At 34.5% G+C, this 144,179-nt stretch overlaps 3 protein-coding genes across 8 annotated transcripts in view; 1 reads left to right on the top strand and 2 right to left on the bottom strand.

Annotated features, from left to right (window-relative positions):
- The window catches only part of Sugct (succinyl-CoA:glutarate-CoA transferase), a 709,004-nt gene extending 702,701 nt beyond the window's left edge, over positions 1–6,303 (bottom strand). For 4 of the 5 annotated variants that reach the window (XR_011707951.1, XM_071614148.1, XM_071614152.1 and 1 more), the window contains exon 1: positions 6,185–6,303. Coding sequence is in view for 3 of the 5 variants with exons in the window: in XM_071614148.1 (XP_071470249.1) it covers positions 6,185–6,284 (100 nt within the window). In the remaining 2 variants the exon portion in view is untranslated. Of the gene's footprint in view, positions 1–6,151 lie in introns of all 5 variants that reach the window. The other variant, XM_071614158.1, reaches the window with a different exon arrangement.
- Positions 6,304–6,429: 126 nt separating this feature from the next.
- On the top strand, positions 6,430–8,615 carry Mplkip (M-phase specific PLK1 interacting protein). Its single transcript, XM_027938335.2, has 2 exons — positions 6,430–7,069; positions 8,109–8,615. Exons 1-2 carry the CDS (start codon positions 6,731–6,733, stop codon positions 8,307–8,309), a joined length of 540 nt encoding a protein of 179 aa, XP_027794136.1. The 5' UTR covers positions 6,430–6,730; the 3' UTR covers positions 8,310–8,615.
- Positions 8,616–41,863: 33,248 nt separating this feature from the next.
- Cdk13 (cyclin dependent kinase 13) lies at positions 41,864–140,184 on the bottom strand. 2 transcript variants are annotated; one of them, XM_071614131.1, is made up of 14 exons: positions 138,585–140,184; positions 112,756–113,415; positions 105,410–105,580; positions 103,980–104,119; positions 101,783–101,953; positions 79,379–79,568; positions 78,058–78,114; positions 65,729–65,830; positions 65,555–65,632; positions 54,150–54,266; positions 53,441–53,572; positions 47,271–47,476; positions 43,772–44,221; positions 41,864–43,273 (listed from the first exon to the last, which is right to left on the bottom strand). In XM_071614131.1, exons 1-14 carry the CDS (start codon positions 139,796–139,798, stop codon positions 42,423–42,425), a joined length of 4,539 nt encoding a protein of 1,512 aa, XP_071470232.1. In that variant the 5' UTR covers positions 139,799–140,184; the 3' UTR covers positions 41,864–42,422. The 2 variants fall into 2 exon arrangements, with proteins under 2 accessions (XP_071470232.1, XP_071470236.1); XM_071614135.1 differs by having other exon boundaries at positions 43,772–44,041; positions 138,585–140,183.
- Between the last annotated feature and the right edge of the window lie 3,995 nt (positions 140,185–144,179).

Genomic DNA, 144,179 nt, shown 5'->3' with positions numbered 1-144,179 from the left:
ATGCCACTGTCATTAATTTGTATATCAAAGATTTTCATACCTTTTCTTTTAAATTATTCTTGTTATTGGCCCATATTTTTACAGGTACATTTATCTTTCTCTTTATTGATTTGTATAGTTTATTTAGGTAGTAGAAATATTAACCTTTTTATCAGTCATTATTTATTAAAAGTAATTTTTCCCTGTCTATTCTTTGCTTTCAATTTTCCATTTTTTAAATAAAAAATAATTTCTTTTATGGCATTTGGTATTATCTCAAGATTTCCCAAGACTACCCATAATTTCAGTGATTTGCTAGGAGTCACAGGATTCAGTATATGGTTTTATTCACAGATAAGGTTTATTACAGCAAAATTACATATAAGAGGACCAAAAAGAAAAAGACACAGTCATATACTGGAAAAAATTCATGCACAGGTTTCTTAGAGAACCTAAAAGGCGATAGACAGACACGTAATTTATTTTTAAAAGTGTGTGTGTATAAATGTACATGCACACATACATATTGCATGTTTTGGGGAAAACCTGAGACTCAGAACCCAAGATTTTTATTGAGGACATTCACATATGTACTCTACTTACCATGTACTAAAATTTCAGACTCCCAGAAGAAAAGCAGATGCTTACCATAAATCACATTGTTTGTCAAACCATCTACACATCATGAACTGCCTTCATTAATTATGAAGCAATACAAGTGCTAAATTCCCAGATACCATATTTATAAGATGGTCTTTCAGAAACAGCAGCCCCGAGGCCTGCTATATTAACTCTTTTCTACATAGGTGTTATGTTTTTCCAACCTCAGATTATACAGTTATTCATTCATAATTATCTTCTCCATTTAAAAAGCTTTTCATCTCCTATTAAATAGTCAAACTATCTAAGATTTATTTTTTCCTATTTAAGTGTTAAGTGGTTGCTTCTTAGATAAAATATCAATTTTTTAAAAATTTCTATTTTCTTAAAAAATTTTACATTTTTCACACAAAAAAGTGTTATCTTTATTCATTTGCTGCTGCTGTAAGAGACTACTACAGCCTGAATAATTTATTTATAAAAGAGATTTATTTCTCAGTTCCATAGGCTTGAAAGTCCAAGAGAGCATGATGCCTGCATGTGACCTTTGTGCTGTATCATGGCAGAAAACAAGAGGACAAGAGGGCAAACAAGAGAAAGCAAAGGAAGCTGAGTTCACTTTTCTAATAACCCACTCCTGTAATAACTAACCTACTCCCTAATGCATCATGAGAGCTGAGCCCTCATGAACTAAAGGTCCCTTAAAGGGCCCCACCTTCCAATACTGTTACAGTGGCAATTAAATTTCCACATGAGTTTTGGAAAGGACACTCAAATCATGGCAACTGTGCATTTTTTTTTAACTGGAAAAATACAAAAAACGAAGATTCTAATGATATTAAAATTTTATTTACTCATTTTAAAACAAACCTCTAGTGTCTGTGTCTGAAAAACAATATTCATATGCTCTTATTTTTTTTTCATGTAGGAGTATTCTGTTAGCAGTTTTATTATTTTCAATTAAAACTTTTTATAAGTATGATTTAATACACTAATATCTGTGCTATACCTGGGTGAAATATATTAGTCTACAAAGAAATAAATTGTATAAAACATTTCACCTATGCTTGGCCACTATGCATACTTAGAAATAAAAAAATTAATTTATATATATATATATATATATATATATATTAGTTGCAGTTGGACACAATACCTTTATTTTATTTGTTTTTATGTAGTGCTGAGGATTGAACCCAGGGTCTCGCCCGCGCTAGGCAAACGCTCTACCGCTGAACCACAACCCCAGCCCAAGATTAAATTTTAATGAAGCAGTGGAATTTGACTCTTAGAGACTCTTGAAAACAAGTCACTTTTAATTTTTCTTTTTCAATAAGAATATTAAGTGAGAGTTAAGTGATCTATTATGGTCAAAGCAGCCCTAACCACATCAGTGAATGAGCTATTTACATCCTAGAGAGGCATTTACTTTTCCACTACTAGAAGACCTTAACATGACACAGCTGACAAGAGGCAGCTCTATAAGGAAAAGAGATAATCGGGAAGTTTCACGAAATATTAAAGATTATGCTCTTTAAAAAAGATTATGCTCTATCCCAGCGGCTCAGGAGGCTGAGGCAGGAGGATTGAAAGTTCAAAGCCATCCTCAACAACATGAGGCTTCTAAGCAACTCAGTGAGATCCTTTCTCTAAATAAAATACAAAAAAAAAAAAAAAAGTCTGGGGATGTGGGCTCAGTGGTTGAGTGTCCCTGAGTTTAATCCCCTAGTAGCCAAAAAAAAAAAAAAAAAATTATGCTCTAAGTGTACACATAATAATTTCTAAGAAAGTAAGTACATGCTGAGAAGTGTTCATCAAAAATACATGATAAATTTTAATCTCTGCATTTATTTACAAGATGAAAGTAAACACAAGGTTTCTGCAGCACAGATGAGAATTATTATGCCTTACATCAAGAAATGCACCATTTCCCCACACCTAATACCTCATGATGATGGAATGAGAACACCTTGGTTAGGCCTGCACATTGGAAGGACAGAACCACAGGAAAGGAATGCCAAAATTGTGAATCTGGGAGTTTGTACAGGATAATTATCTAACTGCCACTGTTACCTTACAAAGGAGAGGGCTAAATCTACCTAAGGTAAACAAATTCTGCTCAGGAAGAAAAGAAAGCCCTTGGGTTCTTAACCCTTTGAATATAAATAAATGTCTCCAGGGGGAATATAAAACAAGCATACTGGATTTACAGTCTTGGCATTGTCTCCAAGGCTCTGGATTTCATATCTTTTAAAATATAAACATATACCTCCTAGAATTTCTTCAACTAGCTATTCAGTCATCTTTTAACTTCCACAGCTTATCCTTTAACCCAGGTTCCAGTTTTCTTAATTTAGAAAGCCCTGACAATGAAGAAATACGGAAATATTTATTTCTCCATATTACTTAGTAAAAACTAATCAAAGTATAGGTATTTGAGGCACTGGTTAATACCTGACACCTACTTAAGATTGTGGTGTTCAAACCCTTTCTGCAGAGCTCTAGGAATTCTTCAGAGGGGCCCCAGAGCCTCTTTGGTAATAGTGGAAGGCAGAGGATAGTAAATGTAGGGGTATAGAGTAAGCAGGGCTCTGGGACCCTAATTCCTGCTTTACAAATAGCTCTTTTGCTTCCAAGTTTTTTTGTTTGTTTGTTTGTTTTTTGTTTTTTGTTCAAGATAAAGTTCTATGGGCTGGTGTTATAACTCAGTGGTAGAGCACTTGACTAGCATGTGTGAGGCACGGGTTTGATTCTCAGCACTGCATTTAAACAAATAAAATAAAGGCCCATCAACAACTAAAACTATATATTTTTAAAAAAGATAAAGCTCTATGAAGAAAAAAAACAAATTTTGAAACCCACTGAAAAATGAACACACAAAAAAACAGATATAAAGATCCACAGCTTTATAAAAACAGACAAGAGCCCATTTATATTTATACTTAAATTCCCTTGTCTTGGTATTCATATTTTAATGAAGTACTTCTAAAACACATCACCACCACTAAGTTAACCAATTATTTCTGGGGGTTCTTCAGGCAGAAGTTCAGAAAGTTCTTGAGGTTCTTCTACCTACTGATCCCTCTGTACACAATGCCATTTGAAGACAGCACCTAGTCACTGATCCTTCCTCCCTTCCCTTTCATCTCTCTTCCCCTAAGCTCACCTCCACACAAAGAAATTCAATACAAATAAATGCTGGGGGAACTGACGCCCACCAGCTCAGACATGTAGACTTTAACTCCTTGGTAAAAACATGACAACACCCTGGCTATACTTATAAAGATTCAATAGTTAAGGTTACATCTACTAATCTCTAAATCTAAAGCCGCACAGTAGTTCCACTTTCAAAATTCTACATGCTTCTTTATCTACTGCATTTTTCAAAGGATGCAATGTTTATCAATTTATATTTCTTAGGAGGCAAATTTGCCTGAAATTCTCGGAACTTCAGTTCTAGTGCTACTTCTGCTTGCTTTGTGAACTTAGGCAAGTCATTTTAACTTCTCTTGGACAATTTCTTATCTGTAAAGAAGAAAGTAGCCTAGTCTCAGAAGAGTACCAACTGGATCTGGAGTTTCATATAATTACTAAGGATTCATTCTCCCTCAATCCTCATATATACTTGTAAATGTGCTGAGAGGCAAACAGTCATGCATAACCTACCTGTCAAAATTTTCCACTATATTTCTTCCCCACACTATCTTTTTTAAAAAATTTTTTTAGTTGTTGATGGACCTTTATTTTTATTTATTTATATGTAGTGCTGAGAATTGAACCCAATGACTCACACATGACAGGCAAGTACTCTAACACTGAACTACAACCACAACCCTCTCCCATTTCCAATGCAAGTTCATATGTGTAAAAGATAAAAACATTCTGAAGCATAAGCCAAGTTTTTAAAAAAATTACTTATATTACCTTACTAACAAAGTTGAGACCAAATTGTTTATATCACTTGACAGTTATTAAAAAAAAAAGGTAATTCTGATCTCCACTCCCTCACTACCTTCACTTCTCTGCCCACTCCATAATGTAGACTGATGACATAAAAGATGAGAATCACTGATCTACATGATGTATGTGACTTATTCATTCAGTAAATAAGTACTTTTTTTTTAAATAATGTACACTTTTTAAGTATTTAAACTTGGGGGGAAGGCAGCATTTTATTTTTCTTGCAGTACTGGGAATTGAATCCGGGGTTTTGCCCACACTAAGGAAGGCCTCTGCCATCCCCAGCTTTTATTCAATAAAGATCTGAGTGTTCAAGTACAGGACAATAAGTTAAGCACGATGGTTGGAAAAAAAAGGATTTTTAGCCAGGACAGGACTATAATATTGTGGATAAACTGGAGTCCTCAAGCCTTAATTCCATCACTAAGCCTTGATGGCATTTTCTTACCTTAAATGACTCTACAATTTATGTCTACAGGAGAAAAGAAATATGGGTGAACCATGGAATTTGCCCAGAATAAACCACCAAAAACGAAAAGTCTATGTTTAAATCTCCGTTCATCAAGGAGGATGGAAGCCTAGAAGACATCACGCTCTTCAACATGGCATGTCACAGAACATGTCAAAGAGACAGAATGAAGAGCAATGAAAAGCATGGGTCCCAGCTACTCATCAGGCTGTGATTTAATGAGTCTTAAGGTTAAGCTTTGGGCTGGGGATGTGGCTCAGGCGGTAGCGCGCTCGCCTGGCATGTGTGCGGCCCAGGTTCGATCCTCAGCACCACATATAAACAAAGATGTTGTGTTGGCCGATAACTAAAACAAAATAAATATTTAAAAAATTCCCTCTCTCTCTCTCTCTCTCTCTCTTTAAAAAAAAAAAGGTTAAGATTTCAAAATTCATAGTGGATCCCTATTACAACATTCTAAGGTAGTAAAGAAAGGTTTATAATACAGTAGTAAACCTAAATTTCATCCTCTAAATAAGATTCTGAAACAGACATCTGATACAAAGTCGTGTTTATTATACATGAAGTGTCATTCTTAAATATTACACTTTTTTTCCTAACACAACTTTATAAAACAATCAAGATTTTAAGAGCTTTGGCCACATTTTGCTCTTTTTGAAAATTAGTCTCTCTACTTCCTAACCTTCTCCCTGACTATCTCCCATTTAGAGAGAACTGAAACGAAGAGGGTGAAGTCCAGCATTTGTTCATTTGTTTTACTTCACCTTCTCAAGTTATTCAAAGCAGAGAGCTGCTTTCTGAAATGCAGCTAAGCGTTAGGCGTACTTTTAAAAATAATAATAATAATGTATACTTTTTAAGTATTTAAACTTGGGGGCAAGGCAGGAGTAAAGGAAAGCATCAAGGCGAGCGCCAAGTGTGACCGAGCAGGGAACGCGCCCACAGTGGCGAGCCCTTAGGCCGGAGTCGGGGGTTGGAACGTGGCTACCAAGCAGGGCGACCCGAGGACCCGCGGAGCCCCGAGAGCTGGCGAAGACGACTGCCAAACCACCAAGCCAGGACGCCCGGAGGCGAGAAAGGCCAGAGGGCTGGACGGGGGCGCTCTCCGCAGACACCCCGCGGTAGAAACCTGGGGCTGGGTACCTTTTGCCGCCCGGTCGGAGTCTTAGAAGGTACCTGACTGCGGGCGGCCTGTCCACAGCCCCCTCCCGCCGACCCGGCCGGAGGGGAGACCGATTCTCCGCAGAGCCGCCACCCTCGCAAGCGTCGCCTGCATCGCACTCCTCTCAGATGTCTCGAGTCCGGGTGTGAGCCAGGCCCGCACCACCCGCAACCACTGGGGGCGCCCGCGGACACGCCAGGCCCCTCCCCAGTAGGGCGGGTCAGAGTGCGACCCAAGTCGCTCCCTCAGCCAAGCGGACTACTTCCCTGTAGGTCGGCCTGAAGACCGCCACCCTGGAAGAGTGCTTGCTTGGCTGGGTGTTCCGTTTTCCCTTCATCATTTTTCCTTCACTTAAATCTACTCAGTCTCCCCACTGTGCAGTAACCTATTTATGTTGCCGCTCTTTGCGGAACCTTTATGAGGTCGGAACCCAAGCGCAGTAGGGCGCGGGCGGCTGGAGGACTGCTTTGGCAAAGGACAACCAGTTATCTGTGGCGGGTTGGTCGGCACAGTTCCGGTGAGAGAACGCAGCCGTGAGGACTTCGGCTTTGGTTCCTGAAATGCATCGTCCGAATTTTCGACCCCCGACCCCTCCTTACCCAGCCCCGGGTGTAGGAGGTTGGGGTGGCGGGAGCGGCTTCCGGGGTACCCCGGGCGGGGGCGGACCACGGCCGCCCTCCCCTCGGGACGGGTACGGGAGCCCGCACAACACGCCGCCTTACGGGCACCGGTCTAGGCCCTACGGAAGCACCCACTCTCCGCGACACGGCGGCAGCTTCTCGGGGGGCCGGTTCGGGTCACCGTCTCCTGGCGGCTACCCTGGCTCCTACTCCAAGTCCCCCGCGGGGTCCCAGCAGCAATTCGGCTACTCCCCGGGGCAGCAGCAGACCCACCCCCAGGTAATAATAGCCAGCGTTTGCCGAGCTCTTACTGTATGGCACGCATGGTGCTAATATTCCCTTTGTGTGGATTATTTTGTTTAATCCTCTGTGAGGTGAGATAACTGTTGTTAGCCCTGTTTTGCAGATGAGTAAATTGAGGCTTAGAGAAGTATTTTAAGATTATTCTAAAAATGGTAGAGCTGTAGTTCTGCTCTAGAGCCTTTGTGCTTTTAACGAGTAGGCTGCCACTCATACACAGATTTCCCTAATTCTCCGTTATCTCTTATTTGCTGTGGGCCTTACCAGTTCGTTTTCAGTTAAGTATTTTGAGCAACTGGGCTCTGAGGGAGGGAAAAGTGAAAGAATCCCAGTATATAACTTTTCTAGGTTATAGGCTATTGCCATCTTCCTGCAACTGTCAACTTTTTTTTCTTTCTTTTTTCTTTAAACTCTCTTTTTGAGCTTCATTGTCTTCTGGGCCAAGTTCTCTCAAGAGAAGGTCGGTAATAGTGGAAGTTCCCTTTTCTCTCAGTGAATACAAGACGGAGTATTGTGTCTAGGATTTCTTCGGCTTGTCTCTGCTCAGTGTTTTCCAACTTTGTATATGCTAAACCAACCACACCCCTTTGAGCCTGGAGCTAATGAGTTGTAAATTTCTATGAGAAAGGTTTTAGAAGTTCTGTATAGGGTTAAAAAAAAAAAGTTTTAATTTTCCTCCAGGAAAAAAAAAGTATTTTGTCACGGCTTGTACTTGATTTCATCACCATTAGTCTTCAATAATAGCAGATTTATTACATTGGCAACTCAAAAAAGTAGTTGAGGGGACAGTGGGCATGGAATTATTATTAAATAAGTATGCTAAATTTTTTTAAATACCTTTAACACAAACTAGATTAAAGGAAACTTGGACTTAGCAATTGAACATACCTGGTTTTATATGACAGCTTTTAACCAGCAATGTGATCCCCATTAGCCTTTAAAAAAAAAAAAAAAAACTACCAGTTACCTCTACTAAATGTTTTTTTTTTTATTTTAACTGATGATTTTTTTCCTAAAGGGTTCTCCAAGGACATCCACACCATTTGGATCAGGGCGTGGTAGAGAAAAAAGAATGTCTAATGAGTTGGAAAGTTATTTCAAGCCTTCAATGCTTGAAGATCCTTGGGCTGGCCTAGAACCAGTATCTGTAGTGGACATAAGCCAACAATACAGCAATACTCAAACATTCACAGGCAAAAAAGGAAGATACTTTTGTTAACATTTCTGAAATTCAACTGGAAGCTTCATGTGTCAGGAACATCTTGGACAAAACTTTTACTTGTGAAAATAAGTTGAACCCAAAGATGTTGATTTTGAATAATTAGTAGGGTCTTGATATTTTTCATTATATCAAGTGTTGTTATTAGAGAAGAATGTAGGATAATTTTCAGTATTTAGTTCTCTGAAAGTGCCTATCACATTTAGACTTACAATTTCAATATATTTAACATTCCTGGTTATATAATGGACATTTGTCTTTTAAATGTTTTTCTAATGTTTTAAAATAAAACATTTTGTCTTTCTAGCTATATTGTGGTTTTGTGGTATGATAAAGAAGTAGAATAACTAAAATAATGCTTTGTAATCACTTAGAATTTATAGGTAAATGTTTTGCAAATTGTTTTTTAAAATGAAATAGATAAACTATTTCTATCTCATGTCTATTCTTTTAGCTATAGACAGTTCTATATTCCTAAAAAGGAAGCAAATAGCAAAGTTCTATTTCTACATGCATATTTTATTTAATGCTTCTGTTGAAACACTTTGAAACTTGATTTCAAATCACAGAATCCCACTTAGAATAAGTTTATACTATTAAACCAGAAAAGACAAGGATATTCATGCATAGGTAGATCAATGTATTTCATCTGAATTTCTATCTCTTATCACTATAGTCATTTACTTTTGAGACCAAAGAAGATATTTACCATCAAACCCAAATAACTTCCATCACAAAAAGAGCATCTCTTAATTCCATCAGTCTTGAAGAAGCCATGCTCAGACATGTTTTGTATTCTTAAGCCAGTTAAGTTTGACCATTGCAATAAGGCCCTTGAGCTTGAATAACAGATCCAACCCGATATTGGAAGACAGTTCTGTGATCTTTAGCCCCATTGAGCCTACTGGAGTAGAGAAATGGTTTCCTAAAGAAAGGAAAGCTATGTGTGTGTATCTATAACAATGGAAGTAAAAAAATGAATATTTCCTCAATTATGAAAAACAAAGTTAAGCCTTACAATGTGCAATGAAATCTTTTTAGATGTTTTGAAGGCACAAACTAGATAGAGCTAGTTAAAATTTTGTTCCCCCCCCCAAAAAAAATCTAAGAATGAAATGTTTGAGCCATACCCAGTTATGTTCAGTTCATTGGATGTCTCATAGGGACAAAACAGAATGGAAGGATTTTAGATTAATTATAGTTCCAGGAGAGCCAGCACTTTGGAAATTCTCTTTCTACCAATTATTAGCTGGATGAGTTTACTTCTCAGTGCCTTAATTTTCTCATATGTAAAATGAGGAAATTTACAGTATCTGTCAGAGGTGTTGTGTTTGAGGATTAAATAGGTTCATATGTGTGAAACTCTTTGGCCAGGGCCTGGCACATAGTAAGCACTCATTTATCCCTGTGTCCTCAGTTTTTAGAATAGTGCCTATAAAACTTGTAGGCTCTAGGGGCTGGGGTTGTGGCTCAGCAGTAGAGTGCTTGCCTCTCATATGGGAAGCCCTGGGTTTGATCCTCAGCACCACATAAAAATAAATTTAAAAAATAAAATGTATTTAAAAATATATACTCTTTAAAAAAAAAAAAACTTGTAGGCTATAAATATCTGATGGGTAAATATAGAAATTCTAATTATAACTATGATATTTATCTGCCTATTCCCATGTATATAAAAGGAACAGATTAGTAATTACACTCAGCATTTTAAAAGCCCTTATTCTCTTAACATCTTTCCATGTTGAGGTCATGATGTATGATGAACTTATACTATATAAAATTACTGATTCTCTACAAAAATAGGATGCTTTTGTAAATAGCTTTTATTGAACTTAATAGGTAAGAAATATCTTAAGGAAATGACAGTTGGAAATAATTATTACAGTCTCTAGAGATTGTTGGGATAATTGGCAAAAAAAAAGTTTGGAAGCCAGGTATGGTGGCAGGTGCCTATAATCCCATCTGTTCAGGGGGCTGAGGCAGGAGGATCACAAAATTGAAGCCAGCATGATCAATTTATCTAGACTGTCTCAAAAAAAGAAAAGGAAATTAGGAACAATTTTATGTGAATGTATTCATACAATATTTGGAAGACATTCAGATGTAACTCTTCTAATGGTTTTTGTGCGTTTTATTTCACTACTGTACTTTTATAAGTGAAATATATTAAAAAATTTCTTTCTTGCCAAGTTACCAGTATTTACTTACAGAGATCTGGCCTTGTCTGACTTTTTTAAGAGAACATTTTAATGTATGTACACCATCATTACTGTATTCTCTAATCAAAGTTCTTATGGCATTGGTCATTTTGTTATTTTCTATTCTTTGTTTAGCTGAGTGAAAGGAATTGATCATTCTTTAAAATAGAAAGTGATTGGATATTTAATATTCCAGAATACACATTTTAAAATTCTTCATAGAATTGCTGAGCATCTTTTTTGAAAAAATCCTTGAGTGTGCTTCTTAGGAATTCAGATAATTAAAGAATGGTGACAATGTAAACTGCAGAGAGGGTCTTCAAACAAGGGTATGCATACTCCTGGGAGTATTTTACTTTCCAAGGAATACGCAGGCATGGATAGTTTTAACAGAATCCAAATTCAGATCCTCAATTCCCATATGATGTATTTGTTAGAAAATGATCTACCTAAGAATATGCCCATGGTAAAGGGATAATACCAGTTCCACTTTTCATCCTTTCCCATTTCATAAAAGAAATCTGTAGTGGGCTAGGGTCCTAGCTCAGTGTAAAGCACTCACCTAGCACATGTGAGACCCTGGGTTCGATCCTTAGCACGACATAAAAATAAATAAAATGAAAGGTATTGTGTCTGTCTACAACTTAAAAGTAAAAATAGCTGTACCATATTGTTTTTCTCAAAAATTACCCCAACAGTATTCAAATTTCCCCATATTCTTCCAGAACCTTGCCATTACCCCATCAAGATGTATCCCTTCCCTTTACCCTAAGCAGACCTTTCTGACAACCCTAAAAAGCAAAATATGTGTTAGAAATGGGTTACATTAATTCCATGTGGAAATCTTCAGAATTCAGAAGTACTGTTAAGTGGGACTGGGGTTGTGGCTCAGTGGTGGAGTGCTTGCCTAGCATGCATGGGGCACTGGGTTCAATCTTCAGCGCCACTTAAAAATAAAGGTTATTGTATCCACCTACCACTAAAAAAACAAACCAAAACAAATATTTTTTTTTAAATACTGTCAAGTAAGGAGATGACTGTTGACAATGCCTTTTTATCTCCTGACTATTAAAAAAAAAAAAAAATTCTGCGGGTGAACTGTGGGAAAAGAAAGCTAAGAGCATGAACATACATGAAAGCAAAAATACCTTCTTTATAGACAACAAGCAAATGGTAAGACTGATTCATCTAAGAATTAGAATATTTGAATCCTGTATAAAAGCATGATTGGTTTTGGTTGATCTGCTGTATAGCAGGCTTTCAGTATTTCTACCATTTTCAATCATGATAAAGAGCCTGATAAATGTGTCTCAATCCCTGTCTCAGCATAATTTGCATGATTTCAAGGAGGAAGAAAAGTTCCATGTTTACTTCTGTCATACTAACATTACATCTTCATGTTAAAAGAACATGTTTTAGAGGTAAGTTTGTAATTTTATACTTTCTGGAACATATTTTAAAGAAACATTTTCATTAACCTTTGTCAGTACATTGTTAGTGTCCATGGATCTGTATTAATTGTTTTATGTAGGCTCGTATCCTGCTATTGACAGTCATTTCTCTGCTTTTTCATTCCTACTAGGTATTTAGGTTTAAATTAACAAATACTTTGTGGTTTTTACTAGAAGACACATGGTAGTTATCAGTATACCTCATATAAGACCTAAACTTACTAGTGACTTTTTCTTTCTTTCCCCCATAGTTTTTATTGATGCATTATTCTTCTTTCCCCCATAGTTTTTATTGATGCATTATCCTTGCACACAATGGTGGATTTGTTGTTACATGTTTGTACATGGCACACAGTGTAACTTGGCCAATATCATTCCCCATTTTTGTTCTTAATTTCTAAAATTTTTCACCTAAGACTATTATAAGATTGATTATTTTATATATATTCACTAATGTATATCAGTTTTTCATCTCTGTGACCAAAATACTCAAAAAGAACAACTTAGAAGAGGGAAAGTTTATTTTAACTGACAGTTACTGAGATTCCATCCATAGTGGGCTGGCTCCATTACTCTGGGCCCAAGATGAGGCAGAACATCATGGTGGAAGGGTATGATGGAGGAGTGCTGCATTCATGCTATCTGGAAAGCAAAAAGGGGAAGGGGACACATTGAAGATGAACCCTTCCAGGGCATGCCCCCAGTGAGCCAGGTCCTCCAGCCATGCTCCACATGCATGCAATTAACCACCCAATTAATTCATTCAAATTAGTATGGACTGATTAGGTTACAGCTCTCAGTCCAATATTTTACCTATGAATATTCTTGAATTAACACAGGACACCTCATATCCAAATCCTAACAATGCTAGTTAGTAAACACACTGCCAGTTAAACTTATGCTATTGATTTTAAGATACATGTCAATTTCTGAGATAATAAAATTGTCTTTAGTTTGATGAGGTACCATATACACTGAAAAGATAGGAGAGAATGTCTCCAAAATATAGTTTAGGACATAGTGTGTCCAACTAGAAAATCAGCTTTACTTATCAAATACGTATATTCTGTTCTCATAAATTATCAGTCATAAAATCTCTAGTGTGTATAGTTATCTCTAGGAAATTTGTGTAATTTCCTATGTTATGATGGTGCTTTTATTCTGTTCTAGTTTTAAGTACCACAAGCAAGATGACAAGACTTATAGATAAGTCATGGTAAAGCCTTTTGGATAACTTCCCAAGAAATTGAGCATTACTTGAAAAAATGGGGTCTTCAATGAGAGTGGTTTTCTTATTTTCCCTCTTGTATAGGTATTTGAACCCAGCGCCTTGTGCATGCTAACCAAATGCTCTACCACTGAGCTACATCCCCAACTATTTTTAATTTAATTCGAGACTGGGTTACATTAGTTACTGAGGCTAGCCTTGAGTTTAAAATTCTGCCTCCACGTTTATGTGCTACTACACACCCAACAGGAGTAGTTTTCAGTTCTTTGCTTTTAACAAAATGGAAAAAAAGCTTGAATTGTTAATAACAGACTATAAAAATAATTTGGTGATAGATCAATTTATGACTCAGCATACAACTTTGAAGGAGTACAAGAATTTAGTGGCATCATTATGACAAGATATTTTTCTATCCCTTTTTTTAAAAAAAAAAAAAAATTTAGTTGTAGTTGGACACCATACCTTTATTTTATTTATTTATTTAATTTTATGTGGTGCTGAGGATCAAACGCAGCGCCTCACAGTTATTAGGCAAGTGCTGTATCACTGAGCCACAACCACAGCACCTATCCCTTTTTAAATCTGTGAATGAGATTTTAAAAATAGTAACACAATCACTCTTAACTCATTCTAGCATTATTAACACTCATTATTATTTTTATCAATTGAATAGTAGTTGTTGAAGACAACAGTCTTCAACACTTGGAGATTTGTAGTCATTGGAATCATTATTTTAAATTTTGAAAAATTATTTCAATAAATATGATTTTAATATACTTTGAAAAATGTGATTAAGGTAGCAGTAAAAGACATTTAAGCACTAAACTATATTGAGATTAAATTACATGGGGCAGTATAATGAAAATGCAAATTCAAAATAATACAAATATTCTATTAAATAAAACCTTGTTCATGTGTTAAGGAGTGATGGTATATATTCAATTGTTAGAATTCATTAAGTACTTTAAACCAATACAATTAATTTATTAATATTACAGAAATGACTTCGTAATTTTTGAAATGATAAAAATGTTTTATGTCAATAAAATATATAAAGGGGTATTTTACTTTCCAAAATTGCCCTTAAGAATATGGAACCAGAGCTGGGCGTTTGGCTCAGTGGTAGAGCTCTTGCCTAGCATGTATGAGGCACTGGATTAAATTCTCAGCACCACATATAAATAAATTAATAAAATAAAGGTTCATCAACACCTTTAAAAAGTATTTAAATAAAAAAAATAATATGGAACCAAAATTTTTAAAGATCTCAAACCAGTTGAAGTTTTAATAAACTATGAATCCAAGCAAAGTCAAAGAAGGATGAAAAAAGGTATAAAAATAAAACAAAATCCAAATATTTCAGTAGTCACAGTGAGTCTAAAATTTCCTTTAAAAAAAAAAACATTTAAAAAATTAGATTGGATGAGAAAAAATGGGACCTGTTTGCTAGTTTGAGAAACATGCATCTAAAATGGTATATTTAAACTAACTCTCTGGACATTTTAATACCTGTATTTAAAAAAAATGCATCAAGGAGATACAGAATTTGTAAAGACAGAGAACCTATATACAAAATAGACAACATATCTATATGATTTACATATATTTCTTTACAGGTACATATATACATTTTTTTTATGAATGTTGTATGTCAGCATCTGCACATTTCAAAGAATTGGTTTATATACAGATGGTGTTTTCTAACTGAAGTATCAATAAATTTTAAAAACAGAAAAAATACCCCTCCCCACCAGATTCAAGAATAAGCTAATTAAATAAAGCAAACTATGGAGAATGTCAGCAAAAGCAAAGTTGCCTCTTTGGATAAACTAAACAAAGATTGAGGAAGAAAAGGAAAAATATTAATCGTTGTTATAACATCAGGAACTGTGCTTTAAAAATGTATAAAATAGTAAGAAAACAACAGTGATGGAATCACCCAAAGGATAATGCAGTAGTAAGTAAGTCACTATTGTATCATCCTGTGCTCTTCTTACTGCATTCCTCCAAGTACTTCATTATGTTTCAGGAAGATACAAAAGCAGTCTAGAGATACAATCTGTAAGCTTTCCTCAGACAATTGGAAATACAGCATTTTTTTTTTTTCCTTCTTGGTACCAGGGATTGAATTCAGGGGCACTTGACCACCGAGCCGCATACCCAGCCCCATTTTGTATTTTAGGTAGAGACAGGGTCTAACCGAGTTGCTTAGAGCCTCCCTTTTGCTTAGGCCGGCTTAGAACTCGCCATCCTCCTGCCTCAGCCTTCCGAGCCTCTGGGATTACAAGTGTGCGCCACCGTGCACAAACTGGGAGTACAGCATTTTTAATCCTTAATAATCAAGAAAAATAACATGCTTTATGATTATTAGACAAATATGCCCTATGGTTTCTAAAAACGATGGTAAAGTAGAGCTTATAAGCAAAATTTCAGAGTATAAAATTTTCAGACAGTATCTTAGAAAAATTTTCTCAAGCTTAATCTGTATGATAGATTGCTAAGAATAAAAATATTGTATTGTCCATCATAATTGATAGGATTTGGAAGTAGACAAGTGCTAAAAGTATGTATCAAAGGTTTTTCTAAAGAAAGAGATCAATGTAATAGTCTATTCTAATTTGTGTTTATAAATGAAAGTAAAAATATTTTCCAACTATGAAGCAAATATTGCCATCCTTTGGCAGGAAAAAATATATGCATGTATATAAAGTATTACATTATGATGGTACAAGTGCAAAACTGATCCTAATAAGAGGCAATTTGATACTTTATTTTCAGTATCAGTATTCATAAGATAAATATGCTCTGGGTTCATGACAGTTGGGTGAGCATCTAGTTACATTCAGGGACATTAAAAAATACCCTCAAAACCAGGACGATAGTGAATTAAAATTTGGGTTTCCTATGTAGATATTTCAAAAGTTCTAATAAAATTGTTTCTAAATAATTTTATACTGCATTTTTCCTAAATTAAGAATTAAACCCAGATGATAAGTGATAATAACCCTTGTTCCTGATATACTGAGGGTTAAAAATGAAATTGTATTACAACAGATAAAAACAAAGTAACAATATGAATTATCAGAGTACTTAAAAACAGATAAACATTTTTTAGAAAAATGTTACCAAAATTGAAAAGAAATAAAACCAGAATAATTTATTTAAAGATATTGAATTGATAAACATGTCTTATTTTATAAGACACTAGACTTCCAAACCTATGTTAAATACATAATTCCTATATTATTATAACCTTTTAGGAAAAACAAAGTAACATATCTTAAACCTGTGATAAAAAGTTATCTCAAATTTTGCTAAGGAAATAAACGGAAGCTGTAGGACATTTCACTATGAACATAGTTGTCAAAAATCCTAAATATGGTATGACCATAATTCAGTTACAAACAAAAATGAACCAATAAAGTTTTATTTCAGGAATTCAGTGATGGTTCAGCATCTGGAAGTTTATTGCTGCAATATACTTAACTGGAAAGGAGAAGATCTATTTTAATAGGGCACCTAGATTGAAGAAGAAGCATCCTTAAAACTAGATACACTAGTCAGAGAAATGGAAAGAACTGAGCTATGAGAGTTAAAACAGAAGAGATGAAAATGACCTTATTTGCAAAGAAGAGCAAAATTTTGAACTATTCTGGGTCCAAGAATAATATGCAATTACAGCACTCCTGGTTTTTTGTTTGTTTAGTCAGCTAAAAGATTTGACCAGAACAATTGTAGAGGAGGAAAAATTTGGTTTCAGAGACCTCAGTCCATAGAGAGCAGGCTCCATTCCTTGGAGCTTCAGGTGAGGCAGAACATCATGGCAAAAGAACGTGGTGGAGGAAAGCAGCTCACTGATGATCAGGAAGTAAGGAGATAGACTCCACTCTCCAGATACAAAATACACACCTCATAGCCATGCACGGAATGAACCACTTCCTCCAGCCATACTCCATATGCCTCCAATTACCACTCAGTTATTCTCATAGGGATCAATTCACTGATTATGTTAAGATTATAACCCAGTCATTTCTCCTCCAAACCTTACTTTGTCTCACACATTTCACATTCAAACCATAACAACTATATACCCATCAAAAATGCTACACACTCCATACCAAGCTGTGATCTTGGAGGAGGGAAGAACAAAAAAAAATCACAAAGCATTTTTGAAAAAGCATAACTAAAGGAAAGAGATAATTCATTGATAGAAAGGTAATATTGTACATTTATAAATACACAATCTCCAAATAATTTCTGTGGGTCTTGCAAAGCAGTTCCAATATTTTATGTGAAAGAAGAAAAGGACCAAGGTTTGTCATAAAAAAGCCTGAAGAAGGGCTGGGGTTGTGGCTCAGTGGTAGAGTGCTTGCTTAGCATGTGTGAGGCACTGGGTTCAATTATCAGCGCTACATATAAATAAATAAAGTAAAAGTACATTAACAATTTAATAAAAATATTTTTTTTAAAAATCCTGAAGAAAGGTAAATAGACTCGCTCTATCAGATAAGGAAACTTGTAAAACTAAAGACTGATTGATGCAATAAACAGATGAATGAAACAAAAGTAGAGGCCTTAGAAACACCATGTAAAAAGTTTACTAAATAAGGGCTGGGGTTGTGGCTTAGCGGTAGAACATTCATCTAGCACATGCAAGGCCCTGTGTTCGATCCTCAGCACCACATAAAAATAAATAAAGGTATTGTGTCCAACTACAACTAAAAAATAAATATTTTTTAAAAAATTTACAACATAGCCCTATAAATTACTGGAGGAAAATTGACAAGAAGTGATGTTGGTCACTTGTTTATGAATATGAAAAGAATAAAAGTGGATTCCTACCTCATACCATTCAAAACTAAATTCAAGTAGAATACAAAAGCCAAACTTAAATGTTTAAGGTTTAGTTAATTTAGTTTACCTTTTATGAACCTGTAATAAGAGTTCTTATACAATATACAAAAAACATAAGAGGTTGGCAAATTTGACCTAAAATTTAAAATTTTTGCACAACAAATGATACTACAAAGTTAAAGGATAATATATTTCACAGTGTACATAACACATTTTGCATTCAGAATAATGTAAAGAAATTCAGAAAAATCAATGGAAAAAAAAAAACAAAAAACTCAAGCAGCCCAATAGACCAAGAAAGACAATTACAGAAGAAAAAAAAAATCCAGATAGAAAGTAAGCAAATTAATCCCTACTACTAATAATAAAAAAATAGATTAAAGCACTCTGAATATCATATTACACTCATAGGATTGATAAAATTCAAATTAAACATAATTATTAATATGTGGAGCATCCTATATAAATGCTCATAGGAATATAAACTAGTACAACCAATTACTGCATTTGGCAGTATAATAAACATGACAATGCTCAATATCTTAAAACCTAGCAAATGTACATCTGGGTAATGGAAAGTTGTGACCCTAGCTTTTGTGATTCAAGCCTTTCTAAGATTGAGGCTGAAAACATTCATAAATAAGATTTAAACTGGGCATGGTGGCCCATACCTGTAATCCCAGTGACTCAGAAGGCTGAGCCTGATCAGAGTTCAAAGCCACTCTCAGCGACTTAGTGAGGCCCTAAACAACTCAAGGAGACCCTGTCTCTAAATAAAATACAGAAAAGGGCTGGAGATGTAGCTTGGTGGTTAAGTATCCCTGGGTTCAATCCCTGGTACCAAAAAAAAAAAAAAGATTCAATAAGAAAGCTCTTTAAGACTTGTTAAAGTTACTTTGGAGAATGTGGATATATTTAGAAGGATTTTTATATAGTTATATACAAATTTTACATAGCCAGTACCATAAAATTTACATTAATTGTGCTTGTTTAGTGTTTACTCAAAGATTAATCCTTTAAAACATTCTTAGGGGCTGGGGTTGTAGTTCAGTGGTAGAGCGGCTGCCTCGCACATGTGAGGCACTGGATTCTCAGCACCACATAAAAATAAATAAATATTTAAAAAAATAATAATAAAAATAAATAAATAAATAAAGATATTGTGTCCATCTACAACTAAAAAAAATATTTTTTAAAAAAAGTTAAAAATAAAAAAAATTCTTATATTTGTATTTAATGTCCTCCAAAGACTGTTAACCTATCAACATGGTATTATAGAAAAATAAAACATTAGCCAGCCATGTTAACACAGGCCTGTAGTCCCATCAACTTGAGGTGAGACTGAAGGATCAAAAGTTCCAGGCCCTCCTGGGCAAGTTAATAAGACCCTTCTCAATGTAAAACAGAGGGCTGAAGGATATAATTCAATGGTAGAGCACTTTCCTAGTATGCACAAGGCCCTGGATTCAAACCCCAGTACCCCCAAAATGTAAACTTTTAAAAATAATTAAGCACAAAAAATTATGTTTATTCGAGTTTGTGATAATAGGTCAAATTATTTGCTCACTAACTTTGTGATAACTGATCATGACTTCACTGTGTTTATAATTAACTCAACATCAAAATATGATAATCTTCTTGCTGAATAAAGGTGTCTGAAAGCCTTGGTCTTTGCAAAATTATTTTTGCATATAAAATGAGAATAAAAAAAAACATGAGTTAATTTTTTTCTACCACAATATGTAACTTAGAGAAATGCTTGCACTTGTATTTGTGTACAGAGGAATATTCAGAAATGTTCTTTGCAGTAATGTTTGTAAGATCAAAAAACTAGCAATAATCTAAATGACCATCAGTAGTAGAAAAGGTAAATTGTATATTTGCACAGTGTAATAGAAATCAGCATTCAAGTAAATTATGGCCACTTGATACATGATTCTTAAACCATAATTTTAAGTTAACAAAAGGCAAAGCAAAGGATATGTGATATTCTTACCATATAATTTAAAAACCTTCAAAATAATACTTTACATACCTGGTAATCCCAGCAAATTGGGAGGCTGAAGCAAGAGGATTGCAAATTCAAGGCCAGCCCAGGCAACTTAGCAACAAGACCCTGTCTCAAAATAAATATATTTTTAAGAAGGGACTGGTTATGTAGCTCAGTGGTAGAGCATCCATGGGTTCAATCACCAGTACAAAAATAAATTTTAAAAAAGAAAACAATATTTTATCTTGTTTATAGACATAAATTTAAGGAAATAATATACAAACATGAACAAAGGTACAAATGTTATATCCATGACAGTTATCCAGGGTTGGGGTTGAGGCTATATAGACTTTGAATAAATTTAGCTAGATGAGTGGAATGTATCTAAGGAATCCAAATTCAGAAAATATTAAGATTCATTAAAACTGACTATAGGTTACACTTTAATTTTCTCTCTATTGAGAGATTTCATGATAAAAATTTACACTAACTTCCTTACATTCTATATGTAATCATCACCCTAATACTAAAATCAGAAAAGACATTACAAGGGAAAAAAAAACTATACAACAGTATCACTCATTCTTAACAAAACATTAGCAAACCCAAAAGTATATTAAAAAATCATACACTGTGGCTTAGTGATATTTATTCTAGGTATGCAAGGTTGATTCAAAAGTCAGTGTGGGCTAAGGATGTGACTCGTTGGTATAGCACTAATGTGGCATATGTGAGGCCCTGAGTTTGATCCCCAGCACTGGGAGGGAAAAAAAGAAGTCAATTTAATTCATTATATTACCAGGCTAATAGAAAAATCATTTAACAAAATCTAGCACTCATTCATAATTAAAACTCTCAGCAACGTAGGAAAAGAATGGAACTTCTGCAACTTGATAAAGAACATCCACAAAAACCTAAAGCTAACACTAATGATAAGACATCAGTGGGGATGCCTTCCCACTGAGATCAGGAACAGTCAGGATGTCCTCTCTCACTACTTCTGTTCAGCATCATGTGGGAAGTTCTAGCTAATGTAATTAAATTATATTGATCAGGAAAGAAGAAATAAAACTTCACAGATTCAGTCATGCTCATGATTGTCACAAAGGATTAAAAAAACAAAACTGCAACAATAAGCAACTAGTTCCTATGTTGTTTCAGGAAACAGGGTTAATATACAAAAATCAATTCATTTTTTATATACCAGCATTGAACAATTGAAACTTGAAATTAAGAATCCAATATCAGTGGGCTGGGGTTATGGCTTAGCAGTAGAGCACTCGCCTAGCACGTGTGAAGCCCTGGGTTCGATCCTCATCACCACATATAAATAAATAAAATAAATGTAAAAAAAAAAAGAATCCAATATCATTTACATTAGTGCCCCAAAAAAAAGAAAGAAAGGGAAAGACATCTTAGGTATAAACCTAACAAAAAAAGTACAGGATCTATATGACAAAAACTACAACTGAAGAAAGACATCAAGATTAAATTAATGGAGAATCCCCATCTACATGGATAGGAGGACTCATAATAATGTCAAGTCATTTTTTCCCAACTTGATTTGTAGATTCAAAACAATCCTGCCAGGTGCAGTGATGCAGACCTGTAATTGCAGTAGCTGGGGAGGCTGAGGCAGGGGTATGGCAAGTTCAAGACCATCCTCAGCAAGTTGGTACAGTTTTTAGTTATGATAAACATTGCATACAGGTAATTAAATTGTACCTAGAGAATTGCAAATCAAAACTACAATAAGATTTTATCTCTAGTTAGAATGGCAATGATCAAGAATACAGACAAGAATAAATGCTGATGCAGTTATAAGGGGAAAGTTACATTTGTACATTATTGGTGGAACTACTCACTAGTACCACCACTTTGGAAAGCAGCATGGAGATTCCTCAAAAAACTAGGGATGGATGCCAGGCATGGTGGCACACAACTGTAATCCCAGTGGCTCAGGAGGCTGGAATGAGCCTCAGCAATAGGGAGTCCCTAACAACTCAGTGAGACCCTGTCTCTAAATGAAATACAAAAACTAGAGCTGGGGATGTGGCTTAGTGGTTGAGTGCCCCTGAATTCAATCCCTGGTACCCCCGCCCCCCCCCCCACACACACACACAAAAAAAAAAACTAGGGATGGAACAACATCTCCAGGAACCCGCTATCCCACTCCTTGGTAATTTCCCAAAAGATCTAAAATTGGCTTACTACAGCAATACAGCTTCCTCAGTGTTTATAGCTACTATAAATTTATAGTAGCTAAATTATGAAATCAACCCAGAGGCCTGTCAATAGATGAATAGGTTAAGAAATTGGGAGTTACACACACAAACAATGGAGTTCTGCTTCCCCATAAAAAAAGAATGAAATTATAACATTTGCTGGTAAATGGATGGAAATGGAGAATATCATACTAAGTGAAACAAGCCAAACTCAAGAAACTGAAAGGTTGAATGTTTTCTTTCATATGCAGAAGCTATAGTAAGATAAAGAAAAGGGGGAAGTAAGAATAGGGTAACATAAATCAAATAAAAATTCATAGACCAGCAAAAGGAAGTTGTAGTAGGGTAGAGGAAGGGGAATGGGAGAGGGGAGGAAAGGACGGGAGGGAAAAGGGGTGAGGGGGGTCGTGTACTGGAATCAATTTCTACATATGTATGAGTTGGTTGGAATGAATCCAGCTACTATATATAACTATAAAGCTCTAATAAAAATAAATAAAATGTCCCTAGATGCACTTCAATTTTTTAAAAATTCACCTGGGCAAATTATTTTCCAGAAGCAATGATCTTGAGAGTCCCACCCCACCCCCCAAAAAATAATAAAAACTGGTAAAAGGAAAAATATCTGGGGTCTATGAATGTCCCAGAATCTTTAAATCTTTAAATGATTATATATATATATATATATATATATATATATATATATATATATATATATATATGTGTGTGTGTGTGTGTGTGTGTGTGTGTGTGTGTGTGTGTAAGAACACATGGAGTTTTTTAAAATATCTTTAACAGGCTACCTTGGGAGTTCAATCAAAAAATAGAAGTCGGTGTACTAAAGCATGTTTTAGCGCAGCTGGAAAAATCTTTATAAATACAGCAATTTGGAAGGACGATCCCGATTAAAAGTGTTATTCCTGCCAAAGTGCAATGGCACACGCTTGGGAGGCTGAGGCAGGAAGATCACAAGTTCAAGACCAGTCTCAGCAACTCAGCAAAGCCCTGTCTCTAAATAAAAAATTTAAAAGGTCTAGGGTGTGGCTCAGTGGTTGAGGGCCTCTGGATTAAAAAAAAAAAAAAGTTTTTCCTTCCCGAGTAGCTATCTTAAACACATTGGCTTCTGCTACTATAGTCTCGTGACGTCCATATTCATATCCGTATCCTCCAGGCCAACCGTCTTACCTGCCACTCTCTTAGCCCTGGTCCCCACTCCTCTAGAGTGGCTTGCGACCACTCCCGGGGGCCTCGGAGAACGCCAGCTGGCGCCCTGGGAAGACTTGCCTGCAGGCTCCACACGGATCTGGCGACCATCCAGTGGCTGTCCGCCACTCATGGCTTTCATAGCTTATGAATCACGTTCTGGGTTGGTGAAGGCGATGAAGCCAAAACCGCGCAACTGCTGAGTCTCTCGGGCCTTGACAAGCATCTCAGATATATGATCAAAGCTGCTGAAATGGTTTTCCAGCTTCTGCTCTCGGTGTTGAAGTTGAGACCTCCCACGAAGAGCTTCCCTTCTTTAACAGATACGAGTCCCGGATATTAAAAAGTGTAAAGGTCGGAGCAATGACAAGCTCTGAAGACAGGCAAACAAGGAGACTGCCGTGCCCAAAAACCCTTGGTAAAACTTAGCGATGTCTCTCTTTTTTTTTTTTTTTTTTTTTTTAAGAAACAACAGTAAAATCCTGACTCATGAACGACAAACTCAGAAATTGGATCTCATTAAAAAAAAAAAAAAAATCTGCTCTGTAAATGACACTTAAGGTGGGTGCAATGGCACATACCTGCGATCCCAGCGGCTCGGGAGGCTGAGGCAGGAGGATCGCGAGTTCGAAGCCAGCCTCAACAAAAGTGAGGCACTAAGCAACTCGGTGAGACCCTGTCTCTAAATAAAATACAAAACAGGGCTGGGGATGTAGCCAGTGGTCAAGTGTCCCCGAGTTCAATCCACGGTACAAAAAAAAAAAAACCACTTAACGAAGAGAAAAGCCATATACTGGGAGGAAATATTTGCAACACAGCAGAAATTACCACTATACACGTATTATGATATCAAAATATCAAAACACTGACAGCAAATGCTGGTGAGGATGTGGAGCTACAGGAACTCTCATTGCTGGTGTGAGTGCAAAATGGTACAGCCAATTTGAAAGATATTTGGTAGTCTTACAAAACTAAACATACTGTTTTAATATGATCCAGCAATCACACTTGTTGATATTTTTTGAAATGAGTGGAAAAAGATCTGCACACAAGTATTTGTAATAGCTTTGTTCATTTTTTTCAAAACTTGTTAGCAACAAACATCATTCAGTAGGTGAATGGGTTAAAAAACTTGTACACTGAGTCAATGAGATGTGATTCAGCAATAAAAAAGAAATGAGCATCAAGCCATGAAAACACAGAGAAACCTACATACCAGACAATTCCAACTACATGACATTCTGGAAAGGGAAAACTATGGAGACAGTAAAAAGATTATTAGTTGCCAGGAATTGAAAGGGCTGGGAAGCCCTGCACAGTGGTGAAGATCAATGGTGAGCTGGAGGCTGGCCTCAGCAATTTAGCAAGGTCCTCACCAACTTAGTGAGACCCTGTCTCAAAAAATAAAATGGGGAGCTGGGATTGTGGCTCAGCGGTAGAGCTCTTGCCTAGCACATGCGAGGTGCTGGGTTCGATCCTCAGAACCACATAAAAATAAATAAAATGTATTGTGTCCAACTACAGCTAAAAATACATTTTTAAAAATCAATTAATTTATAAAATGGGCTGGAGATGTGGCTTAGTGGTAAAGCACCTCTAGGAAAGAAAGAGAGAGGGAGAGGGAGGGAGGGAGGAAGGAAGGAAGAAGAAAGGGTATGTGGACAGAGGGATGAATAGGTGAAGCACTATTTTAGGGAAGTGAAATTATTCTGTATGATACTGTAATTGTGGATACATATAACTGTAACCCTATTTCACAAACCCATAGAATATACAACACAAAGAGTGAACCCTAATGACCTAATGTAATCTATGACTTTAGTTAATAGATGGATATTGGCTCCTCAATCATAACATTAATGCAAGATTTTCATTTTGTTTTGAGATAGGGTCTTGCTTGCTGTGTTGCCCAGGCTGGGCTCGAATACAGGATCTTCCTGCCTCAGCCTCCCAAGAACCTAGGATTATAGGCATTCACCCCAGCACCCATTTTAAGATGTTAACAATAAGGGAAATTGAGAAGTTGAAAGGATATAAGGGAATTAATTGTACATTTTGCTCTTTTCTGTAAACCTAAACTGGTCAGAAAAGTGTATTAATTTTAAATATAAATATATATAATGTATGTATGTCTTGGTATCTTTAGTTGTAGAGATGTTGCTACTGCTAGTGATATCTCCAAATCTAGCCTGAACTCAGAGCCAGTAACTTCCCTAGTGGATTCTTCTATATTGTTCAGGAAGCATTCCAAAGAGTTCTAGCCTAGCTCCTCCTCTGACTTACCAGTATTTTTTTTTTTTTTTTTTTTTTTGCTTTTTGGCAGTCCTGGGGTCAATTCAGTGATTTTTTTAAGACCCTAAATATCTGTATTAAATCCCTTCACATTATTTTGTTTCATGCCTTTGAACCCTAATTAGTTAAAAGCATCACACCATTCATAGAGTTGTAAAAAGTAAAAGTTTTATTAATTTGTTTTTATAAGGGGAATGACTAGTGGGAAAAGCAAAACTGGCATGTTCTGTGAAGCTGGAATTGTTAATTACAGGCTGACTTTCATTACATCAATATACAATATCAATGAATGCTGCAAATATTTCCAGGTCCCAATAGGACTTGATTTCTAATACTTTAGATTTGTTAAAGAAATACCACCAAAATCCAATGAAATATGAAGCTAGGATAATGGCAGCCAAAGGAAACTGTTTCATTTCTCTTTAGGTGAGCACATTATTCATGATAAATTTGTGTTTTATGAGTCCAGCACTCAAATTTCATTTCCTCTTGTTTACTTTGTATTTTAGGAAAGCTTCATCATTCAGAAGTATCAGCACGTTTTTCCTTTTGTTTTTGTTACCAAATGACCCTTAAACATGTTAAGATTTATAATTTGGGCTGGGGTTGAGGCTCAGAGATATAGAGCTTGCCTAGCATGCGTGAGGCACTGGGTTCGATCCTCAGCACATTAAAAAATAATAATAAAATAAAGGTATTGTGTCCACCTACAACTAAAAAAAATAAATGTTTAAAAAAATTAAAAGATTTCTAATTTGATGATTCTAAAACATCTAAGTAAATAGGTCCATATTACCTCTTCCTTCGATCTTTTAACCTGGTAGTCTACATATGTTACTGAAGCAACTGTATTATTTAGTTACCAGAGAGGACTGCTAAGGCAAAAGAAGGAGCATGTCTCTTGGGGATCTTTTTCCTAGCTATTTTAACATGTGAAAGAAAGTGAGAAACTAATCACTTTGTAACCCCAATGTGAAAATATATCTTTGCGGGGTGTTCTCATTTTTCAACAGACTCCCACAGCCAGACATGGTGGCACATGCCTGTAATCTCAGCTCTGAAGGCAGAGTAGGAGGACTGCAAGTTTAAAGCCAGTCTCAGTCATTTAGCAAGGCCCTAAGCAACCTAGTGAGACCCCATCTCAAAATTTAAAAATAAAAAAAGGGGTAGGGGGCTGGGATGTGACTCAGAAGTAAAGCATCTCATCACTGGTATTCAGGGAGAGGGAGAAAAAAAAAAAATATATATATATATATATATTTTTTTTTTTTTTTTTCCTAGAAAGAGCCAGGTGCACCTGTGATTCCAGCTTCTTTTCTTTTTTTCGGTGTGTGTGTGTGTGTGTGTGTGTGTGTGGTACTGAAGCTTAAACCCAGGAGCACTCTTCCTCTGAGTTGCATCTCCAGCCCTTTTGTTTTGAGACAGGTCTCCATAAGTCCCTCAGGCTGGTCTCCAACTTGCAACCCTCTTGCTTCAAGCTCCCAACAACTGGGGTTGCAGGCATGCAACCACACCCAGCTTTGAAAAATAATTTTTACGATTGCTATTGGTACATTATAGTTGTATGTGTTGATGGGATTTATTGTTACATATTTGTACAGTACACAATTTAATTTGGCCAATATCATGCCCAAGGATTTCCCTCCATGTGTCCTCCCTCTTGTTCCCTTTCCTCTACTGATCTCCCTTTGATTTGTATATCTACCCGTTTTCCTGTTTCCTCTCCAGCTCCTGCAAATGAGAGAAAACAGGGCCCTCAACCTTCCAACTTTGACTTATTCACTTAACATGATGATCTATATTTTCCTCCAAATGCCATAATTTCGTTTTTCTTTATGGCTGAACAAAACTCCATTGTGTGTGTATGTGTATATGTATACACACACATACATACTACATTTTCTTCATCCATTCACCTATTGATACACACCTAAGCTAGTTCCAGAGTTCCATAATGGCTATTGTGAATTGTGCTGCTATAAACACAGGTATGAATGTATCATTGTAGAAAGATAACTGTAATTCTTGGGGCTGGGGTTGTGGCTCAGAGGTAGCGTGCTCGCCTGGCATGTGAGGCATTGGGTTCGTTCCTCAGCACCACATAAAAATAAAATAAAGATATTGTGTCTACCTATAACTATATATATAACTGTATATATATATAACTATATTTATATAATGTGTGTATATATATATATATATATGTGTGTGAGTGTATATATATATATATATATATATATATATATATATATATATAATTTTTTTAAGGTTATCTTTAATTCTTCAGGATAGATACTGAGAAGTGGCATAGCTAGGTCCTACAGTGGTTCCCTGCCTAGTCCTTTGAGGAGCCACCATAATGCTTTCCGTAGTGGTTCTACTAATTACAGTCCCACCAAGAGTGTAAAAAGCCCAACAAATTTTTTAAGTGTTTGGACACTTTGAGTCAAATAAAACTACTGAATCCCAACCCCAGGTCACCAGTTGCTGACCTTTGTTCTGAGTGTTTAGCACAATCATGCTTACATTAGTAAATTAAAAGGAAAAAAAAACTTGGACTAGTAATTTCTGTGGGGAAAACATTGCTTTTAAGTTGGTACCAGGACATATGTTCTCATAAAATGTAAATAAAAAAATTCTTATTTATAAATAAAAAAAAATTCTCATTGTTGATTAACACTGTACATGTTAGGACCAACTTTGGAATTAGTGCCAATGTGAACCACAGACCGAGGAGGATGAAATAATTTCCCCATAGAAAGCAGAACATTGTTGACAAAACGGGAAATGAATGTCAGCATGAAAAGACATTTTATATGGCAGCCCAGTTTCTATACATTGGCTTATTTATATATATTCATACACCCTATTTTTTTTTGGGGGGGGGGGGTACCAGGATTGAACTCAGGGGTATTTGACCACTGACCCACATCCCCAGCCCTATTTTGAAGGTTATTTAGAGACAGGGTCTCACTGAGTTGCTTAGCACCTCGTTTTTGCTGAGGCTAGCTTTGAACTCTGGATTCTCCTACCTCAGCCTCCTGAGCCACTGGGATTACAGGAGTGCACCACCAGGCCTGGCCTATTTTGTACTTTTTTTTTTAATGTTTACTTGATATTTTAACTGTTAGATTTTATATTTTGACTCTTAGAAAAGCTGCACAAGTAGTATAGAATTACTATGTCACCATTACACAATTTTCCCTGGTGTTAACATCTTACATAACCATAGTGCATTTGCTAAAACTAAAAATGTCAAACAAACTACAAACTTTATTCAGATTTTATCAATTTTTCCAATAATGATCCTTTTCTGTTCCAGGATTCAATCTAGCATTCCATGTATTTAGCATCCATATGCTTTTTTTAAAAAAAATTATTTATTCATTTTAATTGCTGATGGGTCTTTATTTTTTATTTATATGTGGTACTGAGAATCGAACACAGTGCCTCACACATTCAAGGCAAGTGCTCTTCCACTGAGCCACAACCCCATCCTCTCCATATGCTTTTAAAAGTAATCACAACCAAGTCTACCTAACATACAACAAAACACACCTCATTAGACAACTCAAAGTCTCAGTATTTATTCAGATTAAAGTTTGAAAACCTCTGGATAATTTCAACACCAACAACATTAATATCAATTTCAAGCATACTATCATATTCTGAAATAACTCTTCTAGGTTTGCAGCATATTCCCACTAGTACTCCGACTCCAGCTTCTCTTTTCAGGTCTAAATACAATACAACTCCCCATGGTAAACTATTATTAAATTATTGATTCCACCAAACTCAACATGCAGTGGTAGCAAAAAATGTGTAACAACATTGGGAAAAACAATAAAGAGAAGAAAAAGAAATTTCCATTAGGAGAATTGAAAACAAAATAGTCACAGGTTGAAACCATATGCATGTAACATACCCTAATTGAAAACGATCCTATTGGTAAAGTGCATTCTTTGATCTGCCAATTGTTCTACTCCAGATCTCTACTGGAAGATAACCTTCTTTGTCTTTGCTGTGTACCAGATCTAAGTTTCTTTCTTTCTTTTTTTCTCCAAATGATAACTTACTTTAGCAAGTAACATCTTGTTCTTGTATGTTCTATGAATTTCTTGGACTGATTGAACTTTGTTCCATTTTATTCTTAGTCACTGAATATAGAACTGCAGCAGTATAAAAACTAAGAAGAACACAACAAAACAAGAAAAAATAAAATACCTCTGACCCTTATGAAACTTATATGGGAAAAAATATGCAAGAGAGAAAGGTGAGCTGTAGGGAAGTTCTCTGACAAGCAGGGCTTTTCCAGGAACAGTTAGTTTATCCACAGTAACAAGAAAGAAGTTAGTGAAGTAAGGACAATTACAAAAGATGGAACTATGGTATTTTTTTATTCATCTGTGTTTTATACAAAAAAAAAAAAGTGATCAACTGAAAACAAGGACAGGGGAGTGTTGTGCAGAATTGTACCCCACAAAATTCATGTTTTTTACCTACTTCAAAGGTAACTATACTCAGAGACAGTCTTTAAAGCAATGATTAAATGGGATTATTAAAATAGACCCTAATCCTATCTCACTGGTACCCGCCCCCCTTGTTTTTGGTAACAGGGATTGAATACAGAGGTGCTTAACCACTGAGCCACATCCCCAGCCCTTTTTATTTTGACACAGTTCTCACCAAGTTGTTTAGGGACTCACTAAGTTGCTGAGGCTGGCTTTGAATGTGCAATCCTCCTGCCTCAGGCTTCAAAATTGCTGGGATTACAGGTGTGTGACATTGCACCTGGCAGACTGGTACCCTTATAAGAAGTGGTAATTTGGACAGAGGCAAGCACAGGGGAAAGACCCTGTGAGAATGCAGCCATCAGCAAGCCAAGGAGACAGGCCTCAGAAGAAATCAGAGCTGCTGACACTGATCTTAAGCTACTAGCCTCCAGAACTATGTGAAGATAAATATCTGTTGATAATGCCACCTAGTCTGTGGTAGGAAATAAACACAGAGAGTAAGTTCTGGAGGTTTCAATACAGAGGATTAATGAATCAAATTATTGGAAGAATCAAAGAATGAAAAGGACTAGGGAATAATGCTATTTTAAAATCAAATCTAAGTTGGCACTGATTATAAGACACCATTATATTAGGTACAGAAAGGAAAAAAAAAACATTAAATTATGACATTCCACAGGGCCACATGTAAGATATATCCTCATTTCAGAGATAAGTATGAGAATGTGTTATGTTTTAGAATTAACGAAATAGAGTAGTTAAGGACTTTAAGGGCCTACATAAGGCTAGTAATTATGAGATAAAATGAAACCAGTCAGCATCCTTGATTGTTTCCAGCAATGTTCAACTGCATGGATGCAAACAAAAAGCAGAATTTTGAGAGTTTGAATATAAATATAATTTTAGTTTTCCCAAGGAAGTACAGGGAAGAAAGAAGGTGACAGAGTAGTTGAAGATGCATGTGGGGCAAGAAAGCATTTGTAATAAAAAGGGTAGCTGGAGGACTAGAGGGAATGTGCTGCAAGCTAGAAGAGTTGTTTCAGAATGAGTAACATGCCTCAAGTTGAGATTAATATTGTTGGTGTTGATAAAGTCCATGGTCTGACGAGGGCATGGTAACTAGGATGAGGTAGAGGATAGGATCACTGGAGAACTGGTGAAGAAACAAAGAAGCTAAAATTTGAAAGAACATCTATATGAATGTTGAATGTGAAATAGAAATAGCAAAAAGTGATGGTGAGCCAGGATTTACAATTTTGAAAAAATGGGTGGGGGAAAGTGAAGAATGAGTCAAGAGTTCAGGAGATGACTGTATCAAGAAGTAGGTAATATGGCTAGATGACAAGAGAGTCAAAGGTATGTAGTTTTGAGGAAATAAAAATGATCTGAAAGTGAAAATGAGGATTAAGAACACCTAGCTTGAGAGCTGGTGATGAAGCTCAGTTAGTAGAGTGCTTGCCTTGCATGCACAGAGCCCTGGCTCAGTCCCCAGCACCATAAAACAAAACAACAACATCAAAAAAAACAACAAACGTAGTTTGACTCCAAGCTTATTTAATCCCCAAAGCAAAACTTTAGGTACTGTATCCATTTCACTAATAAAAATCTGAGATACAGTTTCAATAACTTATCTAAAGTCATACAGATTACCTCTTTTCTATGCGCTGTATTATGGACATCTTTAATTAAGTATTCATTTTTATTGTTTCCATAATATTTAATGTTTATTCTATAGATGAATATTTGTAATTCTCTATAAATAATTTCATATATTTTCCATCCATACAGGTACTTCTGAATAATAGATTTCCAGAAATAGAAGTGTTAGGTCAAAGTGCAATTTTTCTTCTTCAATATTTTAAACTTTTGCCATTTAGACCTAGGAAGTATGTATGTATTTAAACATCTCTCTTCCCCACTCCCCACGTTTATATTTGTAGATAACATATTGCCATAGGAATCTTTATATCTGGTATAGCAAATCCAAATACTTGTTCTTTAGGATTATATTTTTAAAAATAGTTCTAAAATCATTAATTTTTGCAAAATAAAGTGGTTGGAAATAGAGGGTTAGAATAAAACAAAAGTGTGCAAATTTCATTTTATATAAGAGATCATATAACTAGGCACAGTAACCCACACCTGTAATCCCGGAAACTCAGGATGCTGAGGCCGGAAGATCACAAGTTCAAAGCCAGCCTCAGCAACTTAGCAAGACCCAACTTAGCAAGACCCAATATCAAAAATTTTAAAAATAAATAAAAGGGCTGGAGGTGTGGCTCAGTGGTTAAGTACCCCTTGGTTCAATCCTTAGTCTCTTTCCCCCAAAGAGAAACAGAAAGAGAGATCATTTACAGCCACTCTCTTATTCCTGAAGTTATTTACTCAACAAATGTTTATTAGGCTAGGAGGTGTAGCTCAGGGGTAAAACATCTGCCATCACAAGAAAAAAAAAAAAAAGGAGTTTGTCTTTTAAATACTTAAAGGTGATTAGAAAACAGTATGAATACAATACAAATCAACAAAGGTCCCAAAATGTAATTTTTAAAAAAATCTCTTCAGAAAAGATTAAAAACAAACCTAGCAAGGTATTTGGGGGGCAGGGGTAGGCAAGCAGAGAACACAAAATAAATAGAACAAGTAATTGTATGCTAAAGTTGGATCTAGAAAATGTTAAAAACTTAAAGAAATGGAACAAAGATTAAGTAGGTATGAACCTTTATATACTGAATAATACAGCTCTGAATGTATAAGGCAAAAGGTATAATAGCAGCATATTTTATTTTACAATTCTCCTTGAAAGATAAACAAGGATATAGGGAATCTCACCAGTGTTCAGTTAATAATAAATACTGCTTTAAAAGTATATGATAAATTGTAGTGAAGAACATACTTTTCCTAGCACCCAGAAAATATTTATAAAATGTTTGTCTTAGCAGGCTAAAATTTATCCCTTTAAAATAAAATTTCCAAAGCAGGCTACAAAAATTAATTGTATGTATTAGAACTACAAATTATTAACAAAAAACTAAAGAACAAATATATCCAACCACCTCGAAATGGAAACGCTATCCTAAATAACCTTAGATCATATGAGCAGCACCAACTTAGAAAACAACAAACACAAAACATACAGTATTCTTAATCTATAGGATAAAGCCACAGAAATTCAATAAGGAGATTCTTAACATTAAAAGTACTTCTCTTCTGGGACTGGAGTTGTGGCTCAGTGGTAGAACGCTAGCCTAGAATATGTGAAGCACTGGGTTCCATCCTCAGCACCACATAAAAAAATAAACAAAATAAAGATATTGTGTCCATCTACAACTAAAAAAAAAATTCTTAAAAATAAAAAAGTACTTTTTTTCCTGAATCAAAAGAGAAATAAACAGGCCAATCATTCAACTTAAAATTAGGAATCAATAAAGGAAGAAGGAAAGAATCAAAATCAAACTGGCGAAATAAATAAATAAACTGTAAATTAGTCCCTGGTAATGAGAGAAAGAATGGAGGTAGACTGGGACAAACCCTAGCTAGGCTAATCAGGAAAAACAAACAAACAAAAAAAACGGGCGTGCAGTCATGCCTACCTGTAGTCCAGCTACTTAGGGAAGCTAAAGCCTGAGGATCACTTAAGTCCAAGAGGAACACAAGGCCAGCCTGAGGAACACAGCTGGGACTGGGGGTGGGGGAGAGAAATAAAGACACAAAAAGGATACATAATAGATGATTTATGTATTTAAAACATTGAGCTTATTATGTGCAGCTGTATGCTACATTTTAAATATAAGGCAGAATATATGAATTTCCAGAAAAAGGAGTTACCATTATTTACTAAAACCACAACCCTGAACAGAACAAGAACACCTAATAAAACAGAAAAGGTGTGAAAGATTTACCTTCTAGAAAAGAGCCAGAAGTATCTTGTTATAAGTAAAACAGCTCAAACTGAAGTAAAGGGGAACAAAAGGGAATGGGGAGGTGGGCACAGATCTCAAGAAAACAAAGGGGCCATCACTGAGTTAGAGGAAGGGAGCTGAAAGGAGGGATGAGAAAAGAAAGGAACTGAGGAATGAAAGTGACAAAATTATGCATATATGAACATACCACAGTGTGTTCCACTTTTATGTATATCTATAAATTAAGTAAATACATGAAAGGAAGAACAGTGTAGGAAGGTGAATGGGGCCTGAAGAAGAGAAAGTATTGGGGCCTAAAGTGGAGTAAATTATATTCCATGTGTGTATTATTATGTCAAAATGGACACACCTTTTTGTGTAACTATAATGTTCCAATAGAAACATTTTAGGGGCTGGGGTGATGACTCAGTGGTGGAGTGCTTGCCTAGCATGTGTCAGGAACTGAGTTTGATTCTTAGCACCGCATATAAATAAATTAAATAAAGGACCATTGACAACTAAAATATTTTTTAAAAATATATTTTTTTAAGACATCAGGGCTGTAGCTCAGTGGTACAACACTTGCCTCACACATGTGAGGCACTGGATTCCATCCTCAACACCACATAAAAATAAAAGATATTGTCTCCACCTACAACTAAAAAAAAAAAAAAAAGTAAAACTGCTTCACTTCAATTAACACTTTCTCAGGACATTCTTATTTTAATTTTTTTTAGTTGTAGAAGGGACACAATACCTTATTTATTTATTTATTTTTAATGTGGTGCTGAGGATCAAACTCAGTGCCTCACACATGCCAGACAAGTGCACTACCACTGAGCCACAGCCCCAGCCCTCAGGACATATATTCGAAATAAAATTTTCCAGTGTATTCTGCCAATTTGTCATAACCTGTTAATCAAAACCAGACTAATCTCATATGAATAAACTTAGATACAAAATCCTAAATTCATGCTTAGTCAATACAGGAACATTAAATGAATGAACAATTTAATTCTATCAATGTAATTGGTATCATCAATAGATCAAAGGAAAAATCCACATAAACCTGCCAGTATTTAAAAAAAATAACATCTAATCCTATCAAATAGGTTTCAGGAAAAAGAATCTAAACTTTTATTTCTGATATATACTTTATTATACATAAGGGTCAAACATGAAAAATTAGACATTCAGAAAATAATTAGAATGCTCATTATACTCTAATCAACTAAAAAATGTTAGAAAAAATGAGTGAGGAATGTGGCCAATTTCAAAAGCAAAAACAGGATAGCTTTCCTATATAAGCAATGACTAGCTTAAAATACTGCAGTACTCATGCAGAGTCCATATCTAGGAACAAGAAAAATATTTTTGAAGACACCAGAACTATAATAAATTTTGCAACTTATAATGAGGGGCATAAAATTATTATATGCTCTCAATGAAATAATCCCCCATAAACTTAAATATCTAATGTGCTTTCAATTAAAACCCAGGTAAAGTGATGTAAATGATTTTGAAACTCACATGGAAAAATAAATAGGCAGTATAGAAAACTTAAAAAAGGAAACAAAACTACTCTTAATATTTCTGTCCTACAACAAATTATCTGCATATGCTACTGATTGTCCCGGGAATTAGAATACTAATTAAAAACACATACACATCACACACACACACACACACACACACACACACACACACACACACACACACACGTCAGATGCATAGTGCATGTGGTAGTGCATGCCTGTAATCCCAGAGGCTCTGGAGGCTGAGATAGGAAGATTGCAAGTTCAAAGCCAGCCTCAGCAATTTAGCAAGGGCCTAAGCAATTTAGGGAGACTCTATCTATCTCTAAATAAAATATCTTAAAAGGGCTGGTGATATGGCTCCCCTGGGTTCTATCCCTGGTGCCTCCCCTCTGCCCCACAAAAGGATACAAATGTAGTACTTGTAAAAAGAAGAGAAAGATCAGGGTGGTATACAACAGAAAGCCAAGGAATACAATCAAATAATACCTTGATGATATTTTCAAACTAGGGAAAGTATAATATGCTTTACACTTTCTTATATACTGTGTATAGCTGCTGTCCTAGGTACCATACACTGAGTGCCTTTTGTATAAGATCCTTGACTTCCAAGTTCAAAGCCAGTCTCAGCAAGCGAGACCCTGTCTCAAAATAAAATGTAAGAAAGTCTGGGAATGTGACTCACTGGTAAAGCATCCCTGGATTCAATCCCCAGTTCAAAAAATAAAAATAGTAAATAAATAAAATGTTATTGGCATGATTAGCACAACAACTCAAAAAAAAAAAGGTATAAAACTGAATCCTTACCTTGCAACATCTAACTAATTCTAAATGGTTGAGAATTAAAAGTAGAAATAGAGGGACTGGGGTTGCGGCTAAACGGTAAAGAGATTGCCTAGTACATTCGAGACCCTGGGTTCGATCCTTAACACCACATAAAAATAAACAAAATAAAAGTACTGTGTCCAACTAAAAAGAACCAAAAAAATTTTTTTAAAGTAGAAGTAGAAAGCCAGAGAAGAACTAAAATAAAACCTCTGTGAATATTTAAATAATCTCGGTCTGGGATTGTGGCTCAGCTGTAGAGCGCTGGCCTAGCACCTGCAAGGCTGGGTTCCATCCTCATCACCACATAAAAATAAATAAATAAAATAAAGGTATCGTGTCAAACTACAACTAAAAAATAATATTTTAAAAAATATTTAACTAATCTTAGGAAAGCTTTTTTCAAAGACCAACCATAAGATTAATGGACCTCACTACATTAAATATAAAAAAAAATTTTCCAATAACAACCAGGCTTTTAGGTATATAATTCATAAGGGCTCTTATAGAGATCTTCAGAACAATAGAGAGAAAAGCTAATAATTAAACATATGAATGGTTAATAACAAAGACCCAGATATCAAGTGAAATAGCGAATCTCACTAATATTCAAAGAAATACAGATTTAACAAGATGATTCATCATCAAACTAAAAAAGATCTAAATTTTGAATACCCAATGTAGGTAACCATTACTGAATGAGAAGGAATAAGAATATAAAGCTGTTAAGCTTTTCCTGAGATCAGATTAAACCTAAGCAAACATTTTTTTTAAGTGCTATAACATAGCTACTCTGAGGAAATTATGAATGCTTGAATATGTGTACTTTCACATTATTTGTAACGTAAAAGTTTTGTATGGGAATAAGTAATTGCTAAGTTATAGTTCCATAAAGGAATAACTTATAACCATTAAAAAGAAGATAGGTAGTTTAATTGGCTGACATAGAAAGATGTCCACAATATATTATAAATTAAAAAAATCAAATTACAAAGTTATGAGCAGTATAGTCCCATTAGTCCAAGGGGGGAATAAACATGTATTTATGTACATCCATCAAAGGGAAAATATTAATGGTTATCTCTGCGTTTTGTTTCTATTTTTTAATACATACATATATACACAGGGATGAGAGAGAATTGTTTCAGGCTTTTAGCTTTGTCAAAAAACCCCAAACAAACAAAACATGGCTCAGTGGATTACAAGTGATCATCATTACCATAAAAGATTATTTTAAGATTATGTTCTGGATATAAGTAAAGAGAGAATAAGACTAAAACGGTGGGGGAGGGGTGGATGAAATTCTTAAGCAATTTATAGACTATCAAATAATTTTTTTTCCAAAAAATAACGAATGGCTTATATTAATACAGTAGACTTAAGTTACAAGACTTTACTAAAAGTTCTTGTAAAAGAATACAATACCTTTACAACAATTAACTTAAAATTGGGGAAAATTTTAAAGGGTAATACTCTATAATCACTACAGTCTCATTTGAATACAATTGGAAAATTCTTGTTCTATGGTGAAAGAAGTTAAAACCCACTAAATTTGTTACTCTCTACAATTTAAAGAAGTTTTTTCCATTATGATCAAAGTTTTGGTTTCCACATTTTCAATTAGATTTCATGACTGACAGCTTATTAATTATACTTTTTTTTTTTTTTGGTGGTTCTGGAGTTCAAACCCAGGGCCACAAGAATGCCAGGCAAGCACTCCACCACTTAGTTATGTCCCCAGCCTATAAACAGCTTTTATTAGTAGTAAAAACTAGAAACAATTTAAGACAGTTAACTGGAATCCAGGTGTGGTGGTGGAGGCCTGTAATCCCAGCAACTCAGGAGACTGAGACAGAAAGACTACAAGTTTGAGGCCAGCCTCAGAAACTTGGCAAGTCTCTTGTCTCAAAATAAAAATAAAAAGGGCTCGTGGTAGAGTGCCTTCTAGGTTCAATCCCCAGTACCCCCAAAACAAAGACCACACCCCACCCGCCAAACCCCGTCATGTCAGGAATATGGAAAATGTCTTTGGTAAATGACAAGCCCTTATTATTCCCCTTATAAAGTCACTTGAAATTATAAAACCATCAAAGGATTTAAAAAGATATGTTTGCAAGCTTGCTGACAACAATCTTCCATCTATAAATACAAAACACCCTTAATCAAAGATTAAGTACATAAGTACTTAATCTTTGATTAGGTACATAAGTATTAGGTAATTATGTACCTAATTAGGTACACAAGTATAGTCTTTTTTTTAATATATAAATAGAAGCACAGAACCTCTTCTTTTGAAGACTGTCTATATATATACAGTCCACGTATACAGGTTTCTAATTAAGTTTTCCAAAATTGATATTTTCCTAATTTTTTCTGAATTAAAAGAAATAATGTAGATGTGGCTTAGAGGAACAAGCTCTGTCACCCCAGTTGTCAGAAAAAGGTCCTGGAAAACTCTCTCAGCCTCATTTTGCTTAGCTGGAGAATTACCATATAATTTTTGGTTACTGGTAAAAGCTGTTCATATTTTTAAAGTATCAAAAACAGTAGCCTTGAAAATTAGTAGATATATAATCAAAACTTATATTTCAGCTTTATTTAAAACAACAAACCTAGGGGGTAAGTAACCAATCAGTATTAGATTACACTCATAGCAAATAAATCAAAACCTTAACTTAGAAGTAGTAAGCATTTTGGTTTGGAAATATTTAACCTATTCCCTTTTAATTTTTCTCAAGAAATCTTGATATTTCCTACAAATTGGGCCATCATGAATTGGCCAGACTCAACTTAAAATCTGTTCAGAGACTTTTCCATACCAGACTTTCTCTATTCAAATTTCGAGTTGAAATTTTACAAAGATAACTCAAAATTCCATTTCTTATACTCACTTAGGTACAATTTGGATATAACTGGGAGTAACAAATACCACTAGCTTCTCCAGACATTTTTTTAAATGGTACTGGCAGCCTACTAGAAATATGATTTAACTTGGTAGCACATGACAGGAACCAAGTATATTTTGTTGACAGAATAAAACACTGAATCATAGCTAATGTATTATCGTAAATCACATTCCACAATTTATTCTAATCAATAAACTTAGCCTTACATAAAGTAACTTAAAATTTCAAGTCTCCAACAGATGAATTGAAGACCTGGACTACACACTGAGTTGCCTGCAGAAAAAAAATCTGCCATGCCAAGAAATACCTAGGGAATTTTGTATGAAAAAAAGACATTTTCTTCTTTTCCTAGGTCACATCCTATTTTTAAATTACTTACAATCTCACTTACCTGCTTCTTCCCAAAACACTTAAGCAATATTTTAAATTCCTTAGATTTTATGCAATGCTCATTGATTACTGCAGGAGAAATAACCTAAAGAATCGGTATATTCCCAACCATGATCTATTTATTAATCCAAATTCACTGAATTGAGGTATAAATGTTATGAAGGGCTGGCATTAGGGTTTTTTACTATTATATTTCATCAATTATATGACACATTGTTTCATATAATAACAATCTTACATCTGGGATTGATTATTTTACACTTCATGGCATCTCAGTGTTGTGTTTTCTTCTAAGTGGCACATAAGATATTGGTGTGTCTCATAAGCAATGCTGTCTTAGAATAATGTTAGAAAGTGTAGTTCAAAATTTCCATTTCAAAGCCAACAATATCTCTGTCCTCCCAGCCACTCTCCCAGGATAAGTAAGTAACTGAAATGCTTAATTAGAAAAACTATGAAAAACTATCCAAACACAGTTCACTTTTATATAAAATATTTAATTTTTAAAACACAGGCTATTCATGTCACATAAATATCTTCAATTTTAGGTTAGCTGCTTATGGCCAGCAGAATTATTAAGTGTGACTATTAAGAATAACTTAGATACTGTCACTTATAGGAAAGTCTAAAGCTCTAAGACTCACCATATTAAAATTTCAGAGACTTGAATACTGTAGCTATTTTGCTAAATTTCAAAATATTTCTTCACTTCCTGTAATGTAGTTTTATTATAAGTTGTTAGTACTCCAATATTCAAATAAAAGCAAAATAATTTTTCTTTCATTTTTTTCTCCCAAAACAACAAAAAATAAAATGGTCAACTGACATCAATTCATTTTATAATAGTAAAATGTAAATTAGCTTCTTTAAAATATGCTTACTGTTACCAAACTATGTTTCCCACATCCTGTTTTGAAATGCAGGTTCACAAGTCAGAGAGCACAGGGTTAACTGGCTTTAGAACTGGAGCATTTTTTCATTCTGTAACAGTTATTCCAATTTAAGACTCCAATCAAAAGATTAAACAATTAAAACAAAATGGTTAATTGGCACAACTTTTGATTTCCAGAGTCTGTTTTTCCATTTAATGATGATGGAAACACTTGTTAGTTACCTTTGGTTCCTTTCCAAAATTATTATAAGCGTGTGCTTGCGCGCGTGCATGCGCACACACATGCACAAAACGAGAGACCCCAAAACATTACGGTTTAAATAACAATTATTCCATCTTTCTTTGTTACTTTCAATAAAAGAAAAAAAATGTTAAAATGAACTAAGATTTTGTATGTCTGGCAGAAGTCATAATAAACTTTATAGAAGGTGAGAGGAAGGAAGATAAGAGGTCTTCTCTATTTCTTTTTGCTTCAATAAATTCAATCTAGGCAATATTTCTAGTTAACGAGTTGACTTTTTCTTAAAATGGCAACTGCATAACTTAAAAAATATGGTGTTTGCCACCCCTCCTCCCATGAACATTTTAATACATTTAAGCAAATTATGTTATTAATTCTTGCTTCTAAACTCCAAATGAAAATAGGGACAATATGGCAGCCTGAAAGAAAACGGTATCTTAAAATTCTCATTTAGCTGTTACCTTCAACCATTTAAATAACAAAACTTTTTAGAACTTCTCAGAAGTAACAAAAGGTACTGACAGCAGGTCTATTCCCTTTCTTTGCTCTCACTCCCCTACCAAGAGAAGGTGGTAGTGAAAGATAACATGGCCCAAAGATAGGCAGAAAATGAAGTGTGACAGGCAGAGGGAATGGACCTCACAGGGACTGAATAGGCAGCCACCCAAAACTTGAGAGCTTGCTGCCTGTTCAGTACAATGCATTGATTCCCTTTAAAAGACAAATGGGTGTAAAGGTTAACTACCTTTTCAGACCTTAAGCTCACCAGTTAAGGCACTTACTTAACCCTCCCCACCCCATATTTTTCATATAAAACCCACTATTTCATTTGAATGCATTTTGCTAGGCTATGATAATCTGCAAAACAAACAAAAATAACGTTGACCATTTTCTTTTATAAAACTGTTGCATCAAGAGAAAGGTTGTGTTTTATTTTCTGAAATGAGCACAAAGTACACCTTTCACAATAACACTGAAAGCAGGTGCAAGGACTGACAGTGACCTTTGACTAAAGGTAGCTTTGTAAAAAGAAAAATACCAAATAAATCAGTGCCCTTTCTGATTGTTGTAAAACTGGAGGGGGGCAGGAAGGGGTTGTTTGTTACATAAAAGTTGGTCCAAACTTACAAAAAAAGCACAAATGTGCATAGTTCAGAAGATCTGCAAGAGGGTCATAAAAGGCTTATGTCCCTAAGATTAGCATCCACTTAAAACTGCAAGAATACAAAATAAAATTGTTAACTAGAATTGTGAAGATGTACAATCAATAGATCTAGTTTTAAGAACAGCATGAATTTAAGCAAAGTTTTTTTTCTTTTTTTTTAAACTATTGTATGCAAGACCCTTTTCCACATAAAAATAAAGCTGTTGTTGAATTAATATTATTCAAGTCTCTTGGACTGCTGCCTTAAATTGCAGCTAGAAAAGTCTTTCCAGATAAAAATGATGTGCCTGAGGAAAAACAGATACTCAAAATGGTAACCCTCTCCCTCGACCTCTGCCAGCTGATGTGCTAATGTGTCCTCTGTATCCTTGTGAATATCCAGGCCCTTGGGCAGGAGAGGTCCAGGTCTGTCCATGCATGAGGCTGGGGCCTCCTGGATTTTCCTGTAAATTACCACCATAGTTATAGTTGTGCATCTTTGCTGGCAAAGGATGAGTACTCTCTGACCCTGTGGAAGGGTCACTGCTATTTGCCAGGACTGCAATAGGACCATGGCTATATTCAAATCTATGGTCCTTGTCTCCACTAAATAACATGGGACCAGCATTGAGGTAAATGTCTCCATATCCAGCTACTGAACTGGGAAATGACTCAGAAAAGGCAGAAGGCTGAGGTGGACCACCAGAATGAGATGAAGCAGTACTGTAGTTATCCAAAGACTGAATATCTGAGTTTCCAACGAAGCTACGTCGTTCCAATGGTGGAGCAGAACTACTTCCAAGACCATCGTTGCTAACATAAGGAGCAGAAGAGAAAGAAGAGGATCCAAAGCTGTCCTTGTAGTCTGAAGTGGGCACATAAGTGTCTGCTGCTGGATAATCAATACCACCTTCTCTTTTGGGATCATCCTGGGGCTGGTGCTGAGCAAGCAGCTGTAACAGGGCTGCTTTCACTCCAGCATGAGGGTCAGTTAATGAGGAACTAGTGGTAGGTACATGCTGGTTTTCTGTCCGATAATCCAGATCTTCCTCAGTGACTGGTGGTGGTTCGGGAGGCTCAGGAGGACGTTGATCAGGAGGCAGAATCCGAGGCCGGTCTGGTTCTGGCGTTAACTCCAAAATCCTCCTATCTTGGTGCTGAATGAGGTCATCTTGCCCTAAGTGAAACAAAACAAAAAGAGAGTCAAAAGCTAGACAACTGAATATTCAAAACAGATGTTTCCTATGGGTGGTCCTAAAGATGATTAGATGTTCTGTCTCAGGAAAAACACTGAATGAAAAGGAGAAAAGTTTACAAGTTTACAAGTAATGTTGCCTATTGTCATTTAAGTACAGGATAATAGTATGAATAAAGTTTATGCCTTGATCAAACATTCTTTTGTATTTGGAACAAGAGATTATCTTTTAACCTTAGGCTGACCTTACAAAAGTCTATAGCATTCATAATGAATTATGTCACACCTGGATACTTTGTTAAAGAATCTCTTCTTGGGAATAAACAAACTAGGAAACCAACCTATCACCAGTGACCCAGAATTTTCAGACCATCTCTTAGCAATGTCACTTAACAATCTGCATTATAGCAAACCAACAACATCGAGAAAACAATATGAATACAGCTGTGTTAGTAAGTAGTCAGGTATCTATACACTCACCCGATACCGGTGTGCTAGGTTCTGGAGGTGGCCTGAGTTGTAATGATGCTTCATGTCCTGATCCATTTTCCCGTTCTTCTAGTAGCACATCTTTCTGTTTTGACTGTTGAGCCTTTATTAACTGAGTCAACAGAACTGCAAATGCACTCTGCACAGCCGCCTGGGCAGCATCAGTCTCCACTTTAGGCTGGACGGTCTGAGAAGGCTGAATTCCTCCCAATGGTTTCGAAGGCTCCTGCTGTGGTGTTGATGGATCTGTCTGTTTTTCACCTGTTGCCAAAATTCCAGCAGGAAGGTTTATTTTATTTAGCTGCTGTTGAGTCTCAGAGTTTACCTTAATGTTCAATACTTGGACAAAATCAGCCATATTAACACTTGTTTTAGACTGTAGTAGGTTTAGTAGAATTGCCAATTCACTGTGGTTTAACTGCTGTCCAGGGCCTGTTATTACTAAAGACAAAATTTGTATTAATTAGAACTGCCATAATCCACAGCTCCTCCCACCCTCCAAATGGTTCCATGTTACCATATTAAAATATACATTTAAGGGAGAGTACTTCAGAAACACTGTGAAAAGGGCACCTCAATCTAGTTCCCTATCATGACATGTAACTGGAACATAAATTAGAACAAAAGAGAACTGCAGTCAATTTTCAATAAGTAATCTTTAAGAGTAAATACTTCAAAAGAAGTAAATACTTCAAAAGAAAAATCAAAACTATCAATAGAATCCCACTCTAAAGATTTAACCAGGAAATATCACTTTGTGAATGGAAAATGAATAATGATGATAGCTAACAGAGTGTCAGGTACTTTCTTAGCATTTTAAATCCTTTATTCTTCACAATCACCTTACAAGGCAGGCTCTCATATTAGCCTCATTTTACTGAAAAAGAAACTGACCTAAACAGACTATGTAACTTAGTGCCTAAGGTCACAGAATTTATAAGCTGCAGAAATTATATCTCAACTCTCTCTGATTCCAGAATCTGAGCTCTTAAACTAATACACCTATTTCTTCTCTAAAATAAAGTTTATTACTCAAGAATCTAACCTTATCTTTGAAGTAAATTCAAATTAGGATGTATTACCAACTCTGAAAAAAAATCTGTTTTTACTTTCAATAAGTTAGGAATGCTTTCAGAAACATGCTTATTATATGCATGTATGACAGCATTAACTCATCACCAGTAACAGATTCAATTGTTCTTTCCAATTTTCAGTTTAGATTTCAGATGGTTGACATAGGTTCTTGTGCAAGCTTATGTGAATCACATTTAACAACAAGGCTCAAATGCATATTATACTATACATGGTGGTCAGATGATACTGATAAGCAATTTCCATTACCACAGATGTCAGACTCATAGACAAGAGACTCTAAGAAGATGAAAGGCTGATGATTAATGCCATTCATATTACTCTTTTTATATCACTTATATATTTTGAGATACTTTTTATTACTTCTTAGTATTATATTTAGGTTAATTCAAAACAAACTTGAGCAAATTCTTCTTATGATCCGCAAGCATTCATAAAGAACCATGTTAGTTTGCTATACCCCAAGGGCCAGTTTTCCTCTTTTTCTTTTTTTGTAAGTTGTTGATAGATCTTTATTTTATTTATTTACATGTGGCACTGATAATTGAACCCAGTGCCTCACACATGCCAGGCAAGTGAGCTACCACTGAGCCACAGCCCCAGACACCTTTTTATTTTTCTTATTAGCATAAATAATCTCCATGTGAACTCAGGGAAACACTCTCTCACAGAAGTGTCTCTTTTGGAATAGAAGCATTTTCTTATTTCAATCCACTGATGATAAAGGAAATGAAGCAGAAAGAAAATTCTTGCTTTTTAAATATTTTTATCTTTGTTTTATTTATTTAGTTATGTGGGGTTGAGGATCAAACCCAGTGCCTCATGTATGCGAGGCAAGCACTCAACCACTGAACTACCCCAGCCCCAAATTCTCACTTTTTAATATAAATGTGTTTTTAAAACTATCAAAAAAGTAAAAGAAAAATATTAAAACTCTCCACCATAATTAGAGTTGTAAAATAATTCAGAGATAAGTATAAAATAAGCTCAGAAGGCAGTTCATTTTTTACCAGCTAAAGTAAACTACCCTCTATTCTTCTAGGTGTGCTCCTACTCTCCTCCTGACAGTCATGAAAATAAGACAACTATTACCTGAGATAATAGACTACACCCTTTAAACTTCTTTATTTCCATTCTCAAATCCTCTTAGAGTAATACAGTATATAAAACATATAACATATATTAATAGGAACAATTACTGTTCTCTTTTGCCTTTCTTCATATTTTACATATTTTTTAAAAAAGCAAAATAATACTGAACTTGATATAGATTAACCCTCACTGTATAAAACAGATGTGTCTCCTAAAGTTATATATATATCAAATATTCTCATGTGTAAGGAAACTTCACTATTTCAAGAAGGAATATGTCTGAACAACAAATAACCATTGCTTTGGTTTTTAAAGTCTCAGGTACTTTATATGTGTGGTTTAACCAAGGACAAGGTTAAGCTTGTAGATTATATGGGCAAGCACTAATGGTAATCTTTCTCAAGCTTTCTCAACTAATCTCCTCTATATTTATACTCAACCACCAAAAGTTCAAAAGTTCAATATGATCCATAGATCTTTTTTAATTAACTAATTACTCATCTCAATAAGTGCTGGTCTATTTTTTTCAGGTTTAACAAATCACTACTTACACACACACACACACACACACACACACTTATTTTATATCAACTTTGTCTTTGTTAAAAACAATTAAACTGAAGCTGAATGTTTCTGGATTCTTGAAACAAATGAGAAAGTATGTTTCATTTTTACAGGTTATTCACTAAATGAGGTGATTTTAACACCACTTCTGAGAACACTGAAATAGCTAACTTTCCATGAAGAAGGTTACTTCTATGACAGACTGAGTCAGAGGAAGAAATCTAAATTTTTACCAAAATAAGTGGATATAAAATATCTTCCTTTATCATTTTATTTCTGGCACAAATATCTGAATTTCTATGATGTAACAAATACATATCATTGAGTGACCTGAGGACATTATAAATGGCATGAAAGAGTTCTCATTATGATTTTTGGCTGTCTTTCCTATCTTCTTCTTCCTATTCCGTAAGTATCCACAGACATTGAGCGCTGAGCTTCCCGGAGAATAGTGTTAGTAAAAGATGTACTGAGTCCTGCACTAGGGAAAAAGAGAAATCTGACCAACCACCAATCATAAGTAAGTTGATATTTCTTTAGAAATTATCTTACCTTGAGATTGCTAAAAATTGTGGTTGCCAAGAAGCAATGAAACTTCTATACTGGCACAAACAATAAGGAGACATCAAGTTCCATGAATAAACCTTAATTTTCATCCAGATGCTTTGACAGCAGAGTAATATAATCAACATTAGCCATAAAACAATGTGAAGAAAATCAACCCATGTAAAATATTACTGACCAGGTGCTACATTTGAGTTGCCCTGAGATTTCAGTTGTGTAGATGGCAACACACCCTGGGGTGTGTTGGTTCTGCTGTCATCTAAGCCCAAAGACAAGTCCTTTCTGGGGGCTTTAATTGTGGAAACATCATCAGTCATGCCCATCTGCTTCTGTCTTCTTCGCTTTTTACTCCATAACTCATGACAATCTTGCCATAAAGGAAGGCTGAAAATATATATGAGTATTAAATTGTGAATAGTATTTCTTTTTTTTTTTTAAGTTGTCAATGGATCTTTTATTTATTTATATGTGGTGCTGAGAATCGAACCCAGTGCCTCACACATGCCAGGCAAGCACTCTATCACCGAGCCACAACCCCAGCCCATGAATGGTATTTCTTAATAAAAAAAATATGCTAACATTACTATGTAGCACCAAAGCTATATCCCAAGCCCCCAAATCATTCTTGAAGACTTCATATGTAGACTTAGTAAAACTCCTCCAATAAAAATCATCTTTGCCCCATGTCCTTCAGGGCTTTACCTTTATTGATGAACAATTTTTGTCTTCTAAATAATCAATAAATAATCACTTATAAAAATTTTGAATGAAGAATATATATTCATAAAAGTAGGCTAACATTATCCTTGGTGCAACATTTTTATAGGCAATTCTTATCATATACATCTTACACTGAATAGGACATGAAGGAGGCAGAAACATGCGATTTGCAGAAACTAGATACAAGATAAAAAAAAAATACAGGCTAGAATATGACATTTGTGGGAAAACTTCCTAGGAAAAGCTTTTATTTCTTGATAATAAAATGCTCTGAAATTATCTTGATGCTACAGATGAATTTTAAAAACAGGTACTTCAGGCACTGAGAAGGTCATCACTCATCAACAGAGTTCTGAATAACTAGTTAACTATCAAAATCACCCACAATTCTGAAATGATGACCTGAATGTAATTTCATAAAAAGTATTACCACTACAGAATAATTTTGCTTAAAGAAAGACATAAATATGTGATTTATAAATGTTTCTTATTACCCTAACAAAAAATCCTGTGCAAACATTACTATTTTATTTATTTTAAAGATAAGAAAATTGAGGCTTGGAAAGGTTAGTAAACTTGCCCAGAATATCTATAAATTTCTTTAAGCAACCCTACCTGGTGATATATACCTGCAAGTCCTCAACCTGGATGTTTTACCTCGAGGAGCACATGAAGCCTTTCCAAAGGGCTACACCTGAAATTGTTTTAAGGGAATTTCCATATCCATATGTCTTTTTTCCTAAGACTGAACTTTGAAAGTTGCCTGCATGTTCAAGCAAATTCTTTCACACCTCCTCTTTTGCAATTACTTGTGTTATAAAATAAAGGCATATGTAACACTGTGGTTGAATCTTAGCAATATAATAAAATATTAGTAAAAAAAGGTCATTTCCAAAAGATTACAGATAGCATGACACCTTTTATAAAATTAAAAAACTAAAATTTTAAAATATAATTTATGAGTACATACAGATGGCAACAAAAAGTATATACCAAAAAAACAAACAAACAAACAACAACAACAAAAAAAACCAGGGATGGTGGTTACCTCAGGTGGAGGAAGGCAAGGGGATAAGTGGGAAGAAGGGTTATGATATGATTAAAATAAGGTTATTTTCAAAGTTCTAGGTTTTGTTTGGTAGGTTCATGGCTGCTTATTAACATTATTTAAAATAACTAATTAAAAAATAAAAGAGAGCCATGCATGGACCAATGATGAGTGACACAAGGATTATGATTAAACCAAGTCTATGCACCTGAGGTCTGAAAACAAAACAAAGGCATACCTCTCAGCCATCTTACTATGGTGCATTGCCTCAGCGTGTAAAAACCTCCTGGAGTAACAAACAAAGGTACAATTTGAAATATTGGTATGAAGCTTTAAGGTATCACAAATCCTCCAAAGACTTTCCTTTCTCTCTCTCTCTCTCTCTCTGTGTGTGTGTGTGTGTGTGTATGTGTGTGTGTGGAATGTAAGCCTTAGCCTCTACTGGGATACTCTGAATTCAGATATATTACAGTTCTACAGAGTGGGTAAATGAAGTGATATCCCCCTCTTACATCGTGATGGTCAAGAAATGCAGTGCTCTTACAGGAGAATCTCATAAGAGCAGAGCAAAGTAATCCATAAAAAGGGTGTTTCCTCCCACAATTTAAACTTCAGAGTTTCTTTAAAGGTTATCTCAACACTTGACTCTAGGTCAGATAAACATTACCCTACAAACAGCTAAAATAATAAGGTTAGCAATGCTGATTCTTTTAGATAGACCAGAAATATTTTCCAAATAACTAAATGGAGGAAGTTTGGTTGAAATTCAGGCTTGCAAGTAACTTGGCCTTTGTGCCTCAGTTTCCTAACCTTTAAAAACAATATTAACAACACTACCCACTCTATGGGGGTAGAGGCAGTATATGTTAATATAGGTAAACACTTGAATATGCCCCTCACACAGTAGGCACAATATTCATGTTTGATATCAACTGACCATCATTCAACAAGGGAGGTTAAAACTATTTTCTTCAGATCATATCATGAAATATTTATTCCAATGATAATCATATTTCACCTTATAAAACAACTAATGGAGTTTTTCTGATTTATTTAATACTCCACTCTCATTTGATTATTCTGAAAAAAATATTTATCAAAGGAATACCCATGCTTTTCTTCATAGTCCTTAACTCATAATTTATATTTTTTGCTACTCTTGCATCGTATTACAAAATAAAATGCTCTATGCTTGCATAACTTTGTTATTCAAATATTAAATCAATGCCACTATAATTTCAACCTGACTGCTTTACTAATTTATCTAATAAAACACACTCCATATTACTGGTTTACAGAATGTCCCTCAAATATGTACTAACATACCTATTTTTAATTTGAAAAAATGCAGTCAGGTATGCTGTGATAAAATTTAAGTGATTTAGGTGATTTAACATTAATTACAATTTATAAGAAAAAGTTACAAGTATTACAAAAAGTCATTTAATAAATATGGATAGCCAGGTTCCATGCCTGTAACCCCAGAAGCTGGGGAAGCTGAGGCAGAAGGATTCCAAGTTCAAAGCTATAGGTAAGCACTTGAATATGCCCCTCACACAGTAGGCACAATTAGTGAGGCCCTAAATAACTTAGTGAGACACTGTTTCAAAATTTTAAAAAAAGAGGGGACTGAGGATGTGGCTTAGCGGTTATATGCCCTGGGTTCAATCCCAGGTATCAAAAAAAAAAGACAAAGCCAATGAAAACTGAATACTTAAATGACTGGATAAGAAATCCTTTCATAGTTAACATGGTTTCCAGTTCTTTACTATCAAGAAAATTGAAGGAAAAAAACTTTAAATTGATGTCTTAAAGTTACTGAAAATCACTTGATTAAAAATTTTGGATACATAACATGGAAGAAATTCAAAGACGGTAATATAATTATGAACAGCTCCTTCTACTCTCAAATACTTACTTATTAAGAGTATTCATAAGAATAAAAAATAAGGCTGGGGCTATAGCTCAGTGGTAGAGCACGTCCATGAAGCCCTGGGATTGATCCCAAGCAACAACAAAATAAATAAATAAATAATAAAATAAAATAAGAATGAATGTGGAACTGTATCTCACTGTAGAATAATAGTAATCAACAGGTACACCTTCATTAGATTTCACTGATTTTTTTCCTTTTTTTTTTAACTTACGTATAGGATGTATATATATAGAGAGTAATTAATGTAATGCATGTTACATTATAATAAAAACCTACAGAAGTAATGGAATTTCAAGATGAAAAAGGAACAATGTCTAACTGTGCAACATTTTCTAAGTGATCACTGAATGTTACCATATTTAGATCCTACTGGATACATTTGCTAGTTCAGGGAAAGACTAATATAACTGCTCTACTTTAAAATCTCAACATTTAAAATATATCAAAAATTATATCCTTCATAACTATTTAAACCCTTAATTTTAAAAGTTTAGATATCAACAGAAAATATCCTCTATACAGTTTTAGCAGAATTCTCTCAAGAGCACAAACTAAAGTGATTAAAATTAGAATTAACTAATAATGGGATAAAATAATATATTCCTCTTAATGTGATAGAAGAGAAAGCACACATCACCACGCAGATAATATTCTTTATTGTTTGGAGGGTAGTGGGGGATTGAATCCAGGGGTGCTTAACAATTGAGCCACATGCCCAGTCCTTTTTATTTTTTGAGACATGGTCTTTCTAAGTTTCTGAAGCTAACCTCAAACTTGAGATCTTCCTCCCTCAGCTTCCCAAAATGCTGAGATTACAGGTGTGTATTACCACGGCTGGCTAGACAGAATTCTCCCCCTGAAAAAACATCAAACTAATTCTAATCATGGGAAAGCAATCAAATCCAGATTGTGGAATGTTTTATGAAACAGCTAGCTTGGGCTTTTCAAAGAATGACATGATAAAAGTCCTAAGGACACACCAACTAAATACAATGTGAAGTCTAAATCAGTTTAATTTTTTTTTAAAAGTCAATAAAAATTATTGGGCCACTAGGAAAATCTAAATATGGACTATTAGCTATTATAATGTGAAATTTCTTACGTTTTTATAATTAAAATGGTATTTTAAGTATGTAAAAGTCTTAGTTCTTACAGATATATAATATTTACAAATGAAGTGTCACCTCCACAAAACAATATTCAACTAGTTCAGGGAAAAATTTATATAGAGTGATAATGCAAATGTATCCAAATAATAACAACTGGTGAATCTAGGTAAAGGATATGAATGCTCATTGTACTGTTCTTGTTTTTTGTTTTGTTTTTGGTTTTTTTGGTAGAGTTGAAAAGTTTCCAAATTAAAAGTTATTAAAAAAATTCTTTGACAGGGAGGAGAGTCAAAGTTTTGAGACTACTAACACATTCTGATAAGCAAAAAAAAATATGAAAAACTCAATTTAATAGTGAATGTAATAGTGAATGATTCAGTTCCTCACCATGTCAGATGACAGGCTCTTTTCACCTTTTTTTTTTTTTAAATCATCCTAAAGCCTATCCAAACATAGTTCAATAAAATCTTTTTAAAATTTGTTTTATTTATTTATTTTTTTATATGGTGCTGAGAATCAAACCCAGTGCCTCACACATGCGAGGCAAGTGCTCCACCCCAACCCTCAATAAAATCTAATGAAGCTAAATATAACAGCTTCACAGAAATACAGTAAGCCCAACCTAATAAGTGGAAGAGCTATGATTTGAATTCCAAAGCCCATGTTTGTTCATACAAAATATGTTAATTTTATTTAAAGACACATAAGATTAGTCTTATTTTTAACCCATCATGTTAAAAATTACTTAAAAAAAATACAAAGTTTCTAGACCCTATCAAGAAAGAAGTAAATGAACCATTTTCTCCCCTTCTCTCTCTCAGAATCAATCCTAGAGATATTATAAGAGCCATGAGAATGTGAAGGTTCAAAAGCACAGCTACTCTGATTCTGAAACAATGCAGTTTCCCCTCCATCAGATAATAACTCATTCTATATATGCTTCTGATACTAATACTGTTTTAGTCAGTGATAAGGATTTTCTGTTGTGCAGGAGGATGCTATAGAATATTTTCAGAATTTCTCTTTCTTAATTTTGAGAGCTGGCTCCACCCTTTACTAGATTTGTATTCTTGGGCAAGTTTCTTAACCTCTTTGAGCCTGCTTCCTCCTCTGTAAAATGGTGAGAAGGATAATAATACCTACCTTAGAGGATTATAAAGATTAATATAATACATGAAAATAGCACAATACTCAAAATTTTATCTATAAATATTACTAGCAGTGTAAGTATTGACAGAATTAGCAGCAGCAATATTTTCTTAAAGCTGAAATACATTACAATATCTTGCTGAACTAACCCAACATTAGCTAGAGAAAGGCCGCATCCCATGATTAGCTCAACATTAAGCAAGCATCTAACTGCATTCTAGATGTGCAAACTACACACAGTACTGCAGTTTTATTTTATTTACTTATTTTGGTCTCTTTCAACTTAATTAGGCATGGAAAATCTTTTTTGATCATTATATACAGATGTTATTAAAACTGTCCAGATTCTACATATGTGAAATCTAATATAATAAAAAGCTACTTACTCTGGTGGAGGCATTTTTGAGGGTTCAACATCTCGTAGGAACTCACACTGAAGAGCCTGCTCAGCTGTGCACCGCTTACTAGGATCCAAGGCGAGCATGTAATCAAATAAGTCTAAAGCAGCTGCAGGAATACTATATAAGAGGATTACAAAAGTCATATATGTTTTGTAGACACAAGTATAGTATTTCTTTAGAAGCTTAACATAAAATATTTTTAGTTAATTTTTTAAATTAAAAATCAAATTATTTTAAATGCTAGCATTTTATGTTTATAATACTTTATTCCAATAAATCTCAAATTTTCCTTTGAAGAAATATTTAATTACACAATTTTTATAACTAATTGGGGAAAACAATGTATTTTATTATTCTATCGGCAATTTTATTATATCAAAGTAAAAACCAAACAGAATAGTTTTCTAAACCAAAGTGAAAACCTAAACTTAAGTAACTTAAAGTTGTATCAATAAAATTTAAAACAATATCAATGAAATTCTTTGGTATAAGCACCAACCATACTATCCAAATCACTGATTCTACAGTGGTGGTGAAAAGGAAATTTGCATATACCAAAGGCAAACTTCAAAATTAAATGGCCTAGCAGAACTGGATAGATCTACTACAAATCAAGAGGATCAAGTAACATTCAGAATTCACAAAAAAATAACAAATTCAATGCAATATAGATGCTTAAGCATTCGCTTCTTACAAAACAAATTCTTCTCTTAACTTTCGACGATACTGCTTCTTTGGTTTCATGGTGTTGAAATATGGTAGTTTAATTACATCAGGCCACACTGCAGGACATGGGCTCCCACATATACGGCTAAACAATACACAAAAAGAAGTACATCACTATGAACTACATAGAAAAAAATTATACCCACAATTATTCTACAAAACATTAACTGATTTTCAAGTACACCAAAGTCGAAGCTTTTATACAATGTATAAAAGTCTGATTAAATATTTTAGTAATCACAGGACAATTAAAGAAATCAAATTGTTTTCAGTATATGCCTCTAGCAACTCAAGCATTCCAGTAAGTAGAGAACCTTCGTATTTCAAAATACATGGCCTATTCTTAAAACCAACTTAAAAAATGTTATGACTATAATTTAAGCATATATCTCACTGTTTTCTGGGTACCTGGCACTTCCTGTTCAAATGAATTAAAACTGTTTACAATAATAGCATAAACAGATTTCTGAGATGGTATACCATCTCAGGAAGCTAACTGCAGTAAAGACTGCAACTTATAACAATCTTAAAATATTAAAGATCAGTTTAAAGTAGTGCCACTGACTGATCACAAGACATTTAAAAGTTTTAACTCCTTTATTCTCTGCTATCTATATCTTGAAACTACTCATTAATTTGATAACAATTAGTAAATTCATATTATAATTTTCAGAAGATATCCTACAAATACGTGAGTAACTGTAGCTGGTGAACATTAAAAAACTGATTTAATAATATGTAAATGAAATATTGGTTAAATATGCTTAACTTAAATATATCAAATATGTTGTGTAATCACTGTCAGCTAATTACCACATATGAAAAAAAATGTCTACCCATCTCTGAGTCCAAAATAAAAAATATTCTACACATAACATAAACACAGGTAAAAATGCATACAAAAGAGATGGCCAAAGTTGCCAAACTTTCTTTAGATGAGTTTTAAAATGCTACCTCAGAAACACACACACATATATATATATATATATATGAGAAAACTTTTTGTGTTCTTTAAAATTTGTCACTGAAACGTACTTTTTGGTTTTTAGTTTAGTATTTCTATAAGTTTTTAAAATATTAAGATCTTATGTTTTTTGGTGCTGGGGATTGAACCCTGGGCCTTGTGCATTCAAGGCCAGCATTCTACCAACTGAGCTACATCCCCAGTCCAAGATCTTATTTTTTATATATTCCCATTCTCTTCTGCCTTAAACCCAATTTTCAAAAATTTCTCAAACTTCCTCCCTTAGGGAAGGTCACAATCCCAGGGCATGGGCTCTCCATGATGTGGTACTAAATTGTCTGCTTTATTTCATCTCCTAATGCATCTCTCTCCACAGACCACTCCTTTGTGTCTATGCTTACGTTTCTTCTCCCTAGATTCTAAGCAGCTGAATCCTTTTCACTTAACTTCTCAAGGTTCAGATCAAATGCAATTTATTCAACAAATTCTTCTCTACCTTCAAATGCTGATTAGAATAGCCATTCTTGACATAATACTTGTTTCACTGACATTAGTTTCATCTGCTTTGGTATTTTAACTGTTTACATGTTTCTCCTACTATAATTTCAGAAACTATGTCTCTTGTTTTTGTACACTTCTCCAAGTAATTACATAAATTAATACCACACAAAATAATGTACATTATTAGAAGTATAATGTATACTAGAAGAGAGATAATTAAGGATACTTTTGATCACAAACAAACCTGAAAACTTAACTAAGGGAAGAAGCAAAGAATATTGGTTATAATTCTAGAGTTTAGTAGACCATAAATAGGTGGGAAAGAGAATAAAAGAAATTATCACTGACCGAGAGAATAATACATGCAAAGTCATGGAAGTATCGAAAAATAAACATTTGGGGAAAAGACTAAGTAAAACAATGTAGGTGGAATTTCAGGCTCAAGGTCAGCTGGAAGCTGAGAGTTGGGGTAACACAAAGTTTTGAGGCACTTAGCCTACCTATAATGAATGAAGTCAAACTCTGAAAACAAACTTCAAAATTGAATCCTGTCTGTGTGATATTGGTCAAATTGCACTGCTTAGGAACCTACTCTTGTAAAATGGAGATTAATTTTATTTCGGAGCTATAAAATTACAGGTGCCTATTAAGCCCTATAATAAAATTATTAACCTTAGCTAAAAAGTTTAAATTGTTTTATTATATGTGCTATGGAAGATAACTGAGTACTTAAGATCTCTAACTAGTAGTGGCACACACAATGGAACAGACATGATAAGATGGGAACTTTCTAGAAACTAGCAGTCACAACAGCAATTGATAGCTGCATTTTAACAAAATATGTGCTTTTGTGGTCAGTCAGCTATCCCAGTATCATTTACTAAAGACATCTTGTAATGCATCACATGGTAAAGCATATACTAAATTCCCAAATGCCCAAGGGAATTTATTGTGATCCGAAGATCCAGTCTGGTGTCAATACTATATGGTGCCTTATATGGGATTCAACTTCTGCTCTGAAATTATAAATTAATTTAGAAATGGCTCCTATCTTTACAATGCTTAATATTTCTATCCCAGTAATATTCTTTCATTTCCTCAGTTTTACATATTTCTCCAATGAGATTTGTACTTCCTTTCATAGGTTTTATTTTCTGCTTTTAATATGCTTTTAGCCTATCATATTTTCTAAGCAATTAATTAGAAAAACTTCATATAGGAAAAGTTCAAATTTTGATGTATAAAATTTTTAGATAGCCATCTGAGATTTTTGAGTTCCCAAGTACTAACCATTGTTTCTTTGAAGCTATCCAGATTTACAATCATTTCACTTATAATTAGAATCTGTCTATATTTTTTTCAAAATGATTTTGTCTTTATCATTATGATTTGTTGTATTATGTGGCAATTCTCAAATATGATAAAATGATGATGGTAGTGCACAATATTAGTTAACTCTGTAAGTATCACACATAATAAAGATATTGACAGATATATACACAAACTGACACTTATTCCTGTTAAGAAAGCATTATTTACTCTTTACTATGAATTTTTACTTTTGTGGCTTTTATATTTTAAAAATGTGCTTCAGATTAACTAGTTTTCTAAGAAACTCATCATTTTTATCATGGGCATTTTCTACCCGGGGCTACTAATGTCATAAATTCTGTTAAGAGATTTCCTAATGTGTATTCATCCTTACTTTCAAAGGAGGAAATACCACTTGAGCCTAATAAAACCAGTATTTCAGTTTAATGCTACATTTTCTACTTGTTAATTTAAATGTTTTGTTTCAGTATTCATACACAAGATTTGAGAACAGCAAAAGTTCTCAAAAGTGGGGTCTAGAGAGTTTCCCTATAGCAGTCAAAATTATTATCAAGACATTATTTGTCTTTTTCAAGTATGTTAACTTGCATGAATAGTACAAAAACAATGGTGGATAAACTACTGGTAACTTATTATATTATATTAGTGGTAAGTACTCTTTACTACCATGCAATTTGGGGGACTAAGTGGAGTCAGTTTCACATAATATACCTGTTAAAGCAATAAATAATATTATTTGATTCTCACATTTGAACATATATCTTTGTACTATTCTGTGATGAAATGGGATAAACTCATACAGCACTTCTGCTGCACATGTACAATATGAGGAGAGATATTTGTGCAATTATTTGAGCTGCAAAGTGAAGTTACTGCTTTTTAAATGGACTTCCATTTTACCCGCAAGAAGTTACCAAATGATTGGCCATTCAGATTTGGGTATCTACCAGATATTTTCTCAAATATGTACAAAGTGCTTTTCACTTCAAGGAAAACAAATAGTATTTATTGTCAATTGTAAAATTTTAATTTTCAAGGGAAATTAGAATATTGGAAAACCTGTACCCAGTACTACTAGCTTGACAACTTTTTACAAGATTTTTACAAGTATTAGAAATACAAGGATTTTCTGATGAGATTAGTGAAGACAAATATAAAATGACATGTTACATTTGGAAGTTCTGCTCTATTCAGTGAGCCAACATTTTCCAAATGATCAATGAATAACATCATAAAATCATCAGATAAAAGACCTACTCAAAGTATAATACCAATCAGTTTTCATTATATAGTACAAAATATTCCTTCAAATGAACTGATTGCACATTACAACTAACCTGTAAAAGACTTCCACTTACATAATTTTTGTCATTTCAAAAAGAATATGCACAATTATCTGAAAAAGTTTATTGAAAACAGCATATTACAGATGATTTCCAAGTATGATTTCTATTAAGCCAGACATTTAAAGATTTGTAAAAATGTCTAACAATGTCACTTATACCAGCAACTTTTATCTTAGTTTGGAAGACTTTTTAAAATTAAAATGCTGTTAAATTGTATTAAAATGATAATTATAAATACAATCAATATAAAACAATGGCTTTTGAGATCCTCGATAATTTTTGAGTGTAAAAAAGTTCTGAGACCAAAAAGATTAAGAAGCGTAAGTGTACAGAATATTTTATGCTATTGGTATATGAAGGTATATGATTAATCTTTTACAATAAGTTTCCTTCTTTTCCTATATTTTGGAAAAAGTAAAACCAAATCCATTCCTGTTAAATCTTAACAATCTTACCTGAGTGATCATCTAGGCCTAAAGTTTTGTATGTATTTGGATACGGTATGTCAGAAGCCAGAAGTCCACTTATAATTTATTCAGTGATTAAGTCTTCTTTTCTCCATAAGAAATAAACACTGCATGCACATTGCAAGCCAACTCTTTGTTTAGCTAGCTATTCTAGAAAGCCTGGAGTTTAAAGTGTGAGCCTAACATCTATGACCACAAAGAACATTTTTGCTCTCATTCATTCATCCAATTCATCCCATTTAGGTTTTCTGTTCTTTTTCTATCATTTTTTGAACCATCATACTTCTATTACAAAACTTTACTAATCTTCCTAGAATGCTCCCTGGAATAAATCCAATTATAAATAATTCAAATCATTGTAGTGAAAAGCTCTTTAAAATAGATTGATCAGTATTTCCACTACTGACCAGTTTTACATGTCTTTAATACTTATCATAGCTCTCATTGTGTCTGAGCCTTTAGAACAGGGAAAAAAATCTAGCATTATTGCAAATAAAGTGAGGGGGGAAATATGAACATAGAATACATATTTTAATTCTTACAACCCTAAACATGTTATTAGTCCTGTTTTATTAATGAAGAAACAAATTTAGAACATTACAAAATTTACCCTAAGTAACAAGAGCCAGATGTAACTGAATTAGCATAGAACTCATGTCTGACAAATTCTAAAGCTCACACCCCTTTCAATATAATCTGCTGCCTCACTACACTGAGACATTTATCAGAAACTTCATTTTCATTTTTTTAAGTCAAGCTACAAAATCAAAACTGAAGCATCTCTCATATTACAAATATTTGGTACCTTAATAAAAGAATTCTGAAATATATAAAGCAGAAAATAAAAATTTCCTTCCCTATCTTTCTCATAAGTCCATATTCAGATTAACAATTCCAGACTCTTTCGATGTATTTAAGCTAAACACATCCTTCTGTACAATGGCTCTTTTTATGTTGCTTTTTTTGTCAGTATTTCCAGATTTAACATCTCCTTTTTATAGAATGCTACTAAGCTAATGAGCTGAGCTTTTTTAACCTATATAGGTCATAAACTGACTTAACTATAAAAAAAAGCACACCCATGTCATAAAGTCTTTATTTGCTGTTCCTTCATTGTATTTAGATCTTTGCTCTATTGTTACCTTGTGGTACATCATTCCCTACACTTAACTACCACCTAATATATTTTGCTTATTTGCTTCGTCTGCCCCTAGCAAGAAGGAAACTAGTCCACAAGCAAGTAGGAAACAAGCTTTCTGCCCTCCTCCCCTAGGCCCCCATTGTATCCTGAGTGCCTAGTAACTACCACACAACCAATATATATATTGTTCAATTATTCATCTTATTTGAAATATCTATTCCTAGATGGCTTTAACTAAAGCCATTATAATATTAGTAACTACTATTATTTGCTTAACATGATATCCCTAATTTTCCCAAGTTTTTTGTTGTTGTTTTTCAGTACCCGGAATGGAACCTAAGGTTTTGTGCATGTTAGGCAAGTGCTCTACCACTGGGCTGCATATCCAGCCCCTATTCTGATACAGGGTCTAAGTTGCCTGGACTGGCCTCAAACTTATGATCCTGCTGCCCTTGCCTCCAGAGTACCGGGGATAACAGACATGTGCTACCATGCCCAGCACAATTTTCCTCCTTTTTAAGAACTTTCCTACTTATTTCAACGTTTATCTTTCCTAGATAAACACAATATCAATTATTAAGTTTCAAAAACAGTCTTTTGAAATTCTCATTAGGAATGTACTGACTAAATACAGGATGAACTGCCATCTTTAAAAAAAAATTAAGGCTTCTTAACCAAAACAATGTATGCCTCTACAACAGTTTTTCAAAGAATCTTACTAAGTGGGACATTATAGTTTTAAAATTCCTGAGTTACATATGGTGGAGGTGTTTTATTAAAGGTATCTTTTTCCCCCACTGTGTTTCCACAGTGTATACTAATATCATTTCTCTGCTATTTTAACAAACACTTTTTAAATTATTTTATTTATTTCTTTACTTTGAGACACAGACTCACTAAGTTGCTTAGTGCATTTCTAAATTGCTGAGGTTGGCTTTGAATTTAATATCCTCCTGCCTCCTGATTCACTGACATTACAGGCATGTGCCACCACTGTACCTAGCTTACCGAACACTTTATTTTGAAGTGTTTCAGGTGATTTGCATTTTCTGTGTATAAATCTATATACAATGTTATCCTACACAAATTAACAACAATCCTGCTTTCACTTTATGTACCTCTTACAGGTTCACTTTCCTAATAATATTAGCTAATTGGTTAGTACTTCTAATACATGAACACGTAACAACACTGAAAGACAACTTTTCCTCATTTTTGTCTTTACAATTTCTAGCATTTTGCCACCAAATATTATTCTGGCTATTAGTTTGTGATACATATTTTTATCATGTCAAAAGAAATACCCCTTTATAAAAGCTTATGCATTTAGGCACACTATTTTACTTCTATTAAAATGCTGAACTGAATTATACTAACAGATTTCTTAAACTTCCTTGAATTCTTGAGATGAACCTATAAGTTAATTGTTAATATTTCCCTTAGAAACCTTGTATTAATATCTTAACAGAAATTTCTCACAGTGCCTCTGCCAAAGATTGATATTTGTGTCAGACTATATAAAAAAGCTCTAGACCTTTTATTTAACACAGTAATGATTAAAAAGTTTAGACTCTAATATAAGATACAATATTTGGATTTAAATTTTGATTTGGTCACTTGCTAACCCTGGATAAATTCTTCAATGAGGTTCAGTTTTCTTAACTACAGAAGGAAAATACTAGGGTTTTTATGAAGTTTAACTGAAATAATTCAGATGATATTCTTAGAAGAAAGTTTCCATTGTGTATAAACCTCTTAACTATCATGGATAAAAGCCCTAATGCCTAATAAAATTAGGACCAACAGTTGGTTAAATGGAATAAAACGAATTAGAGGGAATTACATAAAAGAGGATTCAAAGAAACACAATTTAAGCATTTTATTTTCATTGAAAAATTTTAAATATACATTTATTCTCCAATCTTCTGACAAAAGCCCAAGGTTTTTATTTTAACACAGTATTTATTGAATGGAATTCTGCGTTAATTTTTTTGCACAAACCACAACCATAACACATATCAACAATTTTTAGTTTGGGTTTCTAGAAATTAAAAACACTTTCAACACAACTGGCATGCTAATCCCTTCCAAATTTTTAATTTTTCTTTCTAATTATGCAGTTACTTGTCCATCTCTAATTAAATAGTAATATAAAGTTTTTGCAAAGTACTACATTTGTCTATATTTAATTAAACCATATATATCTGCATAAAAAAATGGAAATAATCACCCACCTCCCTGGTTGACAAGATAAACATTCTTTGACAGGATAAACACATAGTCTTACTAACAAGTGACAGCCTACTAGCTAATAAGCATTTAGCATGCCAAATTATCAAGCTAACATTTATTTATAGAAGGAATGGAGAATATCAATAACCTAATAATTTTGTTCAACAAAAGGCTGGATAAGAAAGTTTCTACTACATTATTTCATTATGGAGTAATTAAAAGAATATTACAAGTTTTGGTTTCTGAAAGACCTGCAAGATTTTACCTATGAAAATGTTGGAGCCTTGTTCTCTGATTAATGATCTGTCAGCACTATTTCACATATTTGAGTTTTGTATTATGTTCTAGTTTCAAGTTGGGTGAATCAAATGGCATTGGAGTTATTCAACTGTCATTGTATTTCTTTTTTTTTTTGGGGGGGGGGGGGGGGGGCGCTGGGGATTGAACCCAGGGCCTTGTGCATGCAGGGCAAGCACTCTACCAACTGAGCTACATCCCAGCCCCTCACTGTATTTCTTTATACTCTTTTTTCATAATAAGTTAAGTTACTAGGTTAATTTATATTGCACGTGTATATGAATAACCGATGACTATATCTTAAATGTATTTTTCTAATTTTTCTTATTGAACTCATTAAGTGCCTTTCTTATTCCCTGGATTTATTTTGCTGGTTCTTTTCCCTAGCTTGTCAGGTGAATGTTTGATTCATTTAATTTCAATTTTCTTAGTACTATGCAGTTGTGTCGTTTAACGACAGGATGTGTTCTGAAAACTGAGTGTTTAGGTGATTCTGTCGTTGTATGAACATCATAGAGTGTACTTACACAAACCTAGATGGAATAGGTCAATCACTTGACGCGGCCTCTTGATGCAATCAAGAGAGGCAGTAAACACGAGTTGTATGAGGCTGCTGCCAGCGTAACACGGCATACTGTTTTACAGTAAACTTTTTTATATATAAGTAGAAGAAGTACAAGCTAAAATAACAATAAAAAGTATAGTATAGTAAATACATAAACCAGTAACAGTTGCTTATTATTTTTATCAAGTATTATGTACTTACATAATTGTATGTGCTATAATTTTATATGACTAGCAGCACAGTAGGTTTGTTCGGCATCACTACAAAAGTGAGTTATCTTTGCACTATGATGCCACGACAGTTATGACATCACCAGAAGACTGTAATTTTTCAGGTTTTTGTTTTGTTTTGTTTTGTACTGGAGATTGAACCCAGGGGTGTTTCACCACTGAGATACATCCCCAGTCCTTTTATAATTTTTTGAGACACTGCCTTAAGTTGCTTAGGGCCTCACTAAGTTGCTGACGCTGGCCTCAAACTTGTGATCCTCCTGCCTCAGTCTCCTGAGTTGCTGGGATTACAGGTGTGCACCACCAAATCCAACTCAGCTTCATTATAATGGGGGTCACTATTGTATACAGGTCTGTTGCTGACCAAAACAGATCCTGTATACAAAACAGACCCTGCTATATACATCCCTATATAGCACATGACTATATCTAAGGCTATGATTTTTTCTAAAAGCACAGGTTTAAACCATCTGAGCCCATAGTTAGTCTATCATTTTTTTAACATATTTAAAATTTTTAGAGAGACTGTGTTTCCATTTTTTACATTAATTTCTAGTTTTATTCTATTTTTATTTAGAGAATATAGTCAGTACTATTTTGAAGTTTACTCTCGTTTTATTTTTCTACTAATATATAACTAACTTTTTTCAATGTTCAATTAGCATAAAAATATATTTCTTAGTTTGGTGAGTATTAGTTCCTCCTGATCATTGTTTATTTGTTGATCACACAATGAAAGATAAAAGTTTTCCTGTGCATCAGGTGAAATCCCTCTCTCCCTGCTATATAGTTTGGATGGGTCCCACAAATTTCATATGTTGGAAACTTAGTCCTCAAAATCCTATGTTGATGGTATTCAAGAGAAGGGAACTTTGGAAGGTGAATGGATCGTGAGGGCTCCACTTATAATTGGTTTATTCAAAGAATAGTTTTTTATAAAAGCAAGTGCTCTCTACTAGCTTAGTCTGCCTTCTTGGCCACCTTGGAACTTTGCAGTTTCCAAACAAGCATGATGGACCTTACCAGATGCAGCTACCCAATCTTGAACTTCCTAGCCTTCAGAACCATGAGCTAAATAAACTTGTTTTTTTCATAAATTACCTAGTCTGCAGTATTCAGATACAACAAAAGAAAACGGACAAGATACTCCCTTCTCTTTGTGATTTCATTAAAATTCTGAGCTTGGAAAGCTCCTTGGCCAAGTCTGGGACATATACTTCCATTTTCAAAGAGGCAACTGGCTGAATTAAAGCAGTATTAGTTTCTGGCTTAGGTATTTCTGATTATAGCCAAATTATGTCCAGAGCAAGAGCAGGTTCTAACTGGACACTCATCTTTCACTAAAGAGCCCTACAGTTTAAAAAAAAAAAAAAAAAAAAAAACTCACCAAAACACCAAAAAGGTTAATACTAAGGTTTTGGAATTCTGGTGGTTTTTATTTATTTTGTTGTTGTTGTTGTTGTTTTGCAGGGGAGGGCAAACCCCCAAAGAAGGTCTATTTTTCAATTCCAAAGATCTTCTTTTTAAGTTTTCTGTTTCTGAATAATACCTTTAAAATTTATCAGATGAAGTTGTGATCCTTCTGATTACTATTTGTTACTTTTAAGTTTGTTTTGTTCAATTGGCAAAGTAAAATTCTATAAATCTGTGCCTATTAACATTTTTCCTAAGACTTCATCCTTACTCTGAAATTCATTAAAGTCTTATAAGTTGCAAGTTTATATTCTTATATATATATAAAAGCAAAGCCCCTTTAAATATTATTTTTAAAACTAAGATGAAGAAAAAGTTGACTTAACATGTATGAATAACCGATTATGAGCTGGATTCTACGATAGGCTCCAAATGGTAAAGACCGATGCTAGTGGGTATATACATATTTTGATGGGTATACATATATAATATACACATAAATATACCATGGTGCATAGAAAATAGAGTATTTCTTTACAATATTCTAAAACACTTGTATTGCATAAAGGAAAAAAAATTTTTTTTAACGTGCCTACTATTATTTTTTCTCCTATTTTGTATTTACTTTTACCTCCTAATCTTATCTTTAGGGCCTCAAGTCCTGTAATTTAACATCCCCTTCCCCCAAGAAAAAAGAACTAGAGACTTTAAGATCCTTAAAGCTATCAAAGGGCCTACATTCTCATTTCTCCTCCATTTAGCAGCCATTAGCCTTCAAGAGAACCATGCTGTCCTCCTCCTGCAAAGACAAGCTAGAAAAATGTTTAAAATTCCTATGGAGTATGACATACCCCAACCCCACAAATATTATCATCAGCAGCTTACCTTATTAATTCTAGCTGCGCAAGTTCCTGATTTGCTTGAAATATAGGTTTTTTAGTGAAGAGTTCACCAAGGATACATCTAATGGAAAAAACACCCACCATTAACCAAATGTTCTGATTTAATCCACTACCAAAAGTTTTAAGTAGAATAAACCAATTAATGAGTCTATCTTACCCGCAGCTCCATACATCAATAGCTGGTGTGTATCGTTCCTCTCCCAACAGCAGTTCAGGTGGACGGTACCATAAGGTGATAACTTTGTTGGTATATGGCCGACTAAAAAACACAGAAAGCACTCTTTAGAATTAGTATTTGTAGAAGTAAAAGAGATTGTCTTAGAAAAATATCACTTTGAATTATCAAAGCAGTTCTACAATCCTAACTAAAATCACTTTCATCTGCCCACCAATGCAGATATATTAAGGCATCTAACAGAGGATTATAAAATGCATCAGAGAGAAACCTGATTAACTAAAAACTTCCTTTATATATGGAAATTAATAAGAAGTAGTTGGCTGTTGTTAAGTGTAATTTGGTTAAAAGGAAGCCATTGTATCAATTCAACTGTTAAAAAATGTTTTCCTTTTCATAAAATATTTTAAAAATTAACTTATTTAAAAGGGAGTTCATTGATTTTGGCCAAATCTGGCAAATTACTAAGAGATGACAAGACTCAAATTGGGATTTCCTAACAAAAGTGGTGGAGTGGATTTTTTTTCTTTGTAGTTTGTTGTTGTGGTGGTGGTACTGGGGATTGAATGCAGGGCCTCATGGAGGCTAGGCAAGTGTTCTACCACTGAAGTATACCCTAGCCCCTAACAAAAGTTTTTAACTGTCCAAGTCTTCGACAAAACTGCATTAATTTTGACCCACTCTGGGTTGTGAACAGAGAGTACAAAAATGTAGTCTACAGAAACTGGGGTCTATCCTGCAAAGAACCACTAAAAACAGATATGGCACTTTAATCAGATATTTTTTGTGTGTGTGTGACCAACTAAAAAGAAGACATACATACGGTAAAATCTTTCTTTGCCATGGAAGAGATTATCTAGCGAAGTTATATTAGAGTTAAGTTGGACCATCATAGTAGAAATTGTCTGGCAAAGTCAAAGTCTACCTGATACACATGAAAAAAGAGGGCCCTAAAAAGTCAGATGCTTTTAACTAATCCATGGTTAAAATATATACTTCTGGGTGAATACATACATCATAGCAAATTCCCCTGAAACACTATATTCCACACCCATGTACCAGGGATTGACTTGGATTTGGACCAGTTTGGGGAAAAGAAACATATAATTTATAAAGCAATTCCCTCTTGCCAAATATAGACCTGAAGTCCCAGACATTGAAAGATCTGTCTGACTTGCTCAGCACCCACACAGCCACATTTCTCCAAATACTTTTAAACACTAATAGTAAAGCCATTAATCTGGGCATCACAGCATTATCATAGATAGGAATGCATTAACAATGTTTCAAAGACAGAAGAAAATTTAGATAGCTTTGGTAAAAATTTAAAAGTCTAGATGTAAATCTGTAATGGCAAATTAGGATTAGACTTTTCTAATATTAATGTATTTTTCTTAGTCATTTTTGTTTATTTACTGGAATAATAAGGAAGCACCTTAATCTTTAGCTACTCTAAATCATTCTGTAAAAATGTTTACCTTTTTATGCCTTTGCTCCTTTGAAATTGTAAAACCCTTCCCAGTTTTTCTCATTTAAATCCTGTACTTCCTTCACAACATAGTAAAAAATCCATCTCCATAAATTCTAATTTCTATTCATAATAATTGATCTTCATATACTTACCACTGTCTTCAACTCTCTTATATTTTCTATCTTCCCAGGAAGTCAAAAGAACCCATACCATTCTTTAATATGAACCCTCATACAAAGCCCAGAACAAGGCCAGGCACCTTAATGTATGTGGCCCTGTAACTTTAGGTGACATAGATAAAATTAGCTGGATGGGAGAACAAAACTTGTGAATATCATGATGAGTAGTTTCTAAGATATTTCAAGGGTCTATAAGCATTTGAAAGTTATAGTCATGTTATGAAAGTGCAACTGAATAGCTAAGTCTAAAATGTTTAAATTAATATAAATCTATCTGTAAATAGTTAATTTTATTTTTACATAAAAAGTATACTGAATTTGAGAAACTATACAAATTCAGGTAAAATTTTATTGAAAAGAAATATTTAAATAAAAGATCATTCTATACACTATATAACAAACTCCAGGAAATACTACATAGTCATCTTTAACAATTAAAACTAGCTTAATTTTTAATGACCTCATCAAATTCAGAACAGTTCATTTTCAAAAAATGATTAAATGCAAAACAAGATGAAATATACTTCTAAGCATACAGCAAATATATTTAATGTATATATATTACTGGCTTTTCTGAATATTTCTGAAAATTAGTTTCTGTTACAAATTTTCTATCAGTTTAATGATAGATTCCAATGTTTTGCCTCTACAATCCTAGGAATTCTAGAGATTGGAGAAGAAGGAAAGGGAAGATGAAATATGGTTATGGTCTTCCCTACCTTAGGGCTTTCAAGATTATAAGAAAGGGGGAAAAAAGAATCATATAAAAGAATATACTAAGCTAGCTATAAAATGCTTAATTTTTCCCACAACACATATAATAAAATCTGTACTGGTTCTTTTATATTGTAATTTATAGTGATTTTGAACCAAATAAGGAGAGCCACAGTTAACTGGAAAGCAAATCTGGGATCTCTATTATCCTATCTAGCTTCTGAGATCAAAAATCCAGGAGTCATTCTTGATCCCTCTTTCCCTCAAATCCTAAATCTAACTCAACAGCTATAATCTGAATCAGTCATTAAAATCATTTCATTGGTACTAATGTATCAATACCTTCACTGGCTTCTTCCCTCCAACCCTAACCTTCCCTCAATTCTTTTAAAAACTTTTTGCTATTGCTGTCTTTAAAGCATAAAACCAGATCTTATCACCTACTTGTTTCAAAGTATTTTAACAAGATTTCCCACTGCAACAAAATAAAATTTACTTCATTTGATATCATTGTACACTGATATCAATGTACACCAACTACTATCAGGATGGGCATCTTTATGACCTTTAAACTTTCCAAGTCTGTTCCCAGGCTACCCACTAACTCAATACTTCTACTTTTTAATTCCTATGTTCTTTGCCCAGGCCTTCTTCAGGTTTTTTCATTCTCATCACTCAGGTCTTACCTGCAATTTACTTCCTTAAAGAGGTCCATCCTAAATTGCCCTAGAGAAAATTATCCTAGCTACCACCATCATTTTCCCATATGGGATGTACAGTCACTATTTTATTTGCTTTGTAGTACGCTTATTACTTTATATTTTAAATTTTTTTCCTTTGTCCCACCCTTTCAAAACTTCTCTCATCACCATATAAATGAGTTCATCTCTAATATCTAGCCAATAGTATTATCAGATAGATGTCTGGCATAGAGTAAACATCTTTTATTGACTGACTTATGCCATAACCACATAACAACTAAGATAACCGTTTTTTGCAGTTCTCCTTTTCTATTTTCAATTGTTTCCCAAAGAAAAATAACTTTTAAATCCCTGGATTATCATATTGTTATAGAAAAATGAGACTAATTTTTTCCAATTGATGCTTATTAAGATCACTTTTCTATTATTATGCATGCAGATTTATAAGTCCTATAAGTACCTACATCAAAACACATCCAAAAGTAAATTTATTACCTTTTGCTGCAAATTGCTTCTCTCTTCCTGCTTCCTGTCTCAGCAAACAGCATCACCATTTGTGGCAGAGAACGATAGTTGTCCTCTAAAATTTGTTATTCCTTTTTTCTATGGCAGCCGCCCAGCTATGCTACATTTCCCAGGCTCACTGTAGTGACATGTGGCCATATGACAAATGCTCTCCAATGGAATGGGAATACATGTGATACATGCCATTACTAGGCCTGGCTCATCATAACGTTTCTCCCTATTTTCTTACTTCTGGCAACAGCCTTGGAAGGCATTTGTAGAAGATGGCAGATCATCCAACCTGGTTTCCTGGATCACTATATGAAACAATCATCATTTGACCTGATGATATGGTTAAATATTAATGGTAAATTAGGTAAGCAACAATTATTTTATATCATTAAGTGAGAAATATAAATTCTCATTCTTTATACAGCTAATTTTGAGGTTCTTTGTTAAAATAGGCTTAGCCTATCCTAACTAATAAACCATTTATCCAGATGCTATGAGAGAAACCTTACAGTAAGAGAAGAGACTGGGTTGTGGCTCACAACACATATTCAATCACCAAGTTTTAATAATTCTCCAATATATACTTATGACATAATTTATCTCTGATACCTATGCCCATTCCCTAGTTTCAGCCAGAATCATCCTATCTAAATTTAATGAAATAGTTTTCTAACTGGTTGTCCCTGTTTCCAGATTTAAAAGACCAATTCTCTTTCCAAAGCAGTGTCAAACTGACAGTGTAAGATATAATGTTAATGTGTTACAATTTTAGTATTACTTCCTTCTGGTGAATATCCACAGAAGATATATAAAATAATTTATTTGGTTCATGACCCAATCACATTGAACTTTTGGTTCCCTGAAATAGCTAAGCAAATGAACAATTTCTAAAGCAAGGAGATAAAGCCAAGGTACATTGTTCAAGAAGTGAGTGGACTTTTAATTATGCTTCAAATATTTTCAATAAACTGGTTTCAAAAAAAATTGATGAATATTTACTCAAAATCTATGCAAAATAGGTACTATGCCTCACTTTCTACCTTATTATTTGATGAGAAAGAAGCAAACACTGAGAAAGTATGCAGACAGGTAGGTAGAATTAGTAGAGAACAGGACAATTTTGTGCATCATCCCATTCAACAGTTTATAGTACTATTGAGAAAATATTCATGTTATCACTAAGATACTGTGTTTATAAATGTAAAGACAAAAATTGAGAGATTGAAATTATCTTTTGAAGCCTTCTGGCTAAAGTCTAAATCCCAGGAAAATTAATGCACTGTTATAATATGAGAACAGATCATCCAAAAGTAAGTAAATGAAAACTCAAGAATCCTCAAAAATGAACATTCCAAACTTGGGTCTTCTAGGTTTAGCCACCCAATGTCAACATCCTAAAGATCATAAAAAAAAAAAAAAATGATAAGCAAACTGATGTGATAACACATACAGGATTCCTTTTATTTTTGTGAATTAAAAATATTTACATTCTTTTCCTATTCTTTTCACAACAAATAAGTACCTACTGAAGAAACAGAACTAAAAAAAAAAAAAATCAGGTTTTTAGGTGTTGTACACTTAAAAAAAGAGCCTATGAAAGAACCATTCTAATTTATTTCCATAATTAAAGATAAATTGCAAGCAATAAATTATATTACATGGCAGAACACACCCCCACATCATCTACCTAAATTAGAAAAACTAATTAGTAACTCCAGTAAGCTATAATTCTTAGGTGGCAAAAATTAAGCTGGAACGTGATGGTGCATGACTGTAATCTAGTGGTTCAGGAGGCTGAGGCAGGAGGATTGCAACTTCAAAGCTGGCCTCAACAACTTAGCCAGGCTCTAAGCAACTCAGAGAGACCCTGTCTCTAAATAAAATGTAAAAAAGGACTGGGAATATGGCTCAGTGGTAAAAAAATTCCTAGGTTCAATTCCCAGTACCTCCTCAAAAAAGCTTTTTCCTCTGCAAATCTAATTACCTTTTTTTTTTTTTTTTAAAGAACGTGCATACTATCACTTTATCAATGAGGTAAACTAATATTTTTTTTTAAAAATCTTTGACAACACCACCTTCATGGGAAATGTCAGGTAATTTTAAATAATGCTATCAAAATATATCTTATTTATAGATTTCTCATTAGATGTTTAAGAAACTTTAAAGCTGCTTAAAAAACAATGGAATCCAATAAGACTCAGAAATGGAAATACCATACAACTTGCTAACCTGCTAGGAAGGCTAGAACTAAAACATATGTCACTTAACAAAAATAAAATATTACATTTGGAGAGTAAGTAAGTAGAGAAAGTAAAATTCAGTGGACCTTCTGGTACCAAAGAACTCCAAAAATGGTCATTAGCCTAATGGTACCTTATAAAGTTCATCTAATAGGCCCCTCAGGAACACTTCCTAGAAGATACTTTTAGATAATGAAGGCTGGATCCAGAATCTTATCAGAGAAGCACTACACTATAATGAAAATAAACTATCTTAGGCTAGGGAGGTAGCTCAGTGGTAGAGCACTTGCTCAGCAAACAGGAGGTCCTGGGTTTGATGCTCAGCACCACATAAAAATAAACAAATAAAATAAAAGCATTCTGTTCATCTACAACTACAAAAAAAAAAAAAAAAAAGAAAGAAAGTTAACTATCTTTCTTTCAAAAGACCTCAGTTCATTCCTCATTCTATCACTGTGTTGGTTGTGTGACAATGCAAATGCACTTAAATTTTCTAAACTTCAGTTTGCCCTAACATGTGCCTAAGAATAATGAACCTACATCACCCATCTCAGAGGACTTTCTCTTAATTCTTGGGAAAGGAGGACTATACATAATAAGGTACCATACACAAATGCTATTCAAGTTTGTTCTTTCCTTTGCTTTTTAAAATATTTGTTAAGATATTTAAGTATTTATACATAACAAATATTTATTGAAACTCTGAGCTGGACAGTGTACTGCTTAAGCATGGTTAGTCTAATAAAACAAACAAACAAACAAAAAACATGGTTGTAGTGCTTAGAGTCCTAAAATCTGGAAAGCAATATAGATATAATGTGTATATATATATATATATATATATATATATATATATATTGCTTTCCAAATTGTATTGTAAGTATTACATAGTACAATTAATAATATAATCGGAACAAATGAAGGAAGATGCATCCAATGATGCCTGTGTGATTCACAGCAGATTTCAAAGGAGGTAACACCTGAACTGCACACTAAAGGAAAAAAATTTGCAGGCTGAGGCAATAAGAGGTATAACACAATAAAAAAGTCTTAGACAGTGACAAGGTATTTCAGAGCACAGCATGCTTAGGGAACTGCAAATAGTTCAACATCATTACTATCTGGAGTGCTGGGAATGCCATCAGGTAAAAATGGCAGGAGAGAAAAAAATTAGGGACAAAGAGGTTGGAAAGCCAATAGAATTCTATTTACAAGGATCATATGAGACATACCTGTGAGAGTGACTGGATAACTAAAACAGGATAAAGGAAAGGAGCAAACATTTTTTTTTATGGGAAGAGATCAGAGTGGTTTTGAAACCAAGGTTTAATTTAAAATACCCCAGATCATACAGGTGAAGATGTTTAGCAAACACAAAGGATTTGAGATCAGAAAAAAGACCAAAGCCTGAAATTTATATTAATAAGTGTTCAACATTAAGAACATGGGTGAGACTTCCTCAACATGAGGAAGGGGCAACATTGTGCTCCAAAAGAACTAAATTGCCTTTCCCGTTTTACATGATTTAAAATGTAGACTACCATATCTACACCAGAGGAACTACAATTTAATTTTGATTATCTAATTAAATATTAAATCAGTGATCTAAATGAACATATCCATTCCTGAAGCTTGTTTAATTGTATTATTGTTAGTCCTATGTTATTACATAGTAATCTTTTATGACAACATGGTTTTTGTCCAATGCTTCTTTATTACCTGGATCCCCAACAATTCCCTGCACTGATTTATACCAGATTGGGATAGTTTTCTCCTGGATCAGAATGAGGGATTTACTGTAAATACATCTGATGTTCTAGGGCACATAAAATTTAAAAATAGGATACAGATGTATACTTAGCAGTAGTGCATTTGCCTAGCATACATGAGGTCCTGGATCCAATTCCCAGCACCACATAACAAGCAAGCAATCAAAAGACCTCCAGAAGTATGCATATGGTCTGCCTTAAAAATGACATAATTATAGACTGAGTGACAAAGTAAGTACACAAGCAATAATGACTTGAGTTTAGGAAGCAATTTTTAATGCTGAGTATTTTCATCTAGTCCTTAGATGAGTATCATAAGGTCCTACTGTTTTTCCTGGTACCAGCTTTGAGAAAACAGTTTTGCTTTTAATTGCAACTTTTTAGAGGGCCACTAGATGGTGATATTGCCTTCAAAAAGGTGTGTGGGAGGGTGGTATTGATAAACTAGTGTTTTATAACTCAAAACTCTTTTACTTACCTCTCTTTTCTCCCTTACACAAAAATGCAGTAAACTGATTACTGTTCAAAGAATCTATTTTATTTTGACTGCAATTTTTAGAACCATAAAAGATGCTTTTCAATACTATGTAAGTAATGGATTTGGAGATTTTATTTTTTGCAGTACTAGTAAGTGGAACCTAAGGTCTCATGTATTCTAGATAAGTGCTCTACCACTTAGCTCCCCTCCCCTCCCTTGGGAGATTTTATATCGAGAATAACGAGGCTCAGAGAGGTTAAGTAATTTAACTAAGATTCCACAACAGATTAAACAACAATGCCAGGACTAGAACCAAAAATTCCCTAATTTAGGATGTGGATTTTATGTTCCTTGTATATCAAAAAAGTAAACTTCATATTTTCCTCTCAGGAAATGAAGTTAATTTTAATTTATATGTCATATGGGAGACACACGACACACACAGAGGAACTCCATCTTTTAGTAAAACACTGTACCTATAACTTGCTAATAAAGACTCAGAAAAGGGGAAATACTATGACTCAAAGATTCTGGGAAAGTTGCACAGAATCTTTGAAAAGAAGAGCATTAGCTTTTTAGGCTCTAGAATTTTTATTTATTTCCTCAACTAACCAAGCCTATTTCTCCAATGGATTTTAAAGAGAATAACTGTTACTTAAAAAAGAGGGGGTGGGCTGGGGTGGTGGCTCAGTGGGAGAGCGCTTGCCTAGCATGTGTGAGGCACCGGGTTAGATCCTCAGAACCACGTATAAATAAATAAAATAAAGGTTCATTGACAACTAAATAGTACTGAAACATAGGTTATATAGTTCTATAGTTTCCAATGTTGAACAGAATAAAGTGTGAATATTGATATTCAAAATGAGGAAATAATTCAGGTTTTAAAATATTACTTCTCACCATACACCTTCCTAACTTTAAATTAGTGACTCTCTTTCTTTCTTCTATTATAGCACATGTAACAGGGAGGTCCATACTGATTACAGACCGAAAGTACTAGCTATAATTCTAACCAGTTTTTCTCACAATTAAAAAAAAGGCATATCAAAAATTAAATGAGAGTTGTGGTTGATGCTATTATAGTAACAGGCTGAAATCTGCTCTATTTTAAAATGAAAAACCTTACACTAAATTTTTAAACACTTCAATTATTCTATCTATCTATCTATAGTAGCTAACTAGAAACTATTTCAAAGTAACTTAAAATGTACATGGGTACATTACAGTAAAATTTCTTTTAAAATCAGAGTGTTATTAAGATTCACTGGAAGAAAATATATATTTTGAAGGCATTCTACAAAAATAAAGCCTATTTCTCCAATGGATTTTAAAGAGAATAACTGTTACCTTTAAAAAGAGGAGGTGGGCTGGGGTGGTGGCTCAGTGGCAGAGCGCTTGCCTATCATGTGTGAGGCACCGGGTTCGATCCTCAGCACCATGGATCAATAAATAAAATAAAGGTTCATTGACAACTAAAAAAATTTTTTTAAAAAAAGAAAGCTTACTATTAAAAAAAAAAAGAGAGAGAGAGGGCAATTTAAAGGAGTATATAAATCTCTTAATCAGAATAAGACATTTGCTTATAAAACGACACCAATTATTTCTCTTATAAATTTCACTGACCAGAAAAATTCAATTAATATTACCTGAAAAATGCAAAATTAAAAGATTTAAATTTCCTGCTTTTCTAAACTCAAAATTCCTCCATGAATCCAACAGGGTAATAAAGAACGTGGCCCAGTAAACTGTCATATTTCTGACACTTCACTGGAAACCAACACTACATTTAAAATAGAAATCAATGGGAAAATAGAGTTTTGATTTATAAAATATGGCTTAATAGTATTCATTGAAACGTAATAAGAAAATAAAAACAATGAGATTTATACTCAAGTACAACAAACATATACTTGTATTAAGGATAATATAATTACAGTGAAATCTCAACCAGTTAAGCAAACAAAATCCTTAATTAACCAAAGTGTTCCCCTAAAAAAATGCACAGAAATTTAGTCATTCAAAAATGTCATACCAATTAAGTTTTATATTAAGTACACATTAAGATCAGCTTTTCTTTTCATCTTCTACAAAAGGGCACTATTACACATGATGGAATAAGAAAAAAACTGAGAACAGAAAACCTTGAACTATACATTGCCAATATCTTCTGACTTTTAGTCATTCAATCCTTAATAATAGCAAAGATATGGAAATAATGTAAGTGTTCATTAACAAATGAATTGTTAAAAGAAAATATGGGGTGTGTGTGCGCGCGCGCACAATGGAATACTCTTCTTCTTAATAGAAGGCAATTCCATTATTTATGACAACAGAGATAAAAGTGAAGGGCATTATTGTTAAGTGAAATAAGCCAGCAACAAAAAACAAAGCCTGCATGATATCACTTATATGCAGAATATAAAAGAGTTGAACTCATGTAAGTATAAAATACAGTGGTGGTTACCCGAGGCTGAGATTGGGATTAAGGGTTGGTCAAAGAACATAAAATGTCAGTGAGACAGGAAGAGTAAGTGCAAGAGATCCTTTGGACAACATGGTGATTCTTAACAGCAATATATTATATTCTTGACAACTGCTGAGAGGAGACTTTAAGTATTCTTACCAAAACTAAAAACAAACCAAAAACCCTGAGGTAAGGCATGTTACTTGGATCCTTTAGGCATTCCACAATATACGTATATTGCAAAATGACACATTGTACACAACAAATATATACAACTTTTATATTCCAATTAAAAACAAGTTTTTAAAAAGAAAGTCATTCAATCCTGTATGGTTATCAATTTTCACAAATGCAAAATGAGGAGCATTACCTTTTTAGGCTCTAGAACAGTTTTATAAAACAGACACACACACAAACACACCAAAAATCCATACAACCCTTTCTTCAAATATTAACTCTGAGTACAGTGGGTAAAATAAAAAGAAAATGACTCTCATAAAAGTAGATATAGAGAACTAAGACCCCTGTCCAATCACAACTCTGTTCATAAAATACTCTCTGGGGATTTTCTCCAAACTCTCAGATCATTATTTGAAAACCTTTACACTAGAACAATAAACAATGCAAAGATTTTTCACAATGATGTCACAGCTACCGCAAAATTAAACAGATTTTTCACTCTGAAAAATTCAAACAAAAGAATTTTTATTTATTTCCTCAACTAACCAAAAATTAGCAAAGATTCACTGAAAGCAAACACCTATTTCTAAGAAATTCAATCAACTTATGTTTCATTACTATTAAAAGGTGACACTAAAGAAATGACACAATTGCCATAAAATTTTAATATATAAAGATATATTTATATATCAATAAATCCAAAAGTAAATAAGATTGAGCTAAACTGACCAAATTTTCATGAATCTGTTAATTTCAGAGTTTATTTGTGTAAAAGCTGCTATTTCACATAATATTTTATTTTTGAAATTCCATGTTAAAAAGTCAAGCAGTAGAAAAATTCACCAGATGACAAAAAGTACTTTTCTTTAAACAGTTTTAGCTGCTATATACTAACAAGGCAAGTCATATTTCTCATCACCAGACTCAAAGGAAATCAAATCAGATACACACCTAACTTTAGCCACAGAAGCTCTAACATTTTTATGTTTTACATATATAACTTCCTCATAATATTTTGCTTAAAGAGTTTCAAGTAGTTATCAAAACAAAGAAAAACAAACAAAAACACAACTATAGACATAACACACACAAAGTGAAGTCTAAAACAATAATTAAAATGGTATTTGACAGCTGGAGTGTAAGATCAGTGGTAGAGCACATGCCTGGGTTTGATCCCCAGCACCACCACCCCTCACCCTCCGCCAAAAAAGAAAAAAGTTTTTTAAATGTATAATTTTAAAAACATACATTAAGGTTTCTTACAAAATACAAAAATTAAGAATATCTTAATGTCTGGATCTGCATCAGAAATTAGCATTAATTTTTAAAATTATTTGAAATTCAGTCATATTTAAAATTGCATATTTTAACAAAACTATATTTACCTGTGCCAAAAATCAATTATTTTTAAATTGACTACATAAAATTTTATAACTAGGCAATCCAATATAGTATAAAGTGTCATTATTTTGTGTATTTAAACATGAAAAGTTAATGTCATTTTAAAAAAATATAACAATTAAAAAATAAGGTGTTTTACAATACAGATTCTAAAAACAGACTTCAGTGTCTACAATGTTCATTTAAGAGTATTCTTACCTTTCTTCTGAGCTATACAAACGAGCAAGTCCAAAATCAGCAAGCTTTATCTGCCCTCTGGTGGAAATAAAAAATGGACAACAGCTGTTATTCTACTCTGAATTGATAATGTAGATTCATACTCTATTCCTTGAACTAATCAAAAAGACACATTAACTTTGATTACACTGCAATACTGCCAATGTCTTACAAGAAAAGTCAAGCAGTAGAAAAATTAACCAATGACAAACAGTACTTTTCTTTAAACAGTTTCAGCTGCTATTACTATTATAGTAGTTGAGGCGTCCATCCATAGCTATGGGTTCTCAATCTGCAGATTCAACCAATGCAGATTAAAAATATTGGGGAAAATGCATCTGTACTAAACTTATACAGACCTATTTTTCTTATTATTATTCCCTAAACAATACAGAATTATCAACTATTTGCATAGCCTTTTACTATGCATTAGGTATTGTAAATAATCTGGAGATGATTTAAAGTATATGGGAAAATGTGCTAGTTATATGCAAACACTATGCCATTTTATATAAGGAACATGAGCATTCACAGATTTAGGTCAAGAGGGGAGGAGGTTCCTGAAACCAATCTCCCATGGGTACCAAAGAATTACTCTGTTACTATTATTACTATCATTATTATAATATAGTATTAGTATAATAGTAATTTTGCTAATGTTCAGTTTGTATTTAGAAAAGTATACTTCAATGAAAATAAATGAGAATTTTCATTACTTAGGAATAAGACTTGAAAACTTTTTCAAGTCGATAATACTCAAGAAATGTCAAATCATTTAAAATTTGTTTAATTTTCCAGTTCTTAGTGGGGTTGAGCACACAGAACATTTTCTATTAATTAAAATCATGACCAGGCATGCCTCATATAAACTAACAAACAGCAACAATTATAAGAGTAGCAATTACAAGAGAACTACCAGAGCTGAGGTTATGCAGTTACTGAAATAGTTAACATAAGCTTCATACACAACTTCAAAAAAGTTCACTTTCTAATTGTGACAAATGTTTAAAAAAATTCTAAAAATCAACATGTAATGTAAAGCTGAAAGCCTATCAGCAATTATTAGAATACTCATGATATTTTAAGAAAGGCAACTAAGTATTATTATATGTACATTACAAACTATACTGGAAGTGAATTTAATTAAATATATCTAACACAACTTTAGAGGTAGCCCAAAGCTGTAATGTTGGTTACATTAAAATAGTTTAAAGCAATGAACTAATCTGAAACTCTTTACAGAATCAAGGTATATAGTATATAACACTTACTTTAAACATATATATCAAACTCATATCCATACCTATTATTTAGAAGGATATTTGAACATTTAATGTCTCTATGCAAAAAGTTCTTCTTATGACAATAATCCAGACCTTCCATGAGCTGTCTCATAAATGACTTTATGTGATTTTCATTAAAATGAACCAAGCCTGATTCCAGCAGTCCCATTAGATCATGGTCCATATATTCAAAGACCAGATAAAATGCACCTAAGAATGAGAATAATTACTACATTAAAGACTTTTAATTTTACAATAACTCTTGTATAGGTACAAAGTATAACAATAAAATACTGCTGATGGGTGGGAAATAATTTTTGAAAGTGCTACTTTATCACATTAATCACATTCAAATTTTTCCAAGAATGTAATAAAAAGGAAATACACAAATTAGTTTCCTTTTCCTAAAGAAAGTTTATGATAAAAATTAACTGAGGAGTATGATTAATGTAAAATAAATTGTTAAATGTTTTAGACAAATTGTCTCAGCAGAACCCTCCCCCCAAAGTAGAATTCATTAAAAGAAACTGAAAAGTTGTTAAAAGAACTGCTTTTAATAAAAAGGGGAGTGGTCCCAGATGAACTTTAGACAGTCAAGCTTTCAATAAACATACAATTTAATTGTTTATACAGCTCCAGAGTTCTTGAAAACATAGAAGTTACAACTTTATTTTCTAAAACTAATGTGGTTGTGCAACCAAAACATAAAATAGCACTTAGTATAAACACATAAGCCATACAACTGTACTGTACTGATTAAACCTTAAAACTTGTACAAATTGAATCCAAAGCTATATATTAGAATATCATAATCAAGTTAAAGTTTCATTTATCAATTCAAGAATAGAAAAGCTAACAAAATGCATTACAACTATCTGAGAAAAGAGAAAAATTCTTAACATCATGGTAAGTAACTAATCATAGTTCATAATCGGTTCCTAATTAAAAACAGCAAAATAATTCCCAGTAAATATGGAACAAGAGGATTCTTTCTTCAAAGTTCATTATGGTAATGAATGAAACCTAAAACCAATATCACATTGAATAAGAAAATATCAGGTATTGTACACAAGACAAAACCTTCATTATTACTAACTCTGTTCAGAGGAAACCTTACACAAAAGGCCTATTACCTGGGTTCCTTCAAATCTCATATATTATTTAGAGCTTTCAATCAAAACTTATAAGATAGGTTAAAACAGTCTTAAAAAACAAAGTAAGCAAAGGGTCAAAATAGCAGACATACAAGAACGTTTTAAAACTATGATAGCTATACTAAAAGTTCTAGTGGAAAAAAAGTGAACAACAGGTCAGTGCAGATGGCTACCATAAATAGAGAACCAGAAACTCTAAAAATTCAAAAGGAAATGTTCAAAATCAAAAACACTGTAACAGAAATAAAGAATGCCACTGATAGACTCATAACTATACCACATTTAGCCAACGAATAAATGAGGGCTCATAACTATACCACATTTAGCCAACGAATAAATGAGGTTGGGGCTGGGGTAGTACCTCAGTGGTAGAGCACTTGCCTAGTATGTGTGAGGCAATGGGTTTGATCCTCAGCACCACATAAATATAAATAAATAGAATACAGTATTTTGTCCATCTACAACTAAAAACATATTTTTTAAAAAAGTCAATGAGCTTGAAGATATGTCAATAGAAATTTCCAAAATGACATTCAAAGAAAAAAAAAGAACAAAGTATACAATGAATAATTACAAGAGGTGTTATACCAGAGGAGAAGAGAGAAGGAAACATCAGAAATATCTGAAGCAATGACAGAAAATGTCCCTAAATTAATGGCAGATACCAAATCACAGATGCTTCCTTATACACCAACGATGAACAAATGGAATTTGAAATTAAAACCATATATGTATAACATCTATAAGGAAATATTACAAAATTCTAATAGAAAAAAATAAAAAATATAAACAAATGGAAAAATATTTCAGGTATATGAGAGGAATACTCAATTTGTCAAAGTGTCAGTTCTTCCAAATTAAAATTCCAGCAAGTTATTTTGCAGATAAGCTTATATGGGTAGCAAAGAAACAAAACAAAACAAAACAAAAAAACTGAGAACACCACCACAATACTGGAGAAAAGATGGAGAATAAACTTAGAGCTAACTGACTCTATCCAACTTTAAGATATACTATAAAGCCACCATAATCTACATAATGTAATAGCAGTGAAAAACAGATAAGTCGAAAACATGAAAATAGACCCTAAAAAAAATAGTCAAACTTATCTTCGACAAAGCAGCAAAGGCATTTCAATGGAGAAAGGATAGTTTCTCTGCAAAAGCTGCTGAAACAAGAGGACATAAGTATTCAAACAAAAATGATTTTACATAGATTTTATACCTTTCACAAAAATTTTAAAATGAATTTTAAATTTATGGATTTTAGGTTTCATGGTGATTTTAGATACAACACCAAAATCAATATATGTGAAAGAGAAAATTAAGTTTGTACATTGTTAAAATTTAAAACTTCTCTCTTTGAAAGGCCCGATTAGGAGAACGGAAAGACAAGTCAGAAACTAGAAGGAAATCTTCACAAAATGCACAGCTGATAAAGATTGGTATGCAATACACCTGAAGAATTCTTAAAATCTTACAATAAGAAAACAGCTCAAATAAAAAATGGGCAAAAGATCTGAACAGATACCTCACCAAAGATATACAAATGGCAAATAAACATATTAAAAGACTCTCCACATTACTTCATCAGAGAATTGCATATTAAAAGGTATTGCATGTCTTAGAACTGCAAATATCCCAAACAGTAACATCAAATGCTGATGAAGACATGAAGCAACAGAAACTCTGATATGTTGCTTATGAGATACCAAATGGTAACAGTCACATTTGGAAGACAGTTTGCAGTTTCTTACAAAACTAAACATACTCTTACCAAAGGAACCAACAACTGTGCTCCTTGGTATTTACCCAAAGAAATTTAAAATTTACACCCCCACAAAAACCTGTACATGAATTATAGCAGCTTTGTTCATAAATGTCAAAATTTGGAAGCAACCAAAATATTCTTCAATAGGTAAATGGATAAACAATGTTCAGTTCATCCACACAACAGACTATTATTAATCAGAAATAAAGGTATTAACATCAATCTTTGAAAGGTAAATATTCAACAACAAAAGGCCCAAGGCTGTTATATGAAGTAGGATAAATTGGTAGTGGGTGGTCCCAAACATGCAGAATAATATCTGCCCCAAAGTAGGGCCAATATCAAGCTACATTTTTAAAACTACAGTGTCTAATTGAAAAGCATTGGTCACATATGGTTTGAACTAAGGTTACAGCAAGGTGAGAGGTGTTTTAAGTATATAATACATAGTGGATTTTGAAGATTTAATACAAAAAAAGGAATTTCAATTTTTTTATATTTGGGGTTAAAATAAATTCACTTGTCATTTTATTTATTTTAATGGCATTTCTAGAAAATGTAATAAACACATACATGACCAGCATCATATACTTACTGAACAGCAGTGGTTTTTGTTGTTTTTGTAACCAGGGATTGAACTCAGGGGCACTTAATCACTGAACCACATCCCAGTCCTTTTTTGTATTGTATTTAGAGACAGGATCTCACTGAGTTGCTTAGGGTATCACTAAATTGCTGAGGCTGGCTTTGAACTTGAGATCCTCTTGTTTCAGCCTCCCAAGCAGGTGAGATTAGAACTGCCACCATGCCCAGCTAGCAGTGCTCTTAAAAGTGCTTAAAAGTTCTCAAAAGCACTGTAAAAATTCCAAAAATATGGAATCATCTGCCTCATAAACTAACAACCTGAGGAGAAACCAGATTAATTCAGAAATAATTTGAAAAAGCCTGTTTTTCAAAGTTAATAAAATATCTTGAAGAAAATATATCAACTACCACTTTAGACACAACTCACTCAGATTATTTCCCAATTTTCGTTCAGTATTTTCATTTTAAAGTTAAGACCAAGAAAGTAATACGATAAGCTCTGAACTATAAGACAATCACGGTAAAAGTCTATTAAATCTAGTTAATTACCCTTTACCCTATTAATAGCATGTTTCAGCAGTTTTAAGCTAAAAAAAAAAAAAGTAAAGGAATCCTTCTAGATGAAATGAAAAAAAAATCATGGCTATTTATAAGATAATAGTTTAGGGGAAAGAGTTAAAAAAATAGAATTATTTTAAAATGGTATTTTTATACAGAATTTCTTTCTCTTGAGATTCTGGGGATATACAGCTCAGTGGTAAAGCACTACTAGCCTAGCATGCTCCAGGCCCTGGTTTTGATTCCCAGCACAGCCTCCCCACAAAAGAAAACCCTTTCACTTTCAGTTTTAATAGTGACACAGATGAGGTTTTCTAGAAAACACATGGTAGCTATTACCACTTCTGCTACCAAATACTGTCCCCACCTGTTTAGCACTTAAGGAAGACACCTTTGTGACTGATAACTACAAGTAAAGAAGAATCAGAGCAAAAAGGACAGATAGAACCAAATGAATCCCCACTAGTCTTCTCCATTAATACAGATATTAAGAATATAAACCTTGAAATATATTAACAACAAAAAAATTTCTTAATATAGAAAAATACCTGTTAGGACTTGGCTCTACAAATGTCCTCCAAAAAGTTTATTTGGAAAGCATGATTCCCAATACAGCAAGGTTTAGAGATGGGGCTTTTAGTCAATGACTAGATCATGGGAGCTGTAACCAGTAGATTAATCAATGTCAATAATAATTTAAATGGACTACTGGGTGGTTACTGTAGGCAGGTGGGATTTGGCTGGAAGAGCTGGCCACTCTGGACGTACCCTTAGACTATATCTTGTCTCTGGTCCCACTCTTTCTCTGCTTAGTGGCTTCCACAAGCTGATCTGCTCTTCTATGCCATGCCCTTCAGCCATGATGTTCTGCCTCACCTCAGGCCCAAAGCAATGGAGTCAGCCAACCACCGACTGAACCTCTGAAGCCTGAAGTCCAAAATAAACTTTCCTCTTCTAAGTTGTTCTCATCAAATATTTTGGTCACAGAGGCAAAAAGCTGATTAATACAACCCGTTAGCAGAACTGATTTTAAAATCAAGAGAATAAAAGTTTTTATTGATTTGCTTCTCCAAGTATTGGAAAGAGGGAGAAACTACATGAATCATCAGCAGCAGCAGCAACAATAAATTCAGTCGTACAGATTACTGATTCCAAAATAGTATTTGACACATGACCAAAACATTTGGAAATCAAAACTTGCACATCTTACAAAAATGCATTTTAAAATTCTTCAGCAACATCATTCCTAATGATGGAGAACCCCATTTTCAAGAAAAAGATGTGAAGGACCAACTTTCAATTATCCAAGTTAACATGTATATTAACTTAACTACTTTAATTCAAGACTAATATGTTGGTAAAAGCTGGAAGTAGACATAAGAATAGAAACAGTCAATGTGGGCCAAAGGCTCTATATTTATATTTGCAAATTCTAGTCTGAAGTATTTTAAAAATTATGAATCATATAAACTATTTTTATTTTGGAATTTTATTTTCTTCAATAAAGCAGTCAACAAATTCATTGTTTATAAGTGCAAAGATAAAGTAAGAGCCACTAATTCAAGAGCCTCATTAATGTAGCACTGCAAACAAACGTCAATAAAAAACTACAATATTAGAATGCTTTAACTGGATACATTTAAAAACACAGTGATATTCCAAAAGATAAAATCTGACTGGGGTATCAGGAAGAGGTATTTAGGCTGAGATTTAAAGCAGGACTAAGATCAAGCAGACTTGATGGAAGTGAAAGGCATGCTGAGTTTGAGATACCTTTTTGAAATGTGAACATGGAGGTATCTAGTCAATAACCTGAGTTCAGATCTGGAAATATTTCTATGCACTTGTAATGGCATGGAGACATTATTATAAAAACTACACCGCAAAGACAGTATCTAGGAAGAAGGTAAAAGACCACCAAGGACATACCTTCAGGAACACCAACAATGAAAGATAAGGTAAAGGAAAGAGAGAAAGAGAGACAGAGAAGACGACTAAGATGCAATAGCCAAAGAGTAAGAAAGCAAATCTGAGTAGGAGTTCTTTCAGAAAAGCCAGAAGATTCAAGAAGCAAGTCAACATAATATATGCTGCTCACATCAAATAAAAAAACAAAAACCTAAGAAATTATTATTGGGTTTGACAGGAGATTATTAGTATTTTTATCTTTATAAAGTTGTTAGAAAATTCAGAACACTTAGTGAATAAATGACAAAGTGAAAAAGTACAAACAGTAAGTCCCAGCTGCTCTTTTCATGAAGCCTGACACAAAGGGAAAGGAAAAGGATAGTAACAATTCACAAGCAGACTCAAATTACAAAAAGTTTTTCTTGTTTTAAGATGGGAGAGATGTGAGTAGGTTTAGTGCTGAAAGTAAGAAGCACCAGGAGAGGACAACAGGTAAAAATACAGAAGAGATTACCCAGACCAAAGTTCCTCAGCATTAAAAGGAATCATCTTCAAATAGGAAGGAAAAATATTACTTTCTCTCACAGAAGAGTGAAATGGGTATAGAGTAAGTTAAGTGCATGTAAAGTTAGAAGTTGAGAAAGTGAGTTCTCACCTGGTAAGTGTGACTTTCTCTGCAGAAAATGAAGCAATGTCTTCTATTTAAGAGAAAGAGAAAAGAAGCTGAACAGGAACCTTTGCTTTGTAGACTAGAGGAGGAGTTGCCAAAAGAAAAGGACGATCTAGTAGCCCTGAAGTCCATGCTTTGTAGACCATAAATCTGAGGAGAAAATAACCTACATGATTGTATAATTTTCCTCCAGCAAGTTTAGTATTTTTAAAAGTAATCAATCCAAAGTCAAAGGTTAGGGCAGGTTTGACAGAGGAACAAAATATCAAGAGGTATGAGTTTCCTTGCTACAAGGAAAATAGAAAATCATTCCTTACAACCAAATACCATTACTTTATTAAAAAAATGCGTAATCAAAAAATAAACTGTAAGTTATATTAGAACTCTTCTTTCTCAAATTCAGCATTAGAAATAATTTAAGGAAGAAAATTTAAAGAGTCCCAAGATATACATATCATGGAAGGGAGAATTGGGATATCCCTCCACTCTCCTTTAAACCTGGTTTAGTTCAAAGAAAGAAAGAAGATATTTCCTCTATTCTCTTAACCCTACCTCTCAGGAATCTACACTCTTCCCTTTCTCACTTGTATCAGAGGTCCTAAACAAATAAAAAAGATACATGTAAACTGCATTTTACAAGAAATTGTGGCTAAGTGTGGTAGTAGTAATAAAATAAATAAATAAATCAACTCCTAAAATGGCAAAAGAGAAAGGTCTGATCATCTTGACAACCTAAAACTAATTATCTCAAAACAAGAAATGTTTATACTGAAAAGAGGCCCAAAGAAATCTCTGGCCCTCAAGCTTCAAACTTTGAAAACTTAATAAGCTCTTGGCTCTTCGTGTCGCAATCTTCATTCCTACTTTCAGACCTGCAAGACCACCAAAGATAGTGAGCCAGATAAGGAAACACCCCCACTAATAAAATTGGAAAAGGAATTTAAAGACAAGAAATCTATTTAATGGCACCACAACTGGGAGTAAGAACATAGGTATGTATGTGGCCTCAAAATTTCAGTTTCAAATATACTTTCCTGTAAGTATACCAGGATACATAATTAGATTTTTCATATCCTATTAAAATCAAACAAACTGAAATGACAATCCACTTTCTAGTCACTATTTTGCACTTTACCCTGTACTTCATTTCCTTCCCTATTCTATGGCTATGAGGATTATGAGAGTTAAATTTGTAAAAAAATTTAAAATAGTGCTTGGCCCACAGTAAGCATTATGTTTCTATAAATCAAATAAAACACTATATTATCAATTTATTAAAAGTTTCTAATTCCTTTTCTGAACAATGTTGACCCTGATTTTTAAATTAATTTTTATTGGTGCCTAACAGTGGAATTTATCATGACATATCTGTATATGCACACAGCATAATTTTGTGAACTCCATTCCCCAGAACTTCTCTGTTCCCTCTCTTCCTCCCTCCCCTTGGTCTCTGTTCTGTTTCCCACAATGTTCACTCCCATTTTTTTTTTCCCTCTTTCTTTCTAGTTTCCACATATAAGAGAAAACATAAGTCCCCTGAATTTCTGAGTTTGGCTTATTTTCCTTAATACAATGCTCTCACGTTCCATCCATATTCCTACAAATAACGTAACTTCCTCCTTCTTTATGGCTGAATAAAACTCCATGATGTATTTATACCATATTTTCTTCATCCATTCATATGCTGACACTTAAGCTGGTTCCATGACTTGGCTGTTGTGAACTGTGTCTGCTATAAAAATGGGTATGCATGTATCCCTGACTTAATTCTTTCGAATAAATACCAAAGAGTCGTGCAACTGGGTTGTGTAACTGGGTCGTGTGGTGGTTCTATGCTTAGTCTTTTGAGGAACCTCCATACTGATTTCCATAGTACACTGCTTTAGTAATGTTCTCATTATTTTCTTTGAGCTACCTATGGCTAAGAGAAATATCTTGAAAGGATTAAATAGTCAAAATTATTATTTCTAAAACGTATCCTATGAAGTGATCTCTAGTTATTTATTTATAATATTTTAATTTTTGGAACTAATCTTTCTTTCAGTTATGTTTCTTTTTTTCTTTTGTTCTAATTAGTTATACATGATAGCAGAATGTTGCTTTTATTAAAAAAAATTTTTTTAGTTGTAGATGGACACAATATCTTTATTTATTTATTTTTATGTGGTGCTGAGGATCAAATTCAGTGCCTTTACATGCAAGGTGAGCACTCTACCACTGAGTTACAGCCCCAACCCAGTTATGTTGCTTTTTAGAACATTACCTAAAATTTATTTCATCTACAGTCATACTGCCGACATCTTAAAAGCACATCTGTTATTGTTTGAGCAATTTTTCTTTAGCTTAATTAAGAATGGTTCATTAAATTGCTATCACTTATTACAGGGTCTAGTCTAAGAATAGGAGGTATTGTGAGAAGCATGAGCAACCTCAGTTATACTCTGGGACAAATGCAACCAGTGTCCACATTTTAGAAGTAGCAAGCCTTTCTTACACAATAAAATATATAGGATGAACATTATGAGGTATTAAAAATATAACAGTAAAGGTGCCTGGAAATGTCAATAAAGGGAATTTTGGTAAAGTGACTACTGCAGAAATAACAAAGTGATAAAAAGAATCTGAATTCATGCAAGTTCAAATTTATGGGTTATATTCAATTTGATTGAACATAAAATTCCAAATCACTTTATAAAAACTCACTTAAAGCCAGAGACAAATAACAAAAAAGCTTCATAAAAGTGCAAAAATCATTCAATTGCTATTATCCAAATATATGAAAAATGAACAAATCTAATGAATGCATAACATTTGTTAGACAATCCCATTATACACTAAAATGATCACAGAATCCACAAGTTGAAGTTTGGCGCCTGAAAATCTACAAGTAAAATGAATTTAAACTCTTCATAAGCCCAGCAACGGAAGAGCAGCACAGAAGTAATAACTGCATACACTGAAATAAAAGTTAGAATGCTGAAAAAGAGGATATTAACAACCTGCTGCATCCTAAATTAAAAAATGGCCATTAAACCATTAACTTTATGATGCAGCACATTTGGCTTCCAATTTCCACCTGTCGTAGTGACATAAGACTACCTCTAAATAGAAAAATGTTAGGCATAAGTACATTTTGGTCTATAAGGCAATAAGGAAGGCACCTCAGAGAAAAGCCTTCTCATATTTCAAAGAACCATGAGAAACCAGGCTCTGTCACCAGATTAGAACACATGCCCTTTCAAAAAGAGAGAATGAGGCAGACACTGGCAGAACCTGGATCTTTAATAGATCCTTATGTTACTACATAAATCAGCTCTAAAGCTGCCCTATCTTTGGACTGTTTCTCTAGTAAGTTAATAGATTTCTATGTAGTTTCAGTTGGATCTTCTGTTACTTTGATAAAATCATCCTATTTTAGTGTTATGGTTAATTTTAAAAGGGCAACTTGGCTAGGCGATAATACCCAGCTGGTTGGGTAAAACTAGTCCAGATGTTGTGAAAGGCCGTCATTTGTCATTTAATGAAGACTGAGCATTTCTAATCCAAAAATCCAAAATCCAAAAGGCTCAAATATATGAAGCTTTCTGAACACCAACATAACACAAGTAGAAAATTCCACATCTGCCATCTCATGACACGTTACAGTCAAAACATGGGTGCACTAAAAATAGAGTATAAAATTACTTTCAGACTATACATACAGGTATACATGACAAAATAAGGTTTTTTTTTGTTTAGACCTGGGTTCCATTCCCAAGATATAATTACATATATGCAAATATTCCAAAAAAAATCTGAAATCCAGGATATTCTGATTCCAAGAATTTCAGACAAGAGATGCCCAACCTGTATGATTATTATTTTAATCAGTAGACTTTGAAGTCAAAAGATTGCCCTCCTTCATGTGGGTGGGGTTCATCCAATCAACTGATAAAAAGAAAAAAGACTGAGGTATACCAAAGAGGAAAAAACACTGCCTTTAGATTCAAGACTCCAACATCAACTCCTGCCAGAATTTATAGCCTGCTGGCCAGTCCTAAAAATTTCATACTTGCCAGCCCCCATAATCATGGGACCCAATTCCTTAAAATAAATCTCTCCATATATTAATGTATATCTTATTGGTTCTATTTCTTGAAGTAACAGCACCAAGATATACAAAAATATCAATGAAACAGAGAGCTCAGAAGATGTGGGAACTTTATACAGGATAAAGATGGCACAACACTGTAATATTTTTAAAAATGTAAATATGCCATTTTAAAACAAAAACTCTTGAGGAAAACATTCTTGTAAATTTCCAGTGTACTGGACTTCCTAAACTTAGGACAAACTACTTTCCTTCAAAAAAAAAAAGCCACCAAACAGACACACTTAAAATAAAAAGAACACAGAAAACCAAATTGAAGAACAGGCAAAAGAAATGGAAAAAACTAACTGGGTGCAGTGGTGCATGCCTGCCATTCCCTCAGCTTAGGAGGCTGAGACAGGAGGATCTCAAGCTCAAAGCCAGACTCAGCAATTTAGGGAGGCCCTGAGCAATTCAGTGAGACCCTGTCTCTAAAATAAAATACAAAAAGGGCTAGAAATTTGGTTCAGTGGTTAAGTGCCCCTGAGTTCAATCCCTGGAGAGGGAGAGAGGGAGAGAGGGGGAGAGAGAGACAGAGAGAGGGAGAGAGAGAGACAGAGGGAGGGAGGGGGGGGAGAGAGACGGAAGGAAGGAAGGGAGGGAGGGAGGGAGGGAAAAAGTTATCTATGACACATGAAACATTAAGATCTATAAGTTCTCAAATCAGAAAATGTCAGAGGAACAGGCAATTACAAAAGAAATGGCAAAAATATAATAAAACATGAAACCTCAACATATGGAAAAAAGTATTAATTCTCTTATTAGTTGGGCAAAATGGAAAAATAATAAGACCTTCAGTAAACAAGTTACAAAATTTTTATTAGAATGCCAACTGGAATAAGTTTTTCTATGTTAATTTTTGGCTATAACTATTAACATAAAAAAGCTTTATCATTTAATCTAGCAATTCCCTTTTAGGAATATATGCAATATATGTTTGTTTATGTCTAAACAAACGCACATAGATTTACAGTGAATGATGTTTGGTAAAAAACTGTTAGTGGAAGCTAAAAATCAATTACCTAACGAATTGGTAGAGACATATGACCTACCCAAATTGAACTGGAAGAACATAGAAAATTTAAAACAGATCAATTTCAAGCAATGAAATTGAAGATGCCATGAAAAGCCTACCATGAAAGAAAAGCCCAGGACCAGATGGGTTCTCATCTGAGTTCTACCAGACCTTCAAAGAAAAACTAACACCAATTCTCCTCAAATTATTCTCAAAATAGAAAAGCAGGGAACCCTTCCAAACTCATTCTATGAAGTTAGTATCACACTGATAGCAAAACCAGATAAAGACACATCAAGGAAAGAAAATTTCAGACCAATATCCCTGATGAACATAGATACAAAAACCACCATTTGACATAGCTATGCCACTTCTCCCATATATCCAAAGGACTTAAAATCAGGATAATATAGTGACACAGTCACATTATTGTTCATAGCAGCTCAATTACAATAGCTAAGCTATGGAATCAACCAGAGGCCCTTCAATAGATGAATGGATAAAGAAAATGTGGTACATACACACAATAGAATATTACTCAGACATAAAGAACAGTTAAATTATGGCATCTGTTAGTAAATGGATGGAACTGGAGGCTATCATGCTAAATGCAATAAGCCAATCCCAAAAAACCAAAGGCCTAATGTTCTCTGATACGCAGATGCTGACCACAACAGGGGTTGGGGTGAGGGGAGTACAGGTTCACGACACTGGACAGGAGGGAATAGGGAAAAAGGGAATAGGAAAGACAATAGGATGAATCTGACACAATCTTTCCTATGGTCATGTATAAGTACACAACCAGTGTAACTCCACATCATATACAACAAGAGAGAATGGAAAGTTATACTCCCTGAATGTATAATTTGTCAAAATACATTCTACTGTCATGTATAACTAAAAAGAACAAATTTTTTAAAATTTAAAAAATAAAAATTAAAAAAATTTTTTAAAAATCAATAACCTGAATACATTTACAAGGGAAAAGTTAATAAAATACATCCAAGTTACAGAACTACAATATTCTTTTTTTGGTAGTAGAAAAGAATGAACCCACAGCCTTGCACTCAAAACAAGCACTCTTTATCACTGAGCTACATCCCCAGCTCTCTTTCTAAATTGCTATATAATGGTATAAAAAGGTGTCTATTTAGCACAATGTCAAAGTGGCCCTCAATTTCGTAAACATTAAAGTATAAATAATGTGTATGCTTGTTATGCACCAAAAAAAAAAAATTTTTTTGGAAAGTAACTGAAAGATGGAAAGACCCATGACTCTTCAGGCACACTACAGTATTTGTATCTCCTACATTCTATATATGCATATGTTCCCCTTCTACTTACTTATGATTTTTATTTCTATATTTCCAGTGTTTACTAAACCAAATGTTAAATCACTACATTTAAAAAAGGTTTTTTACCTTTTGAAAGGTAAAAAAAAAAAAAAAAATCCCATTTAAGTTACATTTTTTACAGTGAGGCTTTTTTTCTTTCATTTATTTTTTCCTTATTGCTTATTTACATCCTCTTATGGTAAACCTAATACGAACTATGCCTGTTTAAAAGAACAGTTATGTCACAGTTTATATTTCTCTTCAACTCCTCAAGAATGACACCTGGGGTCTGGGGTTGTGGTTTAGTGACAGAGAACTTGCCTAGCACACGTGAGGCACTGGGTTCGATTCCCAGTACCACATTAAAAAAAAAAAAAAGTAAAACAAAATAAAGGTATAAAAAATACTTAAAAAAAAAAAAAAAAAAGATATGACACCTGGCACAAAACCTCTCAACCTATAACATGTGACAAGAAAGGAAGGAGGTTGCTGTCTTATGTGGACTGCATAATGGCTCAACTATTATATAAAGTCTCTCCTATGACATGTTATATTCTAAGAGAAATATTCCAAAATATGGGCTGACTCTAATGTTAAGCATAAATAAAAAATGGTAAACTATTTAAGAAGTTTCATATGTTGTCACATATATACTTTCAATACTTTAATACTTAGAAAAAGCTCAAACACGTTAATTATCTCCTTAAAACACACAAGGCTCAAAGAAAGTGAAGAACTTACTCATCACACTACTGCTAAGAGGCAAAAGTAAAACAATTGCCTAAGCCTGACTGTCCTATCCCTCTTTTCACCATAAAGAAACAGTGGCTAATTATTTGCTTCCTCTTAAGAAGGTTCAAAAACTGTACAGCAAGGTGATAGCTCTTTATTATTTATTTATTTATTTTTTAGTTGTAAGTGGACCCAATGCCTTTACTTTATTTGTTTATTTTTATGTGGTGATAAGGACCAAAACCAGTGCCTTACCCACACTAGGTGAGTGCTTTACCACTGAGTCACAACCCCAGCCCAGAAGCTCTTTTTAAATTACACGCCCTGTTGGGGTTGTAGCTCAGTGGTAAAGCACTTGCCTAGCATGTATGAGGCACTGGGTTCGATTCTCAGTACCACATATAAATAAATAAATAAAGGTCCATCAACAACCAAAAAAATATTTTTTTAAAAAAATTACATTCCCTTTGGGGTAAAAATGGGAGTTCATAACCCACTTGAGTCAAATGTATGAAAGATGATATATCATGAGCTCTGTAATGTTTTGAACAACCAATAAAAAAAAATTAAAATAAAATAAAATCCATGGGGGAAAAAAAAAATTACATTCCCTAAATGGTACTCTGCCACTTCTATCACTCACCACTTGCATTTCTCCCAATGTACAGTTTACCTGCAGAATTCTGTCTTATTAGAGCATCTGCTCCTTAGCTTTCTCTTGTATTTTCCATTTCTAACCCACATAACTGCTTGTTATTTGTTTCTCTTATTGCCTGATCCAGACTTTTACTCATCTGACTTCCTTTCCACTCCTGTGATCACAATCTGTGACTCACTTTTCTCCTTTTAACAGGTTAATCAATCACTCACAGCTAATAAGATGTGACTGAAGTTTTTCATGTTTCTTGAAAACTTTTACTACTAATACAGACTGAGTCCAGTGCAGTGTCATGACTGTTATCCCAGAAACTTGGGAAGTAGAAACAAGAGGGTCACAAGTTCAAGGCTAGCCTGAGCACTTAGGGTGAGGGGAGTACAAAAGAAAAAGAAAAAAGACTGGAGACAGCTCTATTGTAGAGCATCCCTGGGTTCAATTCCCAGAACCACTGAAGAAATGGAGATGTTCCCAAACTCTCAAAATTTTTAAATTTATTTTTGATGATTTCTGGATAAATACCATTGCAGATGTGTGATCTCCACATAATGAAATTATACTACAGCAACTTAGCAAGGCTCTAAGCAACTTAATGAGATCCATTTCAAAATAAAAAAAAATTAAAGGGGGAAGGCACGGGGTCTGGGGATGTGGCTCAGTAGTTAAGTGCCCCTGGGCTGAATCCCTGGTACCAGGAAAAAAAAAAAAAGAGAGAGAGGGGGGAGGGAGAGGAGGAGGAGGAGGAGGAGGAGGAGGAGGAGGAGGAGGAGGAGGAGGAGGAGGAGAAGAGGAGAAGAAATAAATTATACTAGTGAACTAAAATATTCATTTTTTTCAAACCTCCATCCTTTCTTCCCCCCCCCCAAAAAAAAAAACCTACTTAGTTATCTAGTCCTATCCTCATCATCAACCTAGCACCAAACTATAATAATAGCTTATTTATGCTAAATGTCACATTCAGGGTGAAGTGCTTCACATGTATTATTAAACTGAAAAACCATAACAAACCTATTGGGTCAGTATTATTGCTCTACTTTTCCAGATAAGGAAAACACAAAGTACAAAAAGAAACAAGAATTCAAATTCATGCTCATATTATACATATTACTATTATCTTTTAACACCTGTATCAAAATCACATACAGGTTTTAAGTAACTCTTACTTGAAATACTAGGGACAAAAAATATATGGATTTCAAAATTTGAAATATTTATATGAATAGAATAAGGTATATTGGGGATGGAACCCAAAATGTGAAATTCATTTATGTTTCATATATGCCTTGTATGCGTCACTTGAAGGTAATTTTATAACATATTTTTAATAAATAATTTAATAATTAAACAAAGTTTTATGGTTTGGAGTTTGCCATCTCTGGTACCATGTTGGTGCTTAGTTTCTGATTTTGGACCTTTATTTTATTTGTTTATATGTGGTGCTGAGAATTGAACCCAGTGATTCACACATGGTCAGCAAGTGCTCTACCACTGAACCACAACCAAAACTCCTCTCTTTATGATCTTTCAAGACAGTGTTCACTCTACATTTCCTTGTAATCCAGAAAAGGAAGCCATTCCAAACTAATGTGTTTTTTTCCCTCTAATACAATTATTTGGCATATCTTATTAAATATAACTAAAACATCCTATATCATCTGGCTTTACAAAAGACACAATCATGAAAAGTTTAACCTAATGTCAGCACCACAGTCCTAATTACTCTAGCTCTACAGTAAGAACTGAAAAACGAAAGTTCAGAATCAGTTTGTCAGTTTTGAAAAGAAGCCAGCTGTAATCCTGAGATGAACTGTGTTGAATATGTAGATATTTGGGTAGCAGGTGCCATCTTGATAATATCATATTAGGTCTTTTAAGCCATGAAGATGGAATGTCTTTCCATTTATTTAGTCTAATTTCTTTCAATGTTGTTTTCTAGTTTTCAAGATATATAAGCCTTACATTTCTTTTGCAAATCTAATCCCAGATATTTTATTATTCTTTATGAGTCCCCTAAATTAAACTTTTCTTAATTTCAGATTGGTTTGTTAATTACTTTTATATAGAAAAACTGATTTTTGTATGCTGATCTTGTATCCTGTGCAATAATGCTGAACTCATTTATTAGTTCTAATGTTTTATGGAATCCACAGAATATTTCTGTTTTCTATACCATGTGCACATGTAAAGATACATACACACACACACACACACACACACAAATTTTTACTTCTTCCTTTCTAACTTAAGATACCTTTTATTTCATTTTCTGGCCTAATTACCCTGGCTAGTACCTACAGCACAATGTTAAATAGAAGTGACAGGAGCAGACATCTTGTTTTTCATACATGCCTTTTATCACTGAGGCATTCATTTCCCTTTTCTTCTTAAGCTGCTAAGGTACAGTCCTATAATCGGGAATGTACTGCAGCCCTGCTTTTTATCCAGTTCCCTTTTCTGCTGTTTCAGTTAACCCTCAGTCAATCATGTCCCAAAATATTAAATGGGAAATTTCAGAAATAAACAATTGTTAAGTTTTTAAACTGCACATCACTCTGAGTAGTATAATGAAATCTTGCACTGTTAATTCTTCAAGACATGACTGATCCTTTGTCTCTGGCGTATAGGTACTTGTCCATTAGTATTTGTGCACAGAAAAAAGCATAGCTAATACAGGGTTCAGAACTATTCATGATTTTAGGTATCCACTGGGGAGCTTTGAACATATCCTACACAAATAATAGGGGATTACTGTAAATTGGCACTTTCTCTCTGGAATACAAGTTGGTAAAATATGACAAGAAATTTCAGAGTGAAATATGATTCCTCCAGATGACATTTGTCATTTCAATAAGCATGTTATTAAATAAGGCAATGAAAGAAGCAGAACCTCTATTCAGTAATAAATAATCATATGCATGTGAGAAAAAAGACACTGGGAAAAATAATACTATCTGGGTCGTTTTTCTTCCTTATACTTTATTTACAAAAATAAACATTACTTTTGTAGTCAAGAAAAGAAAACTTAAGCATTCTTCTTTCTCCTCTTCTGTCTGTCCAAAAAAATGCACTAAATTCTACATAGTCATAGTGATACACAAAAAGAGAGTACAGGAGCGTCAAACCATGAAGCCCTGAGCAGAGACCTTCACTGGAAATTTCACATATAATCCCAGATTAAAAAAGAATGTCTAGATGAGACAATTTTATAAATTTTATCTTTTATATGATATCATGAATAAATTTACGTGTGACTTTCACCCTAGGTGGAGGATCTTCTGCTACCGGAGTATTTTATATTTAATAACAATAACCTGAAGCTCATCTTGTTGTTGTTGTTTTTTTTTTTTTAATTTAGGCGAGAGAAAGAGAGTAGGCCAATTTACATTGGCTGAGGACAAATTCCATAGCAAACCTATCTTACTGGTAAGTCCAACAAGCCTATATTGCTTATTTTTTTCCACTTCATTTGAAACTGAATACCAATAACTAAAACTTTAACAATTATAGATTACCTAAATTAATTTTATTAACTTGGAAAATGATTATAATAAAAAGTTTATAATAAAAGTATGTTAACTTTTTGGGAAAGAGCCTAGACAGAAACAGGTTTGTTATTCCTATATTAGTGTGATTTGTATCCTAGCAGTGCTGATCCTTCTGGTTTCCAGAAACTAGTTTGAGTCATGGACCAGAGAAGCCTTAGATTCAATGCTGGGATGATGAAAACATTCCATAGCTACACTATCCAAAATGAAGCCAGTGGGCATTTGTAGTTACAAAGTATTTGAAACACAGCTAATGGAAATTGAGCCAATAAGTCAAGAAACTGTACTTTTAATTGTATCTAATTTTAATTTAATTTAAATTTAAATAGCCAAATGTGGCTGGTAGTTACTTTACTGGACAGCCCAAGTCTAGGACCTGGCACAGTATGCATTTATGGAATGAAAGAATAAAGAAACCAATCAATCTTAAAGAGTTCAGGTTTTCAAGAAAATGAACAGGTAACTTTGAAGCAAGGTATTCTTTAAAGAATATGTGCCAACCTTTCACTGCCTCAGAATGCTCTCTTCTCTTGCTATCCAAATTGTACCCACTTTTAACATATCATTCCACATAATTTTTCCATCTCTACATTATTAAATTATCAATTGTGTGCTGCACACTATGAACACAAAAATAAAATAAAATTCAGTCCCTGGCCTCAGAAATTCAACATGAATAAGATACAAATACATACAACATGTTGAAGTAGAAATTACTAATATTGAACTATGTACAATATGCAATACAAGTACAAAGTAGCACCTAATACTCCAGTAGGAATCACAAACTACAGAAGTGACAACTGTTAACAAGAATACTTCCCTGAGCGGCAGTGACATGATGCCACAATTATTTACTTTTGAATATTATTTTCTTTATTTTTAGGAAAATTCTAAATTAAAAGAGTATTCAAATTTCCTCATCATACAAACACTAATCTTCAAAGTATCATAGCTAAATGAATGAGAACATAATAACTATAACGGATTGTAGTTATCCAGGATACATGTTAACAATGTTTGTAAGTATCAAAACACTGTTTTGTTGAAGTGATTTTTGTGTTTTTAAATCTGATAACTAACATATTTACATCTTGAGGTGGCAATCAATGACTCACTTTTTAATTTTATACCGCACACAACTATAAAACACAAAATCTCTACCTAGAGAATTGTAAACTGAGTTAAAACTTCTAATATTAATTGAATATTATTGTACTCAGAAGTATTTTTCTTTAGCTTTATAATTCTCATTGGAAGGAAGAAAGTAACAAAGCTTCTTTTGCAAAATAACTCACAATCAAGTTCACAGACTTCTTTAACAGTGAAACATGAACACAAATATTGAAATTATTACAAATAACTGCCATCTCACTCTCTTTCCATACATGAAGAAACTGAGCATTATAAGGAATAGGAAATGTTTTCTTTGAAACAAAATCCCCACACCATGCTAACAATAAAAAGATTTAAAAACAGACAAAAAGTAGGACTGGACTGGCCAAAGATGAACGGAAGTACTTGTAAAAATTTAAAATTAATTTCAAAAAAACTTCGTTAGCATTTGTAAAATATTATATTCATGACTTGGTATAATAATTGATCCAGTTTTTAAAAATGTTTTTAATTGACATAAAAATAGCACATATTTATGGAGTAGTATGTGATACTTCAATGTGTACTATATAATGTTCAAATCAGGGTAAGTATACCTATACCCTCAAACATTTATCATTTCTTTGTGGTGAAACTTTCAAAATCCTTTCCTCTGGCTTTTCTGAAAACTACAATAAATAATCTATAGTCAGTCACCTGTGCAACACACATCAGAACTTATTGCTCCTATTAATTGTGACTTAGGACTCCTTAACCAACTTTTCCCATTCTTCCCTCCTCTCTACTCTCACCAGCCTCTATTCTACTGTCAACTTCCAGGAAATCAACTTTTTAAAATTCCACGAGTGAAAACATGTACTAGTTGTCCTTGTGTCTGGCTTATTTCACATAACACAACATCCATGTTGCCACAAATGATAGGATTCCATTCTTTTCTATGGTTGAATGGTATTCTACTGTGTATATATAACTAATTTTATCTACTCACCAGTTGATAGACTATTAATTTCTTTCATTTCTTGACTATTGTAAATAGTGCTACAATAAACGCAGAATGCAAATGTTTCTTGAATGTACTGCCTTCATTTCTGTCGTTTATGTACCCAGCAATGGAATGTGGGACCATAGTTTTTATTTCTAATTTTTTGAGGAATCTCCCTCCTGTAATGACTACAGTGATTTACAATTCTACCAATAATGTATAAAGGTTGTCCTTTCTCTACATCCTCACTAGCACTTATTATGTTTTGTCTTTTTGGTTAATAACCATTCTTACTGAAGTGAGGTGATATCTCACAGTACCTTTATTTTATTTATTTTTATGTGATGCTGAGGATCAAACCCAGGGCCTTGCACTTGCTAGGCGAGCACTCTACTGCTGAGCCACAACCCCAGCCCCATCTCATTCTAGTTTTGATTTGCACTTCCCTGATACTCACAGGTGTGGAGCATTTTTTTCATATAACTGTTGTTCATTTGTACGTCTTCTTTTAAACCCTTTGTGTTCATGACATATGTTTTTAAGAACATATTTCTTTTAACTTTCCATGATTAATTTTTCCTCATTTTTAAGTATAGCCTAGTTTTTATCATTGTTTTTCCCCCTTTTGCAGTGCCAGATATTTACCCCACGGTCTGAACCGAGCTATAGTCCCAAACCAAGTTTTTAAAAAGTACCTTAATTTTTATATATATATATACACACACACATTAGTTAATGGCCTGTCCTATAATGCTGCAATGTTTATTTTCTGTAAGTTAATATTTTTACTTAATTTTTGTATTGTTTATAATTTCCATATTTAAATATATAGTCTTACTCTTTCACATGTTATTAATTCTATAGACTAGCCCTCAGAGTCAGAAACATACCCAAACTGTTTTCCTTCTCCTGTATGGCAATCACAATTGGTATAATGTCACAGAGCTGGCATGATCAGGATTAGAATCCAAGAAACGCAAACCTACTTCCCTTTGCACCAAATCATGCTGCCCCATAACAGTTCCCATCAAATTTATTAGATTAAAAAAAAGGATTATGTTTCAAACTTAACACTTCTTCATACTCTACTAATAATATCCTTAACTAATACCTGGTTCCTAAATGTAACTTTCTCACTCTAATTTATCCTGATTTATACAATTACAAATAGGATTACAGTAGAGAAACTGGGAAAGGTACAAATACATGAAAATCTGTAACTACAGAGCTATATATATCCAGAAATCAAATCAAATCAAAACAAAACAAAGGCTTTAAAGAATTTCTAATCTGGTAAGAAAAAATAATTATGATCACAAATATAATATACTTGAAGGTACATAAACATTTTATATGTTCAGAGGTTGTAGCAGTCTTTTAAAAATAATAAAGCATAGATGGGATTATAATAAGTAGCTTATTCACTCTGCTACTAGTCATTTAATACCTTCTATGGTCAAATCATTGAGCTAGGTAGGGGGCATAACAATAATAAAACAAATATGGTTCCCATCTTCATAAGGAGAAACAAGTAATAAACTAATGTAATTAATCTCAGTGGGAAAAAGATATTTTAAACTGTGTATCTACAAGCCATAGAAAGTGGGAAGACTGGTCAGGTAAGGCCTAATGAATGAAGGATCATTCAGGATAAGACCTGAACTTGATCTCCAGGTAAGAAGTCAGCTTTTCAAACTATGTGTGTGAGCATGTGTGTGTCTTAAAGAGGTCTAATCCCAGGAAGCAGCACATAATGAATTAAACATAATGACTTGAAGGTATAAAAAGTTCACTGTCCACGTGATTGAAGGTTGTTGAGCAATCAAAAATGATAAAGACGGAATGAGAAAAGTAGTAATTCAATTCCACAGATGAAAGTGATTGAAGGTGATTCCACAGATCAAAGAAGTGGCAGATTCAGGATATATTGGAATAAAAGCAAATATATTATTTGGCTATAGGATGAGATTAATGCAAATAACATTTCTAAATCACCTTCTTGTTGAAGGTCTTAACTCAATATTTACTACTTGGTAAGAGATAGGTTTCCTTTTCATGTATAAAAGGACTAAAAGCCTTATTAATAGGATCATAATGCTAAAAATTCAAGTTACACATTTTAACTTAACTCAAACCAGTACCCTAGTTTCTACTGCACAATAAATAATAATGAGAAATAAGGTTAAAAGACAAACCATGTTAAATATCAAGCTAAGAAATACGGGCTTTATTTAAGGACAAAAAAATGGTTATTAAAATCTACATACATACCTTTGTCCTTCTTAAAATCCAAAGCATCTTCTTTATCAGTCACTATTTCCTTCATATTGATAATACTCTGGTGTGTAAGCTGCCGGAGAATTTTAATTTCTCGAATGGCTGTAATTGGAAAGCCTTCTTTTTCATTATCCAAACGCACTTTTTTTAAGGCTACCATTTCTCCTATTAAAAGGTTAAATAAAATCAAGTTACCAGCTAACAAAATCAGATGACAATTTGCTTAATTTTAAATTTATTTTAATTCATAATTTCTGTTTTTATCTCTTAAAATTATAAACCCTAGGGCTGGGTTGTAGCTCTGTGGTAGAGCACTGGCCTAGCATGTGTGAGGCCCTGGGTTCAATCCCCAGCACCATATAAAATTAAATAAACAAAATAAAGGTATAATGTCCATCTACAACTAAAAATATATTTTTTTAATTATAATCTGTAAATTACACTTTAGTTTCCAACATACCAAATAATAATTGCAGTTTAAGAAATTAAGTCTCTCAAATAAATTTCAGAATATTTATACAACTCAAGAAATACAACTATTGGGAAGAATGAGATAGGTCTGTATATTTGTTGTTTTATATTCTCCAGTGGATATATTTAGTGAAAAAAACAAGATGCTAAAGTGTGAATATATTATACTACCATCAGTTTTTTTAAAAAGAAACAAAGGGTTAATATTCTTATATATACATAAAATATAAGAGAAAATATCCTCAAATATATCACTTAACCAAAGCTAACCAGTCATTTAGTAGTAAAACTGAGATTTAAAGTCTGGTTAGCTGTCTCAAAATATGTCTTTTGTCCTCCCACTATATTAAACTGTCTCATAATTTAGATATGAGCAGAATGTTTTCTCTAAGGAGGCTGACACACAGTGGGGGTAGGGAGGGGGAGCATGGGAGTAATAAACGAACTCTAGATAGGGTAGAGGGGTGGGAGGGGAAGGGAGGGCGCAGGGGGTTAGCAAGGATAGTGAAATGTGATGGACATCATTATCCAAAGTACATGTATGAAGACACGAATTGGTGTGAACATACTTTATATACAACCAGAGATATGAAAACTTGTGCTATATATATATATATGTAATAAGAATTGTAATGCATTCTGCTGTCATTTATTTTTTAAAAATCAACTAAAAAATAAAAAAATAATTTAGATATGAATGAGTTTTGTATCAGACAAGATCTAATTAATAACACACATGGACACAGAGAAAACCTATCACAAGCTGCGTATCCATATTTAAAGGTTGAGCATCAACTGGTATAAGAAAAAATTCACTATAAAAATAAAAGTATGTTCATTTCACTTTGGAGGAAAAGAATTCTGTTCTTATAAATTTTCTGAAAGAAAAAAGTTTAATAATTTTTATCATTAAATCTTATTATATTCAATTTTATATCTTTCTATAACACAGTATGCTTCCTTGGTTTATTAAAGATTTTTAAAGTTCTAATCTAATGTAATCTAATCTAATCTCTTTTTGCTAATTGTTATTCTATACTGTAACTGATACATTACAGTTAATTCCCATACAATTGTCTCCTCTATACTAAATGTCCTCGAAGAGCTGGCAATTTTAATCTATTGGTTTATGTCAACAAAGAATTGTAATTAAAGAAATTTAAATACTACTTCTATGCATTACTGTATGCTTCTGACACAGCTACATTTTCTCTCCTTGCGAGTCTTATAAAACTTCCTCCCAGGTTACATTCTGAAAGATTAAGCTGGCAAATCTGGCCTCCAGGGATAATTTCCACAGGGGGGAAGATTTTTTTCTTCTTCTTCTTCTTTTTTTTTTTTAAACTATAGACAAATTCAAGTCAAGATACTTTTCCTCCAATTACTAATAGGTTAAGGGTTTGGGGGTGTATGTGTGTGTCTGTGTGCATGCGTATGTGCGTGTATTTTATTCATCAAAACAGGAAAAAAAAACCCTAAACTGCATCATACGGCACATCACAAATATTAAAGAAACATTTTTGAAAATACATATGTATATACAACCACTTACATGTACACATTTCTATGTAAGTGAATACAAAATAAAATTAAAACAAGATAAAGGAACAGTAAATTGGAATTTTACATTTTTGCAAATTCCTAAAGCTATATATAGAAGAGAAACACAAAGTAAGTATATTCCACAGACCCAAAGATACCCAGAACTTAGCATTCTTACCAGTGTCTTTATCCCTGGCTTTGTAAACTTGTCCATAAGTACCTTCTCCAATAATTCCGATGATATCAAATTTATCCACACAGCGTTTTCCCCAGTCAATATCTTTTTCTTTGATTTCTCCATAGCGAGGCCCACATATTCTATTAAATACAGTTCTGAAGTTTTCATATACAATCAAGCAAATTGAACCAACTTTTTAATAAATCAATATCCATCCTCTACCTAATCTTATATCTATTGTTTTCCTTTGAATATACTGATTGTCTATTCAAGACAAATTAGACTGATTGGACATAAGCTATAAAAACCAAGGTATGATTTCAACATACTGACTCTTCTGTAGACCAGTACTTAAGCCAGGAAAGAGAAGTAGCATAGCATTTATTAAGGGATTTCAGAAATAAAATATAACTCCAATAAAAGCAACAATAGTAGAAAGAGTCAAAGTTCTGTACCCTAACCTCCAGAAAATTTTATCTTTCATTCACTGACAATATATTTATGCTATTGAAAACAAACACAAAAATCTAACTATAAACCCTAATGACAAATTTAGATTTTGAAGCTAGATGAAATAATCTTAAAAATGGAAACATTAGAAAAAAATCTGTTTAAGAGGCACCAACAGCAATCCACAGAGAATATATAAGATACGACCAAACTTATGCACTGTTCAAAAAAGATATTATTTTGTGAAATTTTAACATTGCAGAAGATCACAGAAAAGTCAAAGAATAATGCTGTGATAATTAAGGAGGCCACTTTTAAAGTTTCCTAGCTTTTTACTTACACTAAAAAGACTTCCTACTCTTATATTAGATGCTACCTAAACAGGAATTCTAAAGTAAAATATAACTCAAAAGTCTCACACTTTCCTTTGGTTAAGAATTTTTAAAAGGTAGTCAGTGTTTTATCTCTTAGAACTAATGAGAAGGTTTCAAGAAAAAAATTTTACCTAGGCACTTGTAGCTAATTTATTATACAGGTTTCAAACTTTCTCCCATAAATCTCTTGCAAAGAATGCATTTAGTTATGTGGGAAAGGAGTTGTACACATAGCAAAATAGCAGCTTGCCCAGTACTAATTTTGTTTGAGTTCAATGAACACTGACTTCCACCTTGTCTAATTTCAGTGTTTCTGTGTTATTTAACTCTATTATAAAATTATCTTTAACACACATAATACCCCAAGAAATTAATACATTACAAACATTGAAAGAAAATTTAACTTGGTTTTATTAGTTATATAATATAGATAAGTTTACAATTATAAAATTTTTTATTCAAAACTCTAATGGAACTTGTTTATATTTTTACGTTGAAAAAATAAATATACTTTACATTCTAAATTTTAATTTTGTGTTTTGTAAATTTATAATGGCCAGAATTGTTTCTGGTCAATTTAAGAGCAGGTAAAAAGCAAGCACATACTTAGGTCTTCTTTTACTATGTAACTGTGTTGCTGTTTTCTTTTCCTCTGGACTCTTTGAAAGATCATCTCCTCCGGGTAGCTCAGGGGGCAGTGGTAAATCAGCAAGTAGACATCGGAGTTTCTTCTCTACTTCTTTTTTAACAGCTTTTACTGAAATATTTCCTCTTAAGCTTAAAAAAAGGGGGGGGCACACAAATAAAACACCAAAATTTTTTTGTGCTCACATTTTTACATTTAAGCAGCATGCAATGGCCATGACTTTTCCATTCTATTTCACATTACAAGACACTAACTGGAGGATAACTAAGGAGGAGGACGACGACGACAACGGGGACAGTAATCTGAATTTCTCTACTTTCCAACTAAATTATATACTATATTCAACTGAAAATTACAAAATTTAGAGGTAAAATGACAGAATTAGGAAAAAACTAAAGAAATCTGTACAAAGTAGGAACTTGAGTTAATATATTAATATTGACTTGATTATAACAAATGTAGCTTACAAAGGTAGGATACTAATAAGAAAGATGGAAACAAGGAAAATGAGGACTCTATAGAATCTTTTTAACTTTTCTGCAGATCTAAAACTGCTCTAAAAAATAATGTTGATCTTAAAAAACAATATATCCTTAATTTCAAAACTGTAATTAAAACTGAAAAAAATAAACTAATCAACTAACACCCTTTGCAGAAAAATTCATTCATTTTGTTAATATCATCTAGACTGATTTCAGTGGAGAAGCAAAAGATGTTTTCCTATAAGAAATAAATAAAACCACATGCTACATATAAATAACATGCTACTTCTTATCATGCATCTAAATAACCATAAACAACAACTAATTCATTTTTAGGTTCTCTAAATTAGCCGACGATTCTTCTAAAACTTTTTTTTAAGCCTCCAGCTCACTAAAATTACATGTGAAACTTAAGCTCAATTAGTTATATAATTTTATGAGTGCACTAAGAGCTATGATTTTTATATTATATCTTAACTTGATGCTTGATGATTTTAAATTTCCCAGATAACTAGAAAATTCGTATTCTGATAATGGCATGTTAAAAGAGAATCTTACAATCAAAATAAAATTTGGATTTTTTATATACTTTCAAAGCAGTTATGCATCTGATAATGAAAAAAATTAGTGAGACTATAGTCCAAAATTAATAAAAATGTTACCAATGTAAAACCTTTAAGTTTTCATTTGCTCCTCTATTCATACTGAACAATATTATTATGAGAACAAATAGATCCTTTCACATCATCTGATAAAAATTACTTACCAGAATAAAATTGTGCCTTTTCTTAATAACCCTGTTACTCACTGGAAGATTCTTTAATGGGGAAAACATACTAAAGAGAAATCAGTTAAAGCAGTATATCACACAGCCCACTCTCAATTTTACTGACTCTCCATTCAACAAATATTGTGAACTTCTACCTGCTAGGTGTTATAAGGTATTTAAGACTTAACAACAATAACAACAAATATATTACACTATAGTTCCTTTGAGATAGGACTTTATCGTTTGGAAGACAAAATCAGGTAAGTAGAAGGATAAAGTACTACACAAATAGATTCCCAGAATAGTGTGGAAGTTAAAGGAGAGAAAAGCTTCTTTCTAGAAAATATCCCACTTGAACAATGAAAATATGCCTATTTGAAATAACTTCATTAGAAAACTGTAGCCTCTGACCTGTAATTATACTTTAGCCAAAAACTTTAATTTGTGTGAAGATTCAAATGTACACTGGAAAAAGAGACTACAAGTCATAATTTAACTTACAATTCAAAAAATTTTTAATTTAAAAAGATACTTCTATTCAGATGTTATCACATGAATTATCAAATACTACTTTGGAAGAATAACATTACATAACTGAAAATACTACATTTGTACTGAATACTTGCATAACAAAAAAAGAAAATGATTTTTTAAAGTTTCCATATTCTATAAAACAAAGCTTAATAAGAACTGTCAGACCAATAGAAAAATAAAAATATTTGACTACAGAACATAAAACTAGATCTGAACAAATGGAAAAAAAGGAATGTTTTTTTGTTTGGGAAATGGTGAAACTGTAAAGCTGTCTGTCTCTAAAATACCCTACTACATTTAACAGAGACCCAAACAAAACCTAAACAAATTTTTTTTTAATGCAACTTAACAAGCTGATTTATTAAAAAATCTGTTTAAGAATAAGGTCAAAAGCACCAAGCACAGTGATGCACACCTGTAATCCCAGTGACTCAGGAGCCTGAGATGGGAGGATCACAAGTTAAAGGCCAGCCAGAGCAACTTAGTGAGAACCTTTCTCAAAAAGTAAAAAGAGCTGAGGAAGTAGTAGTTCAGTGGTAGAGTGCCCCTGGGTTCAATCCCAGTACCAAACTGAAAAAAAAAAAAAAAAGGAATAAAGGCAAAATAATTACAAAGAAACTTTCTGAACAAGAAAAATTAAGAGATATTTGTCCTGTCAAAAAAAGAAAATGGTGAGGGTTGGGACTGTAGCTCAGTGGGTATGAGCCTCAGCACCATATAAAAATAAAATAAAGTCATTATATCCCTCTACAACTAAATATTTATATATATATATTTTTTTTTTAAAAACAGTTAATTTAAAAAGATCAGGAAGGCTGGTTGAAATCAAAGAACTTACTTGATCTATCCAATGTTCTCTAATAACCTATAAATTGTCAATGTTTTTAAATCAGAAGATTTCATAAATAGTCAGATTCCCGGCTTCCATTTTAAAAAAACAAGCTGGGGGGGGGGGGGGGTGCCTGGAGTTGTGGCTCAGTGGCAGAGCGCTTGCCTCGCGCATTGTGAGGCCCTGAGTTCGATCCTCAGCACCACATAAAAACAAATAAACAAAACAAAGATTTAAAAAAAAAAAAAAGAAAAGCAAGCTTCATAACACTGGGACCAGTCTTGTACAGCAACATTCAAGTTGGGTCTCAACAGCAGAGATGTTCACTAATCATTAATTTACTCCCGTCCCTTCAAATTTATACTATGTTTGCCTCTAGTGAAAGCCAATATTTCATGTACCTAAAGATGTTAAAACAGTAAGGTACTAGCAAAGGAATAAAACATGTCAACAGAAAAATTATACATGGAGTTATCTGTAAGAATTGTTATACATGGAATTTCAAATTAGTCAGATTCTATAAACAATATTGGTAACAACACTGAATTGGGTGAGAGTAGAGAATCAACTTTTTCCTTGTTCACACCATAGCTAAAAACAATGTATGAGTTAATCTTTTTTAACTTGATAAATCTGCAAATTTTAAAAGAAAAAAATAATAGGTTGATTACATAAAAGTGGAAAATATCAATATAACAACAACAAAATGTCAAAAAGCAATACACTCTAAGAAGCAAAGGTCAAAATTCCTAAACACCTAAAAAGATAAATTATTAAGCTAAATGTGGTGGTTCATGACTCTTCAGTGACTCAGGAGGCTGAGGCAGGAGGATCACAAGTTTAAAGCCAGCCTTGCAAATTAGCAAGGCTCTAAGCAACTTAAGGAGACTGTCTCAAAACAAAAAAATAATAAAGGATGGAGTCACAGCTCAGCCTTTAAGCACCCTGCGTTCAATGCCTGATATCAAAATATAATAAAACAAAATCCAATTATTAAAAGGGACACAACTTTAAGAAAAATTCAGCAGGGGACAGTAACAAACAATTCACTGGAAATAATAACCAATAAATAAATATACCCATTATCAATCAGGAAAATGCAAAATTCACTATCCATGTTGTTAAAATAATTCCACACATCTGATTATATAAATTGGTATACAGCATTATTAAGATACAATGTGGGCCAGGTGCAGTGGCACATGCCTGTAATCCCAGCTTGGAGGCTGAAGCAGCAGAATCCAAAGTTCAAAGCCAGACTCAACAACTTAGAGAAACCCTGTCTCAAAATATAAAATAAAAATGGGCTGGGGATGTGGCTCAAGAGTTAAGTATCTGTGGGTTCAATCCCTGGTAGAAAACAAAAAACAAAGAACGAAGATACAACTTAGCAATGCCTACCAATTTTTAAATGCATATACTTTAACATGCACCTAACCTATAAAATTACTATCACATAACTGTTAACATATAAAGATAGTTTATAACAATTATAGAAAAAATAAACAGTGAAAAGCATAATGCAGCCATTTCTTTCTTTTTTCTCCCTTTTCTCTTATTCGAGGTACTAGGGAAATGAACTCAGGCCCTAGCAGGTGTTAATAAACAGGTGCTATACCACTTAAGTACATCCCCAGCCCTTTTTATTTTATTATTCAGACAGGGTTTCACTAAGTTACCTAGACTGGCCTAGAACTTGGCATCTTCCTTCTCTGCCTCCCTAGTAGCTGGGACTATAGATGTGTATGTGCCATACCTGACTTATGCATCCATTTCTATAGATAAGAATACTGGACCTGGACCTATCAAAACCAACATGGAAAGATCTAACACCCTAAATGCAAAAAGAAAGAAAAATTATACTTGGTATGATCCTAAAAAAAGAAAATAAAATGATATTACATGAAAACACACTGATAACAGTCTATCTTATATTGGACAAATAGTCTACTGTTTTGGAAGAGAAGTAGAATTCAAAGTTATCTGGCTAAGAAGCAAGAAAGCACTAAAAAATAATGAGGTCAGATGGGCATGGTGGCACACTCCTGTAATACCAGCAGCTTGGGAGGCTGAGACAGGAGGATCCCAAGTTCAAAGCCAGCCTCAGCAATGGTGAGGTAATAAGCAACTCAGTGAAACCTTCCCTCTAAATAAAATGCTAAGCAACTCAGTGAGACCTTCTCTCTAAATAAAATAAAAAATAGGGCTGAGGATGTGGCTCAGTGGTCAAGTGCCCCTAAATTCAATCCCCGGTATCCCAAAAAATAAAAAATTATGTCATATATAAAGTATAAAAGAATCAGCTTAAAGGAGCTCCCACTGGCCAAATTTCAGATAATTCAAGCATCAGAAATTAACAATGATGATGGGCATGGTGGGACATGTCTGTAATCCCAGTAACTCAGGAGGCTGAAGTAGAAGGATCACAAGTTCAAGGCCAGTCTCAACAAATCAGAAAGTCCCTACACAACTTAGTGAGACCCTGTCTCAAAAGAAAAAAGAAAAATGGCTGGGGATGTATTTCAGTGGTAAAGGGTCACTGGGTTCAATCCCCAGTACCAAAAATAAAAATAGTGACTTACAGTAACAGAGAATAAAATTCCACAAGCCTAGCACGATTAAATCAGGTGGAGAGGCATTTATATTACCTTTATTAACAGCTGGTATGAAGAGGAATGATAGAGTTAGAAAATCACTATCTGTATGGAGCCCCTACTATAGTTAACTGATTTAAGACAAATATCAATAATGGGTGTGAAATTATTAGATAACAGGTTGTTAGAGAAAAAAAATACTCAAACCACTACAAAGGTATTATCCTACAGCTTACCTCTACTTGCAAAGGGGAAAATGTACCTTATATATGGGGAGATCTTAAGTTTGGTTATCACCTTAACCAAGTGACTGCATCACTATTACTAAAATAGACATGATTTTTTTCTTTTTCTTCTTTTCTTGGGGATGGGGGCAAAATTCTGGGGGGATTGAACCCAGGACTTGGTCAGTGTCAGGCAAGGACTCTACCACTGAACTATATACCTAGCCTCACATACAGCATTTTGTTCCTCCTGTAGTAACAGTTTTAAGTACACAAAATCACCTAAATATTCTGGCAAAAACAATAACAAAACGTTTATTCTTAATCCAATCAAGGCCTACCTAATCTCCAATTCATAAGAAATAGAAGGGCTCCAGAGGAACAAATTAAAAGACAGTAAGACAAATCCAGAAGATTCTTTGAAAAGTAGAGGGGTTGGGTGGGGGGGGTTCCAGACAAATTTAAATATGAATAGGTAGTAAATGTTGTTATGCCACTCTTAATTTTCTTAGGTAATTGATGGTAATATGATTGAAAAGGAGACTGGAATCATTCTTGAGAGACAAATGAAGTATTTAAGAGTAAAATATCATGACAGCTACCACTTACCTTCCTCTGATACAGCAAAAAGTACTACACACACATACATCTCCTATATTAGTTCTCTTAATTAACTAGAGATAGAACATGAGCATATAAAGGAAAATGCTAACACTTGCTGATTATAGTTAGAGGTTATACAGATGTTAGTTTTATTATTTCAACTTTTTAAAATTTCTGAATATTTATAAAAAAAAAGATGTAAGTGAGGAGGAGATAATTTACTTGGTCATCCAATAAAGTGAAATGTAACAATGTACTAAAGGAGTACAGATTTGCAAAATCGAAAGGTCACACAAAACCTTTGCTAATTTTTGTGAGACATAAACAAAAACAGTTCACCAGGAATAGGAGAGGCATATAAGATATGCCTAACAAGATTATACAAACCATTCTCTTTTAAAATTTACATGGAATAAGTAAATAAAGATTTCTTCTAACTTTAGGTTTCCTAAAGCATATTTTAACAGAAAAGATGGTTTCTTTAAAGTATAAAAGATTTTAAAAACAAAATTTTTAAACACGAAATGACCGTTACTTTAAGGTATATGGGGGAGAAGAAATGGGGAGGCTGGCTGTGAGTGGTTCCTGCATTATAAAAGGATGAAAGAAGAGCAGGCAGGAGCCAACAATAGTTTCTCTCTTACAAACAGAGCTCTAGGTCTGTAATACAACATTGTTACAGTATTAGATAATATGCTCATTTTCACTTTCCTAGTTGTAAAATAATCTAACATAATCTGAGTTAGGAAAAGACTAAACTAAAAAGTAATAAATCCATAAAGAATGTGATAAATTAATAAGGCCACCAAAGAAAATTAGAAATAACTGAGATAAGGCTGAGGGTGTAAAGCTCTGTGGGAGAGTTCTTGCCTCACATGTACCAGACCCTGGGTTCAATTTCCCAGCACCACAAAACAAACAACAAAAAACAGAAACAAATAAATGAGAATACAATTATGAGATTCATATCACACAGGGAAGAGTCTCACAAAATGACCCAGTTATGATAGTTATCATAATGAATAACTAAGTCAAAGAGAATATTGGCATTTCTAATACTCATCTTAAGATACTGTATTATATCCCAAGACAGTGGCAAATTTTTTCCAAACTTCTCAGCATAAACGATAATTCTGAAATGTTATAAGCAAAGATGTACATAATAAAGAAAATTCATTCACTTAAGGCTTTTTAAACTAACTTTGGAGGTAGGGATTAAGGGAAGTTAAATCATTTCTTACTCCAAAGTGATATTTTTCCTTTTCACTTACCTATCAGCATCTTTATCTTCAGGCAGCATAGGAGGCAAAGGTAATGGTGGTAATGTAGAAGTCACTAAAGACACATGTTGCTCCTTCTCTTTAGCTCCTATGCTTGGCGTAAGTGGTTTGGTTTTCTCTTTAAGAGATACTGGTTCCTCCTTTGTAGCAGCAGATTTACTCTCCTTCCCAACTACAACTGTTTTCTTGGTGGCTTTATCTACAATCAAGTTATTGTCTACCTTTGTTACCTGAAGAGGTGGCTTTGTTTTTGCCTTATCATTTTTTAAAGTTCCACCACTTGAGGGAGAAGGTGCATGCTCAGTTTTAAGTTTCTTCACATCCTTCACATGGTTTGTCTGTGATACACTGGCACCAGTTTCTGTGTTCCCCTTGGTAGGTGTAGAAGTGTTTGAGGCTTTTGCAGCTTTGGCAGCTGCTTCAGCAGCCTTAGCTGCCTCAGCAGCCTTAGCTGCCTCTGCAGCTCTTGCTGCCTCTGCAGCTCGTGCTTTTTTATTCTTGTTCAATTCAGCTGCCAGGCTACTCTTCAGAGTTAGTGTGCTGGGAGAAATGCTAGAATGACGACTTCTGGATCTAGACAATCTGTGCCTGCTACGAGATCTTGAATGCCTAGATGAATATGGACTTCTGCTTCGGGATTTAGCAGATCGTCTGGTGGAAAATAATTAAGATTTAGTTAGTAAATGAAGAAGTTAGTCTAAAATTTACAAAGAGTGCTAACTTAAGTTTGTGAAATGAAATGAAGCTTATTTAATTTCAAAATTATAATATAGCTTCCCTGGAAGACTTTTTAAAAATCAAAAAGTGGTTTATAGTTAAAAGATGATCCAGTGAGGTTGGGGATGTGGCTCAGCGGTAGAGCACTTGCCTAGCATGTACAAGGTTCCAGGTTCAATCTCCAGCACCACCAAAATAAATAAATAAGAGTGTGTGTGTGTGTGTGTGTGTATATACATACATATATATATATATATATATATATATGTATTCATATATATATATATATATATATATATATATATATATATATATGAATGAATGATCCAGTAACTATAATTTTCTTGAAAATAGATTGTTCCTTCTCTGGCCTATAAATGCTCAAAGGTGAAACTGGATTAAAGTATACCTTAGTAAGAAAAAGAAAAGACTGTAAAAATCAGGAAGATTTTTAGTAAGAAAAAGAAAAGACTGTAAAAATGACAAAGCATCACTGTTATCTCAGAAAACAGAAGAAAGCAATGAGGATATATCAATTTACCAGGAAAACAGTTTCTACATTTCCAAATACCCATGAAGTTCAGAAGTAAGTAGTATTCTGCCTATGTCAAAAATGAAAAAGACAAAAGCAACCATCAGGGAATGAATGAATGAATGAATAAAATAGTTTCTGAAGATTAATTTCAGAAAGATAGTTACACACTGACTAAAATACACATATGCATTATCGCTTCACCCACCTAAACACAAAATGGCACAAAATGTATACATTCAAAAATTATACAAAATGGCTTGTATGCATGACTTCATACAGGAAATACAATGAAAAAAAACCATACAACCATTCTCAATCTGAAGTGCTATTGATAACCTTTTCATAAATAAATGGCAAAAAACTTATATGTATGTATAAAACGGAGTCTTCAAAGTGTTTGACAATTATTACTTTATTTTACCATAATACAATAAAAAACAGGGGCTGAGATTGTGGCTCAGTGGTAGAGTACTTGCCTAGTACATGTGAGGCCCTGAGTTCGATCCTCAGCACCACATTAAAAAAAGAATAAACAAATAAAATTAAGTTATTTAAAAAAAAAAACAAAAAACTAGGTAAGTGTTATACTCCAATTTCTCAGAAGAGAAAAGCCCAGACAGGTAAAGTAAGCATAACTCTCACAAAAAGCAATACCACAAATAAAAATATAGTCTTAACTAGAAATTTAGGTATCAGGCTCCAGACTATAAAATTATAAAAAACTAAATTCTGGAAACTACTTAATAATAATGGTATAATTCACTATCGAAAATTACTGGAAAATCCAAAAATTACTATAGATTTAAAAATATGAGGGCTGGAAATGTAGCTAAGAAACCACTTGTCTTAGCATCTGCAAGGCCCAGAGTTCAATCTCCAGCACCATAAAAAATATACCTATATGTATATATATGATGGAAACCAAAATTCCAAAACAAATTAGCACAGCATCAAGTGAAATGAAGCTGAGTTTTCAAAGCTTTTCAAAGCCACACGTTATGAAAATAAAACAATTTAATATACTCACAAGACAAAGACTCTTGATACTATTTCTGCATGTTACTTAATGGCCACATTAGCCTAATAAAGTACATACATTTAACAGAGGAGAAACTTAAGTGTAATATTGTTATCTGAAATCAGAGTCACATTCCTTAGTAGTTGTGTTGGTTATTATTTTATTACTATCTTATCTAGCAAATACTCTTCTGCCTTATTCTGTACCCAAGTACACTAACTCCAACAGATTCATCTGGGTTCCAGAGCTGTCTGACACTGGCAGAAGACCGGAAGGCAAAGAAAGGCTAGATTATTTCTTCCCAGCTCCCTCTCTTTTCTCCACAGTCCTAACCAGACTCCAACAGCACAGTATTTTTCTTGCCACTTCAAGGTTCCTTGTTACTAGCAAAAACATACCTTATAAATTCCCTTAATCCACACCACCTCTGCAGTTTCTTCATTAAAACCTCTTGAACCATCTAAATTGGATCCCATTTACTTCTAGAACCTTGACTGACCTTGTTGTACATCAGGTCTTAAAATCAGATTTTTAAACAAAATTAGGTAGGCCAACGCAATGAACATATTGCCATGAATACAGGTCTTACTGAAATTCTGTAAAAATTATAGGAATAAGGTAATTGAAATTTTGTAGAAATTATGGGAAGAGGGTAAGTAAATGAAGAAAAGAAACTATAGGGGCTGGGGTTGTGGCTCAGCAGTACAGCTCTTGCCTAGCACGTACGAGGTGCTGGCTTCGATCCTCAGCACCACATAAAAATAAATAAATAAAATAAAGGTATTGTGTCCAACTATAACTAAAAAATAAATATTAAAAAAAGAAACTATAGGACTCCATAATTAAAATCAGACAAAGTAATTGGAAATTTCTGTGTATAGCTGACACTAATAATATTGTGGAAGGAGGTGTTAAAAAACATTCTGCATTATAATATGAAAACAAAATGATGATTAAGGTTAGGATAAACTCAAATGCAATTCAATTTCTCTCTCATCCTTTCAAAAATAAGTATGTGTGAAGGGCCAACTAGTGTTCAGCATTGAGACAGCACTTCAAACAAACCGTGTACTTTACATAAAACTTCATGTTAAGATTGTTTCAGATTAATGGGAACACTATCTTAGAAAATAATCCAACACTTGCTTATTATTAAGTATTCTTATACCACCAATTTAATATTACAAATAAACTTACAATTATTTATACAAATGAGCAGAAATGCTTGGTTAAATGTGAAGTCATTAAGTTGGTTGCAAAATAACTTGGGTATCTTTAATATGGAAACAAATGTTATAAAACATCTGGCCATATTTTTAATTTCCTCTCCCTTCAAACTCTGTTGATCTTAAAACAAGTCTGGTGTAAGTCACATTTCTATCCCCTGATTAGATATTGGAGAGCAGTAGGAGAAAGCAAAGAGACCACTATCTCATCAAAGGTAACAGGACAAAAGGCTTAGAAAGCAACTTTTCTAAAATGAACTTTCCAACACTAGCAAAACTATCAGTTTTGTACAAACGCAACAAATTATATTTAATGGAGATGTTTATGAATGAATCCTGTCTAAGAAAAGACATACAAAAATAGGTCAAATCCCAACAAATTAATTCTTCTGGTTTATTGAAGTATTCTCTTACAAACAAGATCTGAATAAAAGAACTATCAGTTAACTTAGAAATTTTCTATTCTGTAAAAAAGGGTATTCTGAATATGACATCTTTAATGGTACTTGAATGCTATACCAAATGATTTTAGATTCACCCTCCATTCCTCCCAAACTCCTCTATTTCTTTACAAAATTTCCTTATCTTATATCCTAAAAACTTTCATTCTCTCAGACACTGCAAACTTGCTAATAAATTCTAATAATATATTTACCGCTTAAAACAAACATGGTCTGGGAACATAAAATTAAGTATAAACACAAAACTCAAGCTTAGGTCATTATCTAATTTAATACTTAAGCCATACAAAGTTATGAAGGTGAGAGAAGTGTTCTTTAAAACTTTATTAACAAATTATACCATTATAATGTCTTACTAAAAGACTTGGAACAGGGTAGTAGTACACATCAAGTCTAACCTTTTATAAATAAGATATTATTTTTAAAAAGTGATTCTAATATTTCTATTTTCTTGAATCCACAATGAACACATATTAGCTGTTTCTTGATTGTTTTCAATGATTTTAAAAGGACCTCTTTAAAAAAGTTAGTCAGGTGTGGCAGCATACACCTGTCACCTCAGCTACTCTGAAGGCTCAAGCAAGGATTCCAAGTTCAAGGCCAGCCTCAGCACTTTAATGAGACTGTTTCAAAGTAAAAAATAAGTAGTTCAGTGATAGAGTGCCAGAGACTCAATCTCCAGTAACACACACAAAGAGTTAAGAAACTTCACTATTTTTGTAAGAGTTTTTCCTAAATTCACACAACTCAAATAGAACCAGGATTAAGCTAATTAGTCTTCCTTAGAAAGAGAACATGGTATACTGCTCACTCAATTATATTAGGCTCTCCAAAAATCCAGGTCTTCTGAAAATTGTGCCTAATTAGCAAACACAAATTCTGGCAGCTTTATCCCCCACACCACCACTACCACCACCACCATCACAGCTCCTGTCATGCAAACTTTTCTCCACAGCTATGACCAGACTCCAAAAATACTATATTTTTCTTACCCCTTTGGAGTTCCTTGTTACTAGTTTAAAAAAAAAAAAAAATCCCCAGTGAGTTCCTTTGATCTATCCCCTTCTGTGGTTCCTTCATTAAGTCTCTTGAAATGTAAATTGGATTCATTTCTTTCTACAAACTTGACTCATCTAGCTGTACACCAGGACTTAAACCCAGATTTTTAAGTGCCTACATCCAAATTTTGAGCTTCCTAAGAGTTTTACTATAGTAATGTCCAAATCTTTATTATATAAAATATTTGAGAACAGAATCATCCAATAGACCTTTATGGGATAATAGACATGTTCTACACGTGTGATGTTCAATACAGTAGCCAGTATCTATATTACTTTTGAACCTAACGTTTCTATCTGCTTTTTTCACATTCTAAAAATTCTGTTATTGGCAAGACACGATGGTACACGCCTATAATCCCAGCATCTCAGAAGGCTGAGGCAGGAGGATTGGAAATTAGAAAGATTGCCTTAGCAAGATCCTCAGCAACTTAGCAAGACCCTGTCTCAAAAAAATAAAATAAAAAGGGCTGGGGAAGTAGTTCAGGGATAGAAAGCCCCTGTGTTCAATCCCCAGTACCAAAGTAAATTAATATTAATTAAAATTTTAAAACCCTGTTAACTTCCTAAATAGGGATGCAAATGCTTACTGAACTGAAAAGCACTGTTGCACTAAATGTAAAGTGGTATTACTTTTTCAAAAATTCATCTCCCTCAAGCATCCCTTTCACTACCTTCTTAGTCAAAACTCTTTACATATTATATCTCTGCTCCATTTATTTTTACAGACACCATAACCAAACTAATCCATACTGTTCATTGATTATTACATGTCCCACATTCACTCACTTTCCTCTTCTCGCTAGCTATTCCAAACTTTCACAATTTTCTTCTAACTCACAACCTCTTTCCAAAACTATCAGGCATGACCTCCTGCGTGCAAATTTTATATTTCCATCCACCTCATTTCAGAGAAGTGTTCCTCTACCTCCTAAAACTAACTCCTCTGTATTGCTATGGATCCCATACTCTGTAGAATAGTATTGTCCAAAGACCAGTAGCAGAGCTTGCCAGAAATGCTGTACCTCAGACCCCAGCTCAGACCTACTAAAATCACAACCAGCATTTTAACAATATCCCCATTAAAGTTTGAAAGACAGTATGCTAGGCTCCACTATGGCTGTAACTGGATTACTTACTTGATCACTTCTAAATCTTTGCCGTTCAATTCTATTTTCCCCTCAAGAAATAAATAATCCAAGTCTTTAAGATCTTTAAAAACAGACATGGGATGGGGGAGTAAGTGATGATACTTGCTGTTGTATTTTTCTCAATCCTTCCAGTTACAGAAAAATTCTCATTTCCTATAAACTTCTCAAAAAAATACAATCTGGGTTATATCCTCACTGAAATCTTACTTACTATATTTTTTCTCTCACAACAATTAATTTTATAATTATATATTATAACTTAAATGATCACCTTAATATTGCTGAATAACCTATCATCCTCCTCACTCCCAACTATCACACATGTACCCTTCAGCATAATATAGCTAAAACTTTTAGATATCCTCTTCAAATCCACCTTCTTTCTCCTTAAATATATTCTATTCTTGGCAATGGCACACAACAAAGGAGCAGAAACATGGAAGTTATTCTATATTCCACATGGTCCCCTTTCTTCCCTTCTTCCACACCCAATTGGTCTCCAAGTCCTACCAACTCTACATTTTAAACATCTCTCCAATTTTCAAGACAGTTTATTCCAAAACTACTATTCCACATTTGCTCTACATCAACATTCACTTGGTCCAGTGCAATAGTTTCTTTACTATCTTCCTTCTCAAATCTACACCCTTTCTAATTGACTCCATCCTGCCACCTAAATAATCTTTTAATTACCACTCTAATAAAACTTTAAAATTTTTTTTTTCCTACAAAATCTCTTTCTAGCCAAGGCATACACATAAAGTCCTTGTCCAGTCAAGCTAAAACACATAAAATGCCAGGCTTATAACATCTCACACTTCTCTCTCCACCTCATTTATCTGCTAAATAAAGGAATTTTTTAAATCTCGACATAGTGTCTACCATCTCTATGAGTCTTCCCTTAATGTAAGGCAGCTAGAAATGTTCCTTGTTCCATGAACCTATGACACTTGGCTCAAATCTCATTGGAAAAAACATAATTAAATAAGCTATCTTCCCCAATATAACCGAGATTATTTTTATGTTCCTAGACTTGGCCTAGCACAAACTTCATAATTGCAGGTGCTCAATATTTGCACCAGTAAATACACTGTTAATGGTATTCCTATTGAATGGAATTCACCTCCTTAGCCTACCAACAAGGTGTTGCATGGTCTATCTAGTCCCAATCTCACTTTCTCTATCAAGTACTAGATTTGCGCAACAGTTCCATGTCTTTACTTCCATAGATTTGCCCAACTGTACCACTTTCCCTCTATCTTCTACTGAAATCTTACCCATCTTTTAATGACTAGAGCAACAGTCCTTCCTTCTTCAAAAAGCCTTACCAGGCAGTGTGAGACACTGCATTTGATTCTCAGCACCACATATAAATAAAAGTCTATTAATAACTAAAAAATATATATATATTTAAAAAAAAAAAAAAAAAAAAAAGCCTTACCACTAGCTCCAAGCAAGAAGCACACGCTCTTTTCTTTGAATCTCATAGCACTTTACCTTTTTTTTGAGGAAGTGGGAGGTGGTACTGAAGATCGAACCCAAGCGCACTCTGAGCTACATACCCAGCACTTTCTATTTTTTGTTCTGAGACAGGATCTCATTAAATTGCCCAGGCTGGTCTTGAACCTGCTGTTCGGCACTCTGAGCTCCCTGAGGAACTGGGATTATAGGCATGTACCCCTGCACCTGGCTTTTTCTGCACTCTTTGTGATGGCCAGGTACCCTCCTAATTTTGTATTTTAGATATTTATCACATTCTTAGAGGAACAGAATCTGAGTCTCATTTACTTTTATATCACTCCACCAGCCAATAGCTTAATGCCAGACGGACGGCTTTTTTTTTTTTTGAATAAACAAATATATACACACTGAACCTGACAGTCTATGAAACACATTTATGAGAATATTTAATTTTCCTTACTCTTCACAGCAACCAAACTTCAGAGAAAGATGATGGCAGAACTAAAATAAAGAGATTAAGAAATTTCTTTAGAGGTTACAAACCATGAACAGAAAGAGCCTAAGTCTTCCAATTCAAAGGCTGCAACTATTTATTGCCATCACACCATTCTATTTCTCCTCCATTGATTTCTTACATATCTTTTACAGCTCAAGTTAAATTCTGACCTCCTCCATAACCTCCTCATTTGCTAAAATTATATTAGCATTTATCACAGATTGTCTTCTATTTCGTGTCTTTATCTTTTAACATAAACTAGATTATGCCACACCTTTGCCAAAAATTCTCCAATGGATTATTACTGCAACTAGAATAAAAACCAAACTGTATACTATGACTCACAAGACTTAAATTGCCTCTCATCTTTATTACACCCTCTTTCACTCACTAGCCTCCAGGCACCCTGACCCTCTTTCTGATTCTTTGAAAAAACAAGCTTCTTTCTGAGTTGGTGCCTTAGAACAAATTGGTTTTTTTCCCTGGAATTTTTTTCCCCCTTGTGCCAGAGATTGAACCCAAAGACACTTAACCACTGAGCCACATTTCCAGCCCTTTTTATTTTTTGAGACACTAAGTTGCTTAGGGCCTCTCTAAGTCGCTGAGACTGGATCCTCCTGCATGAGCCTTCTAAATCACTGGGATTACAGGCAGGGGCCGCTACTCCTGGCTATTGGAATGTTTAAATCATCACATGACAGGCTCTTTTTTAATCATTCCAACATTAATGCATACATTATTCCTTACTAAACATTGTCCATAGGTTTCTTCAGGGCACAGAATATAAGGATACCAATATGGCAAATCATTACACACTGACTAGAAAATAGGAGCTTTCTTCTATTCCAAGCCCCTAGGATAATAGTGGATAGTTATATATGCTTAAATAGGAGGTCAACCAAGGCACTTAAAAAAAAAAAAATCTTTCTTGACATAAAAACCTAGATTTTTCAAAATACCCCCACCCCGCACCCCCAGCATTGGAGATTGAACCTAGGAATGTTTTCCTCAGCCCCTTTTATTTTTTTATTTTGAGACAGTGTCTCACTAAGTTATTAAGGCTGGCTTCAAACTGGCAAACCTCCTGCCTCAGCCTCCTGAATAGTTGGGATTACAAACATATGCTGTTGCACCAGGCTCGTGGCCATTATTCTTCATTAAAAAAAAAAAAATTAAACCCAATGATAAGTATTTTGTGTAGAAAGTCTAAATTTCCCTCCACAATCAGGAATAAAACAAGGTCCATTCCTGCCACTTCTACATCATACTTGAGGTTCTAACCATTGCAACAGGCAAGAAAAATAAATAAAAGGAATCCAGATGGGGGGGAAAAATAGAAGTATTTTCACATGATAAATTTTGTATGTAGAAAAATCCTAAGGAATCCACTAAAAAAAAAAAAAGAAGTAGTAGTAATAAATGAGTCAGCAAAGTATCAGAATACACGGTCAATATAGGAGGGTACACAATTTTAAGTCTACATGCTGACAATGACAACCAAAATGAAACAATCCCCATTACGATAGCCTTATTTACAAAAAAAAAAAAAAAAAAAAAAGTTGGGTATGGTCAGGCATAGTGACTCCCTGCTATAATACCTTCAGCTCAGGAGGCTGAGGCTGGAGGACAAGTTCAAAACCAGCCTCATCAACTTAGTAATGCCCTAAACAATTTAGCAATACCCTGTCTCAAAATAAAAAAAAAAAAAGGGGGGGGGAGTTGGAGATGTGGCTCAGTGATCAAGCTCCCCTGGGTTCAATCTGTGGTACCTAATGGTAATAATAATAACAAGAAGAAGAATAAGAAGGAGAAGGAGGAGGAGAAGAAGAAGAAGAAGAAGAAGAAGGAGGAGGAGGAGGAGAAGAAGAAGAAGAAGAGGAAGAAGAAGTAGTAGTAGTAGTAGTAGTGTGGTGGTGAATGCCTGTACTCTTAACTACTAGGGAGGCTGAGGCAGAGGATTTCATGTGTGAGGCCAGTCTCAGAAACTTAATGAGACCCTTTCTCAAAAAAAAAAAAAAAAAAAAAACAAGGACTGGAGGTATATAGGGCTCAATGCCCAATATAGGGTAGGGGTTGACAGACAATAGCCTTAAAAAGAAAAAAATACCTAAGGATTTAATAAAAGAAGTGCAAAACTTATACCCTGAAAACCACAAACACACTGAAAGACATTACAAAAAGTCTAAGGGAGGGGCTGGTGATGTGGCTCAAGCGGTAGCGCACTCCCCTGGCATGGGTGCTGCCCGGGTTTGATCCTCAGCACCACATACAAACAAGGATGTTGTGTCTGCCGAAAACTAAAATGTAAATACAATATTTGAAAAAAAAAAGTCTAAGGGAAAGACATTCCATGTTCACATATTAGATGTTAATAAATAACAGTGTTAAAATGACAATACTCCTCAAACTGATTTAAATTCAATGTTCTCTCTTTTTTTTTTTTTTTGGTACCAGGGATTGAACTCAGGGGCACTCAACTACTGAGTCACATCCACAGTCCTATTCTGTATTTTCTTTGTAGACAGGGTCTCACTGAGTTGCTTAGTGTTTTGCCTTTGCTGAGGTTGGCTTTGAACTTGAGATCCTCCTGCCTCACTCTCTTGAGCCATTGGGATTACAGGTATGTGCCACTGTTCCCCGCTCAATGTACTCTTGTATCCATAAACCAACTGCTTTTTAAAAATTTTTAGCACCAACTGTCAAGTTGATACTAAAACTGTGGAAATCCAAAAATCCCAAATAGTCAAAATAATCTTTTCGGAAAACTCACTTCCTAATTTCAAAACTTAATGCAAAGTTAAATAAGACTATGAGGTACTAGCATGAGAATGATTAAAATAATAAATCAATGGATTAGAACTTAGAATCCAGAAATAAACCCTCAGCTTATGGTCAGTCGATTTTTTTTAATGTGTCAATATTCCTTTATTTATTTTTTAGTTTGCAGATGGACACAATACCTTTATTTCATTTATTTATTTTTATGTGATGCTGAGGATCAAACCCAGTGCCTCACACACGCTAGGCAAGCGCTCTACCACTAAGCTACAGCCCCAGCCTGGTCAGTCGATTTTTGACAAGAATGCCAAGACAGCTGAATGGGAAAAAAATCTTTTCAACAAGTGGTAATAGTACAATTAAATGTCCACATGCAAAGGAATGAAAGTAGATTTCTTTCTCCTACAAAAACTCAAAATGGGGGGTGAGGGTTGCGGCTCAATGGTGGGTTCGATCCTCAGCACCACATAAAATAAATAAAGGTATTGCATTTATCTACAACTAAAAAAAAGTATTAAAAAATTTTTTAAAAAACTCAAAATAAATTAAAGGGCTAAAACTTTTAGAAATAAATCTTTGTAACCATGGATTCAACAAAACTTTCTTAGATATGACACAAAAAAAATAATAAAAGAAATAATAAACTAGGCTTCATCAGGTTAAAAAAACTTTTGTTTTAATGGACACATCAACAGTGATAGAATGAAAAAATATTAGCAAACTATATATTTGGTAAGGGACTTATATCTAATATATGTTAAAAAAAAAAAAAAAAGACCTCCAAGACTCAGCAATAAGAACACAAATTTTTAAATGGGAAAAGGATTTGAATAAACATTTCTCAAAAAAAGATAAAAAAAGTGGCCAAAACACATGAGAGGATGCTCAACTTCACTAATCATTAAACAAATGCAAATCAAATAATAATAATGAGACACCATTTCGAAAAGGTTTTTTTTTTTTTTTTTAATCTTATTATTTATTTATTTATGGGGTTCTTTTTTTTTTTTGAACTGGGGGTCGAACCCCAGGGCTTTGCAAAATGAGATACTATTTCCAACACCACTTTTATGGTAGATGTAGAGAAAGGGGAATATTTATTTATTGCTGATGTGAATATAAAAATGATGCAGCCACTTTGGAAAACAGTGTGGCAGTTCTTCAAAATGTTAAATTACCATATGACCGAACAACCCTATGAAAATATCCCAGAGAAATAAAAACATGCACACACTCATGTGAAGATTATACACAAATACTCACAGGAGCATAAATCATTACATCCAAAAAGCTAACAACCCAAATGTCTATCAACTGACAAAAAAATGTGCTATTATCCATACAGAAAAATCTTATTAAGCCATAAAAAGGTATAGCTTACTGATACATGCTCAACACAGATGAGCCTTGAAAACATGTTTAAGTTAAAGAAGCCAGTCACAGAAGACCATGCACTGAATGATTCCATTTAAATGATATGTCCAAAATCCATAAAGACATAAAATAGATTGACGGTGGCCAGGTGTTAGAAGAGGTGGGAATAGGGAGTCTATAACTGGAGTTTCTTTTTGGGGTAATTAAAATGCTCTAATATTAATGGTTATGGATGCAAAACTATGAATATACTAAAAACCAATGAACTGTACAATTTATAAGAGCAACTGGCAACTAAGTAAGTGATGCACAGCTATGGTCCCAACAACTTGAGAGGTTGACGTGAGATTTCACTAGAAGTTCATGACTAGCCAAGGCAAGACAGTAAGAGATTATTAATAGTCTCAAAACTAATAATAATAAAAATTAAATTAATAAGAATAAACTGTATAGTATATGAATCACATATACTATGTTATTTTTAAAACTAGAAAAAAAATTTAAAAAGAAATATTTCATGTTGATTCAAAATTAAATCACATTAAAAGCAAAAGGAAAAGAAAAGACACATGGCTGACTTTCTGCAGATTAGCTCAAACAAACAAGTTCTGGTCCACTGAGTATAAACTGTTTCATGTTTCAATGAACCATGCCTTGAGATGTATTTCTGAAAGTGAGAAAAAGGAAAGTTGGTAAGAAGAGTAACAGGGGATGGGAGCAGTGGTGCACACCCTATAATCCCAGTGGCTCCACAGGCTGAGGCAGGATCTCAAATTCAAAGCCAATCCAGCAACTTAGTGAGGGCCAAAGCGATTCAGTGAGAACCTATCTCTAATGAAAATACAAAAAAGGTCTGGGTATGTGGCTCAGTGATTAAGTACCCCTGAAATCAATCCCCAGTACCAAAAAAAACGTAGTAGTAGCAGGGGACTCTACTTGGAGGACTCCACACTCCACACTTGATTTGTACAAAGACACATACTTGGTCCCTCTCTAGTCACTGAGAATTTATTCATGGTCTAGCACTAAACCTTAATATTAACAGGCTTAAAAAAACCTTTGGCACTGGACATTTTCTTATCTTAATAAAGTTAACATCACTTGCTGAGTACCTACTGAAACCTACAATACTAGGTGTTTAAGAGATACTAAGATTACAAAAGAAGCTCATAGTATTTACAATCAAGTTGCTGAAGCAAAAACAAGACTAGAAATTCTCATCAAACTATGCAAAGCCAGACACTGAACAAGTTGAAGTAGCGAAAGGAAAAAATGTTGATTCAGGTTTCCATATCCAGCAAAAGCATCTTTCAAAATACATACATACTTTCAGACATACAAAACAGCAGACTTGCATAATAAGAAGCTCATTCCTCTGGCCAGAGGAAAAGGACACTATATGTAAACTTGAATCTACACAAAGGAACAAAAAGCATCTGAAAAGGTAAATAAGTAAATAGTGACTCCACATTTTTAAATTTCATACTTATATAACATGAATGTCAACAATATTTAGAAATAAAACACAACAAAAGTTGTACAAGAGTCAGGCCCAGTGGCACGTGCCTATAATCTTGGCAACTGGGAAGGGTGAGGCCTTCCCAACTTAGCAAGACTGTCTGAAAATAAAAATAAAAAGGTTGGGGATGTGACTCAGTGGTTAAGCGTCCTTAGGTTCAATCCCTGGTAACAACAACAAAAAAGAATTGTACAAGAGAGGAAAAAAATGAAAGTGTGCTACTGTGATGTCACATTATACATGAATGTAGACAGATAAATGAAAGATGAACATTGTAAAACCAAGGAGAAAATTTTTGTGACTATGGATTGGGCAAATTCTTTTTTTTAAAACACAAAAAGTATAAGTCATAAAAGGAAAAAAATACTGTTGGCCTTCATAAAAATTTTAAACTTTTGCTCTTCAAAAGTATTGTTAAGAAAATTGAGCAAACTGTGAGAAAACATTTGCAAAATACCTGTGATGGGCACGGTGTCACACACCTATATTCTAGCTATTCAGGAGGCTGAGGCATGAGGATTGAAAATTTGATCCTGCCTCAAAATAAAAATAAGAAGGGGTGGATATGCAGCTTAATGGTAGAGCACTCCAGGATTAAATTCCCAGTGCTTTAAAAAAAAAAAAAAAATCTGTATCTAGAATACATACAGAATTCTTACAATAGCCCAACTTAAAAAAAAAAATTAAGACAGTAAAAGATATGAAGGGAAAGCAAATGTACAGAAAGATGATCAACATTATTAGAGAACTGAATACAAAACCACAATGGGATAACTTTACACATCCACTAGAATGGCTAATCAAAGACTGACAAAAAAATGGAACTCTTGATGAGGATGTGAAACATCTGCAAAGCTCATACACAGCTGACCCAGAATACAAAATTGACAGCCATTTTGGAAAATTTTGCAGTTTAGAAAGTCAAATAATCAAAATACAACACAGCAATCCCACTCCTAACTTCCTCAAGGTAGCCTGGATTAATGACTTAAGTTCTAAAACTGCAAAAGTAGAAGAAGAAAAAAGAGGGGAAAAGCTCCCCAACACTGATGTGAGCAAAGATTTTTTGGCTATAATCCCAAAAGCACAGTTAATGACGGCAAAAATAAACAAATGGGACTACATCAAACTAAAAAGCTTCTGCACATCAAAGGAAGAAATTAACAGAGTGAAGAAACAATCCACTACTTGAGAGAAAATATTTGTATACCATACCTGAGAGAAGTCAACATCCAAAATATATAAGAAACTCCAAACAATTCAATGGGGGGGGGGGGAATCCCAATTTAAAAATGTACAAAGGACCTAAATAAACATTTCTCAAAAGAAGGCATACAAATGGCCAGGAAGTAAGTACATGGAAAAAATGCTCACCATTACTAATCATCATGGAAATGCAAATTGAAAAACCACAAAGGAAAAAAAAAAAAGAAAAACCACAAAGAAATATCACTTCACATCTAGCAGAATAGTTACTATTAAAAAGAGGAAAGGTGAGGATGTGGAGAAAAGGGAACCCTTTTGCATTGTTGGTACAAATATAAATTAATATAGCTGTTATAGAACATTATGGAGGTTCCTCAAAACAATAAAAATAAAATCACCACACAATCAGCAATTCCACTTCTGGATATAAATCCAAAGGAACTTAACTAAGTCCGATAGAGAAGTATCTGTACTCCCATGTTCACTGCAGTTTTACTCACAATAGGCAATAATTCACAATAACTCACGTAGGTGGCCATTCTCAAATGAATGAGTAAAGAAAATGTGGTATGGGCTGGGATTGTGGCTCAGTGGTAGAGCACTCGCCTAGCACGTGTGAGGCCCTGGGTTCAATCCTCAGCACCACATAAAAATAGATAAATAAAACAAAGATATTGTGTCCAGCTACAACTAAAAAATAAATATTTAAATTAAAAAAAGAAAATGTGGTATGTACACACTATGGAATACTATTCAGCCTTAAAAAAAAAAAAAGGAAATCCTATCATTTACAACAAGGATGAACCTAAGGACATTCTGTAAGCCAGGCACAAAAAGACCCTATTGTATGATTTCACTGTTATACAGAATCTTAAAAAGTTGATTTTGACTTTATAGACTTTCTACAGAAGCAGAGACTAGACTGTTGTTTAAAGAGGCTGGAGGAGGAGGATAAATAGGGAAAGAGGACAGGCTGATCAAAGTTTCAGCTAAACAGAGAAATAAGATTTAGTGAGCTATTATTGCACAGAATGGTGATTATTATAATAATGCACTTTGTATTTCAAAATTGCTAAGTATACATACAAAATGTTTTCACCAGAAAAAATTAAAGATGTGATTGATTTTTTAATTACCCTAATGCAATCATTCCATAATAGAAACATATATCAAAACTTCACATTGTACCCCCAAAATACATACAATTAATATTTCGATTCAAAATAAAATTTGGCCCGGCATGGTGGCACATGCCTGTAATCTTAGCAATTCAGAAGGCCAAGGCAGGAGTATATTAAGTTCGAGGCCAGCCTCAGCAAATTAATGAGCTGTTAAGCAACTTCATTAAGACCCTACCTCAAAATAAAAATAAAAGAACTGGGGATGTAATTCATTGATAAAACATCCATGGGTTCAATCTCCAGTACCAATAAATAAATAAGTTTTTTTTCCGTCAGTAATTTTTAGAAGGGCTGGGGTTATGGCTCAGCGGTACGTATGAGGCGGTAGGTTCGATCCTCAGCACCATATAAAAATAAATAAATAAAATAAATGTATTGTATCCAACTACAAATTAAAAAATGATTTTTAGAAAAAGAATACAATGAAAGTGGTATTTTAAGACCAGTCTAAATGCTGAAAATGGGAGGGTTCTACAGAAAGTCCAAAATCAAACAATAAATCCCTAAACTATGGAGTTTCCAAATTAAGTAGAAGTGGACTAAAGCCAGGCTTGGTGGCACACACCTGTAATCCCACTGGCTCTGGAAGCTCAGACAGGAGGATCACAAGTTCAAAGCCAGCCTCAGCAACTCAGCAAGGCCCTAAGCAACTTAGCATGACCCAGTTTCAAAATAAAAATATAAAAAAGGGCTGGCCTTGGTACCAAAAAAAAAAAAAAAAAAAAGTACTAAAAGTACTAAAGACCACTGTAAAAGGAATTACGGAATAAGTAATTCATTAAAACTTGGCAAGGAGAAAGGTAAGTATTACTAAAGTTTTAACATTGGCTACCTGGGAGAAACTACTGTTTTACTTTAATACAGGTGCTGACACACAAATCAAAAACTTAAAAATAAAACATTACATAATAAGTTAAAAGGAAAAAAACTCATGCAATGTTCTTGCAATGCAACAAAATAGTATCTAATAAGCAAAGGCCTCTTTTAAGAAAAATGAATCAAGAAAATAAGAGTATCCAACACATCAAAATACATTCAGCTTTTTTAGATATCAGAGAAGTACAAATAAAAACAATATGAAGGGTTTGACAAGTCCAAGTGTTGGTGAAACTGAAGAACTGGCACTAATGAGAAATGTAAATTGGTAAAAACGCAGGGCGATTTGACAAGTCTATCAAAATTTCTAACATGCGTACTATCATTGACTCAGTGATTTTACTCCTAAGAAATCTAATCTAGAAGACAGTTGGAAAAATTTACAAAAAATTTACTGTTAATACATAACACATAGCAAAACTAATAAATATACTAAAAGTTCATCATAGTGGATTTGGCCAAATTATGCTACACTCTTACAACAGAATGCTAGAAGCCAATGAAAAGAATAGACTAAGTAGTACTTTGGACAAAGCAGCCCTGTAGCATGTTCTTTTTTAAAAAATATTTTTATTTGTTTTAATTAGTTATACATGACAGTAGAATGCATTTATGCACTTTGATATATCATACATGGATGGGATATAACTTCTCATTTTTCTAAGGGTACATGTTGCAGAATCATATTGGTCATGTAGTCACATATACATAAAGTAATAATGTCTGTTTTAATCTACTATCTTTCCTATCCCCACACATCCCCTCCCTTCCCCTCTCACCACTTCCCTTTACCTAATCTAAGGTGAGGCTATTCTTCCATAGTCCCCCACATCCCTGCCTTATTGTAAATTAGCATCCACATATTAGAGAAAACACTTGGCCTTTGGTTTTGTAGAACTGGCTTATTGGCTTAGCATGATATTCTCCAACTCCAACCATTTACAAATGCCATAATTTCACTGTTCTTTAAAGCTGAGTAATATTCCATTGGGTATATACATATATTACATTGTATTTATCCATTCATCTATTGAGGGACAACTAGGTTGGTTCCATAGGCATTCATCAAGAATACAGGCAACAATAAATGTTGGCAAGGATGTGGTGAAAAAGGTATACTCATACATTGCTGGTGGGGCTGCAAATTGGTGCAACCACTATGGAAAGCAGTATGGAGATTCCTCAGAAAACTGGGAATGGAACCACCATTTGACGCAGCTATCCCACTCCTTGGTTTATACCCAAAGGACTTAAAATCAGCATACTATCATGATGCAGCCACATCAATATTTATAGCATGTTCTTATTTATGTAAGTCTAGATGAACGTTCAAGATGTAAAGTGTGATCATCTCAGGTGGCTGGATTTAGAGGCCCTTTTTCTTACACTTTTCTATGCTAACTGAAAATTTCTACCATGAGCCTGTATTGTCTTCGTAAACAGGTGAAAAATAAGAGTAGCAGCAAAAAAAAAAAAGGAAAGATTCCAAAAAGAGATGAAATAGTTAATCTTAAATACATTGTGTTTAGGGCTGGGGATGTGGCTCAAGCAGTAGCGCGCTCGCCTGGCATGCGTGCGGCCCGGGTTCGATCCTCAGCACCACATACAAATAAAGATGTTGTGTCCCCCGAAAAACTAAAATATAAATAAAATTAAAAAAAAAAATACATTGTGCTTAGAGTGCCAAAATATCCCAGCAAAAGTGCTCTATGCAATGGCAAATGCACAAACAATAGAGAGGCAGATAACACATTTACTACTTTCAGTTCCTCTTACTACCCTTTTCATTTCCATTTTATGCAAATTCCAGTTTTTATTTACAGTTTATTCTCTAGTACACACCCATTTCATCTTCCAAATATGTTAAGAAAAGTAAATTATCCCATAACTTAGACATGTAGAAATTTAAGAAACAATGTCACTGCAAATGAGTAATGTGATTAAAGCTTGATACTTTTGCTTCTAACACCTACTTCAAAGCCTTTAAATCTCTACATATAAAAAAAAACCAAGACCAAAAGTAACAACTACCACCACCATCAAAAACAAAAAAGAAAAAAGAATATCCACAAAAAAGTACAGAATAAGGGATTAGATTAGAATAATCTTAAATATAAATAGAAAGCAACAGTCATTTTCAACTGATTTTTCAGAACCAGTTACACTTTTCCAGAGTTGGAAAATAAAAAATTTTTGATGTAATCTGAATGTCCACCTTAAAGATTAATTCAAATTCACCAAGAAAAACAGGTCATTTATCTTGATCAGTATAACAGAATGCAAATATAAAGAGTAGATCTGAACACATATTCATAATAAAGTAACTACTAGCTCCCTCATTCCAGTGAAGTAGAAAAGGAAGGTTCTTAAATCCCTTACTTATAAATTAGAACAATTATTTCCCCAATCCTAGAGTATATATGAACCAAATAAGCAAGCAAGTTTAGAGATAAAACTGGCATTTGTGTTGATTATTTTGCATTACTCTATGGAGCAAAAATGTGTTTAAAACTACTTAAACTACTACTAATAAATGTGCTTTGGAATTTGTCTTCTAGAAGCTTATAATCTTGCAGGAAAAACACAATTGAAGCTGTCAAACTAATTAAAATATTAACTAGAATTTTTAAAAGTTCTATAACAAAGATAAAGCAAAATTCCATGGGAACACAGGGAAAAAATTACAACTTTTTCAAGATGAATGAAGAAAGTCTTCAAAATGGGATCTGAAATGCGTTTTTGAATGCCAAGTGGGGCAAAGAAGATGAAAAGAGTTTGAAGTTATCTCTTACCATTTCAAGCTAAAAGATCAGTAAATATAAAAATACAAAGAAGTAAAAGTACGTAATAAGAGTTCTGATGAGGGGGCCAGAACTTGAAAGTCATTAACTGACAATGCATTATGAAATTCAGACTTAATTCTACATAATGGAAGGGACATTATCTAATCATGTTTTTAAACTCTCCTAATAAAGATCAAACTAGGAAGAACAGAATGATAGTGCTAATAGGAGGTTCACTGATTTAAAATGATGGCCTGCACTAAGGTGCTAGAAATGGAAAAGCAGGAATAAATATTAGTGTTTAGAGAAAAGAAATATGAGGAGGACCGACTAGATGTAAAAGTGAGGTCTAGGGGCTGGGTTGTAGTTCAGTTCCTCTCACTACCCTTTTCATTTCATTTTATGCAAATTCCAGTTTTTATTTACATTTTATTCTCATCAAAATAAAAAAAGTAGCATTTTCTCCCTTTTCTGATAATTTACTTTTCTTAACATATTTGGAAGATGAAATGGGTGTGTACAGTACTTGCCTAGCATGTGTGAGGCACTAGGTTCGATCCTCAGCACCACATAAAAATAAAGAGTACTGTGTTCATCTACAATTAAAAATATATATACTAAAAAAAATAAAAAATAAAAAGCTAGGTCTATAAGACTCTTGAGAGAAGGAGCAACATATAAGGACATCTTCTGAGAGACTTTAAACAGCTCAATCCAATTTCCAACTCCTGAGAATTTATGCACTTATTCTAGTATCCTATATTTTTGATACTTTTTCTATCAAGTACATATCAAGTCAGTAAATTTTATGAGAAATAGGAGTTCTTTTAAAATTTGAAAATATCTTCATTTTACATAATTTTGAACAATAGTTTTCAGGATAAAACATTCATAACAGAGGTACTTCCATAGAATAGGCTAAAAAGTAACATAGTTCCACTTATTATATCTAGGATGTACCTATATTCTTAAGATTCTCAGTGTCTTGATATTATTCCATAATAAAGCTTTCTGCTGCTTCTTGGTGATATGGAATTTCCAAAGATAAAAAGAACCAATTATATATAAAAATTAATCATACTGACTTAAGATCGACACATCCCACAGCAAAACAATCTTCAATAACTAATTATAATATCTTAAATATTTTAGGCCAATCTTTGTAAAGACAAAGTAGAAAAGTAGAATATCCAAAAGCTTTAAATCCTCTCAGTGTTCATAAAAATTACAAATTGGGGCTGGAGGTATAGTTCTAGGTAGAGAGGTGGCCACAAGCAAGAGGTTCCATTTTAGTACCTCAAAAACAAACAAAAAAAACCTATGAATTAATAAAGATAAGTGACACGTGGAAAAATAAGAATTCATACCCCATTTGAATCAAATGTATATGTCAAGATCACTGTAATGTTTTGAGCAACCAATAAAAAATAAATAAAAAAGATAAGCCGAATGAATGTTTAGAGAAAAAAAGCATTTTTTAAAAAAATTCTCAAAACACTGAAAAATGGTCAAAGAATAGAAATTAACATATAAACACCCAATGGGTTGAATGTTAGCAAAACAGGTCATTTAGTAAGATAGCCAGCTTCCTGAATGCCAGCTGAGGCTCAATACAACACAATATGAAGACATGTACTTTTTTTGGTTGTGATAGTAGGGAGTAACTCAGGATTGAACTCAGGAGCATTCAACTGTGCCAAATCCCCAGCCCTATTTTGTATTTTATTTAGAGACAGAATCTCACTGAGTTTTGTAGTACCTCACTTTTGCTGAGGCTGGCTTTGAATTCATCATCCTCCTGTTTCGGTCTCCTGAGCTGCTAGGATTACAGGTGTGCACCACGGTGCCCAGCAAAGACCATGTACTTTTTAATAGGCTCAGGATTTGAATCTAAGCTGACCTTAGGACAAATTAACTTTTTAGAGATTCTATTTCCCACTCCATCAATGAGAATGCTTCCGACTATCACAAGGATTTGTAGGCAAATGTAATGGTAGCTATTTATAAATACTTGGCAAACAGTAAAACACTATACTAAGTACCATTTTCTCCCTTTCCTGAACAGCCCTTCTTTTCAATACACTTCGCATTTATTGTAAGGCCAATCAGAAAGATTATGTGACTACACACCTCAATCAAGCATTAAAAAAATTTAAATAAGTTACAGAGGGGGAAATAAAGCTAAGGAAGAACTGATGAAAAGAAATGCACCCATATGACTCTAATGTATGATATGTCAAGATCACTGTACTGTCATGTGTAACTAATTAAAACAAATTAAAAAAAAAAAAAGGGAAAAAAAAAATCCAGACTGGAAAAGAAGTAAAACCGTCTCTATTTGCAGGTAACATGATCTTATATACAGAAAATCCTAAGGAATTCCCAAATAAAATATTAGAGATAATAATTGAATTCAACAAGATAACAACATCAAAAGTCCATACACAGAAATCAGTTGTATTTTTGCACACTAACACTGAAAAAATAAAATTATAAAAAACAAAACAACAAAAAAAAGAAATGCACATGCTGAGGACTGAAAATTCAAAAAAAAGGGCAAAAAACAGGTTGTGAAGTAGAATGGAGAAAAATAATATTCTAGGATGTAACATCAAAAAATATCTTTTTACCATAGTTTCAATACTAATTTAGATGAGTATGCATTTCCTTAAAAATATCTGCACTGACAATTCATTAATATGTAAAGTCTACATGGACCGAAGAAAAGATCACAATGCTTTTTCTTACAGCATAACACTCAGTCTATAATAAACACTTAAGTGAAGTACATAATCACACCCAGCAACTAAGGAGGCTGAGGCAGGAGGTCTATAAGTTCAAAGCCAGCCTCAGCAATTTAGTGAGGCCCTAAGCAACTTAGTGAGACACTGTCTTAAAAATTAAAAAGGGCTGGCAGGGAGTATAGCTCAGTGGTAAAAGCACTAGGGTCCAATTGCTAGTCTCCCCAAAAAGTACATAATCCAGATCCACAATAAGTTTGCATATTCAATAAAACACCACCACCCATTCACTTGCCTATTCAACAATTATTTATTAAGCACCTATATGTGCCAAATACAAAACTGAGCACTAAGAATTCAATAGTAGGCAGGACAGGACAGTTTTCATGGAGCTTATAAGGGAGCAGTTTGTTCATTAACAAACATGGAACACCTACCATTATTATTAAATTTTAGAAGTAAATATAAAACTTTTTTGCATTAAGCTGGACAAGTGAGTTCAATTATTTGTTCCTAAACAATAATAATTGCATGTGTTAGCTTTAAAAAATCTTTCAGTTTTTCAATCAGCTATTTTAACTGTTAATTCTGGGTACCACATTTGAAATAGGACATTTAACCAACACATAATGTATTGTAAAAAAAAAAAAATCTGAACCACACCTTTAGAAAAGTTTTATGGCTCAGTTTTAAAAAACTAGTTTGCGCTGTACCATTCCAAAGTTACATGGACATGGATTTCTATTTCATATGAATAATTCTAACAATTCAAGCTATTCAATAATAATTCAACCATCTTAGATTTCCATAGGGCTGTTTACAAAAAACGTTTTTCGCTTGCTCCTTAAAAAGCCAAAAACAAAAAACATTTCCCCATTACAGTTTAGTACACTCAGTCTTCAAAAGTCTTGCTAAAGAACTAGCCAAACCAGTGCCAGAACTCAAGTCCAAAATCTAATGGAACAGGCTGACTCAAAGGAATGTATTTCCTACCTCTAAATGTACTCAAGTACACACCAAATGGTCAACTGTCAGGAATGTTGGCCAAGATATTCAAAAGCTTATTCCAAACCCAATTCTTTAGAAATATTGATGGTCAATACACGCACCATGAAATGATTCAGTAATGAATATTCCTTTAAAATGTAAGCTCCATGAGGACAATGACTTTGTCTTTCTCCCCTTCTATATTCCAGTCACTAAAACAGTACTGAGCACATGTGTTCAGGTATTTGCAAAATATAGATAAACCTAATCATATAAACCATTACTATATAAAATACATACAGTATTAGACAAAATAAGGCCTTAGTAACGCATCTAGCAACTAAAAATTTTAAAAATACAAAATCATTCTTTTGCACAGTCCAGCCCATCTAGGAGGCTGAGAAAGGGGGATTAAAGTTTGAGGCCTGCCTGGGCAACTTAGCAAAACCGTTTCAAAATAAAATTTTAAAAAGGGTTGGGAATACAGGTTAGTAGTAGTGTACACTGCATCCATTTCCCAATCCTGTGAAAATAAATAATACAAAAAATGAAAAAATGTTTAGTCTATTCCTAAAATGACGTCGCATAATTAAAATCACTAACTGAAATACTGAAACTTACTCTATTCAGTTAACAAAACAAATCCAACTGTGAAAATGCAAACCATTTGCCAAATCTAAAATACTATAATAAAAAGTAAAATATAAAGCTTCATATAATGAACAAAAAAGTATAGAAACAATAAAAGATATAATTGCTAAATTTGTAGAAAAAGTTGTCAATGAAGATGTTCTTTTTTTTTTTCCCATTGGTAGTTATAGATGCCTTTATTTTATTTGTTTCATTTTTATGTGGTGCTGCCTCGAACATGGTAGGCAAGTGTTCTGCCACTGAGCTACAGCCCCAGCCTTCAATGAAGATATTCTTAAGCTATCAACAGGCCACGTTAAGTATTCGAACACTGTAAGAATAAAGAAATTTTTGTAGATCTTTTGATTTAAAGACAAACTCACGTTCAGATTTCTACTCTCATCACTTCCTTATAAACACTTACGATGCTGACACCTCAAAGAGATCTGCAAATTTTACAGATACACAGATTGTATTGAGTTAGATTCCACATACCTCATACTTGATGTACTTAGTACCCACCTGGGCTTACTGAAAACTAAAAACAATAGGAAAATAACAGCAATCCAAATGTTACTTTTACAATACCTTAAATCATAGGGCCTACAATTTCCAAATAGCTTAAGGAAACTAAGAATCACAAAACCTACAAAATATTCAAAAAGGTTTTAATTCACTTGGCTTAGTGGCCAAGCATATGTCAATACACTTTTTTTTTTTTTGGAGAATACTATTGCATCACAAGAAGACAGAATAGCTACATAAAAGTTTTACTCCAATTTAAAGATTAAATTATAACCCTTTAAATTTTTCTGAACAAAGATCCTGATACTTAAAGGCCTAGTTAACTTTACAGTAGCAGGTTTATATGGTAGGCAAATGTTCTAATCCATTCACTTGTTTACACTGGGTTACACTACCTAGATGTATAATGTTATTGGCAATTGAGAGTGATCACAAATCAACAGAGAAACCACAACCTTGTCGTTTTCTACTTCTTAAAATGACAACTTTGAAAGATCACGTAAAAAGCTATACCCACACAATATCACAAAATAAATTATTTTCAGAATTTATTACTATCAACTTCCACTTAAACATCTCACATAGTAAAAGGATAAACTTTATAGAAAAGCTGCTTTTCCCTATCCCTGAATATTACAAAATATTTGCAATACATTTCTAATTCTGACATCATCACCCGATTGTGATTAGCTTTTGGTCCCTAAACTGCAGTCCACTCTTAAACGCCAACAGTGAAACCTCTTCTTACTGAGCTTTCAAAATTAAAACAATTTAAACGAACTGGGCTGGAGAAGGTAAGAGCTTTTCAGAAATACCTGTTAATATGTTAAAGCAACAAGTCTAAAACTCTGAACTCTTAGAAATCTTCACCGCCAGAACATAAAAGCTCCATTCGCCCGGTTGCCTAGTCCCTCTCACCTCCTAAAAAGTGTCATGTGCGCGCGAATCGCCTACCCCTTATAGATGTCCCATCCCAGGTGGTATTCTCTACTCTAGGCTGTGGACTTGGTGGTTTTAAGGAGTCTCATATCACTTTCCCTGACTCCTGGGATTTCCGCCAGCGAAGCCAAAGAAAAGGACAGGGGGGCGGGACTCACCTGAGCACTGGGCTGTAGGGGCTGCGGGAGCGGCGCCAGCTGCTACTGCTGTACGGACTGGGGGACACGTCGCCACCCCGCTCGTAGGAGCTGTGGCGGCTGTAGCTGGGGGAACGGCGGCGGCTGTAGGGGCTCGGGGAGCGCGGCAGCCGCCGAGAATAGGGGCTGCTGCCACCTCCTGCCGGGCTGGGGGACTTGCGGCTCCTCATGCTCTGCGAGGCCCTGTGGGACACCGGGCTGTCGTCCCGGCCGCCCAGCGGGCTCAGGGACCGCTGCCGCCGCCTGTAGGCCTTGGGTTCGGTCTTGTCCTCCCGGTAAGCCTTGGGCGGCTCCTTGTAGGCCGAAGGCGGCTCCTTGGACGACTTAGTCCGGCTCCGGTGGGCCTTCAAGTCTCGGTCCTTGCGGCTACTGCTGCTGCTGGACGTGGCCGAGGCGCTTTTCCGGCGGCCACCACTGCTGCTGCTGCTGCCGCTCTTGGCGGCCTCGACACGCTCCTCGCCACTGTGGCTGTGGCGGCTGCGGGACTTGGAGGCCTCGCTGCCGCCGCGCTGCCCATCTCGTCGCCGGTGCTCGCGATGGCGCTCCTTGCTGCGGCCGCTACTGCTGCGGCGTTCCCGGCGGGGCCTGCGCTCCGACCCCTCCCCGCGCCGCTGGGTGCCGGAGGAGGAGGCCGGACTCCCGCCGCTGCCCCCCGTTCCCCCGGCAGCCGTCGCCGCCGTTGCCGCGCTGGCCCCCCCCAGCAGCAGCCCCTGCTCGGACTGGGAGCTCACATCCTCATATTCCACCAGCGGGGTCACACCCCCGCCGCTACTAGCACCGCCACCGCCGTCCTGCTGCGGCTGGGGCAGCGAGAAGACCCGACGCTTCTCCGCCTCCTGCCCGGCGCGGGGCCCGCGGCGCCGCTTCTGCCGCCCTCCTGCGCGCCTCTTGCCTCTCGCCAGCCGCTTGACCTCCAGAGGGGGGCCCGGGCTGAAGCAAGAGGAGGAGGCCGCGGCGGCGGCGGCTGCGGCGGCGGCCGTGCCGGGGGCAGCCAGGAAGAGCAGAGGCGGCGGGGGCGGCGGCGGTTGCAGGAGCTGCGGCTGCAGGAGCGGCAACAGCAGCGGCGGCTGCTGAGGGGACAGGAATCTCCTCCGCTTGCGGCGTTCCTCCAACTTCTTCTCCGCCCAGCTCAGGCCCCCGCCTCCCCCCAGCGCCGTGTCCGAGCTGCTCGGCATCGCCTAGAGCCCGCCGCAGAGCGCGGCGCGGGTGCGGCCTCCTCCCGGGTCAGATCTTGGCCATCGCCCCCTCCGGAAACGGGAACGGCGGCGGAGGGACACTGAGCACCAGGGCCAGCAGGGAGACGCGCCACGATAATCCGGGTCGGGACTCGGGTCCCTAGGTTCCAGGTCACAGTGGGGTATGCAGCGGCCTCCGGGCCTGAGGAAAGCAGGAATCCGAAGGGTAGAGCTTCTAGATCGCTTTCGTCGTCCTATCCTCGGCAGCAAAAACACCAAATGCGCCGGGCGCTGGCCCGCGGGGGAGTCCGGAGTCCTCCAAGTGCCCCCGGGGGTGGGGGAGCGGCCTCCGCCGCGCTCTCGGCTCCGGGAGCACAACGCGGAAGTACCACCTTCGTCGCCGCTTCACTCCATCGCGCCCTGACGTTAGGAGCGAGTTCAGGGGAGGGGAGTGGGCGAGACAACAACACGCCTCCGCCGCCTGCTCCTCCGCGTCGACGTCGTCCTCTTGTGGTGGCGGCGACACCCCGCGGTCGCCTCGGAAGTGGCCTGGGCCTGACAACAAGTCCCGGCCTAAGGCCTCGCGCACTCTTGCGGCCCTCGGGGACGGGCGCCGGGGCGGGGCGAGGCGGGGGCGACCCGGCTGCGGCTCACGGTTGGGGCGGCAAGTGTGTGGGTCTGGGCGGGGGGTTGTTTCCGGGGAGATGGGGGTGGGGGGCGTTTCTGAGTCTGTGGCTGTGGGTACGGGCCTTGACTTTCTTCTTCCTTCGCCACCACCAACAGAAGCAGCGGAGCTGTCCCTTTCCTTCGCTCCCCCCCCACTCCACGAGGAAGCTCTGAGTGTGCAGCTGCCGACCCCGATTCGCTCCTCCCCTTCCCTCTGCGCTCCTTGTCAGGAGGAGGGCTACGGGACTTAGTGGTGGGGCCCTAACCTCCACAACCCCTCCTTCTCGCCTTGCTCTCTCGGCATTTCCCCTCAGCCCAGACGCAATTCCGGGAGCGCGCACGCACGTCACGCTCCGACAAAGCTGAAGGTGAGTGGCGGCGAGGGCAGGGGAGGCGGGAACAAAGTTGCCGCGCACTGGCGTACTCGCTCCCGCCAGGGTCCGCCTTTCCGCACCGGAAGTGGCGTAAAGCAGAAACCTTTGCTTCCGGTAAGGGTGGGACTTTGTGAAGAAGGGTTAAAGAAAGGAGAGGAGTGGTGCTCCTCCCACTGCTGTCGCTTGAGGCTCTCCCAGTGGTGGCACGCCCATCATGCCTGTTGCTTTGAGTCCTGGGCGAATTGCCGGCTTCGGCCCTGATTCTCCGCAGACGCCTCACTGCGTGCCTGTTAAGTGAAAGGTCATGGAGCGAACAAGCATCTCCTGGACTCTGGGAGGAATAATGTGTTTTTAGTAGGAGGATGACCCCGTTTTCAGCCTTCAGCCAAGCCCAGGATGAGAACAACTGCAACCCGCAAAAGAGGACAGAGATGACCTTAGGCTAACTACTCTCACGTACTCCCAAATTTCAGGATCTATCTTAACCTAAAAATACACTTACTAATCACAGCCTCTAAGATCGGTGACATTAAAGTTTACTTAAGAAAAAAACTAAGTCGATCTAGGGGATAAATGGAATGTCAAAAGAGACTACTGAAAAAAAAATCCCAGAATTTTCGGAGGGCCTTAAATAAAATATCTTGTAAAAATCAGGGCCATCCTCCTAGTTCTTCACCCACTTTCACCTTAATATTTAAACCTATAGGGCTTCCAAACATAACCATGTAGTGACCTCACATCGCATTTCTTGTTTTAGTAGGATTGCCCTTCAATTATAGGCTGGGTACTCAGGATAATTAGATTAAAATTTAAATGGCTTATTGGCTTTTAGTACGGAAAACTAAATAGTCTGTTCAAGAACTATACGGAGTCATCCCTTTGCAAGCTTATATGTTCAGATCATCAGTTAATTCTTGTTTTTTTTTTTTTTATAATTTTGTTTTTGTTTTAGGTGGACACAATATCTATTTATTTTTATGTGGGGTGCTGAGGATCAAACCCAGTGCCTCGCACATGCCAGGCCAGCGCACTACCATTTGAGCCGCATCCCCACCCCTTAATTCTTGGTTCTTAAACACTTGGTATGCCAGGCCAGCATGCTACCATTTGAGCCGCATCCCCACCCCTTAATTCTTGGTTCTTAAACACTTGGTAACTCTCCAGCATTCATGGTACAAATAATTTTAATCAGCTTGATGTCACTTTATCACAGATTGGATGGAATCTAAAATAAGACTTCACTGACAGAATACAAAGGGTGTTTGTTTGCTAAAGGATAAAGGAAAGGGAATATAGGTAATCAAGTCAGAGTATTTCCCAGGGTGATGCCCATACAGTGGGACCTGTGCAACCAGAAAAAAAAATGGAAAGACAATTTTTCCCTTGAATGTATTGCAAAATAAACATCCTATAGTCATGCTCCTACTAAAAACTATTCATCAAGTGGCTTTTTCCAAAATATGCGTTCGCTCTGCCCCATCCTCCCATTTTTAAAAGCCTGGAATAATAAAACAAAGAGAACACAGAAGTTTATCTAGCAGTTCCCCAAATCCATAACCAGTTTAACTTGAGAGTGTTATCTATCTTATACTTTAAAAAAACTTGATCCATAAGTGTATAGTTCCCAGTACTAAAATATTTTTTAATATCTTTATTTTGTTTATTTATTTTTTTATATTTATTTTTTAATTGGACACAATATCTTTATTTTATTTATTTATTTTTATGTGGTGCTGAGAATCAACCCAAGGCGTCGCACATGCTAGGTGGGTGCTCTGCCGCTGAGCCACAATCCCAACGCTTTTTTATTTATTTTTATGTAGTGCTGAGGATTGAACCCAGTGCCTCACATGTGTGAGGCAAGTGCTCTGCCACTGAACCACAACCCCAGCCCTCTAAAATATTTTTAATGTGGTTCTGTCACCCACATGTTTCCTCAAAGATTTTATCTTGGTGGAGCAGCCTGTAATCCCAGCTACTGGGGAGCCTGAGGCAGGAGAATCACAAATTTGAGACCAGCCTGGGCAACTTAGCCAGATCCTGTATCAAAATAAAATAAATATGGCTATAGCTCAGTGTTTACCTATAATGTTTGGGGTGTTCAATCCACCACACACACACACACACACACAATATATATATATATATATATATATATATATCTCTCTTGGGAAGGGGGTTCTGTGAATAGAGCATTTTGAGCTTACTACTCAAATGCGTACTTTTAAATACTCCTAATTAATGGTATTCAAACTCCAGAAAATGGAAATGGCTTCACATTAAAGGCTAGGTGTTTCTATAAGCCTATTTTTGCCTGCATGGAAAGATTTGAAATTGCCACTGGGAATATATTCTTGTATTTTGCTGTTTTTGTTTTTTGTATGTGGTTGTGTGTTTTTGTTTTGTTTTGCTTTTTAAGTGAGATGGTAAGTTTTTTACTTTCTTTGTTTATCTGATAGGTCATATCATACCATATCAGCTATTCTTAAAAGCAAACTCTGGTAGTAAGACCCTTTCAGTGGATATGCATAATTAGAACTATTTTCATAATAATGAGAAATAGTTTCTCTTTTTTTAACTGTCATTCTCTCACAAATATATAGTAGAGTTTTCCAGGGGCGTTATGACATGATGACATCATCATTCTGATAGTAAATGGAATGTGTGCTTGTGATGTCATATTTTTTCTAGAATATTCTAACGTATTTAGTTTCTGAAATGCATAAACATTTGGAATATCTGCATAAGTCAGTGAATCAGTATTTTCCAAATGAACAATGGATGATGTTACAAAATGAGTAAAAAGATTCATTGAAAGTGCAAGATGGACATGGGGTTTAATGTAGCAAAGTACAAAAAGATCATTGACATTTCATATTTCACTTGTAAGGAACCTGTAAGAAACTACCATGCTGGGGCTAGGGATGTGGCTCAAGGGATAGCGTGCTCGCCTGGCATGCCTGAGGCCTGGAGTTCGATCCTCAGCACTACATACAAACAAAGATGTTGTGTCCACTGAAAACTAAAATAAATAAATCTCTCTCTCTCTCTAAAAATAAATAAATAAAAATAAAGGCACTTATTTAAAAAAAAAAGAAAGAAAGAAAGAAACTACCATGCTGTTTTGTTATATTATCAGAGAATAAACATAATTATCTAGAAAAGCTATTAAAATATTCCTCCCTTTTGCAACAACATTTCTTATTCATGTATTTCCACCAAAACCACATATTGCAACATATAGCATAAAAAGGCAGATCTGAGGATCTAGTTTCAGTTACATTAAACTAGGCAATAAAGAGATTTGCAGAAAAGTAAAACAATAAGCTTCGTATCTAAAT

This window comes from Marmota flaviventris, chromosome 1 (assembly GCF_047511675.1).
Source record: "Marmota flaviventris isolate mMarFla1 chromosome 1, mMarFla1.hap1, whole genome shotgun sequence".
Taxonomy (NCBI): Eukaryota; Metazoa; Chordata; class Mammalia; order Rodentia; family Sciuridae; genus Marmota; species Marmota flaviventris.
This window is presented reverse-complemented; position numbering and strand designations above follow the sequence as displayed.

Coding starts and splice junctions, on each gene's coding strand:
- Mplkip (XM_027938335.2), top strand. CDS start 6,731: ATGCATCGTCCGAATTTTCGACCCCCGACCCCTCCTTACCCAGCCCCG. Junction 7,070..8,108: donor AGCAGCAGACCCACCCCCAG/GTAATAATAGCC, acceptor TTTTTCCTAAAG/GGTTCTCCAAGGACATCCAC.
- Cdk13 (XM_071614131.1), bottom strand. CDS start 139,798: ATGCCGAGCAGCTCGGACACGGCGCTGGGGGGAGGCGGGGGCCTGAGC. Junction 104,120..105,409: donor CATAGTAAAAGAAGACCTAA/GTATGTGCTTGC, acceptor TGTATTTAATAG/AATATGTGGGCCTCGCTATG. Junction 44,222..47,270: donor CAACTCAAATGTAGCACCTG/GTCAGTAATATT, acceptor TTTTGTCTTTAG/TAATAACAGGCCCTGGACAG.